The 144,179-nt window shown below is 36.7% G+C and overlaps 2 protein-coding genes, 1 long non-coding RNA gene and 2 pseudogenes across 3 annotated transcripts; 1 reads left to right on the top strand and 4 right to left on the bottom strand.

Annotated features, from left to right (window-relative positions):
- Window positions 1–5,095: 5,095 nt before the first annotated feature.
- On the bottom strand, window positions 5,096–7,857 carry LOC131275189 (myotubularin-related protein 12 pseudogene; annotated as a pseudogene).
- LOC101435010 (olfactory receptor 5A2-like) lies at window positions 7,854–8,768 on the bottom strand. The gene has a single exon (XM_004475678.1). It carries the CDS (start codon window positions 8,766–8,768, stop codon window positions 7,854–7,856), a length of 915 nt encoding a protein of 304 aa, XP_004475735.1.
- Window positions 8,769–26,022: 17,254 nt separating this feature from the next.
- LOC101435875 (selenide, water dikinase 1 pseudogene) lies at window positions 26,023–27,137 on the bottom strand (annotated as a pseudogene).
- Window positions 27,138–48,071: 20,934 nt separating this feature from the next.
- On the top strand, window positions 48,072–99,552 carry LOC139437365 (uncharacterized). Its single transcript, XR_011647122.1, has 2 exons — window positions 48,072–48,165; window positions 99,412–99,552. It is a non-coding gene; the product is annotated as an uncharacterized lncRNA (long non-coding RNA).
- A 30,532-nt stretch (window positions 99,553–130,084) lies between these two features.
- On the bottom strand, window positions 130,085–130,768 carry LOC101437119 (olfactory receptor 14C36-like). The gene has a single exon (XM_004475680.1). It carries the CDS (start codon window positions 130,766–130,768, stop codon window positions 130,085–130,087), a length of 684 nt encoding a protein of 227 aa, XP_004475737.1.
- Window positions 130,769–144,179: the final 13,411 nt, after the last annotated feature.

Here is a 144,179-nt window from a genome sequence, read left to right as displayed (position 1 = left end):
TGGATGTACATTTTGATCATCATTTCACCTCTTGGTAGACATTTGGGTTTTTTCAGTTTTGGGGTTTACAAATGAAGTTGCTATGAATGTTTGTGTACAAGTATTTAAATTAAAGTAAACTTTCATTTATTTAAATAAGTGCTTAAATAGGCAATTTTTATAGATCATATCGTAACTGTATTGTTAACATTCTAAGAAACTGCTATAGTGATTTCCAAAGTATTTGTAATACATTACACTCCTATCATTAGCATGTGAAAGTTTTGGATCTTCCATATCTTTCCTACATTTGGTATGCTCTGTCATTTTTTTATTTTAGTCATTCTAACAAGGGCAAAGAGACCTAATTCATGTTTAATTTGAATTTTACACATTATAAATGTTGAAAATATTTTATGTTTTTTGCCTTCTGTATATCTTTGTTTGGTAATGTGCCTGATTAAATGATCTGAATTTAAAAAGGGGTCATAATTGATGACCTGCTGAAATAAGAAGGATATAAGGAAGCAGACTTGGCCCAGTGGATAGAGCATCTGTCTACCACATGGGAGGTCCGCAGTTCAAACCCTGGGCCTACTTGATCCGTGTGGAGCTGGCCCATGCGCAGTGCTGATGCGCACAAGCAGTGCCATGCCACGCAGGGGTGCCCCCCACGTAGGGGAGCCCCACACACAAGGAATGTACCCCATAATGAGAGCCGCCCAGCGTGAAAGAAAGTGCAGCCTGCCCAGGAAGGCCGCACACACGGAGAGCTGACGTAGCAAGATGATGCAACAAAAAGAAACATAGATTCCCGCGCCGCTGACAAGAGAAGTGGACAAAAAGAAGAACACTCGGCAAATGGACACAGAAAACAGACAACTGGGGCAGGGGGGTGGGAAGGGGAGAAAAATAAATAAAATAAATCTTAAAAGAAAAAAAAGAAGGACTATAAGAGAAATCTGTGGGAAAAGGATGTGGCTTAAGCAGATGGGCTCCTGTCTACCATATAGGAGGTCCAGGGTTCCATGCCCAGGCCCTCCTGGTGAGGACAAGCTGGCTTGCATGGTAAACTGGCCCACAGGAGTGCCGGCCCATGCAGAAGTGCCATCCCACACAGGAGTGCCACCCCATGCGGGAATGCCACCCCATGTGGCAGTGCCAGCTGACGTGGAGAGCTGACACAGCAATATAACGCAATGAGAGACACAGAGGAGAGAAAATAAGAAGACATAGCAGAACAGGGAGTTGAAGTGGTGCAAGATAGTGATCGCCTCTCTTCCACTCTGGAAGTTCCCAGGATCGGTTCTGGGAGCCGCCTAATGAGAATATGAGCAGACACAGAAGAACACACAGTGAATGGACACAGAGAGCAGACAGTGGAGGGGGGAGAAATAAAGAAATAAATATTGTTAAAAAATGAGAAATCTGTGAACAATTGTATGCCAATAAAATAGATAACCTAGATGAATTGGTCACATTCTTAGAAACACACCAACTACCTACACTGATGCAAAAAGTAGATCTCAGAAAGACAATTAGTGGTAAAGAGATTGCATTAAAAATCTAAAACTTCCCAACAAAGAAATCCCAGTACCATGTGACCTCACAGAGGAATTCTAACAAATATTCAAGAAAACTCACCTACAGTTTTGCTCAAACACTTGTGAAAAATTGAAGAGGAGGAAACACTGCATAATTCACTCTATGAGGCCAACATCATACTCATACCAAAGCCAGGTAAAGATATCACAATAAAAGAAAGCAACAGATTAGTGTTTCCTCAACAGAATACTAGCAAACTGAATCCAACAGCATATTAAAGAATTATATATCATGAGCAAGTGGGATTTATCCCTGGTATGCAAGTCTGGTACAAAATAAGCAAATCATTCAGGCATTGATTTGCAGAAGGAGATGGCAGTCCCCATGGGAATAAAGTTCCTAAAAAAATTCACATTGGAAGAACTTGAAGAAGGAAAAAAATGGAATATATAATGGTGCTCTTAGCTGGAGCACTGAAGATGATGAAAATACGACCCTGGCAAGGTGGACAGGCATGATTATTGGGCCACCAAGTGTGGATGCATGGAGCATACCAGTGCTAGCAAAGTGTCAAAATATAGCATTAAAGTTGTTTTTCAAGAGCTAAGACGTTTAATATCCATACAATCTAAAAAGCTGCCACAGTCACCAGAAGGACACATATTCAACGATTAATTTTATTGGATCTCAAATTTGCCCTAAATTAACAACCATCCTCTCATGTTAATATATTGATTAAGTATCACAATGCAAAATACATTAAGTAAAAGAATTCCAGCCTGTAAACATGACTGGGACATTTGTAAGGATATATTTAATGTATGTATACCTATTATGTCCTTAGGTAACAAAAAGAAAAATGCAGCAGAATTTTTTTTTCTTTTATCAAGGAACTTTCATTTAAGCATAAACCTGTAGTACTCAAAGTAAAATTCAGGTTTATAAGATGAAGGAATTGCAAGAAGTGTCAGATTGTTGTGGAAGAAGATACATTTCTGAAAAGTAATTTAAAGAAGGAAAATCATAAATGGCATGCTTTTTCCACTCACTTAGTGGGAGAGCTGCAATCTAAATTGTTTAAAGTATGTGGGAGGAAGGGCGCCCGGCTTGCCACAGTAGCAAACAGTGTGGCAAGAGGTGATACCGCCTCTGCCCACTGGGCCTAGATAAGGTGACCACGCCTGACTAGGCCTTTGCTGCTAGCGGCTGGCCGGCGCTGCCCTCCCCCTTTCTATCTCCCGCCTAGACCAACATCCGGCCAGCTCTCACTCCCCCTTTCCCCTCCCCTATTCCAAACCTCTCAGCCAGCCCTCTGCCTAGCAACCGCTTACAATCACCTATCAGGAAGCAGTACCCGCCCGCACCTATCAAATCCCTCCACGCAGTCCCTAACCCTATAAAGCTGTGTCCCCTTCCGCAATAAACCAGACTTGCGCACAGACCTGGTCTCCGCGGCTTTCTTCCTCCCCTTGCCGTGCGTCCTCCACACCTGAGAGCCCCTCTGAGGCTGTCTGCCGCAGCCTCAGACGCCGCTGCGGTCTAGCCTGACCCCTCCAGACCCCCCCGTCAGCGTCGGGGTTAAACAAACCCCAGCCCCAAAAGTAGAAGATCAATGGATATTTTTGAAAATTTTGTTAATTTTTGCAGCAATGTGAGTGCTGAATACTAGTAGTAGCAAAATATATTCAAGATTTGTTTTGATGCCTATATTTATTTTTAAAATGTCAGGGGGAGGTTGATGAATTTATGTTAAAAGCTCTTCCTGTGTGTCACATGTAACAGACATTGTAAATATTAAGTTTAAGTGAAACCAACAAAAAGGAAAAAGGTATAAGCATTTTTGATCTTCAGATTAAAATTACTCTTAAAATGTAACTAAAATGTGGACAGTATCCTCAGGGAAAAAACTAAATTAAAAAATCTTTTCATGTAATATACTAAAAACAAACACACTGTGCTAAATTCCATTCACTTCTGACTTCTGGCTGCTTCCTGTGACTTTCTCTTTATGTGTCTGAATTTCATTCTGCTTATAATGAGAGATTAATAGGGTTATGACCCATCTTTCTTCTGTTGGGCAACAGTTTAACAAGTAGTCTCAGCAAAAGGTCTTCATTACAATGGGTTCACACCTATAGGAGTAAAATATGCTCGAGAACAGGTTTTTCTGGGGTCCATAGCCTTAAGCCACTACAACAACCTACAATGCCCAGGACTGTCCCCCACAACAAAGAATGATCTGTTTTAAAATGGCGATAGTGCCTCAGTTGAGAAGCCTTGTTCTCAGTTATAAACTGCCCTATAAATTATCTTAGTTTATAGAACTATATACCTCTAGATTTTGGAATATATATTGCATGTCTTATTGTCAAAATGGAGTCAAATTTTAAAAGAATAACTGTAAAATCCTTAAATCTTTATACAGTTAGTAATACACATTGTAATAACTAATATGTGCAAAAGGAAATTAAAATGAAATTTTTTAAAAATTCAACTAATAATTATTATATGGCATATCAAACCTGGCAGCATTTAAAAAAATCCTTGCTTAAAAAATTTTATAAACCCAGATATTACATAATACAAAAGAAGAAAAGCTATAAAACAGTGATATGAATTGTTACCTCAAACATTAGGAAAAAAAAATACAAATAAAACACAAAATAAAAATAAACAATGAAGACAAATAACATTTAAAAAAATAGAAAATGATCTCTATTAGAGTTTTAAAATGCCAAAAATCAACACTTAAAAACAAATACAATCTTGTAAAAATGAATTTTTTTGCTTTCAAATTGTGCTTTAATTTCTGTAGTCAGATATGATGCAGTGAGATATGAGTATTAACTGTTGTACATCCAGAAAATAAAAAGCACATTTATTCAGATTTAGTCCAACAGCTTATTCCCTTAATAAGAAAGTCAAGGAAAGTTTGAATTTAATTAAAGCTATTTCATCTTCAGTGTAAAAGCTAGGAGATATAAACAAACTTAAGGTGTTATATACAGTAAATAAATGTACGTTACCATAATTGCACAGTGCAGCATTTAAACAAAGTCTCATTTCAGCTTTTACAATTAAACATAACCCACATCTCAATCTTGAATAAACATTTCACAATACATAAACCCAATAAGAATTCTGTGCACAAATACATGTTATAGAAATCTGATTTCAAACATATATAAATTGCCATGACCTTACATTTTGCAACAGCTTACTTTTCTATTGTAATTTTTAAAAAATAATAAAAAAATATTTCAATGCACATTCAGCTGCTATGGAAACACCCGTGATCTTGTGCCTTTAAACCATTCTTTGTGTAGTGTAGAGCATCACACCAGGCACTTTTTGAATGAAATTTGCTAAACTCCTAAGAATGAAGAGGCCACAGCATAAATATTCACTTTATAATATGGTAACAAATAGTTAGCTCCTTATTTGGGAGGCAAAGGGGCAGAGAAGTAAGTGGTGATAAGTGCTAGTTTTAAGAAGGCTCATAGAACATATGCGTAGTAGCTAATGGGCCAGCATATTTTTAAAACCCTCTACTGAAAGCCTAACACCAACCTCACCAGGGACTTTCTGGCTCCTCTCTGTGAGGCAACAACATACGTAGTCAGCAGGTTTGCTGTGCCAGCCGTCCTAGAATGCTTGAAGGTTGTCTTGCAGCTCATCTGAAGAATTAATAAGTTTGCTAATTCTCTTGCCCAGAAGGTTTTTAATTAAATGATCTGTTTCTTCCTAAAAATAAACCTCTTTTAGAGATGACTTAGGCTGGCTGAATGGAAAAGAAAGCTGTCGATGTTTAAACACATTCCTTTTCACTGGCCTTTGTCTAGTTTTGGCTTTTCCACATAAAGAGGGTTTTTGAGCACCGTCTGGGCTTTGGGTTCAAACTGTACAGACCAGTCCCACAGGATGGGCAGAGTCAAAGGCTTGCTTTGTATATCCTGGCCTTCCCTACCCATGTTAGTATCTTTTTGATGGGGTGAACTGAAGAAGATACTAAAAATAGGTATGCACAGGCTATCTGACAAAACAGGAAAGTCTCCCTGAATTCAAATCCTGGGTGGGAGATGCTGGCGCACCAGCAGCCACACACAATCTAAGAAAAGCAGGATACACAGTAGCCTCCTCTGTCACTGGCATAGATGGTTGCAGCGATTAGGAAACCGTGTCCACCAGTGATCCACTCCTTTTGGAAACCAAACCTACACAACAGTGTGTGTCCATCATCATTTGCACCAGAGAGGAAACGACACAGCACAGGTCAGAAGTGTTCTCCTCTAAGAGAAGAAAATTCATGTTCTGTGTTTCCAAATATTCGGTAATCTCTACTGCTTTTTAAGACAACATCTGATTATGTCAAGCCAGCTGCTACTTTCCAACAGAGAAGATCATTTTATATCTGTGTCCCAAAATTCAGTCTATTATCTATCAGAAAGAACTTTAAATTTAGAGGATGCAGTCTGGATTTCCTGCAGGAAGTTGCTTGATAGGACTTCAGTTTTAACAATTTCATAGGGTGGCCTGTGGATGGTCTTGTAAATTCCATCCAAGAAGCATTTTTGGATTTGTAAATTGCCATCATCCTGCTTTGGGGCAGTGCTGACATTTTTAAAAGGGCACATCCATTGTGGCAGGACCAATACCATATTGGTTCTCCATGACCATGGAAGTGTGGACTATCCTCTTCAGGAAGAGGGATGAGGACAACAAAGTATGCTAGCAAATTTTCACAGACTGTATAGCCTTCATTGACAATCACTGTCTTGTACATCTCCTTGCCTTTGGTCTGCTCTAATTGCCGACACCAGTCCTTAAATGGGTAAAACATTACAGTATGGTTTTTGGCATTTGTGGCTATACTGGTTTGTGCAGCAGGTGCACAAGAACACAGGAACCAATGTTTAAGCAGTTCAGTAGCTAGGGTATGATGAATTATACCAAGGAAAATCCTTTTGACTTCCTCTTCCTTTGTGTACCTCAGACAAAATTGGAAAACCCAAAAGTCTTTGCAGTGGATGATGAGTTTCTTGGTATATTTCTTCAGTTGTCCAAAGTCAGTTTTCTTGTTTTTGTTTTTTAGTGTGTTTTTTTCCCTCATCAAACACTCCATAAATCTGATCAATACAGTGTAATGTCATTTTTTCCTATAACCTTATTCTTAAATTGAGTTTCATCATTATCCAACGCAGATTCATCATCACTCATGAAAACACCTTGAAGTCTGTGCAGACAAGTCTCCCATACATCCCAGGCTGACGTGAATCTTCTTGGACATACTTTAGTACTGTGCTGGCTTCACAAAGCAGCTGTTCTGGCAACAAGAGTTACTTCCTTCTCTATTATTTCCTTTGCATTTGTGTGAATTTCCTCCGGCCGCACATACGACATGAAAGAGGACTTAGGCGCCTTGGTGCTGTCGCCACCACCCACGACCCCTTTCCCAGCAAACCACCTTTCTAGGAAGCAGCGACTCAGGAGAGCAGAGGCAGCGGCTAGGGCCCCCCAAGGTCACCGTCGGGGCCATAGGCACCCGCAGCTGGAGTTCCGCCCACCCCCAGGGCAGCGGCACCTGCGGCACTGCCTGTGCCCGGCGCCTAAAAATGAAATTAACAAATCTTTTGGAACGAATTACCTATATCAGGAATGAAGAAAAAAATGCATTAAATATATTAAAAGAGTTATAAAAACATACAGTTGTACATTTTATGGTAATGAATATTGTACATTATCTTAAATTGACACACTCCTGTAAAACAAAAGTTAACAACTGATAGAAGAAAAACTACAGAATATGATTAGTCATATATCTCCTAATTAAATTTATTTGGACATCATAGAAATTAGACAGGTCAAAGAGAAATGCTTGTCAAGATAGACTCACCAATAATATTTTTAAATTTTTAAGGAAAATTTTTGATATCTTTTAGTAGTGCAAGATTTATTATTCTTAAATTTTGAAAATTAATTTCCATAATCAGAACAGATTACATCTTAACATGAAATAAGAGAAATATTCTAGGATCATCTAGAGAAAACATCACAATTAATGTTATATATTTAAAATCTAGTCCAGCTCTGTGCATAAATGTCCTTTCCAATGTCATTGCCATAATTAAATAAAATAAGCATAGAATAACTATTTGAATATAATCAAACTGAAACCTAAAGTTCAGAGAGCTATCCATATTGAATAGTATCAATTTCGTAATATAATTTTTCTTACTATTTGCAAATGTATTTTGGAAATCCAGTCCAAATTGCTCATTTTCATTCATCTCTCAAAACACCTTCCTGTTTCAAGCTAAGAGCAATCGCGTTCATGCTAGAACATTGGTGAAAACTTTCTTCACATCTTTGTGTCTCAGGGTGTAGATGAGAGGATTTACCAATGGGGTGATGATACAGTAAATCACTGACACCACTTTCCACATGTTGAAATTGTACGTGGCTGGAGGCCGGACATAGACAAAGATGATGGTGCCATAATAGATGGTGACCACCGTGAGGTGGGAAGCACACGTGGAGAAAGTTTTCTTCCAAGCTGCCTGGGAAGACATTCTTACTATTGTGACCACAATTTGGCCATAGGAGGATATGATAAGTAGGAAAGAACTTAGAATCACCACAGAGCTACATGTATAGCCCAAGGCCTCTGCGAGGAATGTATCTGAGCATGAGAGTTTGTAAATGGGGTCTGAGTCACAAAAGAAATGATTGATCTTCTGGGGGCCACAGAAGTTGAGGTGAGTGATAACTATGGTAGGTAGGACAGGGGCAATGAAGCCCCCAATCCAAGATCCAGCTGAAAACCGTAGGCAAATATCAACACTCATGAGGACTGAGTAGCGTAGAGGGCTACATATTGCCAGGTACCGGTCATAGGCCATCACAGCTAGCAGGATGCACTCAGTAGCCCCCATGGAGAAAAAGTAGTACTGGGTTATACAACCCGAAACAGAGATGATGACAACCTGTGATAGGCAGGTAGTCAGCAGTTTAGGCACTGTTGCTGTGGAGTACCAGATTTCTAAGAAGGCCAAATTTCCTAAGAAAATGTACATGGGTGTCTGGAGTGTGGATTCCATGAGAACGATGTAAATGATAAGAGCGTTTCCTGTGAGGGAGAGCAGGTACACAATGAGAAACACCAAAAATGTGAGCAGTGGATGGGGAACACTGGAAAACCCAAGGAAAATGAACTCCCTCACTGTCGTTTGGTTTTTCACATCCATATTTCATCTTCTCTGATCTGCAATAGATCAATAAAGCCCAGAAAGTTTAGATATATGAGAAACAAGGACTGGATATTCTCACATTCATTTTTTAATGACAATAAGGGATCCCTAAAAATAATAGGAAATGTTGGCTGAGAAAAAAATGGCCTCATCCTAAACCTGGGAGGTGTCTAAACCTGGATTAAATTGTTGGGGTTCAATTTTAAAAAATACCCCAAGGAAATATTACAATAATCCCCATTTTAGAGATGAAGAAACTAAGTAAGTAGTTTTCACACAATTACAGAAATCTCTTGGTGGCACTGCTTTTCAAATCTGCAGGTTGATTTAAAAGACCACAATCCACATTCATACATGTAATGTTATTACAAAGAAGAATATGACACTGTCCCATAATTAGAGCCTATTGAAAGACCAACAACATAAAGCAGGTCAGAAGCCAGGGATTAGGGGCCTCTGGACTAGCTCTCTCAGCCATATGAGTAACCTCATAAGAGAAAAGGATACATATAATTTTAACTTCATTACCCCCTGATTTATGCCATCAAATTAGGGGTTGGTAAGTATCAATACATAGATAAAATTCTATATTCAGAAAACAAAACAATGAGTAGGGTTCAAAATTGGCTTGAAAGAGATTTTATTTTAAAATATTCTTTAAGTTCTCTAGTCATAGACTTGTTTGCACAGTGGTTAAAAATAGTCAATCAAATCAATTTAGGAAATCTTTTGAGAAATAGTTGATTATCAAAAGACATATTATGTTTACAAGGGTTTAAGGGCCAGAATATTCTGGTGATATTTGTAAAGTAAAATTTTACTTGGTATCCATAAAAATTATTATATACATAAAATAAATTTATTTTACTATTGTTTAAAAACTCCAAAGAGCAAAGTCACAAGCTTGAAAATTTATATCACAAAAGAAAAACAGCTGAATTTAACACATGGTGCCATTTGAGTTCACATCATAATGTCTTCTTTTAATCCTTTATGGAAGTTTTGAATTATAAACCTCTATTGAAATAAATACATATAGGCTTTAAAACACGTATTAATTTTAACTGTGGTGCATTGTTGCAATTACATAATACTTTAAAATATAGATGATGGAAATTATGAATTAGGTGTATTTAAAATGTCAAGGAATATTAGTGTGGTTAGTTTACATTTTAGATGTATTCCTAATTAAACTATTCATAGTAACCCCTTAAAAATTCTAAGGTTTTTGTCATATTTCTTGGATTAAAACAATGTAATTGTATACCTAAAAAATATCATGGCTATCAATATACAACGAATCTTTAGTTTAGGCTGCTTGGGTGAAACAGCTGGGACCAATTTAAAAATATATACATTTTTCATTATTTTGATTATCTGATTCTTTAAAGAGAATCATTAAAATTTATATTATTCACGTAACACCAAAGATCCAAGGGGTTTCTTAATTCTTATTATGACAAAAATATTGTCAGTTACTTTTGTCCTAGGAATCACACACTCAAAAAACTAAATTAACTCTTTGGAAAGAGTTTTGACAAAGAATCATAATAACATGATCCTATGGAGATAATCCCTTCCCTTTCTCTAAGACATACCCTATTTACTTAATGTTACCTTTAACAGAATTAGGACTAGAGAGTCTACAGATCAATATCGATATAGGTGATAATTGGAGGATAGAGAAAAGTAATTTAGTAAATTATTTTTACAAAAATAAAAATAACAACAATGAAATCAAGGAATATGTAAATAATTTACGTTAATTTTTTGGTTTTAATTTTCAAACTATAGTAATACTTTTCTATCTGCCAGATGAGTGCTTTAGGAAGTATATTGTCTCTGGTAATAGAAATATCTAAAATAATTTTTTAAAATGTTTGCAGTCATGTAGCTGCATTTCCATTATTTCTGAGACAAGTGAAGAATAACGTGAATACTTCCAAAGGTATACTCACAACTTATATTGTGTTTTGATATTTTTCTGGAATAGAAGATTATTACTTAAATTTTCTTACAAATACTTCTTTTCAGTAAGAATATGTATTGGAGCCTATGTAGCATTTGGTTGGGTCAGAAGAAAATAAACCATAGTATCTCCTCACTGCTGGTAGCTGGGGATTCATTAGTTCTATTGCCTTATCAGCAATCCCATAAGTTGTTCTATGGCATCTATGCTGTAAACCCCAAATTCTCTGTTGCGTTTTTCTTCTTCTTCAGATATCTCTTATTTCCCTGTTGACAAGGTACAGGGAAAGCCATGGCTAAAATTCCCTTTGTGAAAACTATTTTCATAATTTTTATAGTCTAGAGACCTGGAGAGCTGTCCTCTATCTTGGGACTTCATGCATGCTCCCTGAGGACTTTCTGTTGGTTTGGGATATTGTGCTCTCCCTAAGAAGAAAGAAAAAGCAAAGGAATTATAGGAGGCTTTAGCAAAGCCTTCACACATATTGAAGGAAGAGCCTCCAGATTTCTTCATTTATTGTATTGCCTATAGTAATCATGATTCAGAAGATGATTACAGAATAGTATCACACTTTAAGAGGGTTCTCTGGGGAAACAGAACCAAAAGGAACTGTATATATTTAAATATAGTAGCAATTGACTTACACAATTATGGAGATGAGCAAGTGAAAATTCCATAAAGCAGGCTGTAATCTGGGAACCCTATGAAGTTTTTGATGAATTCCCTAGGAGAAGCTGGCCAGATAAATCAGAGATGGGAATTTTCGCTTCAGACTGCTGAAAACATCACTTCTCATATTAAGGCCTTCACCTGATTGGATGATAATTCTCTTATTCTTCAAGGCAATCTCCTCAATTTATTATAGATGCAATCAATCATAGATACAATCAACTTACTGATCATTTAAACCCTATCAGTAAAATCAGGCCAGTACTTGCTTGACCAAACAAGTGGACACAATAACCTAGAAAGTTGACACATGAACTTAATCATCATAGCCCATCTATTTTCAATCACTTGTCACCGATACACATCCCCTTAATCCATGCTTAATCACTGACTAAAACAATAGCAAACACATTTTCAACTAGCAATACTCAACAGATGTGTGTACAATCAGAAACATATTAATTTTCCCCATAATAGGGTGCAAATCTTTAGGTAAAATTCAATTTTAAATTAGATATTTTATAACTTGAATACTATAAAATGAAGATAACACAACTTAAGTCATATAATAAGGGGTTAGGATAGGGAACATAACAAAGATACTTGCTTTATGTATATGTACAGATATACTCATAACTAAACAAGGAGAAATACTCATAATCATTACAATCTTCATTTCTGTAACTGATCATGTGGTTGTAGCTCTTTTTATACCTACTGCAAACTACTACTCCTTTCATATTCCCTTTAGCCTCAGCAAGCACCTCACCTGGTCATGGTCCTTTGCCTGAGAAAGCAGCACATTCCTGAAGTTTCTGCACCTTTGGTCGTCCTGCCCAGATTGAGTTGTTGCAGTTTTCCATTGACTTTACACACAGGGCATGATATTATTATGAGAAACCCCAGGACATCTCTTTTATTCCAAGCAAACTCATTTGTACATCCATTGTTTAGTAGCAGTCAAATTTTCCTTTGAAAACTAGGATTAATCATTACAGTCAGTATAGTAATTCCTGTCTTAGCCTGTTGATTAAGAATACATGAGGGGCGCCAGACTTGGCACAGTGATTAGGGCATCCGTCTACCACATGGGAGGTCGACAGTTCAAACCCCGGGCCTCCTTGACCCTTGTGGAGCTGGTCCATGCGAAAGGCTGATGCGTGCAAGGAGCGCCCTGCCACGCAGGGGTGACCCCGCGTAGGGGAGCCCCATGCACAAGGAGTGCACCCTGTAAGGAGAGCCGCCCAGCATGAAAGAAAGTGCAGCCTGCCCAGGAATGGTGCCTCACACACAGAGAGCTGACACAACAAGATGATGCAAAAAAAAGAAACACAGATTCCCATGCCGCTGACAACAACAGAAGCAGACAAAGAAGACACAGCAAATAGACACAGAGAACAGTCCATCGGGGTGGAGAGGGAGGAGAGAGAAATAAATCAATAAATAAATCTTAAAAAAAAAAAAGAATACATGAGGATCTGTAGTCCTCAGGAGAACCAGGACCTGGGCTTCTGTCTACTTTGGCTGTCTCTGGGACCCTGCTGAGGCATGCATAAGCGCAACCCCTCTGATGACCGCCCAGCCCTTTTTTTGGAGACTCATAGCCATATAAATTCATTTGTCCTTTCCATTTCCCCCTTTTATTCAAGGTCAAAAAGGAGTTTTTAACACCTGATTTTACATTTGGGCTGAGATATTCTGCTGGTCTGAGTTGACCCTTTTATTCAAGGTCTTTTTCTAGTCACATCTTCAGCTGGTGCTTGGTAGTAATCCCTCAGTGCTAGGGAGGGTCATGCATGGAAGTCATGTCTCATGCAGGGGGGAAGGTGATGCATTTACATACTGAGTTTGACTTACAGAGTGGCCACATTTAGCAATATGGAAGCTCTCGGGAGATAATTCTTAGGCACCCTGAAGCTCTAGTCTTAGTTCATATTTCAGGCACACAAGCTCATAAACATAGTCATCAGTCTCAAGGGCTCATTGTTGGACCATCCTTCCTTACTGGTCTTTGCCATTGCACTTGGGGATTATTGCTATTCCGTTAGGGAATGTCAGTTGGGCCTACTTTGGAGTTTGTGTTACTGAGTGTGATGGAGTTGGACTCATATGTGATATTTCTACATATGACATATGCCTCTTCTGTCACTTTTACTGGACCTGTGGTAGGCACTGGGATTAATGTATACTCAGGATACCTGAATCTCTGGACTGTGTAACAACTAGGCCCTGAGTCTCAGCAGACTTGCAACTCCTACTCTCTGGTTTATTGGACTTACCCTAGTCAGCTGATAGGGAGGTGAAGAAGGTCAACCACCACACCAGGGAACCAAGAGTGCCTATAACTGTAAGCAGGAGAATTGTATCCATCATCCATGTGGCATCTAAGCCTCCTCTAGGTATAAAGGTAGAGTGGACATAGTCATCCCGTGGTCCACAGGATGAAAGAATAAAGTATGGATTAGAGTGGACTTACTGATATTCTACTATGGAACTATTCTGACTAATAATGAAAGAAATTGTAGCACTGATGTGGAGAAAGTGGCCACAGGAGCTGCTGAGGGAAGGGGGAGGGGAGAAGAGATATGATGTGGGTTCATTTTCAGGACTTGGAATTGCCCTGGGAAGTACTGCAGGGACAGATGCTGGACAATGTATGTCCTGCCATGGCCCACTGCATGGACTGGGGAACAGTGAAACTACAATGTAAACCATTATCCATGTGGTGCAGCAGTGCTCCAAAATGTATTCACCAAATGAAATGAATGTGCTATGATGATGAAACAGGTTGTTGATATGGGAGGAGTGGGGTGAGGGAAGAAGGAGTATATGGGAACCTCTTAATTTTTTTTAATGTAACATTTAAAAAAATAGAGAGAAAAAAAGTAATACATGGGGAGATCAAAGTGACTGGGTGGAGGAGACCATAGGTCTGAAGAGCTTAAAGTTGAAGAGACAGGAAGAAAAACATTTTTTAGTGGATCACTAGGCATAATAAGGAATGATGTCACTCCCATTTCCACCCCTTTATACCTGGACCATAAATCCTGGAAATGGGAGAATCACAACATAGAGTAGAGCATACACAGACTCCTGGAGAGCACTGTTACCCAGGTGGCACCAAAATTGAGGATTTAAAGGCCATTTCCCTGTTCTATCAATTCAGCTGCTTCACAATGAAAGGGAACATGGTAAGACAGTGAATTCCATAAGCATGTGCCCATTCTAAAACCTCATTTGCCATGAAGTGTGTTTTTTGGTCAGAAGCAACAGAGTGTGGAATACCATGAGAGTGGGTGACACATCTGTAACCCAGATGCATTGCATATAGGAAGGGGCACCCTAATCACTAGTGTGTGTCTATTCCAGTTGGAAAAAAAGTTGCTCCTTTCATGATGAAATTGGTCCAATTTAATCAACCTGCCACCAGGTTGATCACATCAGGAAATGGTGCCACAATTGGGAATGAATGTTGGTCTCAGCTGCTGGCAGATTAGGCACTCAGCAGGGATTGAATCCAGGTCAGGCTTAGTGGAGGAAGTCCATGTTGCTAACCCCACACCTAATCTCCATTCACTCCACCATTGCCCCTTTGCTCATGAATCCACTGGGCAATGACACGAGTGGGTGAGTAAAGAAGGCTAACAGGTATCCACAGAATGGTCCATCTTATCTACTTAATTAATCCTGTGCGTATTCTTATTTAAAAACCTTCTGTTTGAAATCACCCTCTGATTAGTGCTCACATGGGATGTAAGTATATTAATGTTAAATGTCCATTCAGAAAAATGTATCCACATACCTCTTCTCCAGACTTCTTTGTCAGCCATTTCTCAATCATGACCCTTAAAGGTGATAGATCATACAACCAGACAATTGGTCACATCCCATGAATTTTTAGGCAGGACTTTGCTAAAAAATTCTAAGGTTCTAAACTGTTATTATCATATAGAAACCTGCCAAAGGCTCTGAAAATGTTATCTATTTGACACTGACACTTCAATAACCATTGGATCAGCTGCATCATAAGGCCTAAGTGTCACAGCAGTGTGTGTGGAAGCCTAGACCTGTTGCAGAGCTTCCTTTTATTCCAGAACCCAATCAAGGGAGTCACCTTATTTGGTCACTCAGATATTGAGCCTGAGTAACTCACACAAATGAGAAACATTGTGCCTCCCAAATTTGAAGAGGCCAACCAGACATTGTGTCTCTTTTTGGTTGTAGTAGGGTCAATGCAACTTCACCTTAGAAGTGATATCTTCACATATGCAGCATTACTGGGTGCCTGGAACTTTCACTAAGGGGCCGGGCCCCTTATTTTTTGGTTGAATTTATCTTCCATCTTCTGACACACAAATGTCTTACCAATAATACTTGAGAACTTGCTACTTCTTGCTTACTAGGTCCAATGAGCACAATGATATCAATATAATGGAGCAATATGATGTCTTCTGGAAAGGAATGGTGATCAAGCTCCTTGCAAACTAGATTATAATATGGATCAGGAGAGTTGGTATACTACCCAAGGCAAGACAATGAAGTTGTATTGCTGGCCTTAACAGCTGAAAGAAAATTGTTTTGGACTATCTTTACTAGTGGGTATTGAGAAAAAATTCTAATTAGTAGCTTCATACCAGGTGCCTGGGATATCTTGATTTTCTCAAGCAGGGACATCACATCTGGAACAACTATGATAAGAGTCACTACTTTGTTGTGTTTAATATAATCCACTGTAATCTTCTATAATCATAAGACACAGCCACTCCCATTGTATGAATATGTGTTGAAAATCCCCACCCTGCATTTTCCACTTCCTTGATAGTGGCACTAAACTCTTCTTTTCCCACCATAGTAACCTTCATTCACTAATTTGCAAAACATTTGCTCCGATCATAATTTCATGAAGCTCAATGCCAATAATGGGCTAAAATACAAAATTCATAATACATGAATATTAAACAATCAGCAGGTCAAAGAAAGAAATTGCAATACAATTCAGGAAATACCTTGTATGAAAGAAAATGATACCACAACGTATCAACCTATGGGACACAGGAAAGGAAGTCCTGAGAGGGAAAATTATAGTCCTTAATACATACATTTACAAGGAATAAAGAGCAAATCAAAGACCTATCTTCATACCAAGGGCAAATAGGAAAAGGTGAGCAAACTAATTCCAAACCAAGCTGAATGAAAGAAATAATAAAGGTCTGAGCATAAAGAAAGCTGAGAAACAAAACAAAACAAAACAAAAAGAAAACAGAAAGCATCAAGAAAGGCAAAATTTGGTTCTTTGAGAACAACAAATTTGATCAACCTTTGCTAGATTGAGAGAAAAAAAAAAGATGCAAATAAATAAAAGCAGAAATAAGAGGGTAAGTATCACTACTGACCCTGCAGAAAGAAGATAGATTGTAAAAGAATACTACTAACAATTGTTCACCAAAGAAAACTAAACGACATAGTCAAATGGACAAATTCCTAGAAATACCTGAACAACCCACATTGACCCTAGAATAAAAGTCATCAGCAAAGAAATCACAAGTAAAGAGAATGAAAATGTCATTACAAACCTCCCAAAGATGAAAAACCCAGGGACACATGGCTTCAGAGGTAAATTTCAGCAATCATTCAAAGATGATCTAATGTCAATCTTGAGTAAGTTCTTCCTGAAAATTAAACCACAAGAAAAGCTACCAAACTCATTCTGTGAGGCCAACATCACCCTAATACTGAAATTAGTTAAAGAAAGTAGGAAATTTTAAAAAATTCAGACCAGTATCTTAAGGATTAGAGATGCAAAAATCCTCAACAAACCACTTAGAAATAGAATCCAAAAGCACATTAAAAGAATTAAACAACATAATCAAGTGGGTTTTATCCCAGGTCTACAAGGGTGACTCAACACAAGAAAATCAATTATTATAATAAAGCACAAAAATATATTTAAGAAAAATCACATGATTTTCTTGCTTGAATCAGAAATGGCATTAAAAATAAATTTATTTTCTTGATAACACCACAAAAGGAGCATATGTGGCTCAAGCAGTTGAGCGCCTGCCTTTCACACCGAGGTCCTGGGTTCAGTTCCTGGGTCCTCCAAAAGAACACAAGCAAACAACAAGCTGACAACATGCAGCAATTGAGCAAAAACAACAAGCAGATAATGAGCAAAAACAATGAGCAGACAATGAGTGCAAACAATGAGCAAAAACAGTGAGAAAAAACACGCAAACAAACAAACAAGGGAGCAGTTTTCTGGGGGGAAAACACACATACAAAAAACAAATAACAAAACTAATTAAAACATTTAAAACACCACAAAAGATGGTGTTTAAATTTAAACTTTAAAAAATAAAAAAAATTAACATGGTTCACCTAGACTTGTATACAATGGTGAATGACTTAAAACATTGCCATTGAGTTCATGAACAAAATAAGGATGCCTGTTGCCACCAATATTCTGCTAGAAGTTCTTGCTAGAGCAGTTAGTCTAGATAAAGAAATAAAATTCATCGAATAAGAAAGGAAGATTTAATACTGTGTCTATGCATTGATTTTGCCTAAGAAATCCTGAAAATCCACACAAAAAATCTCCTAGAGTTAATAGAGGAGTTCATCAAAGTGGCAGAGTACAAAATTAAAAGGCAAAATAAGTTCTGTTTCTATACAACAATCTGAGAAGGAAATAAGAAAAAAGTATCCAATTGAAATAACAACAAAAAGAATCAAATATATAATAATAAAGTTAACCAAGGGCAAAGCATTACTAAAAGGCACTAAAGAACACATATAAATGGAAGGGCATTCCATGTTCATGGACTGGAAGAATAAATATTGTTAAAATGTCAATTCAATACAAACTGATTTAAAGATTCAAAGTAATCCTAATAAAATTGTCAACAGAATTTTTTTTCAGAGTGGAATAGCAGACTAACAAATTTTTAGGGAAAGTTAAGGGGCCCTAGATAGCCAAACATGTCTTTAAAAAGTAAAATGTTATAGGACTCTCAGTTCCTAACCCTAAAGCATATTATTTCACTACAGTGATTAAAATAGCCTAATACTGTTACAAAGATAGATTGACCAATGGACCTGAATTGAGAACTCAGAAATATGCCCTCACATCTATAGCCAAGTAATTTTTTTTATCCCCCTACTGCTCCAGATGCTCCTCTCATTTATCAGCTCTTTGTATGCTTTCCTTCTCCAAGAGGCACTAGGAACAGAACCTGGGGTCTCCCACATAGGAGGTGAGTGCTCAATGGCCTGAGCCATGTCCACTTCCCTTGAGCTATGATGTCTGATGTCTTGTGGCATATGCTTATTTAGGCACCTGCTGTTGGGATGAGTGCAGCATATAGCTTGTTGCAGCAGGAACAGCATCAGCTCATCTTCTTTATGAGGGACCAGGACCAAACCTGGGACCTCCCATGTGATAGGTGGGTCCCCAATTGGTTGAGCCACATCAACTTCCCTCAAGTGATTTTTGCCAAGGCTGTCAAGTCCTCTCAGTTGGGCCAGAACAGTAGAGTCAGCAAATTATGCTGTAAGAACTGGCTGTACCTATCCAAAAGAAAAAAAGAAGATACTTATCACACAGCTTAAAGAAAAATTAATTCAAAATGTATCAAGGACCAAATATAAAAGTGACAACCATAAAACTCCCAGAATAAAATGTAAGAAAAGGTCTCCAAGATCTTATGGCAAACAGTAGTTCCTTATACCTTTCACCCAAAACATGAACAACTCAAGAAAAAAGTAGACAAATGATACCTCCTCATAATTAAACATATTTTCCCTTCAAAATACTTTGTCAAGAATGTAAGAAGGCAGGTTGCTCAGTGGTAGAAAATATTTGGAAACCACATTTCATATAAGGGATTGATATCCATGTTATATAAAAGGACCATACATCTCAAAGATAAAGAAAAAGCAGCCCAATTAAAAAATGGGCAAAACACCTGAATAGACATTTTCCAATGAGGAAATAGAAATGACCAAAAAGCACAAGAAAAAATATTCAAAACTACTATTAGTAAAATTTAGATCAAAATGGCAATGAGGGAAGTGGACTTGGCCCAATGGATAGGGCTTCTGTCTACCATGTGGGAGGTCTGCAGTTCAAACCCCGGGCCTCCTTGACCCCTTTGTAACTGACCCATGCGCAGTGCTGATGCACACAAGGAGTGCTGTGCCATGCTGGGGTGTCTCCTGCGTAGGGGAACCCCACAGGCAAGGAGTGTGCCCATAAGGAGAGCCGCCCAGAGGGAAAGAAAGTGCAGCCTGCCCAAGAATGGTGCCACACACATGGAGAACTGACGCAGCAAGATGACACAACAAAAAGAGATCAGATTTGAATGCTGCTGACAACAACAGAAGTGGACAAAGAAGAACACAGAGCAAATGGACACAGAGAACAGACAACTGGTGGGAAAGGGGGGAAGGGGAGAGAAATAAACAAAATAAATTTTAAAAAATGGCAATGAGATACCATTTCACACCTAATAGAATTGGCTTTATATTAAAAAAATTAATGTGCTGAAAAGGATATGGAGAAACAGGAACAGTCTTTGACTCTTGGTGGGAATGTAGAATGGGGCAGCCTCTGTGGAAGACAGTTTGGCAGTACCTCAAGAATCTAAACATAGATCTCCCATATGATCCAGAAATTCCATTACTAAGAACACATTCAGAGGAACTGAAGTATGGACACAAACTGACATTTGCATATTGATTTTCATAGTATCATTATTCACAATTCCTAAGTTTTGGAAACAGCTGAAGTGTCCATAAACTCATCAATAGATAAACATATGTATTAATCCAGTGGAATACTATTCTAAGAAATGCTATCAGGATGCAAATGACAGCATGAATATTATGTTGAGTGAAATAATACACAAAAGGACAAATATTTTCTGATGTTAGTAATATGACCTAAATATCATAAATGAACGAATGGAGGTAAACTCTAGAATATAGGTTATGGGAAAAAGAATATCAGTTGAGAATGGGAGCTGATGTTTATTGTATGTAGCGTTATTAGTAAAGTTAATAGTGAGAGTGTGGTAATGAATAGAGTTGATAGTAACACATTATAGAGAATTTTACTAACAATGCTGATTTATTTTATAAATGTGATTGTGGCTGGAAAGGGTAGTCTGTGTGTGAGAGTGTCAATTGAAAGGAAACAAGACAATAATTTAGGGAATGTATCACATAATGATTTTGGTGATGGAGGAAGATTGTGGTTAACAGTATAAATATAAAAATGCTCTTCTTTTACTAAGTGCTAAGAATATGATACGCAAGAAAATTACAATTAATATAACTTATGGATATAGTTAACAGTAATATTTTAGCATTTTGCAGCAATGATAGGAAGATATAATTTCAATTCTAAGGGATCACAATAATGAGTATTAGGGGACGGGGGATTTTTCCTTTTGGAGTAATAAACATGGTAAAACTGACTGAAATGATGAGAGCAAACTCTCTGTTGAAAATGAGAGTCACTGAGCATAGACTTTGCACGCACTGTGTGAAGCAGGGGACTGTACAACACAGGGAATCCGGTGGTGGAAAAGGTACTGTGGATAACAGTACAAATATTCAAATGTTCCCTTATGAGCTATAACAAATATATAATTCTAATACAGGGTTTCATAATTCTGTGGGTTGCAAGAAAAATACACCAAAGTAAGATAGGGGCTATGATAGTAATATTTTGCTGATGTTCTTTCATAGTTTGTAAAAAACATTTTGGAATAATACAAAGTGTTGGTGGTGCAGTGACATATGGGAGCCTTGTGTAATGATATTCATGTTTGTTTCATAAGTTCACAGCTTTTACTATACACTTATTGTTCATGCATATTCATGTATGAATGATATACGATAATAAAATTTTCTTTAAAAACGAAAAATATAATAAATTCATCCAACTTGGAAAGGAAGAAGTAAATTTTCACTATTTTAAGATGACATGATTCTATATTTAAAAAGTCCTGAAAAATCAACAAAAAAGCCTCTATAACAAATAAATGAGTTCAGCAAAGTGACAGAATAATGGATAAATAAGCAAATATCACTAGTATTTTTATAAACTAGTAATGAGAAATTTGAGGTAGAAATGAAGAAAAAAATACACTTACCAATAATTACTAAAAGAATCAAATATCTAGGAATAAATTTTACCAAGTATGTATAGACTTGTACACAGAACTGTATGAAGCATTGCTAAAGGAAATCAAAGATGATAAAATGTAAATAAATGGAAGGGCAATCTGTGCTCAGGGTTTAGAAGAATAATATCTTACATATCATAAACATGTCTTTCTTAGTTCCTAAAAGTTTATGGGAGTAATATACCAGAAATGGTTTGGCTTTTATATAGGGAATTTTTATGTTAAAACACTTTCATTTTGAGACCATGGAAGTATCCAAATCAAAGAATCATCAAGAGATGCTGTCTCAGAAGTTGCAGCTCTGGGCAGTCAGGCACATGACAGCATCACCTAAGGATTCCCTCCTTCAGTTCAACAGTTGCAGGCAAACAAGAACATGCCAGGGCTCAATGCTGGTCTGCTTATCTCTCCCCACTCCTCTGAGCCTTGTCTCTTCAACCTTGAACTCCTCCACGAAGGTGCCTCTTTCCATGCTTCTGTGCTCCACTGTTCTAGGCAAATGTTGTTCAGTGTCTCTCCTGCTTCCTTCCTGTAACTTTGCTCTCAGTCCTGTGTTTATAAAGTCCAGCAAGAAGACTAAGACCCACCCTGAGCCACACTTCATTGGAGCAATACAGTAAAAAAAAAAGAAAATGCTGAAATGAATCCAATCCAAAGGGCCATGAACCCACAGTAATTGATTAACTTCAAAGACATAACATTTTCTGGCCTCCAAAAAAATGTTTTAAACTCTCACACTTTATCCTCTGGATCCCCAGAAGACATGCTGTCTTCATATGCAGAATGCATTCCTTTCATAGCAACAATGCAAAACAGCTTTGATTAATTTCAGTAAAAATGCTGGTATAAAATCTCCTTAAAATCAGTTATAGGTATACAGTCTGCCTTGGGTCAAGATTCCTATCTGGCTGTAGACCTGTGAAACCTAGAAAACATCTGCTCCTAATATACAAAGGAGGGACAGTCATGCAATAAATTGTCTCTTTATCATAGGGAGAAATTGGAAGGAAACAGGGGTCATGGATCCCAAGCACTTCCCCAAGCCTTCAGGAAATATTTCATTAGATTTCACAGTCTGAGAGTCATCAATATAATGATGGTTTCTTTTCCTAGTGGCCTCAAGAAGTTCCACCTCTTCCAAGCGCTTGCCCAGTTGCCATCTTCTTGGTTCCATCTTCATGTATGGGTTGTGACCAAGCTTTAGGCAATCATTGGTTTGATTGCCAGACTCTGCCCAATATCTGGAGCATGTGCTCAACTCCCTGAGAAGAGTGGGGTGGTGATTTCACTCTACCCAACCCCCAAGAATATGCTCCACCCTCTCTAAAGCCTGTCACAGCAGCATTCTCCCAGGAAAAATGGGGCAGAATTCCCATACTCTTCAAATTCTGGGTCTAAACTCCCATTCCACATACATCCTCTCTTGGCCAAAGATGTCTTAAGTCCAGACTTCTGCTTTAAGATTTCGGCCTTGAAAATATTTTTCCTTCAGTCTCTCCTTTTCTGCTCCTTTTAGTCTAGGCTCAAAATGGTTTCATTCATACAGATCTCACAAAAAGCTTGTTGGTTTCACATGTAGTTTACAGGGATCCCAATCATCAGACAATAGAGATTTCCAAAAATCCTTCCTGGATAATTGCATTTCCAACCCTGACTTACACTGAAATGAATGGTTAATTTCATATTCATTTAAGCCTATATAAGGGACCCAAGTCTCTGGGGACTTGTTCTCCAGAAGTTCAGGATTTCCAAAACCATTATTTTGTTTTTCTTTGTGCATACGAGTTCAGTTCTCAGTTTATCTCCTTCCTTTCACATTTTGCCTTAAGCTACTAGGAAAAAACAGGCTGAACTTACTTCATTTAGTTTGGAAATCTTGCCAGCTAAATATACAAGCTCCACACTTTCAAATTCTGCCTTTCATTTAAGATTAGGAGTCAATTTTGTAAAGTTCTCTGCAACTTTTACCCAAGGTTTGCCCTCTTTCCAGTTGCAGTGATAGAGTCCTCATTCTGGTATATGTCCTCATCAGGAGTAACTTCAGTGTACGTGTTACTAGCAGTCTCCTCAAAGCAATCTAGGTCTTTTCTATTGACCTCACAATCATTCCAGAATCTACTTCTTTATAAAACTGTTGTAACAATTTTGGTATTTGCATAGCAGCAGAACACTTTACTGACAGCAATTTCTGTCTTAGTTGCTAAAAGTTGCTGGGAGCAACATAACAGAAAGGGGTTGGCTTTTATATTGGGAATTTATTGGGTTAAAAGATTTCATTTTGAGGCAATGAAAGTATTCAAATCAAAGCATCATGAAGAGACATTAGCTCAATATTTTGCAGCTGTGTGAATTAAGGCAAATGAGAGTATCATATAAAGCTGCCTTCTCTCAGAGTTACAGCTGTGGGCAATCAAGCACATGGCAGGGTTGCAGATGAGGATTGTGTTTAATAATACAAACACAAGGATCTTCCTCTACTACAAGGTGTTAAGAATGTGGCAATAAGTGGGAAAAATACAGCTAATGTAACTTTTGGAATATGGTTAATGATATTGTAATATTTTTATAGCACATGCAAAGAAGGTACTTTATCAATGCTAGAGGTAAAAAAAATATTGGTTTTAGGACATGTTTTTTTCATTTACTTTATTAACAAAGAGACCTTGCTCATGTTATTAAACCAATATGTGCTCATTTATTTATCTTACCTAATGCTGGAGAAAAAATTGAGTTCATTTTTAGGATTAAATAAGATAAATGTACCTGGGCAGGATTTTTATAAATAATGCTTCCATAATTGTTGAGCTACCTTGTGTCTGTTAATTTATTTTGTGAAGTTGAAATTAAGTTTTAAAAATAGAAAAAATGTAAATGTTTATTTGAATAACAAGATTGAGCTCAAGCTGCAAATTTGGTAAGACAGATTTTAACATGTCACAAAAATTGTGCACAAAAATGCATTGGCACAATGGACAAAATCATGCTTAGAATTTGGCAAAATAGCTATTGATTTTATGAAAACAAAAATTCTGAAATTACTATACAAAATATAAAATTTATTAAACACTACCATCCAGTCTTTATTATTGATAGTAGTAATTATAATTATAATTTTCAACTTAAGTAATATAATATAAATACAATATAAATATTATATAGAATAAATTATAAATAAATATTATATTTAAATTTAAATAATTTTAAATTAATTTGCATGGTTAATTATATATTGAATTGCAAGTGGGTATTATACAGAAACCCATTGCTGGAGGACCAATTCCTTGTTACAGTATAAAATATCTAACTAAATTTCCAAATATATTATTTTTCTATTAATATGGAAAACTATTATTGATATTACTGCAGATATCTGAAAGGCTACCAAAGAAAGAAGAAATAAAATTCTTTCCTTGAAGAGTCCAACACTTGCCTTGTTTAACTGAATGTGCATGTGGGTGCTTTCCTGGATGAGAGATGTCCCTGAAGGACACTAAAAAAAATTAAGACTCAAGGTGTCACTCAGCTCTCCTAATAATGTGAAGCCTCTGCGGGGCTTCGTGGGGTCGCAGGAGGTAAGGACGACGCGGCCGGGCTGGAGAACACGAACCACGGAGACAGGGCTGGTGGCACAAGTCTGGTTTATTGCGGAAGTGCACACACTTTTATAGGGCTTAGGGTGGCGTGTAGGGTACTGATTGGCTTAAGCTAAAGGCGGCTTGTGGTTGGTTGCCGTAAGCAGTTACTAGGGAAAGGGGCAAATATGAGGTTAGCTCAGCTTACTATTCGGCGGGACATCGGGGAGGCAGGCCGGATGTTGCTTGCCTGGGTAGGCTGAGGGCGTTTCGCCTGTTCCAGGCTGAGGGCAGTATCACCCGTTCCAGCCACCCTAAACCACGGCCACAGGCTGTACACACCTGTCGCCGGGGCTGGCCAGGCCACTGGGCCAGATTTTGGCTTGCTGCCCCATAATAATGGGATATCCCTGTCACTGACAAGTCTTTTCTTTTCAGGATACCACTCAAGACAGTGAAAAACAGATTAGACTTCCGATGATAGATACAAAATGAAAAAAAAACAATGAAAAGAGAATAAATAGTTTGACACTACTATTCTTCTAAAGTCTGTGCTACGTGAAAAGACATTTAAAACAACCTGTTGGCAAAAGGTAAGTGTCTAGAGATTTTAAATAAATCAACAGACCTGGATAATTAATATAATTTTCAAATCAGAAATTGCCCCGGGATTAGGGCCATCTTCAGTTAATGTAACAGAAAAAAAAGGCAATGAGTTCTATTTTATTAATTTTATCCACTCACAAATTGACCTAAAGCCACCATATTTGTAGAAACAATGAAATTTTTGTGATTTACAGTCCTTAATTGAAGTAGTGATAATGGAATATGTCTGTTTAAAAACAAAACCATTAAGCTCTTTTGGTCAGGATTAGGAGGTGCACCTGACATGGCATTTGTGTTCTGAGGGCCACTCCAATGACCCATGGCTTGTCTATGATTCTTTCTGTGCATTTCCTCTTCTCAAGAATCTCAGTAATCCATACCTGGTGGCCTTACCCATACTTGGGAGACTTTTTCTCTGCATAGAATTGAGGTGCTTGCTCACATAGTAAACAGATCAGAAGGACTCCAGAAGTTTCCAGGCAGGTCCCATCCATGAGGCTAAATATGTTCACAACAGCCATCTTGCTGGCATGGGGCATTTGTGGATGATGAAAGACACTGTGCTCTTCTGCTGCTGGGGCAGGTTCTTCACTTGCCCAGGATCCTGAACCCAATGATATTGGTGGATATTGAATGTGTGCATGAGCCCTGCAGCTGATCTGTTGAGCTTCACCAAGTTCATCATTGCTTCTTGTTATGCCAATTCTATATCTTCATGGGTGACCACATGTTTGATGTTATTCCTCTTTTCAGGAATATCCAGCCACTGATGCATGACCATGACCATTTGGTCAGTACAAGCAAGTCTGCTGGTACCACATTATCTGGCTCATGTTACCCAGCTCAATAAACTCATTGGGTGATCAGGCAGTCATAGAGATACATCCTAAAACAATTGAGGGGTTTAATACTGTTTTATCTGTTACTGAGATCCAGTTTCCTCTGCTGCATCCTCAAAACCCTGTATAATTAAGGGCATCACTTTATTCCTTTCCCTGTTAACCTTTTGCTGATTCCAAGAAGCATCAGCATATTGTCACATTTCATGATACCCATTGACAGATGTTGCTGAAGGACGTTGGCACACACTATCCATCATGTGTCCATAATCCACGGTCTTCACCAAGGAGAGAACACCATGCCTCAGCAGGATGGCACAGGTGTCCATTCCAATGTTTAGCCTCTGGAAAACTGTTGCCAAACTGCTCAACTCCTTAGATGTGGTTCTCTTTAATAAATCCAGAAATTTCTGTGATAAATTTTATGGCACTTTGCAGTCCATGCCATTTAGCTCAGGGAACCTGGTCATCTGGAGGCTCTTGTCCAATTCAAGAATTTCTGGGTTAAAGGATTCCAATACAGGCACGGTTCTCAGGCACACACACATCACAGCACCTTCCCATACTTTTCCTAGTCTGTTGGATTATTTACAGATTCACCAGCTTGCCTTTTTCCTCCTCCTTCTCCAGTATATGGTGCTCCCAAAATGTACCAGGTTGGAGGCCCAGGCACCACCAGAACCAAAGTGTCACAACCTGAAGACTGCATGGGGTACTGACTGGCATTCTGCCATGTGGGGTGTAGGGCAGGTTGGAGACATGGGCCAGGTAGCCTCCTTGGCCAGGAGAGTGGGACAAAAACACGATCTTTTCTGGGATCCAAAATAAGCTTAGAAGTGTACCAATGTCAGTTCTACCTAACTTGCTTTATGATTCAAAATTTCAACAGTTTATATTGTAGGAATGTAAAATCTAATTACCAAATATATTGGAAAGTTAATAATACATGAATAACTCTAAACATTTTGAAAATGAAGAATGAAATTGGGGAACTCATACTTCCTGTCTTAAACCACATATTATAGCATGATACTGACATATTGATCAAGGGACTCAAATTCAGTGCTCAGAAATAGACTCTAACTTCTATGGTCAATTGGTATTTGACAACATTTCCAAGTGCACTCAACTGGGACATTATGGTCTCTTCAATAAGTGGTGCAGTAGAAATAGATATCCATATCCAAAAGAATGGTAGAGGACTTGTATATCTCACACTAAACAAAAATAAACTGAAAATCCATCAAAGACCTAAATATAAAACTAGAACCATAGAACTCCAAGAAAAAAATGTAGGGAAGCATATTCAAGATCTTATAGTAGGCAGTGGTTTCTTAGACTTTATACCCAAAGCATGAGTAATGAAAGAAAAAAATAGAAAAATGGGACATCCTCAAAATGTGACACTTTTTTAATTCAAAGGATATTGCCAAGAAAGTGAAAAGGCAATCTACTAAACAGAAGAAAATATTTGGAAGACACATGTCTGAAAAGAATTAAAAATCAAGGATATATAAAAACGCCTTACTACTCCATAATATAAAGAAACCCAATTTTTAAAAAATGGACAAAAGGCTTGAATAGACAGTATTCCAAAGAGGAAATACAAATGTCTAAAAAGAACAAAAAAAAGATGCTCATCATCCATAGCTCTTAGGGAAATGATAATCAAAAACACAAGGAGATATCACTTCACACCTATTAGATGGCCATTACAAGAAAAATAAAAAACAAAACACAGCTACAAGGGTTGGAAAAGGATGTGTACAAATAAGAACACTTATTCACTGTTGATGGGAATGTGGGAATGTAGAATGGTACAACCATTGTGGAAGACAGCCTGGCTCTCCTAGTGAATTGATAAACAGAACATGGTATATCCATACAAAGGAATATTATTCAGCAGTAAGGAGAAATGAAGTCCTGATATATGTGACTGTATGAATGAACCTTGAGGACATTAGCTGAGTGAAATAAGTTACAACACAGAAGGACAGATATTAAATGACCTCACTAATATGAATTAATTATAATGAGCAAATTCATGGAGCTAATACATTTAAAATGAGGGAAAATACTTCGCTAGTCATACTTGATGAGCTTGCATTGAAAAAACTCTCCTCCAAAGAACAACTAGAAACCTTGATTTAAAAAAAAATAAAAATCTCTTTGAAGACATGAGCCAGCTGAAAATGCATCAAGTTCTTGAGGAGTCAATACCCCAGAAAGAAGGACGATTAGGAACGATTAGCCCAACATTCAGTGTCACTTATCCCTGCAATGTTTGCTGATGCCTACACAGTGACCAAGAGCCTAAAAACCTGAACAGCTTAATAGAACTCTTATAGAACTTAGTAAAACTCTTATAGTCAACCCATATATCCCTCCATATGCAAAAATTTAGATGGCTCATAAACCCAAAATAAAAAACTAGAAACTTAAATCTTCCAGAAAAAATAAAAGGTAATATTTCTGTGACCCTGGGCTAGGCATAGACAGGACACAAAACCACAAATGATATCAAAAGAAAATGACTAGACTTCAACAAAATTAGAAATATCTGCTTATCAAAAGACACCAACTATGAAAATGAATAAAGAAGGCACAGACTTGCCCAATTGAAAAAAATGAGCAAAAGAATTAAAGAGACACTGAATAAGAAAAAAAATAATTTAAATAGCCAGAAAGAAAAATAAACACAAAAAGATGTTCAAAATTGCTTGTCACCAAGGAAAAGTAAATTAAATCCATGATGAGATATTATTTCAAACATGATAGAATAGCTAAAAAATGGAATGTAGTTTAGGTGTGAACCAATTGAAACTCTCCTTCTTTCCTTGTGGGGGCATAAGTGATATAACCGTTTTGGAGGATTGTTCATCTGGTTTTGATAAATTAAACATACTTCTACCTTATGACCCTGAACTTCCAGTTGTAGGTCTTTTCTCAAAAGAAATGAAAATACATGTTCAAAGACTTTTGGAAGACTGTTTACAACAGTATTATTTACAATAGCCAAATACTAGAAATAACCCAAATGTCCAGGAACAAAACAAAGGATAAGTAGATTGTGTTTCACCCAGAAAATGGAATAGTACTCAGCAAAAATATTTGAGTATTGATGTATGGATACCCTTTGTTCTGTAAAGTCTACTTCTAGAAATTCCAGAGGAAGTAAATTCTTAAGATGTGCAAAGTTTAATTAATTACGAGATATTTCCTGGAGCATGTGCATAATAATAAATAATTGAAACAATTGAGGTGCTTCAAATCAGGAAACTGGTTAAGTTAACAACAGAATAATATAAATTAAAATTGAACTGTAGAATTTATTTTGACGGAAAACTAGTTGCAATAGAGTAATTGAACAAACTACCTGAAAATTTAATATATATATAGATAGATAGATATACAAGTTATAGATAATGGGCACATACAAATATACTCTTGAACTTACAATAATATTTGAGTATGTGTATATATGAGTACACTTGTGTTTGATGAGTGTGTCAGTTCCAAGCATGTGCACAGTGTGTGTGAACTTGTGGAGGATGAGTGCTGGGGAAAGGAAATAAAGTTCTAGGGTTTAATTTTACAATGACATTGCTGAACCTCATTTTGGTTTTAACAGATGTTAATTGCCAATGTAGTAAAAAGCAAACCAAAAATCAATAAAATTTCAGTTTTCAAATCAAATAATAAAATATTTAACTATATGTATTTTATATTAACCTATTTACCAAATGAATCACCTATTTTCATTAGATGTTTTAAAAGCAGTGCACAACTATCATTTCTGCCAAGTCTGATGTGAACCCAGCCCATATATCTGTTGAGAAAACGCAAAAAGTGGAGAAAGCTGTGGATTTCTAAATTAGTTTTTGATACTATGTAGTGAAATGGTACCTATACCATACTATGCCCCAGCCCCTCCTATTTCCAGCAGTTAGGAGGTATTATTTCCAAACTGTACTCTCCTTAGAATACTTTTAAAATCACTTTCTCCCTATATCTAGGTCAGGAAAAATGTTCTAAAGTCCAGATAATAAATACCTTTGGCTTTGTGGGGCATCAGTCTGTATCACAACTACAAAATTTGTTGTTGTACTGTGAGAGCAGCCACAGACAAAATGTAAATGAATTGTGTGGCTGTGTTCCAGTGAAACAGGCAGTGGACTGGGTTTGGCATGCCAGTCATGGTTTCCTGACTATTGCCCTATGCAATATAAATAATTTTAACACTGATTAAAAAAAAAGTAGTGAAAATCAAGAATGAATAGGATAGAAAGCATACGTAAAAGGAGACATGGAATAATAAAATAGAGTCTATATATTGAGTCTGCATTTTATAAATGTGAAATAACATCAAAATGCTAAGAATGCTTGAAGTGTTTTTATTTTATCAATACACAGCCATTAGCAAATAGTTTTAAAATATTTAAGTTTCAGAAGAATCTTGTATGAGAGGAAGATTTATATTTGAAGTAACTTTTTTTAACAGGTAGATAGATATGTTTGGAAAGACATACCAACTCTATAACAGTTCTATTAAAAAACTATTTTTTAAAAATGAATACAATTCTTTCTAAAAATAAAAATATGAACCCATGTTCCTTTCAGAATTTTTTCTATTAATTAACTTATAGAAATACCAGAAGAAGAAGAATATTTCTTGGTATGTATTAATATCCTTTAATCAATTTCTGACTGTAAATGTCTTTCATATGCTGAGTTGTTGCTCTGAAGTATGTGTTTATTTAATAGAGTCTTATTATTTTTACTTCTAAACAAAGTTGCCTGAAATCTTCAAATTTGCATTTTTGCAAATTCTTGACTTGCCATTGATTCTTCTCTGTAGACCATAATGTTTTAATTAATAATTTTTTTTAACATTTCTGGGATTTTTTAATGAGATAAGACCAAATCAAATGGCATAATTGATGCTAGAGAATAGAAGACTCAAAATAATGGTTTTCCTCTTCCAGAGGGTAGCACTGGGATGCCCAGACTCAGTGCGTGTAAGACATTTCCTGACTATAAGGTCTTGAAATAAAAGTAGGGAGGAAAACTGTAACATTGTCTTCCTTAGGGAATTTTCAGGATGATGGTTCCCCACAAGGTGCAGAACAAATTCTGGCTCAAGGTTTTTTTGAAAGCAGGGGGATGAATTGATTGACTATGGAAGTCTCCTCAGCTTTTCTGATTCTGGGTTTATCACTCTTTAAAATATTTACTAAATTTAAAAATCACTAAGCTAATGTGTTCTTAGAAAAAATACAGAAATATTTAAAATAAAAACTGAAGGCAAGTCTCTCTTCTCCACTCCCTACAGCCCTACCCCAATTTGCTTTGTAAAGATGACTATGAACAATTTTTCTACATATAGTGTGCATATCTATAAACAATGCCATAATTTTCTCCCCAAATGGAATCACAATCTAAATGCTGTTTTGCAACCTGCTTTCTTCACTTAACTGTATAGTATGAAGAGCTTACCATGTCAGAACATTTGGCAGCTCATTCTATTTTAATGGCTGCATAATACACCATTATGCAGATGTATCAATTTATTTAAGCATTCCTCTTTTAATAGAGATTTAGTTTGTTTACAATTTTTGATATGTTTAATATTGCAAACAATGCTCTAATGAACTGTCTTTTGTGGCTGTGTATAATATTTCTGTAGGATAGGTGACAATTGGCCCCCCTAATGCTGGGAGCAATATACCTGCCCACCAAGAGGGTTTGGTAGAGAACAGTTCCCCCCATGGACAGAAAGTACGTTATAGTTCTATGATTTGGACTCGACTTAATCTGCTTCTACATGGTAAATTGTAATACGATTATTTTTAAAACTGCTGCTGGCAAAATTGCCCAGCACATCTGGCTCTTTTACACTCCTCTAGATTTGTTACCAGATACTATTCCAAATTGAAGTAGTTAGGTATCAATTCTTTTAGAAAGAAGGCTCATGACACTCTAATGACAAAGCTGTGAAGTGTTATGATGTTACTTAAAGGTTACCAGATGTAGGACTAAATTGTAACTAATCTATTTTTTATGACGATATGAAATTGATAATTCAAGGAAAGCAGGTATCATCAGTTAATGTCACAGGGTTCAATAATTATTGTATTTATTATTTCCCCATCCAAATTTAAAATCCTAATTGGCAGGGAAGTACTTTATGAGTCTGGTGAGGCTTCCTGACATTTAATATAATCTTCCAATAAGTCAGATGGGTGGTTGTTTTGATGAAAACTGTGGATAAAGTGCTATTAAACCAAATGCAAGGGACACATTATTTTGTAAATAACTCTAGCGATTAAAGCTTTGTTTCACATCATTAAAAATGTGTTACTCCATCCAGCATTGCCTTTCACTAATGCTGTTCAGCAGAAGATGCCTCAGTTCGAAGATGCAAAGAGAAAGAAAAGACATACATTTAGACGAAGACTTAAATAGCAGCAAAAATATGGTATCTGCATCATAGAAGGTTGTGCTCTGCCTGCAGGTCCTTTAGAGTTGCCACCGTGCCCTGAGCTATCATGACGCATCTGGAACTTTTTAATGGAATCTGTTCTGAGGATTTACGTAAATGCCGTTTTAGCATTTACCTTGGACCAGTCAGGTCTTATTGACCAAGGAAGAAGTTTAAAACTCGGGATGGTCTTATTTAGGCTGCCAAGCCTCCAGCCCCCACCCCCCACCCCCCACGGTGCCAGCATTATTGCTGACACAATTAGAGATGGCTGCCTGTGAGAGGATCCCTGCAGCAGCTGCACTCTGAAGTCCATCTGTTTCCTCTTGCCCAGTACGCCAGCTCCTGGCTCATTTCAGCTTTCATTAGCCTCTGCATCTCCTGGGTGTGAAGGTGCAGTTCACCTAATCTCAACCATTCTGGAGTGCAAAATAAAACACCCCTGTATTCAGGCCCCTGGCCTTGCCACTCATGTATTTAACTGGAGGCTGAAAAACTTGGTTTCTCTTTGCAGCTCACTCCCATCAGGAGGGAAGCATCCAAACTCCACTGTTCTCCATCCTGAAGTTGCTTTCTGTGAAAGGGGATGGGACCTGCCCTGGCCCACCCCCGTGTCCTTGGGGATAATGCATGAGGAAATAGGCAGTAGCCTGTTGGGGGGTCCAAGTTGGATTTATCCCTTGGGTGCATGCCTAATAGAGTTGATTGTAAAGACAAGTTGTTGGGTGGAAGGAAGTTGTTACCCTCCAACTAATTTAAATCTGTGTGTTAGACTAATGTGAATATGTGCATCATATATTATACATTGGTTTACATTTTAAAAAAAGGTTCCTACAACAATAATGTCTAACTTCTGGCATGGATGGCCCCAGAAAGGCACACAGTGTGCTGAGGGACCTTCTCCCCCAGTTCCAGGTCTACGTTCCACTGGCAGGTTCTTGCACGTTGGCACAGTGGGCCGTCAGCGGCTCCCAGCTTCCACCCATTCCACTTAGAAATGTATTCTCTAATAATTCTAGCTGGTGGCATGGGATGGCATTTCCACCTGCTGGTTCAACAGAGTGCCCACCCTTGGTCAATCACAGGGGCAAGGGAGATGCGGTACCATTCCAGTGGGCCAGACTAGACCCCATGCCAATCTCTGAAACCACAGTGGGGTCAGTCCCCATCTGTGCACATGGGGGAGAAGTGGTTTCCAAAAGAAAACTGGGGTGTTTTCTAAAGGAATGGGGGCATGGATGCTGGGCAGAAAAGAATGAGAGCCCTCCATTCCAAGGTATAAGGAAGTTGGGCCCTGAGCTCCTCAGAGTGCCCCCAGGCATAGGAGAGCAGCAATGTATGCCTTCAAAGTCAGAGAAGGCCAAAGTTCATTCAGTTTCCACCGTACTTTTAACTGGAGAGGAAACTGAGTTACTCAGTGGCAGGGTAACTTGAAATAAGGTTTGGCACATAGCACATGATCAATAAGTGGTAGTAAGTGTTGTTCATCAGCATTAGGAAGCCTTTTCATGTGATACTTTATCACATGCCGTGTGCTTATAATAGAACATGGAATGTTTTAATTGTGTGGCCTTTTTCCATAAATAAATTCCATAGTTGCAGTGAGGTGTCCAAGGATAGAGAAGACCAGTAGATGGGAAACAGATGGATTGAATGGAGGCCTAATAGCTCCAAAGGAAGAAACCTATGTGAGTTGAAGGAGGAGGCTGGAAGCAATAGGCAAACTCGCCGTTGGAGGATTCTTAACGGCTCAGGAAGTTGGTGGAGAGGAGCACAGATGAGAAATGCAGCCATCTGGAAACCCCCATGCTCTCTTCTCATCCCACCTTTCACCTTCTCCATGGCTGCGCAGCAGCACCTTCCCGCTCGGCTCCTCTTCTGGGCCCTCCTGGGCCGCGGTAGGTAACCTCGCCACAGTGGTGCGCCGTCTCCAGTCCGGCTCCTACCCACACTCTCCACGCGCCCTCCATCTCCCCCGCTCCAGCGGGGTCAAGCAGGCGGCATAAGTGGCTGAGCAGGAAGTAGGCAGCAACTATGTTGAGAGAGCAAACCCGCTAGCCCTGCCCAGTCTGCAAGATTATCCCTCTGGTCCTTCCCAAGTAATACTTGTTTGTCCTTCAAATATCAGCCCAAATTTCTTTTCTACAAATTTCCTTTTCCAGGTCTGATCTTCCCATTGTAGGTTCTTACTGCCTTAATTAATAATTGTTCTCTATATAAGTTTGATGGTGAACAGAGCAAATACTGATAAATGTAAAGTACTCTCAAATTTAAGGTTTCCATTTTGAACTTTGTAAATCTTTCAGCCTAATATGTTTATTATACTACTGCCTTTTTGCCTTCTGAGTACCTTTTTTATAACCATTTCTACAGTATAAATGCCTTTTTTAATATTTCATTTTAAATCTTTTACTAAATATAAATACTGAAAACCCATAGAACACCTCAAACTTGTCCCTTTCCAGTACAGAATATAAATTTATAAAGGTAAAACTGGAAACTCCCACTGAAAAAATTTCCCACAAGTTAAGATAATCAAAATAGCAATTATAGAATTTCATATATAAATCCTGCATCACATTTGAGGAACCATATTTAAATTGTTCTGAATTTCTTTTACTTTTATAAGAATGTACTGCAATAATTTCATGTTCATCAGCTTTGTTTTCAACAATGCAGTTTGCTAAAAAAGCATGATGAGCTGGGTTTTTTTGTTCCATTCATTGAATATTTTGATTAAAGTTTTGCAACTTATTTTGAATAAATGTTACAAATTTTTAAATGATTTGTTTTCAGACATAGTTCAGTATCATGACAGGACATTTAGGTTTATTTCCAAAGTCTTAAGTGCCTAAAAAATGTCTAACACCCGATTGATGGTGGCCAGCAAAGAAGAAACACTCTTGCAGTTTTTCTTGGTGTTCTTATTCAGAGGAGGATCCCACATAAAATTTTTGTAGTTTAATTACTGTAAATTGTGGATATATTTTGAAAACTACTTCCATTACCATTGATAGAATATGAACAATGATAAATTATTTGCTTTTCATGATGAATACAAAGCATACTACTCAAAGTTTACTCAATTTAGGAAGAATATTGTTTTTCCTGTGAAGTTGTGCTCCACAATATTAGCAAGCAAAACCAAATAATTTTATTTTGACTGTTGAACATTTAAGCTGAATTCTACAAAATCACCCCCCATCAATAGTAGGTATTTCACATTCGACAGAAAGAATGTACAAAGCCTTTACTTTGATTCCATAAATTGGATGGAAAAAAAATGGACCCATCATTGGAATTACCTTAACTGATTCTCCATTGGAAGTATCTGAACACACAGACATAAACCTGCCATCACTTAAACATTGAAAATGTTCTGTCAATGCAGCCAACACATTCACAAGTGCTGCTTCAGTTTTCATACATACAAATGAAAATTTGGGATAAAAGATATATAAAATTCATTTAAACAGTCATCTTACCTAAATGAGAAATGATATTTCAGAGTAATATGTAAACACACCATGTGTGTAGTTCCTTGATATGACTATGGTTTCTATGGCAGGTTATATATATATATATCAACAAATATTTTATCAAAGTTACATGTTCTTCATCAATTTTTTGAAAATCAGAAATTCAATGCTTAATTTATATAAACATGCATTTTCAGGTTTGAATTCATCACACCCAAATGGATTTATTCCAGCATGAACTGTGTCATCAAACAGTAAAATAAGTATTTGCATATTCATCAGTATAGTAAATTTCAATACCTTTTTAGCAATACTTGCAAAACACTCTTAGTATCCTCAACCTCTATTTCCTGTACACATTTTTCATGCAACTAACCAATAGTTGTCCATATTACCCTGAGCCATCCAGCTAGCAGTTTGCAACTGCATGCCTCTTACAGGTTACAAACCAGTTACAGCACAATCTTTGAGGGAACAATGAACACTTCTTTCACAAACCAAGAAATGAATTGACTGTCCTGGATGTTCTAGGGAGGTATTAGTTAGCTTGTAAAGGAAAAGGATAAAAAAACTACAAGAAGATCATGACAGTCTTTTCCCTTATTTTCCCTTACTTCCTGGATTTAATCATATGGCAAAGTAAATCCTCCAATAGTTCTACACAGCAAAATCTGAAGAATCTGGAGGGCTATTGAAACATTAAGAGGCACATTTTCCATCAAATAACTGGAAATTGGAATTAAATAAATAATACTGTTTATGCTAGTATCAAAACAAAGTACTTAAGAGAAATTAAACAGATACAGACAAGACTTGTACACTGAAATATAGGAAATATTGTTGAGAAAAATTAAAGACCTAAAATTTATGTTAGTGGATTAGAAAATTATTTCTAGTAAGATATTACTTGTCCAAAGTTGATTTTTTGATTCACAGCAATCTCAATTAAAGCTCAGATGACATTTTGTATATATTAAGAGCTGATTCTAAAATTTCTATGGAAAGGCAACAGAACTAGAAGACCTGCAACAATTTTGGAAGAGAAGATTGGACATGAAAATAGAGATAAACTTACACTACTGGATTTCAAAACATTCTAGAAAGCAATAATATACAAGATAGTGAGGTGCTCATGTAAGGAGAGACATATAAACCAAAGAAACAGAATAGAATGTGTATATATATATTTTTTCAATTCATTTACAACAAAAGTGTCAAGGCAATTCAATAGGAAAAAGATATTCTTTAACAAATGATTCTGGAAAAATTAGATAGCCACATGCACAAAGATACCTCTGTGGGAGGAAGGGCGCCCGGCTTGCCACAGTAGCAAACGGTGCGGCAAGAAGTGATACCGCCTCTGCCCACTGGGCCTAGATAAGGTGACCACGCCTGACTAGGCCTTTGCTGCTAACGGCTGGCCGGTGCTGCCCTCCCCCTTTTTATCTCCCGCCTAGCCCAACATCCGGCCAGCTCTCACTCCCCCTTTCCCCTCCCCTATTCCAAACCTCTCCGCCAGCCCTCTGCCTAGCAACCACTTACAATCACCTATCAGGAAGCAGTACCCGCCCGCACCTATCAAATCCCTCCACGCAGTCCCTAACCCTATAAAGCTATGTCCCCTTCCGCAATAAACCGGACTTGCGTACCAGACCTGGTCTCCGCGGCATTCTTTCTCCCCTCGCCGCGCGTCCTCCACGCCTGAGAGCCCCTCTGAGGCTGTCTGCCGCAGCCTCAGATGCCTTTGCAGCCAGCTGACCCCTCCAAACCCCCCCGTCAGCGTCGGGGTGCAAGCCGCCCCAGCCGCAACTGGCGCCCCAACGTGGTGGCAGTTCAAGTCCGGTCCGACGTGACCACTGCCTCACCCCCGTGGGACCTCGCTCCCACCCCTTCGCCACGCTCTCAAGGTAAGGACCCCCGTTATCGGCCCCCGGCAGAAAAATGGGCGGACGTCTATCTTCCCGCCAAGCGCCGCAAGTCAGAGCGCTTGCTGGCCTACTAGCCTGCCACCAATGTAAAGTTTCGGGCAGGCAACTCCAGGCTTACTGGGATCTACTGGTCCCCTTCAACCCCTAGCTTTCCACTGCCAATCTCTCGGGCCCTGATACCTACCTGAAATTGGCCTCGCCTATCAACAAGGCCAGCCACAAGCCCATCCAGGTCCGGTACCAGCGAATCCGCACCACCGACGAAGACGCACCAAGAGTCTCCATTAATTGCCGTCCTCCCCAAATGGCCAGCCGCCTCTCAACGCACCCAAGCCCCAGCTCCCCTCCCCCTACCCCTTCTCACCGCCCATCCTAACCCCTTACCCTTACCCTTTCCCCTCCCCCGCCCTGTTTATCTAAGGCCACCAACATTCCATCGAGGCGCTGGACTGGTTAGCCAATGACGGGCAACGGGATCGGCCCGCCAGTCAACCTAAGGCAGGGACACGGCCTTTTGCTGCCGCGCTTCCCCATGACGGGTAAGACTGGCCACCTGTGTGGCACGGGCATTGCCCGGCTGGGCGCAATCCTGACCTAAGACAGGCACAGTCCCCCTCCCTCCTCAAATCAAGCTTTTCGGAGGAGCTTAATAAAAACAAAGGGGGAAATGTGGGAGGAAGGGCGCCCGGCTTGCCACAGTAGCAAACGGTGCGGCAAGAAGTGATACCGCCTCTGCCCACTGGGCCTAGATAAGGTGACCACGCCTGACTAGGCCTTTGCTGCTAACGGCTGGCCGGTGCTGCCCTCCCCCTTTTTATCTCCCGCCTAGCCCAACATCCGGCCAGCTCTCACTCCCCCTTTCCCCTCCCCTATTCCAAACCTCTCCGCCAGCCCTCTGCCTAGCAACCACTTACAATCACCTATCAGGAAGCAGTACCCGCCCGCACCTATCAAATCCCTCCACGCAGTCCCTAACCCTATAAAGCTATGTCCCCTTCCGCAATAAACCGGACTTGCGTACCAGACCTGGTCTCCGCGGCATTCTTTCTCCCCTCGCCGCGCGTCCTCCACGCCTGAGAGCCCCTCTGAGGCTGTCTGCCGCAGCCTCAGATGACTTTGCAGCCAGCTGACCCCTCCAAACCCCCCCGTCAGCGTCGGGGTGCAAGCCGCCCCAGCCGCATACCTCCACTCTTACATCACACTATTTATAAAAATTAACTTAAAAGGGATAAATTAAACATGTAAATGTAAGAGTTAAAACTATAAAATTTGAAAAAGAACTCTTAAGAAAAAACTTTAGTTACCGTAGGTTAGGAAATTACTTTTTAAAATATGACATATAAAAAGAACCACAAAATTAAAAATTGATAGATTGAACATTATTAAAATTAAAAATCTATTCTTTGTGAAAAGAAAGACAAGAACACAGAGGAAAATACTTACAAAACATGTCTTCTAAAATATTCTTACACAAAATATAAAAGAAACTACCACAATTTAATAATAAGAAAACAGCCCAATTTAAAAACAGTCATATGATATGAATAGGCATTTACCCAAAGAACAAATACAGATGAAAAATAGCTCAATTTATTAGTCATTAAGGAAATACAAATTAAAGATACAGTGAAATATCACTATACACCTATTAAAATGCCTAAAAACTGAAACAATGGAAAGAAATAAAAGAAAAACTCACAATACAGTTTGCAGGTAAGGATGCAGATAACTGGAATTCTCATCCATTGCTGATGTGGAATGCATAAGGGTTCAGCAACTTTGGAAGACAGATTAACCATGATATGAATGTATAATCACGGTTCTAGTTAAATACACAAGAAAAATAAAAACATGTAACTGCAACAAGACTTATATGCAAATGATTATAGCTATTTTTCATAATAATTATAAACTGGAATAACTACAAATATCCACTAACTGGTGAAGGATAAACAATTTGTGGTAGGGGCGTAGAGTGGAATTTTATTTAGCAACAAAAAGGAATGACTGGTATATGCAATAAGAAGGATTGACCTCAAAACCATTCTGCTCAGTGAAAGAAGCCATAAACCAAAAGCCCATAGTATATGATTTCATTTATTGACATTCTGAAGACTACCAGGTCAGAAATGGGTCAGTGATTGTCAGGGACTGGAGGTAAAATTAGCAGACTGACCACAAAGGGGCTAAAGAGAAATGTTTTGTGGTTATGGAAATGTTATATATTAATTGTGGTTACACAACTGAGGGGTTTGTCAAAAGTCATCAAACTGAACACTTGGAAAGGGTAAATTTTATTGTATGTAAATTTTATTGCAATAAACCTAATTTTAAAAAGAAGTATACAAAGAAAGAAACATCATTTGAGCCGTTCCCTCCACTTGGAAATAATTCCTGCCTCTACCATTTTCACCCCTGCTCCACATGCTGGGAGTTAAATGGCCTTGCTCCTTTTCTTCATCACACTTGATGTGCCTCCATCCTAGTGCTCAGAACACTGTGTTAATTACACTCCCTGATTTTTCTGCTTCTTCTCCCTCCTAAAGTGGGACCCTTGAGGGTGTATCCCATGAATCTTTATCCCTATAGATAAAGTCATGTCTAACAAATGAAGATATTGAATAATGATGGAAAAAGGGGAAGAAAGAGGAAAAGAAGCAGAAAAGAGAATCTCTCTTTAATCATTTTCTCTTCCAACTACACCTTGTATTTCAGTTTCCTAGGCTGCTAACCAAATTCCATGAAATGGGTCAGGTTAAACAAGGGGAATATATTCACTCAAGGTTTGAGGCTAGGTAAAGGCCAAATCAAGGCATCATCAAGATGATGCTTTCTTACAAAGACTGTGTTCTGGGGCTGGTTGCTGGTGATCCTTGGTCCTTAGATTTCACATGGCAAGGTGTATGGTGGTGTCCCCAGTTTTCTCCCTTTCTTCTCAGGTCCATTGAATTTCAGCCTCTTACTTTCTGTGGCTTTCTTTCTTTTATCTGAATATCATTCTACTCTTAAAGGACTCAATAGGATTAAGAACCATCCTCACTGAGGTGGGCTGCACCTTCCCTGAAGTAACCTCAACAAAATGTCCTCCTTACAATGGGCTAACAGCACAGGAATGGATTAAATTTGAGACCATGTTTTCCATACATACATCTTCAAACCATCACACAGCAGGGAAAAATTCATTTCTTTTGCCAGTCTATTGACTCCAGAGCTAATGATAATTATAAAATGTCCTAGATTTATAGTGCATCTTTCCTGTATAGATTATAGTTTATTCCATAACCTTAGGATAAAAAGGATGTGTGTCACTTGTTGGTTATCTAGGTATTAACTATTTTTAATCTCTAGAATCAGCCTAAGATTTTGCCAAATATCAATTAAAAATAGTTTGGATGATGTGCTAGGACATAATCCTCTATAGTCTGCAATAAGCATATATAAACATTGAGACAGATCCATAATTTTTGTCTGAAAAATGGACCACAAAATCAACTTCTTTAACTTTTATTTCCTACATGAATCAACAGAAGCCATCCTATTCTATTGTGTCTTCCAGGATAAGTAAGAGAAAATGCCACATGCAAACTGCTGAATTATCTTCACCCTTGCTCTTTATTTAATAGTGTATCCATGTTAATTCATTTAATTAAAAAAATATATATATATGTAAGGTCTGAGGAAAGAATAGTGTGTCTGTGCATGTAAAGAAATAGAAATCAATTATAGTATATTAGAAAGCATCATATTTCTTATATTTTGGTTACAGTATTAAAGGCTACACTACATAATAGACTCTAAAATGAATTTACACTAAAACAGAACAAAACAATGATCACTGTTCTAAGATCAATATCAGGTTTGCATTTCTGACTTCTTTCCTAAATTTCCACTTTTGCACTTATTCAGGCTTAAAGTTGTGAAAACAATAATAAATATTAGTCCATCAGATACTTTCCTTATATGGGGCTCAAGAGCTGGGTACAAATACAAAATAACATTCATTTAGTACACTGTGATTTGTGTCTCAAATGACCTCTCTGAATTGTCCTTTCACTTCCAAGAATATTAATAGAAATATTGCCTAACTTTAAGAGAAGCTTTCAAACACATAACACTAATATTAAACAAACAATACTTAATATTTAATATTTGCTTACTAAGTGCTCTACATTCATTATCTCATGTTTTCCTCCCAATACTGAATGAGGGAGGTATTCATGCTATCTCCATTTTGTGGGTGGGAAAATTAAGGCAACTAGAGATTAAACTTTTGGAATCAATCAGCTAGTGAGAGGTAGACCTGGACTTGAATGAAGGTCTCTTTGGCTCCTAATTTAATTGACTCTATTACATTGAATCTCATGTAGAGGCTTGTTGGTTGGAAAACTGTTTTTCTTTAGAAACCATGATATAGCTACTGTTTATATGAGTACCTCTAAAATCACATCACAAGTACCAATATTTCAATAAAAATCTGAGTATAATGTCTAAAGTTGTTTCTAAGAGCAATGCATTCTAAGGTTTTTCTTCTTGGCATTTAGGAATAGATTTTCTGTTTATATAGTTGAACAAAGACATCTCATTCATACCTTTCCTCTTGTGCCCTATTAAACCTGAATATAGTGTTTATATGCAGCTTTGTAGTATAACTGAATGAAATAAGAATCCTTGTACTACCTTTGGGGAAACAGATATAGATAATTCTTGAAAGGTTAAAATTAATATATCGAGTATAACAGAAGATGAGAATATGTTCTATATTTATTTTTTTGAAACTTTTTATTGTAGTAGATACAAAATTTCCCATTTTAACCCCATTCCAAGTATACAATTCAGTATTATTATCTATATTCACAATATTGGGTTACCATCACTATCTAGTACCTCTCCTTTTTTATCATCTCAAATAAAATCTATTCACCAGATAAGCTCTAACTCCTTTCTGCACTGCTCCCTTGCCCCTAGTAATCTGCAAACCACCATCTGTCTCTATGAAGTTTGGTTCTTTTAGGTATTTCACATAAGCAATATCATACTTTTCTTTTTTTGTGGCTTATTTTGCTCAATATGATGTCTTCAATGTTCAACTATGTTTCATTCCTTTTTATGGCTGAAATATTGCTTTGTATGTATCTAACACTTTTTTTATTCATTCATCCATTGATGGACTTCCACCTCTTGACTATGACAATGAATAGTGAATAATAATGCTGCTATAAACATTGGTGTACAAATATGTGTTTGAGTCTCAGCTTTCATTTCTTTGGGGTGTATACCAAGAAGTGGGATTGCCAAATCATGTGATAATTCTATTTTCAATTTCCTGAATAAAAGCCCTATTTGTTTTTGAGAGAATACATTACTATCATAGATTTTGTACTCATAGTTTCTAAGGCTTTGGCTGGATATTTTAAAGATATTACCTCTAAACCTCGCAACATTCCTGTGAGGAAAATACAGAAATTCTTAGTTTATCCTTTAGGCTCAGTTGAAACTAACAGTGTTGCACCAGGGAGGTGGCAGACCCAAGCCATGAAATACAGGCATGTCCAACTTCAAGGACGCCACTATTCTATGGTCATCAGAAGATAGAAGTTCTCTCAGAAGGGAAGCAACATGTAAGCTTGTAGGACAGGATTGTCCCACTTTCGTTTTGTTTGGTGCACCAATTGGTTTCAGCAATTTTTTATTTAGTTCATGTACTCACCAATTTAAGTTCCCCCACTCACTATCTCTTACACTCAGTTTTTTGACACACTTTCTTTAGTTTCATGGTTCCTGAAAGGATTTCAGAAGTCTAGTGAAAGAAGGTGATAATGATGATAATGTTATCAAGATATTTATACAAGAATGCCACTACATGATTTACATGTATTATCCCATTTAATTCTAATTACCATCCAATGAGCTATATATTTAATATTCCCATTTTACAGATAAGGAAATTGATTACTTTCTGAGGGCCCACAGCTCCATAGGGTAATGCTGGGATTTGAATTCAAGTCATATTACCCAAATTGTGTGTTCGTAACTACTAAACTATATTGCTTCTCTCACAGGACTATTTTGTAAATTTTCCCATTTAAAAAAAAAAAAAAAAACTCAAGCAACTGCCAAAGATATAAGAATTTGTACTAAGAACCAAAAAAAATGGAAGCTGAACCTTTCCCTGCCTTTAAAAAATAATCAACTAAAATTTCAAGTATACTTGGTTGCAAACTCCTTATACTGAGAAAACCTTCATCCAGGGATGTTGACTTAACTGTCTAGAAGATTTGAGGCTAAATAGATTTTCCGTGGATTTCACTCTTGAGTCAGTGCTCCTCATGCCCTTTTGCCTCAGTGAAAACTGCAGCTAACTTCTCATTCCAAGATAGCACCAGAGTGGTGGTGCTAGCAGTGAGGCTGGCTGCCGTATTAAAGAAAAACTACAAGTGGGCAAAGATTGATGGCTTCAAGAAAATGTGCTTCCCATCTACTTGCAAGTGTGATTTAAAGAGGATTTTCAAGGCATCGATAGACAATATTACTCACATCAATTCTCACTGCTTTGTCCCTCTATAACTTTTTACCAATTCTGGTCCATAGCTAACTACTGTTTAATCAACAGCATGCATTTGAGAAGGATTCCCCTGAAATCCTAAATCAAATTTCTTATAATGCAAATTGAATGAATTGGTGAAAATGATAAATTTATCTGTTGTGTAACAGGTTTATCTCAAGCTGTATGAGCTGCCTGAGGGTAAAAGGGAATTTTACCAACTCATTTGAAAAGATCTGTTTGTCTCTGATCCTACAATCAGGTTTTTCTCTCCTATAAGTTTTGTACATGAAATATTTTATTTATCATTGTTTGTAATATTGTGGTCACTTCCCTACTTTTTGGAAGTAAAGATATAAATAAGTTCAAGTACATGAACTTATGCAGGATAAAGTTTTTATAAACTGGAATGTATTTGTGTTTCATGATCATTTGCGGATATGTTTCCTCATATGACAATAGTGGTAGACTGAATGATGACCTCCCAAGATGGCCATATCCTAAACTCTAGAACCAGTGAATATTTCAAGTTTCATGGTAAAAGGTATGTGGCAGTTTGAGATTATTTCATGAATCTCAAACAGTGAAAGATTAGATTTGTAAACTAATCTATTTCTCTGAGTATGATACCATTTGACTGCATTAAATTCAGCTGAGGGGTCTTTAATTAGATTACCTGTTAAGTCTGATTTGGGGATTTTTGTTTTGACTTCATCAGTGGGCAGGACTCAGGTCAAGTCCCCACCCCTTTGCTGGGTCTGATATAAATGGACACTCAGAGAAGAGAGCGCTCTGTCATTTTGATCCTGCTTTGTGACAGAAATGAGAAGGTTCAAACAGCTGAGGCCCAGGGGACAGATGAGCCATTTTGCCTGATAGTTTACAGCAGAAATTGGGAAGAGAGCTAAACAGCCAAGGCTGATATAGAAGCCCTGTGCCAGGAGAGAGAGGACTACAGGATCATATAATCACGTAGCCTCAAGAGGCTGGGTCTGTGGAGCTCAAAAGGAAGAGGAAGCCCAGAGGTGAAAGGGAGACCAGGCAGAGAGCCCGCCACTTTAGTGAGAAAGCACTTAGTGTGGTTCCTGGAGTTGAATTTTCCATAGCCTTGAGACTATAAGCTTTTATCCCAAATAAATAGCCTTTATAAAAGTTATTGGCATCCATTTGGCAGACTAATACAGGGTATTAAGGCAACCTTGAGGTAGGGCGTTTATCATGGGTTATCCAGGTAGCCCAATATAATCACAAGGATCCTCAAAATGGAGAGAGGGAGGCAGGAGATGAGTATTGTGACTCAACCACCAAAGCAGGCTTTTAGGATGGAGGGAGGGTGTTATGAGTCAAGAAATAAAGTTGACCTCTAGAAGCTTTTCCAGGAAGCAAGAAAATAGATTGTCCTTTAGAGCCTCCAGAAAGCAATGCACACCTGCTGATTTCTTCATTTTATCCAGTAAAACCCACGTCAGATTTCTGGTCTTGAGAACTACAATACAAAACATTTCTGTTGTTTTAAGCTGGGACATTTGCATTAATCTGATTCAGGAGCAAAAGGAACCAGATACAGACATTGGGATGTGAAAGTGGAGTGAGGCTAGAAAAATACCTAAAAATGTGGAAGTTGTTTTGAAATTGGAAAATGGTCAGAGGATGGAATAAATTTGAGGAACAAGGCAGAAAAAGTTGAGGTTGCATTAAACACAGAGTTTGTAGAAATACGGTGTTAACAACTTTGCTAGTGAGGACTGAGTAGGAAGTTAGGAGAATAGTAGACAAAATTATATATTTTCTTAGAGAATCCTTCAATAGACTTGAACACACTTTTCCTAATAAAACTGTCAGAATTACAGCTCTACTTTATGCCTGCCAATCATGGAAAAAAAATTTTATATATATTCTGATATTTTAAACAATTATTGAGAGGTCAATAGGAATTTTAATGAAAATTTAGGAATTAGGAGGTAAAAATCAGAAAAGGACTTCACAGTTTAAGTAACCAGACACATAATTCAAAAAGAGAAAACATATTGCTTAGAAGATCTCTAAGAGTTGTTAAAGACGATAGGTTTATATGTGCAAATTGAAGTACACACTTGGGAGAACAGAATTATAATTATGGGTAACAGTATGTTGGGGATACCAGCGAGATGAGACACTGCATGCTGGGCCAGGAGGGTAGACTTCAAAAGCCTTCGAGGTGGAGCAGTCCAAAGTGTCACATATTAAATAGCTAAAATAAGTGATTCAGTAGGGACAGTAGCTGAGAGGTTGCTAGGGCTGAGGAGGGGAAGGTAAAGGAGAGTTACTGCATAACAGGTACAGGGAGTTTGTTTGGGGTCATGAAAAACCTTTGGTAATAGATGGTAGTGATGGAAACAAAACATTCAGAATTCAGATAATACCACTTAAAAATTGTTAAAGTAGGAAATTTTATGTTACATAATGTGTCACCATAAAAAAATTACTGGGTTTGGTAATTTATTTGCCATGCGATGTGCTAGGACCTCTCTCCTACCTTTAATGTAGACAGTATCATTTATCCTTGTTTTTTGTAAAATGTGGGCAATTTTGAGGGGGCTGAGCTTTATGTCCAGGTTGATGGAAGGCAAAACCAACCTAAGAAAGGAAGCTGGAGGTGAAGACAAAGGAGATCTTGAAAATGTAAAGCCCTGGGACTTAAAAAAAATTCCTGAGAAAACGTCAAACTTTCAGAGCTGTGGATTTGGTGATATCAAAGCTGAGAATGACAAGGTTTAAAACTGGACCAGTTCCTCTCTGATGATATTTGGAATAAATAGACATTGTACAGAGATATATACAGATGATATTCTCTAACTATGGAGCTGGAAAAGAACAAGGTCCAGGCTGAGCTGAGGGGTCTGTAGGTGGGGGAGGGGCTGGGTTTCCTCTGCTCTCAGCCCCTCCCCCACCCTTGAAAACTCCCTGGCTGTTCTGTGGCTCTGTGATGCGGGCCTGGATCTCCAGGTAGCACAGGCTCAGTGTCCACTGCTCAGAGCTGCCTGAGGCTGGTGTGTGCTGTGGAAGATGAAGACAGAGCTCTACTTCCCGAGAAACCACTGTGCCCCATGGATGAGCACAAACACATCCACATGGAATGCGGTATGATTTTATTTTTATTATGAGAGATACTGTTCTTTCTACTTTTCTGTACTTCTCCACATGAATCCATCTATGGAGGAAGGAAACAGATATCAAGCAAGGGAATCCCAGATACATCCCCCAGCATAGTTGGACTTCTACTTTCCCTGTTCCTCTCACTTTACTTAATCTGTTATGTTTGCACAGACCCTAAGGTAGGCCCTAGCAGGAAAGATGAGAAACATTTCTTTAGGGAGAAAGAGTGAGAAGACAGAAGGGTTATTATATCTACACTCACAGATTAATCTCTTGGTGGGTGTCAGAGAACTAACTCAAGGGTAATTTCAAGCAATGCAGTTCAGTGTCCTTGGGGTTAATTTTTGAGAGAGTGTAGGAAATGTTTGGGGGACAGAGCCAAGCAAAAATTATTCATCATTTCCTTTCCCCAGTCTGGTATCTCTAGGGGAAGCCCTTGTCTTAGGGCTTATCTGGAGAGCAGGACTGAGTCCCTGAAAGCTTCTAAACAGATGCTAGACCCTGAGCTCTGGCCTCAGGGAGTAGAATCCTACTTGAGGGAACTCACACACCCGAAATTCAGAGACTACACCATCCAGAGCAAAGGACTATCAATAAAGTATCATTCAGACCAAAAAAAAAAAAAAAGAAAAAAAAACTTTCTTTATCTGAGATTTTCAAAGGCAAAATTATAGAAAATGTTTTATCCTCTTTAAAAGAAAAGAATAACAAGAAAGGAACATAGAACCCCATGATTTTGAGGTAGAAAGTCAAATTGTTTATAAATAATGGAGGTCTGCTCTTTACCTAAGAGAAGAGAGTTAGTACTGGATCCCAGACTTTCTTTCTTTCAGGGTCAAGGCAGAGTCAAGAGAAATATGTCCCCACCTGACCACATGCTCTCAGGATATCACTCCACCCCAACTCAGCAACCCCATGAATCCCCCAGAATCACCTGCCCTGCTCCACCACACACTCTGCCACTCCACCACCACATATTCCTCTTTTTTTAAAATTTTCTCTCCCTGCCCCCCCCAATTGTCTGCTCTCTGTGTCCATTCACTGTGTGTTTTCTTGTGACTGCTTCTAAACTTATCAGTGGCACTGGGATTTTGTGTCTCTTTTGTTGCATCATCTAGTTGCATCAGCTCTCCGTGTTTGTGGCGCCATTCTTGGGCAAGCTGCACTTCCTTTCATGGTGGGTGGCTCTCCTTGCGAGGTGCACTCCTTGAGCATGGGGCATCCCTATGCGGGGGACACCCCTGCATGGCAGGGCACTCCTTGCGTGTATCAGCATTGCACATGGGTCAAGGAGGCCCATGTGGTAGGTGGACGACCTATCCAGTGGGGCAAGTCCGCTTCCCACCACATATTCCTGTTAATGCTGATTCCTTCTGACTTGCCTCCATTTCTATTGAACATTGGCTCAGAGAACTTATCTCTACAGTGTCCTGGTGGGTTGGCATCCTCTGTTTGAATAGTCTCTGACCTTTAGGACTCAGACCTGCTCATTTCAGCCTTGTCTTAGATGCAGTTTTCTGGCAATAGCTAGTCATTTCCACCTTCTTACAATGTTCTCCACAAAGGATGTCTTTCTTTTCATCTTTCAAAGGCCTTACCCTGGAGATATCCTGAATCCTTTCAAATGACATATATAAGTTTTTCCAGTCTTCACTTTGTTCTTCAGGAGCTCATAGACTTGAGTCATGACAAGTGCAGACATCCTGATATGGCTCAAGGAAGAAGATTAGGGGGATTGATTTCCAATACAACTGAGGCAGGGCAGTGAACTCATCTCTGGAATAGTTTCAGAATTACCTGATAATGTCAAAACACCCCAGCACCCCCTCCCCTCATGAGCATTGAGGATCGACCAGAGCAATTATATGAGGAATCCATCATGGCTATGAAGCCCACTGTTCCCAGACCCAAATCAAGAGGCTCCTGGAAATTCCCCACTTAGCAATGAAAAATTATTCTATCTAGGGAATCTAGTCATTAATGAATGCTGAGACCCAGTGAACTTGAAAATTCCCCATTTAGCAATGAAAAATTATTCAATCTAGGGAATCTAGTCACTAATGAATGCCCCACAAAATTAAGTTTGTAGGTAGAACAAGATATAGGGAAACCAAATATGAAAAAGCACTCAGAGAGAGTAAAAATTCCAACTGGAGGGAGACCCTCAGAGCCACATTCCATACTGTGATGCTGAAATTTCCCCTGACTCAGTTTATTTTCCAAGGACTTCAAGTCCCATGCCCCACCTATGCACAGAAGGGATATTGTCACATGCCAGGGTCGCTACATCCAACAGGAGGACAGAGGGAGAAGCCTGGTCCAACCGAATCAAAAGGCACCTAAGGTCAAGGTCCATTGGATGGTACAAGGAACCAATTTAAACCTAAATATAGAAAAAGAAGGCCCTGAATTGCTGTATTCAGGAGAGTACCTGGAAGGGGATGTGGGGTTAGGACCCTCCCTTGCCATAGGGATGAACCACCCTTCCCAGGACTGGAGATTAACAGAGAACCTGTTGCTCCTGAAGGCACATAGTCCTCAAGAAAGCAAATACTGGAAAAGGGCAAGTCAAATGGCACAGTGGATTTGTCCATGGAGAAATGGGAAGAGTCACCTAGTTGCCCAGAAATCAACTAAGTCAGTGTTAGTCTCCCAGCAGCTGTGTCCAAGCCATTATCTTTCCATCTTTCCCAGTGAGCCAGCATCTCCCATCAGGGCCCATCAGCTGGTACCACATATGTCAGGTCCCCCAGGCCTCCATCACCACTTTCCCCTGCTCTGCTTTATGCCATGTGTCTCCTCCAGTCAAACATATATCCTCCTCCCTTAGATAGCATGTTTTTCACTCCTAACTCAAAAAAATTCTTTAAAAATAATTTTTTTCAAATGAAAGCATGTCATGTCTGTCTACCATATTAGGGTGGAGGTTTACGGTATTTCAATAGCTTGAGTGTAGAAAACCTAAAGGAGTAGCTTCAGCACCTAATAAGTCAAACTTGACTCTTATTTTTATTAGTTATATATACACATACACATACCTATACATATGCATACATATATCTAAGAGTGAATTACAGTTTGACAATTAAATATATAAAGTGAAGGTTTAGCTACCCAGTTCTGCTCCAATCTTCCTTCTCTGGTTCTATGAGGAAAAAAGCATGAAGAAAAGTCTCAGAATTGATGGATTACAGATAAATCCCAGGTGTCAAGTCAGACAACAATGTATAGGTAAAAATATACATGTAAAATAAAAATAACTAATTATATAAAAACAAGAAATTTAAGTTTCAGAACTCCTGATATATTATAGAATTAAATATAACAAAATTAGGTGTTGAATGTAAGCCTAGAAGTCAAGCAGTTTAGAGGCAATGTATTCATTTAAAAAAATTTGTCTTCCAGATTAAAAGCATTGTTGTTCAGTTGGTTGAGAGATTACCTTCAATAATAGGGAATGAAAGTAATTACCACCAGTTATGGGGGCTGGAAAAGAGGATAGGAGTAAAATAAATATTGACAAAAAATGTGGAGGTAGAATGTTTAAAAGGAAATATTTTTTAAAATTTGTCTTTTCTATAAAACGTAACCAAATTAATTAATGTTGAGACATCAGAAATAATTAAAATGTTTCAGTAAATATAAGGGAAATACAATGGCTGATACCAAAGATATGCACATTTTAAGAAAACATAAATTTTTGTAGTTGCTCGCTCTCTCTTTCTCTCACTCTGTTTTTCTCTGTTTGTCTTTCACTCAGGACAGAAGAATGAGTGCTGCCTCCCAATATGCCCCAACCTGGGTCCTCTGTCTTCCATTTTTTACTTACTGTCACACCTATATCTTGAACCTTGCTATCTCTTGCTTGATGAACAAAGACATGAAGTTTTCTCTGCAGAAACTGTATTGTGGAAGAATATATTAAGTACTAGAAGGTTGAAAATTGTGGATTCTTCCAAAGTTCAATTACTTGTTATTGGACTCAAACTTCATTACTCATGATCTTGCTGTCCTCCGACTGGTTTACCATTTACACTGGTAACCAGGCCAAATATCACCTCATGTCACTGCAGAGCTGCTACTCTTTTATCTCTAAATAATTCTCCTCAACATTGATTTACTTCTCTAACTTAGTATCATGTAAATGTTAATATTTCTCCAGATTCTTCCATAATATTGAGTGCTTGCTCAAAAGGAAAACATTTCTTTTTTCCACCTACTGTATCTGAGAGAATTCAAATACTTCCTTGGCTCTGCTTATTACTCTAAAATCTTTATTATCATTCTTGTATTTCCAACTTTCTCTTTGCCTTATTTACCAGAGTATACAAAGTGCAATTTATTTTTCACACTTCAAATATATAATTATTTCTTCCCCTCAACCAACAAAGTGTTTCATTGTTTTCAAGTTGTTCAATTAGTACCACTGAGGGCCAGTTTCACTAGGCTACATTTTTAGGATATTCATGACATCCTTGTTATTTATTCTTCTAAATATAACTGGTTTACTAGTTCTCATGGTTTCTCCTAAATATTTCATTGATATCATACATGGCATCTTTTCTCAATACAGGGTATGTTTTCTCTTTTCCAGAATAAATGCTTATTTGATTCAGTGATTTTAAAGAACAATTTATTTTTTGTGAAAAGAATACTCTCTATCCAAACAACATATCTTGTATCAAGACTTTGGATGGGAATAAATTTATGTCAATAATTTGTAAATCTCTGGTGAGCAAATATATATTTGTGAAGAAAATATGTAATAGGGAATGATTCAGAACATGGAAATAAGTGAAGTAGAAGCAAGATATTTTGACTTGAGGTTGTTTTTGTCCACTGGCGGACATTAATGTAAAAATGAATAATAACAATGCAATAAATTATTTTACATGGTACAGAACATTTACATGTATGAGAAATGATCTGCTGATTGTCACAGAAAATAATTTGTCAAAGAGGAAGTGGCATGTTTCATATGTTACATTTTCTATTCTATATACATAACAACTTTGCCTATATTTCTACATTATTTGGGGGGGGGGAGGGTAGATAAGGGAGTAAAGGATTTATTAAGAAATAAAAGAGAAAAAGTTCACCACCCCAGACTCAGGTGCAAATGTGCTAGAGGGTGAGATGCATGCCTGCTGCCTTATAGTAGACCTTTATAAGAACTTTCCTCGTCCTGTTTCCTGATGTTGGGAGGGTCCTGTTTCTTGTTCTGATTGGTTGCCTTATAATTTCCCACCTGTTAGGCCTTAGGGAATCAAGTATCAAGTCTTTTGTTTAGAATTATCCAGAACAAATTGGGAGGCTTGTTTACATATAACCAGGGCTTACTCTTGACCCCAGGGTCGTTTCAAATAGGACTTCATGGCCTCAGTTGGGTCTTTCCAGCTTTGTTCTTAGTAGCAGCCTTAGCTGAGGTCTCCAGATGGGGTTTTGGGTCATGTCTGCTGGTTCCTAACTGTGACTCATCTTCTCTCTTTCCCTATACTAAACTGCTTCAAATGCCCCCTCAGAGTTTACACCCTTGTTCTTATGGGGAGATGAAAGATCATGGTCATTCTTTGGTAGTTCCTTTCAGCTGGTTATGGGCAGAAGTCTCTGCCTGATGGGGTGTGAAATTCTCTGGATAGTATATTGAGGATGTGGGAAGGCAGATCCAGCACCATGATTGGAACTGGATGAAATCCGTCTGTGACTAATACCTTGTTCTGGAAGGCATTGGTTCTGGAAGAAATAAACTTATTTGGAATTTTGAAGATACATGATCTTACTAAAAGGATAAAGAAAATGGTGATAAGCAGCCCCTAAAATTGGGGCCAACCATGACATACTGGCCCATGGGAGTGAACAAGTCCAGGTGTCTCCAGAAGCTACATCCTCCTGAAGTTGATGGGCTTAATATTGTAGGTTTCAAATGGTGTCAGTGTCTGTTCTGGAGCAATTTATCTAGACATCGCATTCCTTCTTGATGAACAGATAGGTTTCTCCATATACCACTGTTAGCATGTTTAGGACTCTGCAATTTGGAAGCACCATGGCAGCAAGGGTATTTATCTGTTGTTTAAGGGCTTCTAAGGCATGGCTAGTTTCTTCTTTGCTTTGATTAACTCTGGGGAGAAATGGTGGGAGACCTGTTGAGTTTTGTATAAACAGCTAATCCCAATTCCCAGGGCAGTGGTTATGGCTAGGATAGCTATGATAGATATAAGGATAAGCACTGCCCTAGACATAAACTCGCAAAGAGAGTGTAGGCAACAAGACAAGCATATGTCAAGCAAAAAAAAAAAAAAGCCATTTTTTATTTAAAGTCACATTCATTATTTAAAAAATGAATTGTTTACCAACATTAACATGTTCAATATCCCTACACATATGATCTAGACTAGAAGAGATACATAAATGTCAAATTATTTTCAATACAGCATAAACACACAAAGAGTTTATCTCATATTTGTCTTATTGATATTAATAGTAAACATCCTCAGAGTCAGAATGAGGATTTCAGAAGGTGATTTTCTCGGTATTCACAAGTGTAAGGGGAATGGTAAGTAGGATAATCCTTACATAACATATAATTCTTCCATTCCTTACATAATGATTTTATGCAAGGAATGAAAGAAAAGCAAGTTGAAAAGACAAATGTCCAGAAAGTAAAAAATTATGACCTATCTTCAGAGAAGGAAAAGAAGGGGTTTGAACATGGCACAAAAGGGGAAGTCATGAGGTGTGCAATAATATAACAAACGCCATAAACCCCCCCAAAAAAGAAAATTAGTGCGTTTTGATAAAAATTTCACAAATATTTCCCGTTCACATTGCATCTGTTTTGTTTTGTTTTGTTTTCCTGGTCATATCATTTTCATGATATTTGGCCTGTGTGGAAAAAGTTATACATTTGGATATTCTGTTTTATTTAAGCAACAGCAAAACCCTGTTACATTTTAATCATGATTTTCCAATATGTAGTTAGATGTACATACTAGTATAACCAATTCCTTCTTGTTTATTCTTAACTCTATTTACAGAACCTTCATCTCTTCATCAAAGGAAATGGCCATCCTGTCAATGTTGTCTGAAACACTCTTCACAGACTTTAGATCTATGTCAGACTGTTCTTACAATTTCTGTTGTTTTTAGTCATTCACTTGGCAGTGCTAAAATGGAAAATGCTCACTGTTCTTAACCAGATATTTCACATTACCATCTATTTAATTATGAACAATTCACTTATTTTATATGTCTGTTTAATGTCTCCCACTGATCACAAAATCTATTTTAATATGCCAATTGAAATAATCTTCTTCTCCATAAAGACGTAGGTTTTTTTTTTATTTTGCTGGACTGCACAATTCTTCCTAAAGCCAATGTCACTGTCATCTGCCAAGTCTTATGGAATGAATGTACATTAGAAAATTATCTCTTGTTTAAATCCTGTAATCATGGCTAATATATATGCTAAAAAGTATTTTTTCACAATTTTTAACATTTTACTGGAAAACTAATTCCTTCAGATTTACAAAAATAAATTTTAATACAGAAGTAGTGAACTTACAAAATAATCAAGCACATGTGTAGAATTCCCATACAACACCCCTTCATAAACACTACACTGTTGTGGAACATTTGTTATGGATTATATCATCAGCCTATTTGTTCTTCAGTGTCTGAATTGCTTCACTCAACATAATGTCCTCAATTTTCATCCACATTGTCATATGCTTCACGACTTCATTTCTTTCTACTGCTGCATAATATTCCATCATGTGCATACACCACAATTTTTAAACATTCATCAATTGATGGACACCTGGGTGCTTTCATCTTTTGGCAATTGTGAATAATGTGTTAAGAACATCAATGTTCAAATGTCTGCTCACATCCTGTTTTTTAGTTCTGCTAAATATATCCCCAGGATTTGAATTTTTTTCATGTTCTTTTTGGCCAAATGTATTTCCTTTTTCAAGAAATGTTTATTTAAATGTTTCTCACATTTTAAAGTTAGTTTGCTTGCTCTTCTATTGTTGAGTGTATGATCGCCTCATATAGAATGGAAGGCAAACCTTTATTGGATACATTGTTTCCAATTTTTTTCTCACATTGACTGGGCTGACTTTTCACCTTCTTGACAGAGTCCTTTGAATCACAAAAGTGTGATTTTGAGGCAATCCAATTTTCCAAGTTGTCTTTCATTGCTTGTGTTTTCAATGTAAAGTTTAAAATGCACCATGTACCCAGATTCTTAAAGAGGTTTTCTTACATTTTCTTCTGGGAGCTTTATGGTTCTATTTTTATATTTAGGTCTCTGATATAGTTTGAGTTAATTTTTGCTAAGGTGTGATATAGAGGTCATCTTCCTTCTTAAAAAAATTTTTGGATATGGATATCCAATTCTGCTAGCACCATTTGTTGACTAGACTGTTCTGCCCCACCTGAATATGGGCTTAACAGCCTTGTTAAGTCACTTGTCTGTAGATGTGAGAGACTCTTTCTGAACCATTATTCATTTCTCTTGGTCTATCTTTCTATCTGTATGCTAGTAATATGCTGTTTTTACTAATGTAGCTAGGTAAAAAGATTTAAAGTCCAGGAGTGAGAGCACTGAAAATTTGCTTTTCTGTTTAAAGATGTTTCTGACAAATTGGGACCCCTTACCCTTTCAAATAAATTTGATTTTTTTTTCCATTTCTTTAAAAATGCTTGTGGGATTTTTATCAGGATTGCATTAAATCTATATATCAATTTGGGTAGAATTGACATCTTAATGATATTTGGTCTTTCAATCCATGAGCATGGACTTTCTTCCAATTATTTGTCTTTTTTTATTTCTTTTAGTAAAGCATTGCAATTTTTTAAATAAAAATGCTTTATTTCTTGGATAATTTATCCCTAACTATTTGATTCTTTTAATCCCTATTGTAAAATAAAGTTTTGCTAACTCTTCCTCAGATTGCACACTACTATTTTATAGAAACACCACTGATTTTTGCATATTGATCTTGTATTCTCCTGTTCTGCAGTTGTTAATTAGCTTTAGCATCTTTTTAGTAAAATTTTCAGGATTGTCTATGTATAGGATCATGTCATCTGCAAAGATCAAAATTTTTAATTCTTCCTTTCTGTTTTATATCTACTTATTTCTTTTTCTTGTCTAATTGCTCTAGCTAAAACATCTAGCACTATATTGAACAACAGGAAAACTTTCAGTCGTTCACTATTGAGTATAATATTAGCTGGGAGGTTTTCATATATGGTCCTTATCATTTTGAGAAAGTTTCCTTCAATATGTATCTTTTGTAGAAGTTTGATCAAGAAAGGATGCTGTATTTTATCAAAATGCCTTTTCTGCATCAATAAACAGGCTTGTGTGATTTTTCCTTCTTAATTATTAATGTGCTTTATTATGCTGATTGATTTTCTTGGGTCAGACGTCCCTTGTAAATGGGATCATTATAAGTTGATCATTATAAGTAATTCTTTTAATGTGTTGTTGGATTGGATTACCAAGTACTTTGCTGAGGGATTCTGCATCTGTAATCACTAAGGTAATGTGTCTGTAATTTTCTTATTTTGTAATATCTTTATTTGGCTTTGGTATTATGATGATATTATCTTTACAGAATTAGTGTTGTAATTAGTATCAAATTTTTGGAAGAGTTTGAATAAGATTGGATAATAAATATTCTCTGAACGCTTGGTAGAACTCACCAGTGAAAACATCTGGTGCTGGACTTTTCATTTTGGGGAGTTGTTTGATGGTCGTTTCAATCTATTTAATTGTGATTAGTTTGTTGAAATCTTATATTTCTTAACGATCAGTGTAGGTTGTTCCTACATTCCTATGAATTTTTCCATTTCATCTACAATGCATAGCTTATTGACACAGTTGTTCATAGAATCATCTTGTAATCCCTTTCATTTCTATGGGTTCAGTTGTAATGCCCCCATTTTCATTTTTATTTATTTCCATCTTTTTTTCTGTTTTTCTTTGTCAGTCTACATAAGGGCTTGTCAATTTGTTAATTTTCTCAAAGAACCAAATTTTGGTTTTGTTAATTTTCTCTATTGATTTCATCTGTTTGTTTGAAATTTCATTTATTTCTGCTGATCTTTATTTTTTTCATTCTATTTGCTTTAGGAATAGTTTGCTGTTCTTTTTCAGGTTCCTTCAGCTCTGTTATTAGGTCACTGATTTTAGTTCTTTCTTCTTTTTTTTTTTTAATGTAAGCAAATAAGGCTGTATATTTTATTCTCAGTACTACCTTTGCTGCAGCCCATAGGATCCTATATGTTGTGTTGTCATTTTATTTGTCTCAACATATTTATTGATTTCTCTTGCAATTTCTTCTTTGACCTACTGGTTATTAAAGAACATATTGCTTAATCTCCATATATTTTTATTTTCCCATTTTCTGCCTCTTGTTGATTTCCAACTTTATTCCATAATCAGAGAAAGTGTTTTATATAATTTCAATGTTGTTGAAATTTTTGAGATCTGCTCTATTACCCAACATATGGTCTGTCCTGGGAAGATACATGAACACTTTAAAAGAATGTATATCCTGCTATTTTGGCATGCAATGTTCTATATAGTCCTATTAGGTTGAGTGCATTTATATTATTCAAGCTCTCTGCCTCTTTATTGAGCCACTGCCCAGATGTTGTATCAAATGCTGAGAGTGGTGTGTTTAAGTCTCAAAACATTATCATAGAGACATTTATTTCTCCTTTCAGTTTTGCCAGTATTTGCTTCATGTAATTTGAGGCATCCTGGTTAGGTGCATATACACTTGTGATTGTTATTGATTCCTGGTGAATTGACCCCTTCATTATTATAAAATGTCCTTCCTTGTATCTAATAGCACTTTTCTTTTAAAGCCTATTTCATCCAATATAGTATAAATAAATATATAGTATAAAGTATAGATCCTCCAGCTTTTTTTTGGTTATTACATGCACGGAATATCCTTTCCCAGACCTTCACTTTCATTATATTGGTATCCTTGGGCTAAGATGAGTCTCTTTTAGACAGCATATAAATATGGTTCATATTTTCTTATCCATTTGGTCATTCTATGTATTTTGATTGGGAAATTTAATTATTAGCATACAATATTATTAGTCTAAAGGCTGTTCTTATTTCACCCATTTTGACTTTAGGGTTTTATCTGTCATATTTTATTTTCAACACAATTTTTACACTTTTAGCTACTTTTACTGATATGTTTGTTACTAGAACTAGACTCTCCTCAAATTATCTCTAACACTCCCTTTAATATTTCGGCAAAACTGGTCTCTTAGTTACAAACTCTTTTTCTATTTATCTGTGAATATTCTAGATTCATCCTCATTTATGAAAGAAAATCTTTCTGGATATAAGATTCTTGGCTTGCAGTTTTTGTCTTGTATCTGAAATATAGCATACCACTGCCTTCCTGTCTCTGTGGTTTCCAGTAAGAAATCAGTACTCAGTCTTTTTGAGTTTCCCTTGTATATTATGCATTGTTTTTCTCTTGCTGCTCTCATAAATCTCTTTTCTTCTTTGGAATTTTACATTCTAATTAATATATGCATCAGTGTTGATTTGAATTTATTCACATGTGAGTATGATGAGATTCTTGATATGGATATCTATGTCCTTCAATAGGGTTGGAAAATTTTCTAACATTATTTCTTCAAACATTCCTTCTACCCCTTTTATCTTCTCTTCTTCTTCTGAGACACCCATGAAATGAATGTTTGCTTGTCTACTGCTGTCATTTTTTTCCCTGAGACCCTGTTCATTTTTTTCCATTATTTTCTTCACTTGTTATTTTATATGTTTATGTTCAGAGGCCATGTATTGAAGCTCACTGTTCCTTTCTTCTGTCTCCTTAGATCTGGCATTCTATGCCTCCAGTTTATTTATTTCATTTATTTGCCTTTCAGTCTCATAAGATTTGCTATTTTTCTATGTATGCTTTTTACATTCTTCTTTATAGTCATCCAATGTATTCTTAATATCCTTAATCTCTTTAGCCATCTCATTGAATTTATTGAGGTGATTTGTTTGAACATCTATAATTAGTTATCTCAACTCCTTTAGGTCATGTGAAAGCTTATCTTGTTCCTTGGACTGGGCCATATCTTCCTGTTTCTTGATAAGGATAGTAATTTTTGTTGGTGTTTTATCATATGCCTTTCCAGATGGTGCAGTTCCTCCTTTTAATTAAAGGCTTTCTTTCCATTTTCCCCTTGCTGGTTGTGTAGTAGGAGCCAAGGATGTATTTGATGCTATAAGGTCTGGAGGCTGAAGCTGCTTGTAATGCCCCAGGAACCATTGAATCTTCTCCCACCTTTTTCCTCTGCCAGGAGAAGGGACATAATCACAGTCATGTGTAATAAGCCAAGTTGTGCTGGCCAAAAACTACCTGTAGTTGCCCAGAATGTTACTCCCTTTCCTCCTCTGCCTGGGGTGGTGATGGTGATGCAAGTGTGGGTAGCAGTCTATGCTGTGCATGTCCAAAATGACCACAGTTGCCCAGGTAGACTGACATAACACTGGCCCCCTCCCCCCGTGCCAGGGGTGTGAATGGACCCTCCAGATTGCCCAACTGTTTAATGCATGTGGACTTATTGCACCAGTAGCTGCACTGAGAGGCTGAGGGAGTATTGACCCTTCTGCTCTTTAAGGGTCTGGTGTGGAATAAGAGTGGCCTGTAGCTGTTTGACATTGTTTATGAACTCTGGAAATAGATATTGGAATATGTAAACTGGTTTGTTCCTTTCGGCATTTTAGATTATACTGGATTCAGATTTTTCATTTTTACTTCAGTAAATAATGATTGAAGCTTTGATTGGACCATGTGAGTAGGAAGTTGAGTGGGTGAGGACTCACAGTGGGTGAAGACTTTTGGTGGGTGAGGACTCACAGAGTAACTGCTCCACAGAGAAGGGAGTTTGGAGGTTTGAGGAGGAGCCCTGAGAAGTAAACACACAGGAGAAGGAAAAATAGGGAATAGAGAAGGCTCTGTAGATACATCAGAAGCCTCAGGAAGAGAGATGATCTTTATAGTCTGCAGATGCAGCTGAGCCAGGGAGAAATGAGCCCTGGGGAGTGAAAGGAGACTTACACCAGCCTATAGCTGAGATTGGAAGAAGCTAGAACCACAGAACCTCAAGCAGAAGAAGAAGGAAGGCTGGTCTCTCACAGACATTGCCCTATCTTGCTCCACAACGTGACAACAGACTTTGGTGAAGGAAGTAACTTACACTTTATAGCCTGGTAACTGTAAACTTCTACTCAAAATATATATCTTTTGTTAAAAAAAAAAACTGATTTCTGGTACTTTGCATCAGCATACCTTTTGCTGACTAGTGCAGTGCCCAGTGATTCAGTCCATATGGGCTAAAAGTTCCTGCTCTTTCCAAGAGAGGTTGAAGATATTCCAGCCCCCTCTTATCTTATTGTGGCAGGGGGGTGGATTCACAGGAACCCAGCATTTCAGTCCCTGTTGCCCAATAGTGCCTGCTGCTGCACAGAAAGTCTGTGGAAACACCTGACTGTTCCTATTCTATTGGAAGTGAGGGTGGATCCCCAGGTGCCAACAGTCTAGTCCACTCAGGCCTAAAGTGCCTGTCATTGCCCAGAAAGACTGAGGAAAAACAGCAACCCCTCCTATCCTACTGGGGATAGGGATAGAGCTGCATGTACCTGATTATTAACTGATGATATTCTTTTCCTGAATATATCATAGAATTTTTTTAAGCTTTCAATATCTGTGCATTTATTTCATTCCCAGGAGAAAGCTTCCCCTCCCTGGTTCTTCTTCCAGTAATATTAATATGTTCTGTTTGCCTCATGTTTCCTTGAATAAAATTTTAATTATTATAACAAACTTTATTTGTAAAGAGGTTTTAGATTATAAGTGATTCCCCTGTAACCCTTCCCCTCACTCGTCTTCCTCTATTAATTACATCTTACTATTGTGTGGTACATTTGTTACAATTGATAAATAAGTATTTCAGGATTGCCTGTAGTTTATATTGAAGTTTACACTTAATTCCAATGCCCTAAACATTCCCTATGTTGCACCTATTATTCCTTCCACCTTCCCTCACACCTACAGTAACTACTCTTTATGACAAAGTTACACATTCTTCCATTATTACAATGTTAAGTTCACTGTGTCTGTGGTTGCACTCCCCCTTTATGTTTGTACATTCCTCAAACTTGAGGACTTTGGGGTGGTGATGTCCACTCTGCCTCATATTAAGTTGGGGCTTAGATCCTATGGGGCAGATTGAAGGAACTATTTTGCTTGAAGCTGTAGATACTTACTGTTTTTTGGATGGGAATTCTCCATCACTGTTTTGTTAGTGTCCTGGGTGAGTCTGATGAGGTGGAGAGGAGTTATTGGCTGCATTGCTGCTATGATTCAAGGCTCAACTGGCATATTAAGAGACCAAAGATTTATGTCTCTGAAACCTATATTTAATGAGTATAGTGCTAATTATAAGCTCCAATAAAAGGGGGAGAAGAATCATGTGTAGGGAAATTATAAATGATTGTAACTGTTAGGTAAGGAAATATGTTGTCATATATTTTAAGGTAAGTTCCACTGACAGAGTGCTGATTTCTTGGGTTTGTGTGACTTGCCTATTGTGCCAGACGGCTCTAGATACCACAGGAACACCCCATATTTGAGGCTTTGTTCATAGTGGCAGTTAGTGAGATTCTACCTGAGACATGCATAAGTGTAACCTCCCAACTGATTTTGAATTCTCTTAGACAAAAAACATTTTGAATTTGATGTATCCTCCTTTTTGTCCATCACTCAGCAACCTCTCTCCCCACCCCCTCTGTCTGTCTTCTTGTGCCTTACCCAATCATTTGCACTGACATTTGGCTTTTACTGACTTACTGCATCTGAATGTTTTTTGCTTTTTAGGCCTCCAGTCATAATGATTAAGACATACCCCAAACACAATTCAATTTTCCCTAATCCGAATAGCCTATACAAAGATCCAATTCACAAATTGGTCATACCATAGTTATTAATAAAATTTTGAAATATCTTATTTACAAATAGGTTCACATTTGCAGGAAAACAAATTACAAATTAAACATAAATATCTGGGGAATATGAACCAATCCACAGAAACATTGCCAGCATGGAATGAAAGTGATAGAGATGGACATAATGAAAGAAAACATGATGTCAAGGTAAGTACCATGGAAGCAGAGTTCAGGGAAGAAGTAATTTCCTCAGGCCAACAGAGAGGCCACCCCCCAGCCCATGGATAGAGCATGACTTTTGACTCGGTATTTGGAGAGGGGGTGGTGGGGCTTATGCCACTGTATTTGGGATGAGCGTGGTCTCTTTCCTAGTGCTTGGGAAGTATGGGGCTGCTGCTACAGCTGACCCACAGGACAAAGCCTCAAACTACAGATAATCCTCAGAAATTGGTAAATGGAGTTTGCCCAGCTGTATTTTGTACTAACTTGGGACACATGACTGTTGTTTCCTTCCAATTTCTTGTTTCTGAAATTGAAATGTCTTTCCTATACCTGTGATACAATTTTATGCTGGAAGCAAATAGCTTATTATCTAGTTTTCATTGATCCACCAACTGAAATGAAATTTGTCCATGAATGATCCCACCCATAACTGATTTCGATGTGACTCTGGACTTAAAGATGTTACTGAAATGACATAAGGATTTTGGGGTATTGGGGCAAGGAGAACATACTTTGCTTTGGCAAACATATCATTCTGAGGAGGAGGGGCAGACTGTTGGGGATTGAATCATGACACATGCAAGTGAATCTGTTGTCCTGGAGGAGTGAACCCACTTGCAAATAAGGTTTTGAGGATGTTGTCATTAGTTAATGAGTGAACTCATTCATAAAAAAGAATCTTTGAACATCATACTTAGAATAGGCAAAGAGTCATGTGAGACTTAATCCATATTAGTGGAGTCCTTACAAGAAGAATTTCAGGCAAAATTAGTCATTAGAATTCAGAAGTCAGTGGAATGGTAAGTGCAGGCACTGAGTGACAGAAGTAGAGGTACAAGCCGAGGAGCCCCATGATTATGTCAAGTCAACACCTGAACTCTACAGATATCAGAGAGAAAGGATTGCCAGTTAATAATTTGATTTGGACTTCTAGGTTCCAAAATCTGAGGCAATAAATTCTGGTTTTAAGTCAACTAGTGTTTGGAATTTGTTATAACAGCCCTGGAAAATAGTGACATTTTCAATTAAATCAATTTAGGTATTTGGATATTAAAAATGAAATGCAAAGTAATAATATAAGCCATTGATGGAACAAAAATATCATACATTGTAATTCATGGAAAGTAATAAAGGAAACAATATATTCACAAAAAAGAGAAATAAGTAAATAATAGTTTTAGCCTACCTTTGTGTATAATAGCAGAAATTTCTATTTGCTTAGAGAACTGTATTCTAACTCCATTGACCAAGTTTGTCCTTATTTTGACAACTTCATGCTGAAGGACACATTTTCAGAAGTTAAAATCTTGCTGCTGGGTACAGCTCAGTTTCTTAATATTTTCTTTTCATATGTGTTATTTCTAACATAGTTTAAAGAGTAAAGGGTTATGTCTGATATTATGAAGATATGATCCCTGTTACTGGCCTAAATATCAATCCAAGCAACACTTAATTTTATTTTAGATTATTTGGCAGTTTAATAAAAATTACGTATTTACTTGTGCCCTAAAGACTTGTGTAAATATTTTCTTGTATATAGTTCTTCATAATGTTTTGTTTTCCAAATGGAATTCTCATTAATTCATAACAATGTGGATGAAGATATGCTCAAGATCCAGTTATCTAAGAAACTGTGATAAAACAAAATGAGAACACCAGATCATATAAAATCAAAAGAACACAAGAAATGTTAATATAAACAAACAAATGTTGTTACTTAGTGCAGTAAGTATCTGAAAATGAAGGAAATCAGTAATATATTGCTTAGGAATAATCGAAAGATAGTCTAAATAAATGTAAAATAAATAAATATATTTTAAGGTTTATCAGGCAAGAAAACATTTATCAATGAAGAAATTTATTGAGTGTTGGCTGATAATTCAGTTGTCAAATTCTGCGGTATTTGTGTGGTAAAACTAAGATATATGTGGTTCTCATGTTAATTAACTAACTCCCTTGTTAAAATAGATTGATTCCAGATATTTATTCACAGTGGGTTAACACAAGTCATACTGCATTTATTCAGCCAAGTACCCTCAGTTAGGTCATTTAATGATTTTGGATCCTAGGGTCACTCAAATTGCATGGGTCTATCTGCTTCAAACGGTTAAAACATTTAATGAATTATAATAGTCACTTTTAATATCTTTAGGAAAGTGCTTAAATGTGTGGATTTTTTTCGGGAGCTGACATGATGACCTCACAGAGGAAAGGCAAATCATCAGCTCTTTATTTGTATCTTGCCATCTTACTTTCAAGTGGCATTTTTATGGGATTCCAATATACTCTCTTCAAGACTTTCAGTTCTACTTTTGATTGCTGAACAGCCATGCTGGTGGCTGTGCAAAAGCATATAAGACTCTTCAGAGAGTACTCTTGCAAGTAGCAATGATGACAATTGAGCAACATGACATTGTTGCTCATTGTTGCCCAGTCAAGATCAAATTATATGAATGATATGAATATTTTCACAGAATGGTCAACCAATTGATAGTCTCTTTCTATAATAGAGTGAACATATTTTTAAAAAAGATGTTAACTAGAAAAGGTGTTATGCCTTAATTTGTTCATAAATAAATTGTATATCTGCAGGAGCTTCAATTATGGATTGTTTTAGATTGGGAAAAATTGAAAAAATAATAATTTTATATTGGGGAACACAGGAGGCAAAGATCTTGAAATGGTTCCTTAAAACTGCTGTCTTAAGCCTGGCAGGTCTTAACAAACACTTTTCTCCATAAAATATCTGTTTGCTGAGATATGTTGAATCACATGACTTTCTGAAACAAACACTGAAATTATGTATTGGGGGAAACGGACTTTGGCCCAGTGGTTAGGGCGTCCGTCTACCACATGGGAGGTCCGCAGTTCAAACCCCGGGCCTCCTTGACCCGTGTGGAGCTGGCGCATGCGCAGTGCTGATGCGCGCAAGGAGTGCCGTGCCACGCAAGGGTGTCCCCCGTGTAGGGGATCCCCACACGCAAGGAGTGTGCCCCGTAAGGAGAGCCGCCCAGCGCGAAAGAAAGTGCAGCCTGCCCAGGAATGGCGCTGCCCACACTTCCCGTGCAGCTGAGGACAACAGAAGCGGACAGAGAAACAAGACGCAGCAAAAAGACACAGAAAACAGACAACCGGGGGAGGGGAGGGGAATTAAATAAATAAAAATAAATCTTTTTTTTTTTTAAAAAAAAGAAATTATGTATTGGTATTCAGTCTTAACTTTCAAAACAAGAATTCTCAGTTCTCAGTGAATCTTTGTGATTATGATCCAGCCTGAAATGAAATACAGTTTATCCCTATCTAGGGAAGTGATCAATTCAGATCTGCCCCATTTTCTATGTCATCATTTAATATCAAGTTTACCATCATGGTCATTTCAATCACTCTAAGTAACAGGTTTTTTTAATCGGGTTTTGTTGGATGATTGTTTGGATGGTACATTTGTGGTAGAATAACTTTTAAAATACTGGATAACACACATTGTGCTACTGTTTCACAAATAATGAGTAGTAGTATATATTAGCACTCTAATTTTATATACTCCATGAGTCAGGCATGCTCATTTCAGATCAGCAGGACAGAATCCATTTCCAATGAAAAGAAACAGCAGAGTTAGATTTGTCGTTATTAAGTAGTTTATGTAAATTTTTATTTTAAAATATATTTTGAAGTACATCATTCATAGATGAACAAATATATACAATAAGTATTTAGGAAAAGTTATGAACTTACAAAACAAGCATGCTCTAAAAGACAAAGCTTCCATACATCACCCCACTAATAATATCATGCACTATTATTTAATATTTGCTTTAAATGATGAAAAAGCATTGTCAAAATATTACTACTAATTAAAATTCATATCTTACATTTGGTGTATTTTCCTCCAATCCACCCTATTATTAATATCCTGTATTATTTTTAATATATTTTTATTTATTTTAAAAGATACATAAGTCACACAAAGTGTTACATTAAAAAATATAGGAGAGTTCCATATGCCCCACTCCCCACACCCCCTACTTTTCCCACATCAACAGCTTCTTTCATTAGTGTATTACATTCATTGCAATTGATGAATACATATTGGAGCACTGCTGCACAACATGGATTATAGTTTGTATTGTAGTTTACACTCTCTCCTAGTCCATTAAGTGGGTTATGGCAGGATATATAATGTCCTGCATCTGTCCCTGCAATATCATTCAGGGTAACTCCAATCCCAAAAATGTCCCCATATTACACCTCTATTTCCCTATCCCTGCCTTCAGCAACTCCAGTGGCCACTGTCTCCACATCAATTATATAATTTTTCCATTGCTAGAATCACAATAATTCTATAGTAGAATACCAGTAAGTGCACACTTTTCTGTATTTTATTCTCCAATGCTGAGGACTCTTGGATAGTGATGCCCACTCTACCTCTTAATTGAGAGGGTGCTTCAATCCCACATGAATGATGGATGGTACTCTCCTGCTTGCAGTTGTAGACACTCTTTGTTCCTTGTTGTGTTGGTTGTCCATCCTTACCATCTTGTTTGCTGACTTGGGTAAGTCCAACAAACTGGAGAGTAGGTGTTGCAACTCTGCTGAGGCTCAGGGCCCAGCTGGCACATGGACTGACCAGAGGTTCAAGTCTTCTATACATATACCAACCCCAGAGCCACCAACCCCAGCACCAACCCCAGGTTCAATAATAGGGAAAGAAGCGCCATGTGTAGAGAAGTAACATATGAGCCTAAGTCATTCTGGAGCACAAATTCCAAAGTAGGGCACACTGGCAAGGCACTAAACTCTGGAGACATCTGCCATTACTGTAGGACCACCTCTGTGTCTCCATAACCCTCAGGAGCACCACTACATGGGGTAGTATCTACTTTGGCTGTTTATGAGATCCTGCTGAGATGTGCATCAGCATTATCCCTCTGATGACCTCTCAGCTCTTTTTGAAGTTTCTTAGCCATATAAACTCATTTGTCTTTACCATTTCCCCCTATTATTTAAGGTCTTTTTCCAGTTGCATTACCATCTGGTGCTTGGTAGTAATCCCTCAGTGTTAGGGAGGCTTATCCCCTGGAGTCATGTCCCACTCTGGGGGGAAAGGTAATACATTCATATGATGAGTTTGGCTTACAGAATGGCCATATTTGAGCAACATGGGTACTCTCAGAAGGTAACCCTTAGGTACCCTGCAACACTGGGCCAGGTTGAAATTTCAAGTGCAAATGCAATAAGTATAGTCATCAGTATCAAGGGCCCATCATTGGACCATCCTTCTTCACTGGTCATTGCCCCTACACTTGGGGGATTGTTGCTGTTCCATTGGAGAATGTCACAGAGCTCCCAAGGATGGGAACCCAGCACTCCCTCAATTGTGTGAATTTATACCCATTATGTTAATACCCAATGAACATCTGAACATATCAATATACACTACATGTATGCCCAAATGAACTCCCTCCCATGCATCCCCCATCAATGACCACCTCACACCAATGATCCTCCCCTGCCATAGCTGAATCCCTCTGTGATTCAAAACTTCTTAAAAATGAAGCCCAATATATTGCCAAATTCAGTTGATAGGAAAATTAGATAGTAATGGTAGGTTTAAGCATAAGAAATAAAATACATAATAATTCAGAAAAACTAAAAGTAAAAAATTGGGGTATTAAAAATGAAAAACATTTTTAAATAATGTTTGATATTTGCCTTTCATTGATGTAATATCTGTTGCTCTGTATGTACAGTGGCAATTTCTTCCATTTTCTTCCTCAGTATCTTACCCTTTTATTCCTCATTATGTCTTCAAAGGTGTTTTAGTTCAAAGTAAAGACATATACAGAATATAGGGGAATGCTGTATACCCAACTTCCTTCCTCTTTCCCCTTCCCTATTAATATTCTTTTTACATGTGGATGGTACATTTGTTACAACTGATGTACAAATATTGAAACATAGCTACTAACCATGGTCAATAGTTTACATTATGGTTTACATTTTAGACCCTAAACTTTTATTAATTTTTGGTGAAATTTAACATGGTGTATATTCATCATACAAGATCATGCAGAACACTTCAATTGCCCCCTAATCATCCCTTCTTCCATCTATTTTTTTCCTCTCTCCCCTGCCCCCAGGACCCACAGTGACAAGCAGGCTTCTCTGCTTGAAGGATGAGAGTCATACATACTTGCAACAATGCTGAGGACTTGGCACGCTCATCTGTCCTCCCCTATTAGAAGCCAACCATGCTCTCGAGAGACACCCTCCCCTCTGTTTGAGAACATAGGACCTCCTCAGGATGGGAGTACAAACATTCCTGCTCATTATATGGCTCTCCACCCACTGATAGTTACAATTTTGTGTGTTTTTTTTTTTTTTGCTTGAACAAAGGTAATTCTTATATAAAATGTATCCTTCCATACTATGAAATACCCGGGAGATGCATCTTCAGTCTCAATTACCAGTTACCACTTCCTCTGAATTACATTTTATTCAGAAGAAAATATTTAATGTTATCTTATTACCAGGTTTCAGATGTTATATATATTTTAGGAATATTTTAACTGTAGGAAGAATGAATGATTTTCTGTCTCTTCTAAGTACTCAAAATACAAAAGAAAATTAGTATATATTTTATATTTTCTAGGACTGTCTAAGTTTAAGAGAGAATCAATGGCAATACCACTTGGCAATGATGGATCCACTATCAGAGAATGTACATTTTCTAAAGGAGAAATGTCAAAATAAAATATGTTTATGTTGTTACTATGCTGGCATATAATACAATCATTGCCTCCTGAATATTCAAGTCATGTCTCTTAATGTTCAAAATAGGCAACAAGTTTATGATTGAGGCATTTTCAACTCACTTAAGTAAAGTGGAAATGTCTTGAATTAATTATCCCATCTCTTTCCTGAAAAAGCATTTGCCTCATAACTTTCTTTATAGCCTCCTTTATTTGCTTGTTTCTAAGACTATAGATAATAGGATTCAAGAAAGGAGGGACTATAGAGTAGAACACAGAGGCAATCGTGTCCTGAACTGTGGGAGACTTAGAGGCTGGCTTCATGTATACAGCAGCACCTGAGCTTACATAGATAGCCACCACAAGGATGTGAGGAACACACGTAGAAAAGGCCTTCCCTTGTTCTCCCCTGTTTGGAAACTTGAACACAGTGGAAAATAGCCGAATATAAGACACAGTTATGAAGGCAAAGCAGCCACCAACTAGCACTGCAGAGAGAAGAATTAAAATTTCACTGCTTAAGGTGTCAGAGCAAGAAAGCTTCAGTAGAGAAGGGACATCACAAAAGAACTGATGAACCACGTTGGACTCACAAAAAGACAGCAGGAATGTATTGCCAGTGTGGAAACCTGAATAGACCAGACCACCAAATACAGAGGCGAGAGTCATCTGGACACAGACCTGAGGATTCATGATCACAGAGTAGTGGAGGGGCTGGCAGATGGCGACATAGCGGTCAAGGGCCATGATGGTGAGGATCAGCAGGTCTGTATAACCAAACAAGAGCACAAAGAAGATCTGAGATGCACATCCAACCACGGAGATTGCCCTGTTCTCAAGCAGGAAGATAGCACATGCCTTGGGAACAGTGACAGAAATGTAGCACATGTCCAACACAGAGAGATTCCTAAGGAAGAAGTACATGGGGGTGTGAAGACTATGCTTGAGAGTGGTTACGGTAACAATGAGAAAGTTCCCCATCAGGGTTGCCAAGTACATCAGTAGGAATAGCATGGCGTGTAAGACTCTGAGCTCCCACACATCCGAAAATCTTGTGAGCAGGAATTCAGTCACTGTGGTTGAATTGGGCATGTTTAGGTAATTTGCTATTGATGTGGACAAATGAGGGCAAATAATCACTAAAAACAGAAAAGAAACAGGGAAAAAATAGCATAAGTACATGTATAGGTTCATGTTTATCCTATTTCCTTCTCTGTATTAGTTGGTAGTAAAACATAATATAATATTGACTTATTCTTTAATCTCTCTTCCTCATACCTTATTTTCCAGCATTTTTTTTCAGTAAAATATAATCTTAAAATCTTATAGCAATTTTCCATATATCTCTATCTCTTCGGAGCTGTAGATAAGTATATTTGAGTTCAAAGGTTTGCCTGTAGGATTTGTGGAGTTAATAGAGCTAAATTCTATACACAATATTCTTCAGAAATATTTCCCAAATGGTAGCACTATCAGTTCATAATGAAATAGTATCTGAACAATGATAGCAGACTCCTATTTTATTAGCTCTTCTCTTAATTTATATGCAGCTGCAATCCATCATATGCCCTCCACATTGAAACTACTGTTTTATATCTGCTTTCATCACTATCTCCTTTGTTAGTCATTTCATTTGGAAAATAGCTATTAAGAATTGCTCTCTCTGAGATCACTGGATACATATCTCTCTCCCTAGCAGTCAGTTAATAACATGTACTATTTTATACTATTTTATTATTTTCACGTTTGATTCTTACCTTCCTTTATTTCTTTCTATCCTTACCTACCTTCCTCCCTCACTTTTTGATTCAAATATTTTATTACATCCCTTGTGGATACATTATTTCTCTGTGTGGGTTTCTTTCTCAAATATTTCAGTAGATACCTTGTGGCTTAATTTTAATCCTTTCTTAGACTAGGCACAATAATCAACCTAAATAATGTTATTAGCATGAGATTGTATATATTTAGAATGTCCTATGTAGTTTACTTAACAATGTACTATAATTCTAATTGTAATTACAGATTTGGGTCTAACATACCCAAAATTCCACTGAAAAAACCTGGGTCACTGGATGATCAAGGAAACTAAGTAACAATGGCTCTGTGAGTAGCAAAGCACGCCTTCAAGGCCACATATTCTTCTGGGATGACGTAGTGCCACATGATGCATTTCCTCCTCCAGTGCTCTTCAACGTGGTGAACTTCACTCTTTCCCACACTCCAATCCTGCCTTTTGCACAGGTTAATCATTCATTTCTGTACATCCCACCAGTAAGGTACTGCAGGAATTCTATCCAGTCATGGTGATCCAGGGCTTAAATAGCATTCCATTTATTCCCTATATATTGAATACTAACGTGGACCATTACATTATTCAAACCATGTTCTTTATAGGTATGTGTGTGTGTGTATATATATATTTTAATATCCCAGCCTTACCTAACAGTATGTGATGACTTCAACTCAAGATAATTTTTTATAACTCTTATTTTAAAGTCAACAGTGTAAAATATTTATGTTTCCCCAGCATCTTCTCTACCTCAAAATTCTTTCATATGTTCATTTGAAAATCATAATAGGATAAGAATCTTAATATAATTCCTAAGTATTTTCACACATCCTTACTGTAGTCTAAGGGTGGATGGGACTATCCATATATATATATTTTTTAAAGATTTATTTTATTTACTTATTTCTCTCGCCCCCCTCCCCCTCCCCTTCCCCCTCCCTCATCCCCCCTCCCTCTTCCCCCCTTCCTCCTCCCTCCTCTTCCCTCCTCCTCCCTCCCCCATCCCAGTTGTCTGTTCTCTGGGTCTATTAGCTGTGTCTTCTTTGTCGGCTTCTGTTGTTGTCAGAGGCACAGGAATCTGTGTTTCTTTTTGTTGCATCATCTTGTGTCACCTCTCCGTGTGTGCCGCACCATTCTTGGGCAGGGTGCACTTTCTTTCATGCTGGGTGGCTCTCCTTATACGGGGCACACTCCTTGCACGTGGGGCTCCCCTACGCGGGGGACACCGCTGCATGGCAGGTTACTCCTTGTGAGCATCAGCACTGCACATGGGCCAGCTCCACATGGGTCAAGGAGGCCCGGGGTTTGAACCGCGGACCTCCCATATGGTAGACGGATGCCCTAACCACTGGGCCAAGTCCGCTGCCTATCCATATATTTTTTTAAAGATTTAGGTATTTTTCTGCTCCCCATCCTCACCTTGCTTTTTTTTTTTTTTTTTTTTTTTGCTGTCTGCGCACTCTCTGTGTGATCTTCTGTATCTATTTCTCTCTTCTGTCTTGTCTTCTCACCTTTCTCCTCAAGGATTCACAGGGATTTGTTTCTGGAGACCTCTGATGTGGAGAAAAGTTCCCTGTCAATTGTTCCACCTTCATTCCTGATCTCTGCTGAGCTTCACTTTGACTTTCATCTCTCTTTTTTTGTTACAGCATTATCTTGCTGTGTGACCCATTTGTGCAGGCACTGACTCACCACATGGGCACTGGCTCAACATGTGGGCACTCATATGGGCACTTGGCTCACCATATGGCCACTGGCTCACTGCACATGCATGCTTTCTCTTCTTCTTTTTCACCAGGAGGTCCTAGGGATTGAACCATATGGGCAGGTGGAAGCCTTATCATTTGAGCCACGTAACACTTCCAAGGGACTATCCATATTTAAGGCTAATTTCAATTTCTCTTTCATTGGTGCCAATATTTCCTATTAAATGTCAGTTGTTTGTTTCTCATGTTCCGCCTGCATTCCTTGCATTTTCATAAACTTAGGTTTCTTTTTCAAAAACTACATTGTGAAATCCTTTTCCATTAATTTACTAACATTATCCTCTTATATCTATCCATTAGCCTTTTCCCAACAGTGCATTATCCCTCATTCTCAATATTTGTCTCATATTTCACTATCTGGCTTCTTGACAGCATCTAAGCATCTCATTCCAATAACATACTCATCAGAATTTCAAATGCCTTTCCCTTCTATTTTTACATTTTTGAACATCTGTCAACACTGAATTGTGCTACAAGGATTTCCAACCCTGGCACCACATCTCGGCTTTCCCAATATTTTTCTATATTATTACTGTCACTCAGTCCAGTCCGTTAAAGATGTATGAAGATCAAGTTTTCATTTCTCAGTAGTCAGTTCCAAATACATTCTCAGTACATTCCATCATCCTTAGTTTGGGATTCAAGTCTGTCACCTTCTTCTCCTCCCTATCTTCCATCTTGTTCATCTTTTATCTGCTCTCATTTATTCTACCATCTCTGCCACCCTGACTCCCATTCTTTTGAAATTTTGCTCATGTTTCCTTCTTATTCCTTACATTGAAGGCCATTGGTACCTGATAACATTTCTGACAAGTCACTAAGCTTTAACTAATATATTCTGTAAAAAAAAAAAATACTGTCCTTAATGACCTTAGATCTAATGAATAATTTTATGACCTCCATTAGTGGTTCATTTACAATATTTTTAAATAGACCTCAAATATCTTAAAATTGGTAGAACTTGGATATATAACTTAGTTGTAACTCATTTTGTTATAAAATAATCAAGATCATCTTTGATGTAACACATGGCATAATTGAAAATTCCAGAAAAATTATCCAGGAAATATCTCCAATAATGCCTACCTCATTAATTTAAGATTTGTAAAACAATTTCAATGAGAAGATCTCTAGAAACAATAAAGTAATTATTAAAGCATATTCTTTTGGAGGAAAAAATTGGAAGAGATAAAATTCTACTTGAGTTTTTCTTTCCATTTGTACTTTCTGAATTTCTAACTATAAGCATTTCTTAATAATAGTATACATTAATATTATTACCTTATTGAAATGTGATAAATTATTTGATTGATTCAAATAGTCTTTAATTTCACTACAATTATTTTTCATGATTTTAGAAAATAGGAATAATGGTTTTAACATCTTTTCCTGAACTTATGATCATATTTGGAGTAGTCAGTACTTATTATTTAATGTCTTCATCAAGTGACTAAGATGAATTATGTTGTCTTCCATTTTGTTAAATAATGCCATGTTTTCTTATAAACGTGAACATTTCAGAATTTCACAAGCTGTTACATAAATAGTTTGTGTTCTGTACATTTGCAAAATGTATGATTAGTTGATGATGGATAAGTTACTGGATGTTGAACTCACACCTAATTCCTTGACAATCTTCCTTTTCATAACTATTTTTTTTATTAATATTTCTAATTTATTTAAAAGCATTTCTAAAGTATGTCTTAACTATATTGTTGATAGATATATTGAATTTAAAAGGAGGATGTGGAAAAAATAATGATCTCTTATAATAAATGCCTTGTAGCTGGATAAACATTTCCATATTTCAGTCTTACAGACAAGCTTAAACAAGTTATTAACATTGAACTTAGGGATAAACAAAATATGGCATAACAGACTATTTTGTTTGGGGAAATGGTTTTTAAAATGGTCACAAGTATTGTCTTTTAAGCATTACTTTATAAGTTCAGACAAATTCAAAAGATAAGAATTATTACTTCAAATCCATGGAAATTAAACCTGAAATTACTTTTACTATATTAAATGCAATTTTGAAAGGATTCTACAAGGATTATCACATATTACAAATATAGTCAGAAATATCTGCCATCCAAGTTACTTTAAAAAATCTTTTCTATATTAAAAAAAAAAAGAAAAATCTCCTAGAGTCAGTAAGGATTTAAAGGAAATAAGTGCAAATAAGAAACCCATTTGAACATGAATTCTCCTAGTTTCTGAAAACATATTTCATTTTTTTAAAAATCACCCAGTGTAATTGTTCTTTTCTTTTTTTTTTTTTTGTTTATTTTTGTTTTTTTTTTTTGTTTTTTTTTTTTAATTTTTTTATTTTTTATTGACTTTGTAATATTACATTAAAAATATATATGTGAGGTCCCATTCAACCCCACCCCCCCACCCCCCCTCTCCCCCCCCCAACAACACTCGTTCCCATCATCATGACACATCCATTGGATTTGGTAAGTACATCTTTGGGCACCTCTGCACCTCATATACATTGGTTCACATCATGGCCCATACTCTCCTCTATTCCATCATGTAGGCCCTGTGAGGATTTACAATGTCCGGTGATTACCTCTGATTATTTATGGCTTATTGTAATAGTTAATAACTATTACAATAAGCCATAAATAATTAGCATGTGTTTTGCATCCCTCACAGAAAGAATTGCAGAGTCTAGTCCTAAATACCAACTAAGCCCTAAAAAATCAACACATAAATTATTTTCTTTGAAGATTTGAAACTATGGAATGCACTGGTCAAATGAAGAGCTTATCCATGCACACTAGAATTATCACAGATAATGTAATATTTTCTATTTTCCCATGAATCAGGGTCTTCTTTCCTGGCTACCTTAATTACCACCACCAATATAATTACCTGTAAGATGGAGAAACTCTGCAAACTGCCAGAAAGCAGAGAATATGTCACTTTCAGACTAATCTCCTCTAGCAATACCTGTTTGTTTCTCTCTGGTGGCTTCTATTTCAAAATGATTTTAAAAATAGCTCAATATGATAGCATAGTATGGTAAAGTTTTTAAATGGCTTGTTCAATATGTCTAAGAAGTCTACCCTAAACTATTATTTCCCTTTCTGTAGACTGAGATCTTAAAAATAATTTCTTAATAGAAAGTCTATTCAGACTGCTACTATCATATTGTAGAAAGACAATGGGTTTTCATAGTGTTTCAGTTTCCTGGATGATAAACAAAAACCATGAAATAGGTTGTCATAAACAACAGTTTTTTTTTTCATTCACTGTTATGGGTCTAGGGAACTACAAAATTGAGGCGCTGCTTTTTCCAAGAATACTGGCTTTCTGAGTCTACCTGTAAGTACTCTTTGGCCCTTGCCTTTTCTGCTGCGTTGCAATGCACATAGTGGCCTCTCCTGGCTTCTCTCTCCATCTGACCTTCACTCTGCCTAAAAAGGACTCTTAGGTAATCTGGAATAAAACCCCAATTTCAGTGGGACCACACCTTAACTGCAGAACATCTTGAAAATAGTTTATTTATAAAGCATCCACACACACTAGAATCAGACCATATCCAAACTGTGGTATACAATTCAATCCACCACATACAGTTTGTACAAATTGTGAGTAATATTTTAATATATCACATTCACCAATAAGTTTCAGGTTTATACCTTGAATTTCCATGACAATGTAGCAGAGTTGAAAAGTTATGTCCATCAGGCAAAGATAGGCTTTGCATCCCAACTTTGCCATTCGATTGCTTTGTAGCACTGGGGAGATTCTCTAATATCTTTTAACCTAAATTTCTTTATCTAGAAAATATGTAGCAATTACCTATCTATGAATTTAACAATTGTAAAACATTTCAAAGAAGAAGTACTGAGGATGGTGGCAATGTTTTGAAAGGCATAAATAAGAATACATGTAACTGACAATAAGCTTAAGAAAAGGTCTCATCTACATTTGCATTCATTCCATCTTAAGTCTACAGAATGCTATTTTTTAAACCAAGAAATAAAAAAGGATAAGGAAATCCCAATTTATTGCATTTACTTTTACTTTTTGTTTTGCTCCAAGTTATACAGCAATATAAAATCAGTATAAAAGGTATTAAATGATTTTTTAAAATTTGAGGCCATTTCCTTGCCTTTAGTTTGGCAGATGCATGATAGATATCTCTGGGGGTGGTTAGAATATTGTATGGGTGCTCTCATGCCTGAAAGTGCAAAGGCAAATTATGCATCGCCTTTTCTGTAAATACTTGAAAGATGAATTTTCAACCTGAAGAATAGGAATACATATTTTCTGCATTAATATATTTCTTCATTAACTTATGCATTCACATATCAATCTAATTTTAATTTCTTTTTAATTAACTCAATCTTTCAAAATAATTTTGGATGAGTTGTATGCAAACACTGGTCTGGAAGCAGTGGGATGAATAATGAAGAGATGCTTACATGCCCTTTCATGAAATGCTATTACAAAATCCTAGAATTACACCTGAAATATAAGGGATTACATTAACTTTTATGTCAGAGATGCACTGATTCACTTTGAAAAATTGGAAAAGCCTTTGGTATAGGTTGGCAAAATGTAACTCATTAACAAACATTCATAAAATTATTAATTGCATAGCAAAAAATACATAAAAAAGCGTTTCCACTTTGTAGATAATCACAAACCGCATCACAAAATTTACTTAACTATTAGTAGAATTTAGCCTTCCACATTCCTGAAGCTCTGAGCAGCAAGCCAAGATACCACTGCCCCTGCCCGCATTGCTGACAACAGCTCCATCCATTGCTGATATATGATCACTCTTCCCTTAAGAGAACCAGCAATTCTCATAAAAGTTCTGAAATGAATGATTTTAATGTAATAGAGTGAAAAGAAGACATTGGTCTCATTATGTAAATACCTTCCCTACCTATATTTTCTATTCTAGTTCTAATGGAAGTGTCTCTCAACAAATAACTAAACAGTTAAGAAAGACTTATGGATGATTCATGGAGTGTGGTCAAGGAGAAGGAAAATAATAACTAATAACAAATATACTCACAAGGTAATATTGCCTTGTTATGCTGTATTGGCAAGTCAGGATTTCTAGGAAGGGTCCAATCCTACTTCAGGTGCAAGCAAGCACAAGTGGGAAGATTTGCTGCTATCCTGAGAGGAATTCTCTGTTTCATAACGAGTGCCTCTGTGTTCAGTTCCAGATGGCCTTAGGGAAAACCTATGTGTGCACAGTTCTTGGCATCTATAACAGACATTGCCCAGAGGTAATTTGTGGATAATTGATGGCAGAAAATGAGAAAGGACATAAATATAATGTGTGCTTGAACACAAATTTTGTTATCAAGAAATATTTAGCATCTGTGAAGCTATGTAATGAATTGCTAAATAATGAGGCAATAATTAAACAGAAGTAAAGTTACAATTATTTTATTATGATTATTTGTATGGTGAAATGTATGTGGACACTTAAAACCAAACAGCAGTGGTAGGAATGCCCAGAATCTGGCTTCAACACAATCTCAGAAAACAGGTATTTCTCGTTTTATATTTATAAATATTTCCTCAGGTTTTCTCCTGAGGAATTGGTGATATTCACAAAGCAGGCCAAAATCTCAAGGTTTGTACTAGATTAAATGGCAAAATGACCCTCTAAAATTGCCTAAAATATCAAATAGAAGTTATTGAATGCTAGTTACTCACCTGTTGCCAAATATAATCATGAAAGCCTGTGAGGTCTTCACATGACTTATTCTCTTGGGACTTAGTTTCTTCATCTTGTTAACACACTAACAGCTTTGTCCACCCTCATGAGCCTGCTGTGGATGTGACACAGTGGAACATAGAATAAAATATTTGGACTAGTACCTGGAAAAGAGGCATATTAGAAGACACTTCAATATATGCTCTTTATTTTTTTTAATTAATTTATTTATTTTTTTATTTTTTTATTCATTTTGTAAAAATATTACATTAAAAAAATATGAGGTCCCATTCAACCCCACCACCCCCACCGCACCCCTCCCCCCCCAGCAACACTCACTCCCATCATCATGACACATCCATTGCATTTGGTAAGTACATGTCTGGGCATCTCTGCACCTCATGGTCATTGGTCCACATCATGGCCCACACTCTCTCCCATTCCATCCAGTGGGCCCTGGGAGGCTTTACAATGTCCGGTGATTGCCCCTGAAGCACCATCCAGGGCAACTCCAAGTCCCAAAGGCGCCTCCACATCTCATCTCTTCCTGCCATTCCCCATACCCATCAGCCACCATGTCCACTTTTCCCACTCCAATGCCACCTTTTCTCTGTGGAACTTGGATTGGTTGTGTCCGTTGCACCTCTATGTCAAGAGGAGGCTCAGATTCCACATGGTTACTGGATGCAATCCTCCTGCTTTCAGTTGTAGGCACTCTAGGCTCCATGGTGTGGTGGTTGTCCTTCTTCAACTCCATCTTAGCTGAGTGAGGTGAGTCCAATAAATCAGATTGTAGGAGCTGGAGTCTGTTGAGGCTCAGGGCCTGGCTATCATATTGCCAGTAAAAAGATTCAATCCCCTAAATATATCTTAAACCCCAATATATGCTCTTTAGAACCAGTCTGGAGAGTGAAAGCCTTCTCTGGATCTTAGAATTTCTCTTAATTTTTTGTCACTGATTTCCATTTTAATTAACTATGCTCATTTGACTGTCAGTGATTCAAATCTGCTGACATATGCTGAATTTCACACAGCAAATTATCTATTATGATGCATTGTACAGCGTACTTGGAAATAATGTTTATTCTAGATCGTTAGGCCATTTGGTGTATATGTGGTAATTAGAACAACTTAGTCATTTGCACTGTTCAAGTCTATACATTTCTGATTTTCCTCATGTTTTATATACTAACCATACTCTATTTATACCTCCAAATAAAATTTTGGAAGTTAAAAGTTTCTTTTTTGTTACATCATTTTGAGCAATATATATTTTTAAGAAATGTTAGTAGGCATATAAAATTTGGCATTATTAGCTGTTTCTATTGAATTGAACCATTTTTCTTGATGCAAAATAACTCTTAACATTTTGTTATACTTCTGGCCCTATACCCTGCCATTATTGAAAAAGATATGGTCAGATATCTTTTGGTCTGTGCTTTCATTATTCATAAATTTCTATTTCTTTTACCTTTCATTTTCAACATACATATTCTTTTTAATTTAAATATAATTTTTTTCAACAAAATAGGTTTTGACTGGGTATTTTCTTCATTTCAAAAAATTTTATTGAAGTAAATCATTCATCAACATGCATAAACAATGTGTATAGTAAAAGTTGTGATCTTACAAAACAAAAATGCATCACATCATAAAAGGATCCATTACATAACCCCACTACTAACACCTTGCTTTGTTGTGAAACATTTGTTACAAATATGAGAGAGTATCATAAAATATTACTACTAACTAGAGTCCATATATTACATTTGGGTGTATTTCCCCCAAAATCACCTTATTATTTTCTTATATATTCTTATGACCGAAGTTGCAAACTTACTAAATAATCAGGCACATGTGTAGAATGCCCATACAACACCCCAAAATCAACACACCACACTGTGGGGAAAGATTTGTTACAGATTATGAGATAATATTATCAGGCTATTACCATGGACGATGGTCCAAAGAATACACTTGACATGATTTTTTTCACAACTCCCCATTATCAAGTAAGTATATTTTTGGCATTGATGCAAAAATATTACACTACTGTTGTTAACCACAGTCCATATGTCACACCGACTGTATTTTTCCCATGCTTTTCCACATTTCCACCACACTGCAATAGTGATGTACATCTGTTCTAGCAAATGGAAGGACATTTCTGAATCTGTACCATTACCACAATTCTCATCCACTTCTGGGTTGACTGTGTTATTCAATCCCTAGATTATTCTATAATTTTCTTTCAGTTAATATTTACATCCCTAAACTTCCCTTTTTAGCCACAATTCCATTTATAAACTGGCTTTTACTCATGGTTTTACATCAACCATATTTGTTTCCACGCATTTACATTTAATTGAAACCTCTACATACTTTAAGCACCAGTAATCCTTCAGTCCTCCTCTTATCTCCTAATAACCTACACTCAAGGTTTTTACTCTATGCATTTATACTTCATAGTATTGAGGTCATGTGATATTTGTCCTTTTGTGTCTGGCTACTTCACTTAGCATAATATCTTCAAGATTTATCCAAGTGATCGTATGTGTGCCAATTTCATTTCTTCTTATTTCAGCATTTTTTCCATCATATGTATATACTACATTTTGTTTATCCTTTCATAGGTTTATGAGCACCTGTGTTGTTTCCATTTTGGCAATTATGAATAATGCCACTATTAATATTCTGTTAGATGTCTGTTCATGTCACGTTTTCAGTACTTCTGGATATATTCCTAGAAGCAGAAATGCTGGATCATATGACAGTTCTATATTTAGCTTCCTGAAGAACCTCCAAATTCTCATCCACAGAGGCTGACTCTTCTTCATTTCCACCAACAGTGAAGAAATATTCGTATTTCTCCACATCCTCTCCAACACTTGTTTTTTGTATTATTAGTAATGGCCATTCTATGTGTTGTAAAATGATATCTCATTGTCATTTTAATATGCATTTCTCAATAACTAGTGATATGGAACATTTTTACATAAGCTTTTTGGCCATTTGTATTTCCTCATTGGAGAAATGTTTATTTTAAAAGTTTGCCCAGTTTTTAATTAGATTGCTTACTCTTTTATTGTTGAGTTGTATGATCTGTTTATATAGAATGAAATTCAAACCCTTATCAGATATGTTGTTTCCAAATACTTTCTCCCAGTGAATGGGTTGCCTGTACATCCTCTTGATGAAGCCCTTTGAATCACAAAAGTCTTTAAGTTTGAGGAAGTCCTATTTATCCATAGTTTCTTTTGTTGCTTATGCATTCAGTCTAAGGTTTATGAATGCAGAACCTACCACCAGGTCTTGAAGATATTTTCTTGTAATTTATCTAGGAACTTTATGTTTCTTGCTCTTATATTAGGTCTTGGATACATATTGTGTTAATTTTTGTATAAGGTGTGATATAGCAATCCTCGTCCTTTATATTTGATATGGATGTCCAATTCCCCCCACATCATTTGTTGAATAGACTGTTCTACCCCAGCTGGGTGGGTTTCATAGGCTTGCAAACCACTCGATCATAGATGTGTGGGTCTGCTTCTGAACCATCAATTCAGTTCCATTGGCCTATGTGTCTATCTCTATGCCAGGCCCATGCTGATTTTACCACTATAGTTAGTTAATATGATTTAAAGGCTGGAATTGTGAGTCTTCAAACTTTGTTTTTCCTTTTTAAGATGTTTCTGCTTATTCAGGGCCTCTTATCCTTCCAGATAAATTTGTTAATTGTGTTTTCCATTTGTTTAAAAAATGCCGGTGGAATATTTTGGGGGATTGCATCTAATCTGTATATTGATTTGGGTAAAATTGACATTTTAATGATATTTAGTCTTCCAATCCATGAGCATGGAATGTTCTTCCAATTATTTAGGTCTTTTAAAAATTTCTTTTAGCAATGTATTGTAGTTTTCTGAATATAAGTGCTTTATATTTTTGGTTAAGCTTATTAATGTATAGAAACACCACTGATTTTTGCATATTGATCTTGTATCCTGACACTACTGAAATTGTTTATTTCAAGCAGCTTTATTGATTTTTTTATCTTTCTAGACAGAGGATCATATCATCTGCAAATAGTGAAAGTCATACATCTTTCTTTGGGTTTTGGATGCTATTTTTTTTTTCTTGCCTGGTTATTCTAGCTAGAACCTGTTGCATTATATTGACAACAGTGGTAACAGTATGTATTCTTGCTTGTTCCCAATCTCAACAGGAAATATTTCAGACTTTCACCATTTAGGACAATGATAGCTGTGGATTTTTCATATCAGGCCTTTACCACATTGAAAAAGTTTCCTTCAATTCCAGCTTTCACATTATTTTTATCAAGAAATGATGCTGTATTTTGTCAAATGTCTTTCTGCATCAATCAATAGGATCATGTGATTTTTATTCTTTGATTTATTAATATGGTGTAGCACAATGACTGATTTTCTTGTGTTGAAACACCTTTGCATGCCTGATATAAAAACCACTTGATAATGAAAAATAATTCTTTTAATGTGTTGTTGGATTTGATTATCAATTACCTTTTTGAGAATTTTTCCATCCATACTCATTATGGAAATGGGTCCCCAATTTTTTTTTTTTTTTTTTTTTGCTAAAATCTTTATCTAGCTTCAATATTAGGGTGATAGTATGTCATAGAATGAGTTTGGTAACATTGCTACTTCTTCAATTTTTTGGAAGAGCTTGAATAAGATTGGTATTAAATCTTCTTTGAATGCTTGATAGAACTCACTGGTGAAACTGTCTAGTCTTGGAGTTGTATGAAGTCTGGTTCAATTCTTTACATGGGATTGGTTGGTTGAGATTTCTCTTTCTTCTGGGATCAATGTAGGTTGTTCGTACATACCTAGGAATTTTTCCATTTCATCTCCATTGTCTAGCTTTTTGGCAAACAGTTCTTCATAGCATTCTGTTATGATCTTTCTTATTTCTGTGGGGTCAGTAGTAATGTCCCCATTTTCATTTTTTATTTCATTATTATTTGCATCTTCTCTCTTTTTTTGCCAGTCTAGGTAAAGGTTTGTTGATTTTGTTAATCTTCTCAAAGAACCAACTTTTGGTTTTCTTAATTCTCTCTCTCTCTCTCTCTCTCTCTCTCGCTCGCTCTCTCTCTTTCTCTCTCTCATTCTCAATTTCATTTATTTCTGCTCTGTTATTTGTTATTTCATTCTTTCCACTTGTTTGGGATTAGTTTGCTGTTCATTTTCTAGTTCCTCCAGCAGTGAAATTAAGTCACTGATTTTAGCTCTATTTTCTTTTTTAATGTTAGCATTGAAGGTTAAAAATTTCATTTTCAGGAATGTCTTTGCAGCATCCCATAGGTTCTGAAATTTTGTTGTTGGTTTCTTTCATCTCAAGATGTTTATTGATTTCCCTTAAATTTTCATTTTTGACCAAGTGGTTATTTAAGATTGTGGATTGTGCTGTTTAATCTCTACTTATTTGTGAATTTTCCATTTTTCTGCCTCTTGTTGCCTTCCTACTGTATTCTATCATGATCAGAGTAAGTGCTTTGTACAATTTTGATCTTGTTGAATTTAGTAATTTCTTCTTTGTCAGCCAATATATGGTCTATCCTGGAGCAAGACCATAAGCAATCACAAAGAGTTTATATCCTGCTGTTTGGGGGTGCAATGTTCTGTATATGTGTATCAGGTATATCATATTTTTCATATTATTCAACTATTTGTTTCTTTATTGATCTTCTGCCCATATGTTGTGTCCAATACTGAGAGTGGTGTATTGATGTCTCCAACTATTATTGTAGAGATATTTATTTCTCCCTTCAGTTTGCCTGTGTTGCCTCATTGGGTCATACTGGTTAGGTGCATATACATTTACAATCGTTATTTCTTCCTTAAGAATTACCCCTTTTATTAATAATAATGTCCACATTTTTAGCACCAGTTTTGCTTTTAAAGTCTATTTCAACTGATATATATAGAGCTACTTCAACTTTGGTTGTTGTTGTTGTTACTGAATGTGTGGTATTATTTTTTCTGACCTTTCACTTTTCAGCTATTGGTATACTTGGGTCTAAGGTGACATTCTTATAGTCAGTAATTGATCACTCATGTTTCCTTATCCACTCTTCCAGTCTTTGTCTTTTGATTAGAGATGCTGATTCATTAACATTCAATGTTATTACTGTAAAAGACAGTTCATTTTTCACCCATTTTGACCTTTGGGTTTTATCATATTTTAGTTTCACAACTCTTTTTATACTTTTAGTTAATTTTACTGTTATAATTTTCATTTCTAGACTGTCTTTCAAGCATTATTCTCCTATCATTTCTTTACAGGCTGTAATGTTCTCTTTAGTATTTCTTGCAAACAAGTCTCTTTTTTATAAACTCAGTTTCTGTTTATCTGTGCATATTCTAAACTCATCCTTATTTATGAAGACAGTTTTGCCACATATAAGATTTTGGGCACAGATATGTGTATCTGTATTTGTCAGCCAAAATGGGTGCTGATGAAAGTACCAGAAATCTGTCAGTTCTTATAAAAAGTATTTATTTGGGGTAGAAGCTTACAATTATAAGGCCCTAAAGAGTCCAACTCAAGATTACATTCTCACCAAAGCTACTTGCCATGTGTTGAAGCAAAATGTTTGCTGGTCTCTGCTAGGGTTCAGCTTTCCTTCTTCCTCCTAAGGCTCCATGGGCTCAGTTTCTTCTGATCTCAGCTATAGGTTGGCATAGGGCTCATCTCTCAGGGCTCCCTATATCATTCTGGCATAGGGATAGTTTCTTTCTAGGCTTCATCAACTACTCAGTTGCTCTGTTCTTTTCAACTGTAAATATCAAGCAAATGACTCATCTCTCCCTGGGACCCCAGGATCAAACATGACAGATCATCTCCTATTTCATGTCTGTGGAGCTCTCTTTCTTCCTGTGTCTCTGGAACTCTCCCTTTTCTATGTGTCTTATTGAGTGACTGTTCTTTAATTTCACCCCAGCAATGAGGTAGGGACTCACCCTGAGTAATGCCCTACTGACATGTTCAGACCAATGCCCTAATCTTTTATCAAGTAAACGTAAAACCTTTGAATTTAATACAATCAAATCTAATTATAATCAGAGGAACAGAACAATTTGCAAACAATTTTTCTCTTTTTTGAAGATTCATAAATAATATCAAACTACCACAATGTCCTTCAATAAGTTTGGGAAATTTTCTACCTTTATTTCTTCAAATACCCAATATGCCCTTTTTTCTTCTTTTCTCCTTCTGGGACTCCCATGACACTTATTTTTGCATGTCTCTTGATGTCATTTAGTTCCCTGAGATTGTTCAATTTTTCCCTTATTTTCTTCATCTGTTCTTTCACATGTTCCCTTTTAGATGCCATCTCTTCACAATTACCAATCTTTTCTTCCATCTCCTCAAATCTGCTAATGTAGACCTCTGATGTATTTTTTATTTCATTTAGTGTGTGTTTCATTCCCATAAGTTCTGCTATTTTGAATGCTTTCAAATTCTTCTTTGTGCTCACATAGTGTCTTTTTAATATCCCTAATCTCTTTAGCCATCTTGTTGAATTTATTAAGGAGAGTTGTTTGAACATCTTTGATTAGTTGTCTCAACTCCTTTTTCATTTAGAGACTTAGATTGTTCCTCTAACTGGCCATATCTTCCTGTTTCTTAGTATGGATTGTAATTTTTTTTTGGTGTCTGTGTTAATAGATGTATTTATTCTGGGTGAAATTTCTCTCTTTAGTTTAAGGCTTTCTTGCATTTTTCTCCCTTGCTGGTTTTGTAGTAAGAGCTGAGGGTGTAGTTGATGCTGTAAGCAGTGAAGGCTAAAGCTGTCCACGTTGCCACAAGAACTAATGAGAATTTCCCACCTTTTCCACTGCCAGGGGTAAGGACATAGCAGCAATCATGTGTAATAATCAAAGTTTTGCAGTCCAAGATTGTCTGTAGTTGCCTGGAGAGGCTGATGAATCTTCACAATCTTCCTTTGCCTGGTGCAGGGATTATGCTGAAGCTGTTAGCAGCAATTATGCTGTGCTGGTCCAAACTGACTGCAGTTGCCCAGGTAGACTGATGTAGCACTACTAACCCTCCCTGCCATGGGTGGGGTTGGGCCTCTGGAGTGCCCAATAATCTAATCCATGTGAGCTGAATGTACCAACAGTTGCCCTGAGAGTCCCCTCTGTATTTTGGGGTGTGGCAATGCAATCTCCTGACAGTTTAGTCCATGTAGGCTAAAAGGGCCTGCCACTGCTTGGAGAGGCTGAGAAAATTCCAGCCTCTTCCTATCTTATTGGATAGTGAGGTTGGTTCCACAGACACCCAACGGTTCAGTCCCTGTAGCCTGAAAGTACTTGCTGTTTCTGAGAGATGCTGAGGAAACACCAGCCATCTCAACATTTTAGGGAGTTGAGGTGGATCCACAGGTGCTAAATCATCCAGTCCATGGAGGCTGAAAGAGCCTGCCATTGCCCAGAGAAGTTGAGGACACAGTAATCCCATCTTATCCTATTGTGGGCTGGGAATGGATCCACAGGTGCCCAACAGTCCCATCCATGCAGGCCAACTGTGCATGCTATTGACCAGAAAAGCTGAGGAAACACCAGCCCCCTCCTATTCTAAGATGGTGCCAAATGTGGAGATAGAGTCAAAGATACTCAATAATCCAATCCATGTGGGCTGAAAGTGCTTGCACTTGCTCAGAGAGGTCAAGGAAACACAGATCCTCTCTTTTCCTATTGGGTTGCAGGAATGGAGCCCCTGGTGTCTGATTATTAATAGTGTCAGTCAATTGACAGAAATTCACAATTTTAATTAAGAAAAAAATTATTTGTTGTTAATTTATAGTTTGTATTTTTATAACCATGATTCATACATTCTTGCAATTTCCAAGGCAGTAAAACCCTATCATATAACTTTTCTAAAAACCTTATTTTTTATTTGTTTACTTGTTATTTTACATTTCTCAATAGGCAAAAATTTCCCCTTCTTCCGCCACATATTAAAGTTTAATTATTTGAGATTTTAAAAAAATATATAGGTATCTATTTTCTACAGTAGCATTTATTGAAAGGACCATTCATTTGCCCTGTGAATTGACTTGTTGCCTTCCTGTAAATAAGGACAATGTATATATGTGGACCTATGTATGCAGTCTTTATTCTGATACATTGGCCTTTTTATCTGACTTTTCACCAATACCATATGGTTTAATTACCATTGCTCTTAGAAATCATGAATTCTATCAGTATACATTTTTCAACATTATTATTCTTCAAAATTGTCATCAATTTTTGAATCACTGGTTTTCTTATATACATTTTAGGAACAGTTAAGTCTTAGAAATTACCAATACCCCCTACAAAGAAAACAACTAGCATTTTAAATCACATTTGTTAAACGGAGTGGATAATTTCATAAGAATTCATATCTTTAAAATGTAGGATTTTCTTATATATGAATTACATCTCTCCCTCCATCTTTATATCTTTAATTTTTCACGATGATATATTCTAGTTCTCAATAAATTGTGTACAGTTTTCATTAGTTTCATTTTTACACATTTGATGCATTTTGCTGTTACTTTTAGTGTTTTTATTTATAATAATTGTTGAATGTAATAAATAAAAACACAAATAGCTTCAAAGATTTATGTCACTGAAGCTAGCAAATTTAGAGAGTTCAAAATGCTTTCAAGGGGGAAGTGGACTTGGCCAGTGGTTAGGGCGTCCATCTACCACATGGGAGGTTCGCAGTTCAAACCCCGGGCCTCTTTGACCCATGTGGAGCTGGCCCACATGCAGTGCTGATGAGCGCAGGGAGTGCCGTGCCACGCAAGGGCAAGGGTGTCCCCCGTGTAGGGGAGCCCCATGCGCAAGGAGTGCGCCCCATAAGGAGAGCTGCCCAGTGTGAAAGAAAGTGCAGCCTGCCCAGAAATGGTGCTGCCCACACCGAGAGCTGACACAAAAAGATGACACAACAAAAAAAGAGACACAGATTCCCATGCCACTGACAACAGAAGTGGACAAAGAAGAAGATGCAGCAAATGGACACAGAGAACAGACAGCCAGGGCGGTGAAGTGCGGGGCAGGGGGGAGAGGTCGGAGGGGAGAGAAATAAAAAAAAAAATAAAAGAATCTTTTTAAAAAAATGCTTTCAAGACACAAAAATCAAGAAAATAAATAGAAGTCTTCCAGTATCCACTTTATCAGATCTGAAATATTGTCAATGGTTTACAGCAACAAAAAGCAGATTGAATAAAAACAAGGGAATTGAAATAAGGTAGGAGTGATGAATGTAGGGTGACCTAACTCCTGAAAGTAACTTGTTTCTCCCTTGTTGCTAAAATCCAAAATTTTGAATTATATGTAAATTAGAAGGTAATGAGATGCAACCCTCTCTTGGTGCCAAATTCCACTTTTGGTGGTCAAGAACATCCTGTCGAAGCAAAGAAGCATGAAAAACAGTTTCAACTAGTTGGATGGACCTGTGCAGAGAAACTCCTTACTTTCCTCACTTCAACTTCCTTAATTAACATAATAAAATTCCCATCCAGTGGTGGAGCTATCTATCTCCTTTTAAATCAAGTAATATATGTGCAAGCATAATCTCCTAAACACCCTAATCATACAATTTATATAACTTTGTATGTTCATGCATATGCATAAGAATTAATGCATAATCAAAGCAAATGCTAAGTAGTAAGTTATGTGTTTAAGTAAAAGCAAAACTGCAGCATGGGGAGTCAGGTCTGAGTCATTTTAGACTGACCTTAACTCCTTTCTGTAGACATAATAAATGTAATTTCTGCCTAAATCTTGTGTTAAAGTTTTTCTTTGTTTAACCCCAAAGGCCCAGCTTTGAGATCTAATAAATTGGCAACCCCACTGGGAACAAAATAAATAAAAATGGTAAGCAGTAAATGTTTTCAAGGTGGACTGTGGAGGGTATTGTCTGCACCAGGGCATCCCCAACTCCACCAACCACTTTGGATTTTCCCAAGGAATCATGGGTTACTCAGGGTGGAGTTCCTTTCCAGTCACAGATGGAATCAGCTCATTAGTTTAAGACAGAGAACTAGTTCATCTCCTTCCCTTGGCAGATGAGTTCGTTTATTTATTTATTACTTGTTTGTTTTGTTTTTCTTCTGGCTGACCACAAGTTAGCACTTGGTTTCAGTTTTGCCATTTCTCTTTGGCTTTGGCTAATTGCAAGTTAGCATTTAGTTGACCTTTGCTAAAGTAGTGAAGGTTTGTTATAGTGGGAAAGGTTCATGGGTTTGAGTTCCACTCCCCGACTCCCTTAAAGGGGAAACCCACTAGCCTTAGGATAACTGCAAGTTAGCATTTGGTTTACCTTTGCTAAAGGAGAGAAAGGTTGGTAGTAGTGGGAGAGATTTCATGCATTTGAATCCCACTCCCCCACTCCCTTAAAAAGGAAGCCCACTGCTTTTTATGCCTTTGTTTTGGCTGCTTCCTCTCTCTTTCTTTCATTCTTCTGCTAGGGGAATGAGTGCTCAACACTAGCATGCGTCCTGAAAAGTAGTCTAACTGGGTATCTGGGTTGCAGAAGCATAAATTATTTCTTGGTAATGAAGCTTAACCTAGGTATAAATTAAATTACAGAAAAATTTGGCCAAAAATGGTCTTTAAAGTTTAACACTATATTACAATTAACCTTGTTTTGTTAATAGCAAGAAAAATGGAAAAAAGTCCCATATTTTCAAATCATTTTTGTGTTATAAAAACATTTTAAAAATACTAACAAATTATGAGTTAATGTTCTGTTAGTCCTCTTCAGCCCCAGTCAAAAATCTTAAAATCAGGGCAGCAGACTTGGCACAGTGGTTAGGGCATCCATCTACCCCATGGGAGGTCCATGGTTCAAACCCCAGGACTCCTTGACCCATGTGGAGCTGGCCCATGTGCAGTGCTGATGCGCGCAAGGAGTGCCCTGCCAGGCAGGGGTATCCCCCACGTAGGGGAGCCCCACGTGCAAGGATTGCACCCTGTAAGGAGAGCTGCCCAGTGCGAAAGAAAAGTGCAGCCTGCCCAGGAATGGTGTCACACATATGGAGAGCTGACACAACAAGATGACACAACAAAAAGAAAACACAGATTCCTGTGCTGCTGACAACAACAGAAGTGGACAAAGAAGACGCAGTAAAATAGGCACAGAGAACAGATAACCGGGGTGGTGGGGGAAGGGGAGAGTAATAAATAAATAAATAAATAAATAATCTTTTTAAAAAATCTTAAAATCAGTGAAAATCAAAGATTGAAAATGATGGAAAGCTTGGAAGCAAATGTACTAAAGGAGTAGGAATTATGAATCAAATTAGTGACTTCATTTTTCTGTTGCTAAATTTTAACTCTTTTGTTTTGGTTCAGTGTATATTTTCATCCCTTTGGCAGGGCACCAAAATCCTGAGTTATCTTCCCTGACTATATGGTCTGGATGTCACCAGCGCCCTCAGAACATCAACTATTTGGTGTAGTATCTACTCTGGCAGTCAATGAGACCCTGCTGAGATGTACATAATCATAGCCTCTGGAATGACCTCCTGATTCACTTTGAAGTCTCATAGCCATTAAAGTCATTTGTCATTATCTTTTCCCCCTTTTGGTCAAGGTCTTTTTCCAGTTGCATTTTTAGTTGGTAATTGGTAGTAATCCCTCAGTACAGGGAGGCTCATCTCCAGGAGTCATGTCCCATTTTGAGAGGAAGGTAATAATAGCTTTTGTAATCAACCTACTACTTGCTACCAAAAAAGTAAATGCCCTATGTGGGGTACCAGCCCAAATTAACAGTGACCAAGAAACTCTATTACTGGTCACCTACACAGCCTTAGGCTATAAATCAAAATATTGTTTATACTTTCCATCTACTTTATAACCCCACTAGTGCAAGTCTTTTAGAAAGAATGAATTGCCATGGAAAGAAGCAAATAAAAAATAATAAAATTCTTTACAACAATGAACTAAAAAGTTGTCTCAGCCTTTACCTATTTAAATTCAGCACTTCAGGTTACAGCTCCTGCTCCAATTGAAATGCTAATAGCAAGACCAATGTAAACACTGAAAATAGAAATTAAAAAGCTAGTAGCCCTATAGCCAAAAAGGGGAAGTAATAATAATCTGTTGTTGCCTATGGCTCAAACCACACAAACTAGGATAATACAATAATCACTCGACTGTGGTGTTGGCTTAGGCGTCCTTGCTGGTTAGAAATCTTAAATCCACAGAAAATAAAATTCACCAAAAATATTCTTATAAAACCACAAAAATGTGTCTTTTAATATTTTAAACACCTTTTCTGGATGTGAAAGCTTCATCCTACTGAAGAAAACAACATTGAAAAGTAACTCAGTTCCCCCTCTGGAAAATCATCTCACAGTTTTTACTGTGCCAAAGAACTCAGTTAAATAAAACCTGCTTTTTTATTTCTTTAAGCTGCAACATACGTGGTTTAATACAATCAAAAAACATTTAATAAAGTGAAAAGTAATAAACTGAACAAGAAACGCTCAAAACAAAATATTTTCCATTGGAAACACGTTAAGATGAATACGGGGTTTCATTACCATCTTACTGCAATTTTCTTATGTGTTACTAGCTTACACACCCCATGTTTTCTGTAATCATGCAGATCTGAATGCAAGTTTGAATGATTAAATAAATGAAAAGTCCGTTTACTGTAGAGAATCATTTCACAAGGCAACCAAACTGGATCTAGAGAACAAAATCATTCAAGAAACTCTCCACGTACTCAGGTTCATTTTAGAATCCATGAACCTTATGCTGTTACTCCTTGACAATGCCAACCTCCAAGAGAAACTGGCAAATGTTTTTTCTCTGGTCACCTTGAAGCTGAATAACCTCTCCATGTTCAGGATGTTCAATCCCAGTACCATTACAGGCAAATTTCTTTTTGAAAGCTTTCACAAATTTCTTTTTGTCGTAATCATCGGCAAATGCCCTGAACAGTCGTCAGTGTCTTCCTGCCGTTCCGTTGCTGGATTCTTAGATAAATGTAAACCTCGGTCCCTGCCGGGGGTAAATCCTCACACCCTTAGTTGCATCAGCAAAGGGGTGGAAAGATTGGAGGTTCTGGATCGTGGACGTGCAATTCCAGTGTGAGGCCAGCGAGGGGGGAGAAAGCCTGCGGGCCGCCCGGTCACCGTGTGGGGAGCCTGTCCTGACTGGAGAACTGAAACCGACAGGGGATGCTGCGCCGGGGGTGGAAGGCTGCGGTGGGGGCAGCGTAGGAGGAGGCGGGAGGAGGAGGCGTGGGAGGAGGCTGCGGCCCCAGTGGGAGGCTGGGGTGGAGGCAGCTAAAACCTGCTTTTATTTCATCTGTAGTTCAAGGTGTCAACCAGAGTCTTAGAATTTAATAAAAACTGCATGAAGCCTGCAAACCTAAGTTGTCAGGAAAGGTAAAAAAATAAAAAATAAAGTACAAATAAAATTTGAAATAAACAAAAGACTTAAAACTGATCTGGGCTATGGGTGGAAGGCTCTTTGTCTCTTCAGAGATAACCTAAACCATCTGTGACTTGGATGTGGGATGATAAAAGGCTGCAGTCCTGCCCTTGGTGAGCAGGAGACAGTTTAACAATGCAAAGTCTATAAACTTTAAGTATTCAGGGGAAACGCAAACCAAATATGCTAAAAGCTTATAGAATGCCTGAGGTTCATGCTAAAAGCTTACCTAAGATGTGGAGATACATGCTAATTCAAGCCTATTGAGAACTGAAACAAAAGGATCATTTGGCCTTTCCTCTCTGTATAAAAGGAACTAAAAAATCTTGTTCGGAGCAGAATACACCTGTCTACATATAATAACATGACTTCGGGAAGCGGTTTGACCTAATGTAAGGGGGAAATGGAAAGGAGAAATGAGATTATAAGGCTATGAGTCTCTAAAAAAGAGTCTGGAGGTTGTCAGAAGGAATACCCCTATGTACAACTGAACAGAGTCTAAGAGACAGATAAGGTAGATACAACCCCAGGTATTGGTTCTTTTGAGGGATAAAGAGACCCACGGGTTCTATGGTCATGGCAGAAGGGGTTCACTGCCATGACAGATGGCCCTTCTTTGGAGCTGGTGTTTCTGCGTGATGGAAATGGACTCAGAGGGGATCTCTTTTCACAAGACTTGCATGCTACTTTATTGGAATTGTAGTTGGTGCTGGGTTTAAGATATATGTAGGGGATTTGAATCTCTGGACTGATAATATGACACCCAGGCCCAGAGCCTCAACAGACTTCAGCTCCTACACTTTGACTTATTGGACTTACTCCACTCAGCTAACATGGAGTTGAAGAAGGTCAACCACCACAACATGGAGCCTAGAGTGTCTACAACTAGAAGCGGGAAGAGTGCATCCAGTACCCATGTGCAATCTAAGCCCTCACTTGACATAGGTGTGCAATGGACACAACCAATCCAATGTCCACAGAGAAAATGTGGAATGGGTGTGGGAGCGGTAGCCATGGGGGCTGCTGGGTGTGGGGAACGGGAGGAAGAGATGAGATGTGGAGGCGTTTTCGGGACGTGGAGTTGTCCTGAATAGTGCTTCACGGACAATTACGGGACACTGTAGATCCCCCCAGGGCCCACTGGATGGAACGTGAGAGAGTCTGGGCTATGATGTGGACCATTGACTATGGGGTGCAGTGATGTTCAGAGATGAACTTACCAGGTGCAATGGATGTATCACGATGATGGGAGAGAGTGTTGCTGTGGGGGGAGTGGGGGGCGGGGGCGGTGGGGTTGAATGGGACCTCATATATTTTTTTTAATGTAATTTAAAAATAATAATAATAAATAAATATTAAAAAAAAAAAAAAAATCTTGTTCGGGGCTCGGGATTGAAACAGAAAGCTCCCGAGTCCGGCCAGCTGTCAATAAACCATTTTTCCTTCTCAAAATCATTCCTGAGTCCTGGCCTCTCTATACTCAAATCATTGAACTTCTCTGAAATTCTACAACATTTTTGGCAACTCTGGTGGGACAACAAATGAAGGCTAGAGACGGTAGCATTTTGCAGCCCCTTCCAAATCCCCGAGGAAGCCGGGAGGACTCAGGTGAATCCCAAATCTGGGTGCCCCTGGATTAAATTTAATCCAGAAAAAATGTGGGCTCTGCCAGAGTCTTCCCGACAAAAATCGAGGGCAATGGAAGGTCTGAAGAGAAAGTTACTGGGAACGAAAAAGAACTCTGAACATGGAAGAAGGTAAGACTCCCCAGGTGAGCACAGTCTGGAAGGCCCTATCTTTAATTGCTAGGAAGGGGAGTCTGATCACCTCCCAAGAGAACCCTAGTAGCCCCAGAAAGTTAGGGGGAAGCCGTTCTCTCTAGGCTTGGGAAAAGGAGAAAAACCAGGGAAAAGCCCTGGTGTTTTGGGTTTGTCTAACTGCATGTTAGAATCTGGTACTAGTCTTATATCGACTAAAGGAGTGGAGGCTTGATTTTAATAAAAAGGGTTGTTTATAGGTTCAAGTCCTAACATCCTGGAAATTGGTCTAGATAAAAAAAAAAAAACTTGGTTACAGGAAAATGGACTGGCTTTTCTAGTGGAGCTTGGTCTGGGTGTAAAGTTTAAACAGTGGAAAAAGTGTAGCTGAAATCTTTTGTTATGGTGCTAAATTGTGAATGAATTCGCTTTATACCAAATGTTGTAATGGCTGTGGGGTAAACTCTAAACTTAACCTTTCCTTAGTTTATGGTTACTTCGAGCCTAACCTCACCCCTTGCCTTTGCCTATGGTTATTTCATAATAACTTCTGCCCCTACAGGCCAGAGAAGAGGTAGGACATCACTGTCTCCTGTCCTGGTATTAGTAACCCTTTCTCTCATGAATTCAAGTGTAAACTAAATAAATTGCTGCCTGATGGAATAAGGTTAAATGACCACTGGAGTTTTATCTCCAAAATCAAAAGAGGGGTGGAGGGGGAGAAGTCTCCTGCCTTGACGGTCAGTGTTCCTAAGAGTGGCAATTCATGAGAGAAACCAGTCTGTCTCCCTGAGGCTTCAAATAGCCTCAGTAAATATATATAAAATTAATCTTGTTGCTTATCCAAAATTCTGCTAAATTAAAAGTAAAATATAAAGTTCTGAAACAAAAAAATAGTGCTAAAGCATTGAAAACATTTTGGTTACAATCCATTAGGAAAAAAATTCTTGTGTAAAACTGCATAGTCATAGTATAAAACTGCACAGTCATAGTGCAAATTAAGAAGAGTTTCAGGAATCTTTGAAATGTTTTGCAGTCACACTTGTTTTGTAAGAATTAGAAGTTTAAAGTAACTAAAGTTATGTTGTTGTGTCAAACTATTCATGTCTGCCTATTTGCTCAAAGTGTTGAGGTTAAATATGCAGTTATAAGTAATGTATATTTCGGGGCCCCAAATTAAGCTAAACAGTATATAAAATAATGCAAATTATAAATAATATCAATGAGTTTTGTTTCTGTGTCTAACTTTGTGTTTGCCCATTTGCTCAGTGTATGTCTTCATACATCAGGATGATAATATCAAATTAACAAATGAAAATTCTTAAAAGAGCTCTATTCAAATTGTTAATTAAATATGCAGTTATATATGTAAATAAATATTCTTAAAGCCCAAATTAAGCAGGATGAAAAAGTCATAGAAATCTGATTATAGAAACAATTGGGAAGAGGCCTCCTCTTTGCAAGAGCTTTAAAGGCAAGACTAGGTGTGGCAGATTAAACCTATCTACTAGGCTAGGGAATTAAGAATCAGTTTGCCCAGTAATTTCCCAGTTTAAACCTTTTGTCAGCCATAAAATGTAAAAAAACAAAGATTAGGTTAATTTTCACATAAGAAAAAATGTTGATTGGTGTAACCTTGTGGCCTGCTGCCTAGTCTCCCACTCCCAGGTTGGACAGCAGTGGAGGAGACCAGTTTAGGCCAGTCCTATGGGCAGTGAAAGGATGCCCAAGAAGGAGCTAAGTCGGTGCCACTTCAGCACTAAATTCTATTCCTTATTTGACAAAGGGGAGCAGGTAAAAACTAAAACGGTTGGAATGTGATAGAGGAAGCAGTTAAATCACAAACTTTTGCGTGGGGAAGTTAAATATCAGATAAGCCATAACTTCTGAAGTATCCAATCTATGAAAAAATAGAGGAAGAGCTTGCATGCTAGGCTTAGGGGTATAAATTGTGTCATTTTTCTTTGTTCGGGGCACCAGCCATATCTGGCTCTGGGCCCCTTCTTGCAAGATTGAGAATAAATTCTTTTCTTCTCCACAATCTGGTGAGCCTTATTTTCTTCCAGAAGATTTCTTTCCAACAAAATATAGGTAATTAGTGGCTCTATTAACAAATTTCAGTAAGTAAAGGAAAGTCCATAAAAACTATGGAGAGATCTTTCCTGGGTTATGAATAAAAATATTAAGTAATTGTGTAATGTGTTTTAAAACCTGGTAGTCAGTATGCTTTTAAATTATTAATTTTCATAACTTAAACAAAGAAAATAAGTTTTTAGCTTCCTGTAAGAGAAAAAGAGAACATTCCTTGCATAAACAATTATGGTTTCAATTTTATTTAACTTGAGTGTAATCTCCCATAGTTAATTTATAAACTAAATTAACATATGTATGAAATCTTTAGAGTAATGAAAATTGTAAGTTCACATGGGTGAAATTAGACTAAAGGAAAAAGAGTGTAGATATACTCTCTTAAATAAATAGAGTAAATTTCTTTCATTGGTAACGGTAATTTAGTAAGTTTATTTAAACATGAGGTGGCTAGTCAATGTGGTTATAGTCAATTATAAAGAGTTTGTAAAACATCTTCCAAACTGAAAATGTTTAAATAGTTCTAGTTCTAGAAGTCATTGTTAACTAATAAACTTAGATTGGTATTGGTAGCAGAAATAACTTCGTGATAATAAAACCTGTCTGAAGGCCACTGTAAAGTACACATTTAGGTAAATGGTAATATAAAGTTATCTTGATTCTATTGGAAATATTCTGTTTTCATTTAACAATGAAAAATAATTTTTTCCCCTCTATTACTAAAGTAAAGTACCTACTGTTATCGTCATGGTAAAATTGTGTAAGTAAACAGTCATTTAATATATGATAAGTTGCATTAAATTGTTTAAAATATATATATAAAAACAAGGAATAAACTTTAACATTATCAAACTCTTGTGCATTCAAACCAGGCCTTGTATACATTGCATTTTGCCTCTCCATGTGAGTTTGGCTAGGCTGGTCACTGACCCCTCAATTGAAAATATTTGCATATCAGCCTCTGGTTCTGCTCCTGAAGTCGATGGAAACTACACTGCAGTTTCAAGCTCCTGCAGCAGCCAATAATGATTCAGTACAGCCAATTGTACAATGGATATCGCCTCCAGACTGGCGCTGTTCCATAGTGCCAGAGAGCACTATGCACCAGGCTAGTAGAATACTGGAAAATCTCTCTAAGATGAAGGATGCTGCAACTTGCTCACTGTGTTGAAGAACATGCTAAGTGGAGCCATGATACCAGGATACTGTAAGTGAAACTTAAACACAATTGGCATTATGGCCTGCTCTCATGGAGAGATAACATGTAAAGTATTACAAACCTCAAACTCAAAACTAATTGCAACTCTGAATCCTTATGCATTAAGTAATACATTAGTTAATATTAAGTGCTGTACTTTTATCCTGTACTAAATATATGCCTAATAATTATAACGTTATCTTTTCTATTTTGGATCAAGTGCAGAAGTATATTAGACATGTTAAATTCCTGGTAAAATCATATTCTAAACAGTTAATAAACATGTCTCTAGAATAAGGTGGCAGTCTCAGCCAGTCTCAGTCAACTTCTATATTCTACTGTACTCTGCTGTGTAGCAAAGGTGAGGCTTGCTTGCTGTTGGTAAGTCACCTATTGAACAAGTCAAAATTGCTAGAAATTGTACAATTAAAACTAAGGTGTAAAAAAACCTTTATTCTGTATTTCTAATCACTCCCACAGGTGAAAACTAAGAGAATTTCCAACTTAGTGTTCTAATCCTGAGTGAAGCCAGTTGCCCAAGGAGTGCCAATTCACCAGGAGCATCTAACAGAGCGAATGAGTGCCAATCATTAAACAGCTTGGAATGTGTCTTCAAACAAAGCTAAGTGTCTGTTGCAATTTCTCTCTGAAGATGGATAACTTAAAAAGAATATATATGCTGTTCCCACCAGCTTTTAAGGAGTGCTATCTTTATAGGCACCTAACCTTGTCTACCTCTGTAATCCAATGTCTTCCTTTAAAAATGGGTATTCCAAATTTTTAACTAAGTTTGTTTCTTTCAGAGTGAACATCTTATTAACCATATGAAAACTTCATCCAACTTCATACAGAATGCCAGATCCTTCTTCCTCCAGTTAAAATGAATTAAGAGTTTTACACCTTATTAGGCAATGACTACAGCCCATGGCCAGCAGGAAGCAGTTATAGAAAAGAAATCATCTCCCTTCAGCACCCCTTTTAAATTAAAGGTGTAAACTCTTCAAGGGTAAAATAAAATTAATAGATGGATCTGGAACCTGACTAGAAATCCATGTGAGCGCCGGTGGCCGCAGGATAACTGCAGGAGGCCCCCACCCCAGGATTCTGCTGTCCAGAATGAAAATTTCTAAACTTTTAAAAACAGTCCTGGATGTTACACTAAAGATTGATAAATAATAATTCAAAACAACAAACAGCCATCCACCTCATAGCTCCAACAATAATTATGCCAAAGCTTAGCAAGTTAAACTTTGGCAAAGGGGTGAAATGATGTGGGCTATGGGTGGAAGGCTCTTTGTCTCTTCAGAGATAAACTAAACTATCTGTGACTTGGATGTGGGATGATAAAAGGCTGCAGTCATGCCCTTGGTGAGCAGGAAACAGTTTAACAATGCAAAGTCTATAAACTTTAAGTATTCAGGGGAAATGCAAACCAAATATACTAAAAGATTATCGAATGCCTGAGGTCCATGCTAAAAGCTTACCTAAGATGTGGAGATATATGCTAATTCAAGCCTATTGAGAACTGAAACAAAAGGACCATTTGGCCTTTCCTCTCTGTATAAAAGGGACTAAAAAATCTTGTTCGGGGCTCGGGATTGAAACAGAAAGCTCCCGAGTCTGGCCGGCCATCAATAAACCATTTTTCCTTCTCAAAATCATTCCTGAGTCCTGGCCTCTCTATACTCAAATAATTGAACTTCTCTCAAATTCTACAACAAAACTAGCTCTCCTTCAGGGTACGGTACTCCCTAGAAGGATACTTAAGTTAAATTCTTTTAAACCAGACTGTCCCAAACAACTCAGATAATGAACCTGCTTTTATTTCAGCTGTAGTGCAAGGTGTCAACAAATGTCTCAGAAATAATTGGAAATTGCATACAGCCTAGTTTAAGTGGTTGGGTTCCCATCTACCACATGGGGGATCCTGGATTTGGTTCCTGGGGCCTCCTGGTGAAGGCAACCTGGCCTGCATGTTGAGGTAGCCCATACAGTGAGCTGGTCTGCACAGAGAACTGGTTGGCATGGAGAGCTGATGCAACAAGGTAAAGCAAATAATTAAAACAAAAATACAATAAAACATAAAAATAAATAAAATAAAATAATAAAAAAATAAGTAAAATAACAAAATAAAATAAAATAAAATAAAATGAAAACCAGAACCCATGGAAGGGAAGAAGAGGGAGGAAATTATTTCCTGGAAGGGCAACAGTCACATAAACAGTAACTATTGAAATCTACCACACATGTCCAGGGAAAACAGTATAACTGGGGCTGAGTGTGGAATAAAAGCTTTTACAAAAGTAATGAATCTACAGTAATACTTAGTAAGAAATAAAATCTGTCATCTAGAGTCAGGAAATAAAAATAAGGAAAAACCCAGATTTCAAAAATATTCACAAGACATAAAAAGAAACAGGAAGCGTTGACCATTCAAAGGAACAAAATAAAACGACAGAGGAAATTTAGCCATTGGAATAATAAAACTAAGTAATCTCATTGTGAGATGAAGAAAAGAATGGACAAAAAACCTAAAAGAAATCAAGAGGGTGATGTATTAGCACATGACTAGAAATTTTTAATAGGACCCAAACTGAACTTTCATGGGTGAAAAATACAATCACAGATGATAAAGTACACCAGAAGTGTTCAAGGGCAAGATTGAACATAAATCAGAAAGAAATAGTGTACTAGCAGAAAGGGTAACTGAAATCATACAGTAAGAATAGAAAAAAAGAAAAAAGAATGAAAAATGTAGGCAGAACCCAAGGGACTTGTGGGACAACAAGAGTACCAATATATGCATTATGGGAATCATGGAAGACAGAAAGCTATAGAAAGTGGAAGAAAGGATATTTGAAGAAATCATGGCTAAAATCTTCCCCAAATTCTCCAAAGACATAAATATACACATCTAACAAGCTCAATGCACTTGAAACATGATAATCCAAATGGGCCTACTCTAAAGCATATAAAAATCGAAGTGTTGATTGAACATAAAAGAAAATCCTGAAAACAGTGTGAACAAGTGACTCATCACATACAAGGTGTTCGAGAGATTGCATGTTTATTTCTCATCACAAACCCTGAAGGGAAGAAGGCAGTATCATGGCATATTTAAAATATGGATAGTGAAAAAATTCTGAGCAAAAATTCTATGCCTGGTGTAGTAGTTTAACATGGTTATGAATTCCAAAAATAGATATTGGGTTATGTTTGAAATCTGATCTGTACCTTGGCATGATGAGTTGTGAATATGGCATTGAGGGCTTACACCTTGGTGGGTCGGGACTCACAGGTAAAAGGCATGGCAAAGAACAGAGGTGAGAGTTTCTAATTTTAGAGTTTTGATATTGAAATTTGATGCTGGAGACTTAAGCTGGTGTCCCAAGAATTAAGCTCACAGAGGAAAGAGAAGCAAGCCCCAGGAAGAAAGGCACCCTGAGCCCAGGAAGAAGCAAGACTCTGGATTGGAGGCATTCAGGATGCCTGAACCTTTACAGACATTGGCAGCCATCTTGCTCCAACAAGTGAAAATAGACTTTGGTGAAGGAAGTAACATGCTTTATGGATGGGAATCTGTAGGCTCCTACCCTAATTAAATAACCTTTATATAAACCAACCAATTTCTGGTATTTTGCATCAGCATCCCTTTGGCTAACTAATACAGAATTTGGTACCAAGAGAGGAGTAGTGCTTTTGCAATTACCAAAGTGCTAGATCAGTTTTATAAATGGGTAAGGGGTATTTTTTGGGGGTAAATTGTGAGATACTTGATGAAAAAGGCCTAGATTGCCTTGAAGAGACTGTTGAAGTAATACAGATGCTGAAGACACTTTTTATGATGCCTTAGAGTAAATTATGAAACTATTATTGGAAATTAGAGGAAAGGCAATCCGTGTTTTAAAGCTGCAGAGAATTTAGCAAGATTTACTCCTGGTGTTTTATGGAAGGCAGAATTTAAAAATGGTGAGCCTGGGCATTTAGCTGAAGAAATTTCCAAAGTACACCCAGAGGATGCAGCATGGCTTCTGAGTGCAGCTTATAGCAAAATGCTAAATGAGAAAGATATGCTGAGGACTGAAATGTTGGGCACAAAGAAAACAGAAACTGATTCTGGAAATTCCAAGTCTCTTGAAATCAAGCTCCCAGAGGAAAGTCCCCAGTTGGAGGACTTAACAGAACTTTGAACTTGTAAATCAAGATTGAAGATGTAGTTATCCAGGAAAGGCTTGTGGAAATTCTTATTGTCTGATGGCTTGGACCCCTGCTTCCTGCATACTAAGCCAATAGGCTTTTTGAGAGAGCTGTATGAACAAAACCACTGTCAGCCTGGAAAAGGACATGGAAAGGAGAGATTTAAGGAGAAGCAGCTTTAAGAGGAAAACCATGGAAGCTGAGTTCAGGAATTAAGACTTCACCTTGGACCAAGAGAGGAACCCCACCCATGTGTACAGAGAGAGTGAGTTTGCCCCAGTAGTTGAAGAGGGTGGATATTCCTGTCCAATGTTGTGGGAGAGTTTTGCTCCCCCAGGGTACAGAGAGGGTTGAGCACATTTTCCAAAGATTAGTGTGTTAAGATCAGCACCTCACAGGTCTGAGAGGGGTAGCCCTGTTCCCCAAAGGTTAGGGAAGGCCAAGTGGTCACCTTGTTGCTCTGAGAGAGTTAAGCCTGTATGCCAAAGGTTAGGGGGAATGTAGTCTTCATATCACTGTACTGGGGGGTTAAGACTTTAACCCAAGGATTGGATGAGGTGTGACAATCATCCTAAGACTCATGGAGGGAGAGGTCTGGAGCTTGGTTGATCCCCAAATGCTTGGTGAGTGTGGAGCCAAGGAAATGGCCTTTTGGCAGGACTGTGGAAAGTGGGTCCCCATATAGTCCCAAGGAGAAGAAACCATCATCTTAAGAATGACTCTCTTTTCCTGGGTGGTGCTCCAGGGACAATTACCAGACATTGAATGTCCTCCCATGGCCCACTGGATGGAACGTGGGAGACTGTGGGCTATGGTGTGGACCACAGGCCATGGGGTGCAGTGATGCCCAGAGATGTGCTCACCAGATGCAATGGATGTGTCATGGTGATGTGGGAGAGTGTTACTGTGGGTGGAGTGGTGGGTTGGGGGTGGTGGGGGTGAATGGGGACCTCATGTTTTTTTAATGTAATATATTTTTTAAATGAATAAATAAAATTAAATTCAAAAAAAAAAAAAGAATGACTCTCAAACTGAAACTGAATGGGAATGCCCTACAGGTTTGCTGAACTGTAAAGGACCCATGACTCACATTTCCCTAACAATTTCTCCTTATTGTAAAGAAAATGTTTATCTTAAGTCTGTTCATTTGTGTATTGGAAACAGATAAATTGTTTTGTAAGTTTCAGAGGTCTATAGCAGACAGGACTTTGCCGCATGACAAACCATATTTCTTTAAATTGATTGTGATATGATTTAGTACTTGGATTGTTACTGATTTAAGGTGGGGTTTTTTTTTTTAATATTGTAATGTCTTTTTGGAATTCAGAGGGTGGTGTGTAGAAGTTTGATATGGTTATGAGTTCCAAAAATAGATATTTGGTTATGCTTGTAATCTGATCTGTACCTCAGCATGATTGAGTTATGATTAGGGCATTGAGTGCCCACACTTTGGGGGGCAGGGACTCATAGATAAAAGGCATGGCAAAGAACAGAGGTGAGGATTTCTGATGTTGGAGTTTTGATGTTGAAGTTTGATGCTGAAGACTTAAGCTGGAGTCCCAGGAAGTAAGTTCACAGAGGAAAGAGAAGCAAACCTGAGGAAGAAAGGCATCCTGAGCCCAAGAAGCAAGACCCTGGAAGGGAGGTATCCAGGAAGCCTTACAGCCATTGGCAGCCATCTTGCTCCAACAAGTGAAAATAGACTGGTTAGGGAAGTAACTTATGCTTTATGGCCTGGAATCTGTAGGCTCTTACCCCAATTAAATACCCTGTATAAAAACCAACCAATTTCTGGTATTTTGCATCAGCACCCTTTTGGCTGACTAATACAACTGGTAAAACTATCCTTCAATAATACTGGAGAGCTCAGATGTTTAGAGACAAACAAATTTGAGGGAATTAGGAAGCAGCTGTGGCTCAATCAGTTGGGCTCCTGTCTACCATATGGGAGGACCTGAGTTCACATCCCAGGGCCTCCTTGTGAAAGCAGGCTCACCCACACACTAAGGAGAGCTGCCAGCACAGGTGCCATGGAGTGCTGCCCAGCTCTTAAGCACCACAGAGAGCTGACTCACCAAGGTGATACAACAACCAAAAAAAAAGAAAAATAAGCAAAAACAGAAGAGCATGCAGTGAATGGACACAGAGAACAGACAACAAGCTAGCCATAATGGGGGGGAGGGGAATAAAAAAAATTGAGAGAGTTAATCACCAATAGACTTACTCTTAAAGAAATGCTAAAGGTTGTTGTTCAGGTTGAAAGGAAACTGCAGTGGATAATAGCTTTAGCATCTTGAAAAAATAAAGATTTTTGGTGAAGGTCACCATAGGTGTAAATGTATATTTCAGTATTATTTTATTCATGTTATGTAACTCTGTATTTTATTTCCCACAAGATTTAGAATACAATTACATAATAAACTTCTATTTAATTGAACAAGCAAAATATTAAGAGGTAAAATATGATAAGAACCACTTAAAGAAATGTGTAGGAAGACAGATTTTAGTGTTATTGAAAGATAAATTGATCAAACTAGTTTGTAATCATTTAGGATGTTAAATATAAACCTGTTGATAAACCACATACAATTTATTGAAAATAAAAACAAAAGGAAATGGGAAGGATATCAATCTGATCCACTACAAATGATGAAATGTACACAAATGAAGAGATACTTGAAAAATGAGGGACAAAAATTATAATACTTACATGAAACAAAGGATAAATGGAAAAGTAAGCCCTGTTTGTCTGCCATTACTTTGATTTAAATGAATTAAGCTCTCCAATCAAAAGACACAGATTGACAGAACAAATTCAAAGCATGATCCAAGTATATTTTGTTTATAAGAAACTCATCTTATATGTTGATACACAGACAAGATAAAAGTGAAAGGATGGAAAAAATCTATTCCCTGCAAGAGTAACAAATATCTGAGGTAAATATACTAATATTAGACAAAAGAGTCTTTAAGTAAAAAAATCTTATGAGACAAAGAAGAAAAGTATATTTTAATAAAAAGTCAATAATCAAGAAAATAAAAACAATGACAAATATGTATGTACCTAATAGCAGAACCTTACTTTACAGTACACAAACATTTAAAATCTGAAGGGAAGGGAAACAGACTTGGCCCAATGGATAGGGCTTTCATCTACCACATGGAAGGTCCACAGTTCAAACCCCAGGCCTCCTTGACCCATGTGGAGCTGGCCTACACAGTGCTGATGTGCACAAAGGGGTGCCATGCTATGCAGGAGAGCCCCACATGCAGGGGAGCCCCACCCACAAGGAGTGCACCCTGTAAGGAGAGCCATCCAGGGTGAAAGAAAGTGCAGCCTGCCCAGGAATGGCACCGCACACATGTAGAACTGACACAGCAAGATGACGCAACAAAAAGAGCCACATATTCCCGTGCCACTGACAACAACAGAAGTAGACAAAAGAACACACAGCGAATGAACAGAGAACAGACAAATGGGGCAGAGGGTGACAGGGAGAGAAATAAATAAATTTTTAAAAAATAAAATAAAATCTGAAGGGACAAATAGTTCTACAATAATTACTGTAGACTTGAATATGCAAATTTCAATACTGGATAGACTGTCTGGAGATAGGATCAACAAGAGAACAGGATTAAAACAAGATGATAGATGAACTAGGAAGGGAAGTCATATATAAAACAGTCTAGGCAGCAGACTTCACCCAGTGGTTAGGGCGTCCGTCTACCATATGGGAGGTCCGCGGTTCAAACCCCAGGCCTCCTTGACCCGTGTGGAGCTGTCCCATGCCCAGTGCTGATGCGCACAAGGAGTGCCGTGCCACACAGGGGTGTTCCCCCATTTAGGGGAGTCCCACGGGCAAGGAGTGCACCCTGTAAGGAGAGTTGCCCAGCATGAAAGAAAGTGCAGCCTGCCAGGGAATGGTGCTGCACACACGGAGAGCTGACACAAGATGATGCAGCAAAAAGAAACACAGATTCCTGTGCCCCTGGCAACAACGGAAGCGAACAAAGATGTTGCAAATAGACACAGAACAGACAATGGGGGGTAGTGGTAAAGGGGAGAATAAATAAACACCTCTTAAAAAAAATAAAAATAAAACAGTCCATAGCATAATATACGTTCTTCTGCTGTGTATATGGATCATTCTCTAAGATAAACTACATGTTAGGCCACAAAAAAACTTTTCCATGAATTTTTAAAAAATTGAAATTACATACAGGATCTTATCCAAAGAAAATGGAATAAAGCTAAGAATGGATAAAAGAAGGGAAATAGGAAAATTCACAAATATTTAGAAGTAAATAGAAGCAAATCACACAACCAGTGGATTAAAGAAGAAATCATAAGGCAAATTTAAAAAATATGTAGAGATGATTGAAAACAAAAAACATCTGTTTTTATGGAATGAAGCAATGGCATTCTTCAGAGAGATAGTCATAAATATGAAGGCCTGCATTACAAAAGATGAGAGATCTCAAATCAATAACCTAATTTTATATATGGAGGAGCTAGATAAAAAGAGCAAATTAATATTCAAGTTATTAGAAGGAAGGAAAAATTAATGATATAAGCAGAGAAAAATGAAATAGATAATGAAAAACAATAGAGAGAAAGAATGAAACCAAAAGTTGCTTCTAGGAAAGGAAAAATAAAATTGACAATTTTTATGTAGACTGACAAAGAAAAAAGACATAAGATGCAGATAATTAAAGTATTAAAAATAGGGATTATTATTTTTGTTGTAAAAATTAAAAGAATATAAGACAATATTATGAACAATTTTATGCCAACAACTCAAAATATCTAGCAGAAATGGGCAAATTTCTAGAAACACACACCTTATCTAAATGAACTCAAGTCATATACAAGATCTGAGAAGATCAATTGACATACAAAGATTAAGTCAATAATAAAAATCCCCCCAAGAGAGAAAAGTCAAGGGCACGACTACTTTACTGGTGAATTCTACAAATCTTTCAAAGAAGGATTAACAAATTCTTTCCATTTTTTTTTTAAGTTTAAGACAATGTAACTTTCCTAGCTCATTCTTTGAGGTCAATGATTATACTAATAAGAAAGCCAGCTGAGGAAATGAGAAGAAAAAAAAACTGACCAATTTCCATTATGAATATAGATGCAAACAATCTCAATAAAATACTAGTAAATCAATACAACAGTATATTAAGGGAATTGTACAGCATGATCATGTCTTATTTATCCCCAAAATATAAGGCTGGTTCAAAAATAAAATCAGTCAGTATAATACCACACTGTAACAGAATGAAGAAGAAACATCACATTATCATCTCAATGAATGTAAAAATGACATTTGAGTAAATCAAACACATTTTAATAAAAAATCATACAGAAAAATAACAATAGAAAGTAATGTCCACAACATGATAATAAATAGCTATGAGAAATCCATGGACACTAGTTTACTAATGGTTAAAAACAGAAAGAAGTCCTGTTGACTTCAGGCATACTATAAAGATTCCTGTTTTCACCTCTGCTATTCAACATTGCTATTCAATCCTTGCTAAAGCAACTTGACAAAACAAATTAAAAAAACAAAAAGTACCCAAAATGGAAATGAAGAAGCACAACTATCTCCACTATCTCCATTCACAGATTGTATGATTCTTTAAATAGTAATTCCAAAACAATGCATCAAAAAACTACTAGTACAAATAAATTTAGCAATGCTGGAGGCTACTATGTTCACATGAAAATATCAGCTGCATTTTATTCAGCAGCAAATAATAATTTGAAATGAAAATTTTAAGAAAACTCTGCTCACAATATCTTCTAAGAAAGTAAAATAGCTACAAATAAATTTAACTGAAGAGGTGAAGAACTTTTCACTGAATAATACAAAGCATAGCCAAAGAACATTAAAGAAGACATAAATAAACGGGAAAACATCATCTGTTTAATTATAGGAAGGCAATATTATTAAGATGCCAATATTACCCAAAGCAATCCACAGATTGAGTTATTAAGCTTGAGTGAAACATATTTTTCTCTCAATTCCATCTACTTACATTCACTTACAAAACCCTTTTTTGCTTTTTGTTTTTAATTCTCAATCTTGCTGGTTGAATAGAATGGAAGCATATGGTACTTCATGGCTCAGCTTCATCAGAGAATACTTTAAAAACCAGAAAATCTTTCAAAGACATCCACTTGAAACTTGGGAAAGGAGGTAAAGGGTTGTAATAACCTGCTGAGTGTTGAATCAAGGAAAGAGAGCCCCAAAACTCAGTGACTCTCATAATGCTATTGCATTCATTTCCTCAATCAATGCCCTAGTTCACAGTGGCACTGGCCTGTCTCTCACTTTTAATCCTTGGCCTGTTATGGAAGGAAAAATTATACCTATGAATCCACTGGGATGCACATTTGCTGGTGCTCTTCTATGACTGGCATTTTGAAGGATTGAGACAGGACATCTCCCTGTGGTTTACCCTTCCAGAAACTGTACTGCAGGAAGAAGCAGCTTGTTCATGGCTAAAGCAGTGTAAGAAACAAGTATGTCAAAGTATCATGAAACAAGGGTTTACTGACTTTAAGATATGCAGTGAGGAATCCAGGGTGTGGATTGTCTATTTCAAAGGCAGTAGAGGGGACATTCATATCTCTGTAATTGGACAATTCTTAAGGATATGAGTGCATGCCAATGTCAAGACACAGACTCAGAAAAGAAAGAGGGGACTCCATAGTGATACCTCAGGCTCATCGCCTTGATAAGAGGGTCAGACTCTGAAGTAGAGTACAAGGGAACACAAAGCTAATTTGCAAAAACTGTGAAGCATGCTACAGTATTTGCATTGGTTTGTTTTTGTTAGGTTCTGGTACTCAAGGAAATATCTATCATTCCTCTAGTTGGATACCAATCTAGGAGTACTCTGCTCAGATACTAAACTCCAGAATTAACAATGGAAACATTTAAAAGTATGTAGTATGAAGCAAAATATTGTAAAACAAAGAAACTAGAAATGAGGTCCATTCTAAAGGAAGAACATGAAATTTCAGAAACCTAATACAAAGAAATAAAGATTTGTATATACCTTAGAAAGACATTTTAAAAATGATCTTCATTATGTAAAATGGGATAAAGGGAAACACAAAGAAAATGCTAAAGGATATCAACAAAACAATGCCTGAAAAAGAGACTCTCAATAAAGGTATAGATTTTTTTTTAAGAAAAGAAGGAAACAGAGGTAAAAAAGCAAGATCATGGCAGAGTAAGGAGCTCCTAATATCAGGTCCTGCTATAGGGCAGTTAGTAAATACCCAGAGCTATCTGTAGCTATCTGAAGCACCTGTTTTGGGGCTCTAGGAGACCAGAAGAGCACCCTGCAACATCCTTGAAGGAATGGAAGGCGGAGACTGCCCATCTGCAGAGAAGACTCATAAGTAGAGTGCTCCATGCCAGGGAGGCTGATGCCCATCTTCTATTGGAGTAACAAGGCATTTTGGGAGCTGTACTGTATCTGGAATTGAAAGCCCACTTCCCAAAAAATGGGGGAGGAAGAGACAGTAGGGAAACAACTTCAGCTACTGATGAGGAAATTCAGTGGGTTAAAGTATAATCCTAAGAACAATTAAACTTTGAGCCTGTCCAAGTCAGAAAGAGCACAGTAACTGCCATCTTAACTCCATGCCTGGCATGAGGGGAAGCCAGATGGACTGAAAATCACAGTGCTGGTAGGATCACACTAGCCTAGGCCCCAGCTCCACCTGTGACAGGTAGGAAGTTGGGGGACCTGCACCAGCCTCTCCAGGAAATTGCAGCTCTAGCATAGACCCCAGATCCAACTCTGGCAGGTAGGAAGCTGGGGAGCCTGCAGCAGCCTCCAGGAAATTACCAGCCAAGCCATGGAGACCAGTGATTATCCTACTCTGGTGGTGCATGCTGCCCAGGAGCTATTCTGTGGCTGGAATTGAATGCTCTATTTCCCAAAAGCAGGGAAGGAGGAGACAGTTGGCCACCAAGTTTGGCTACTGATTAGTAGACTCAGCTGGCTAAGGTTTAACTCTAGGAACAGCTAGTAAGTGAATCTGTCCAAGTTGGAAAGAGGCCAGTGGCCACCATTTTGACTCTGCCACCAGCATGAAGGGAAACCAGGCTGAACAAAAATCACAGTGAAGGTAGGAACAGGTTTCTTTCACCCAGATTGACCTGTAGCCCTAGGCTATGCTTCAGTCCCATCTCTGGCAGGGAGGATGCTGGCAGGCCCTGCACCAGTCTATCCAGGTAACTGCAGGTACCTTTGGCTGGCACAGACTGAAAAATCAGAAGTCTACCAGGGCAACTGTGATCATCTTGGACCCACAGTGCATAGATTGCTGCCCACACCTGCAGCTCCATTCCCACCCCAGGCAGGGGAGAAAGAGCCATGAAGCTTCATCAGTTTCTCTGGGCAACTGAAGTCTAGGCCTGCATGTCTTAGATTATTCAACACAGTTGTGACTCTGTCCTTACCCCTGGCAAAGGAGAAATTGGGGAGAAGCTTCAATGGTCTCTGGGACAATGAGGGCAGCTTGAGCCTCTACAGCTTTTAGCACCAACTGAGAACCTTCTGAGAACCTCCATGTTGCTCAAATGCGGTCATTCTCTAAGCCAAACTCAGCATGTAAATGCACTATGCTCCCCTGCCCCCCCCCCCCCCCCAGTGTGGAGCATGACTCCTAGGAATGAGCCTACCTGGCACTGAGGGATTACTACCAAGGACCAGCTGGGATGCAACTAGAAAAAGACGTTGAATAAAAGGAGGAAATGGCAAAGACAAATGAGTTTATATGGTTAAGAGACTGCAAAATGAGTCAGGAAGTCATCAGAGGGGTCATACTTGTGCACATCTCAGCAGGATCTCAGAGACAGCCAAAGCTGATATGATCCCAGGTGGTGGTGCTCCTCAGGAATTAGGAATCACCCAGGTCCTACAGTCATAACAGATATCTCTGGAGTTCAGTGCCTTGCCTGTAGGCCCAACTTTTGAGTGGTGGATTCTTAAAAGAGATAAGAGGAAGTCTGAGATGGACTACTGATGTTTAATGTATATAAAACTTTTAATTAGCTTTACTATAAAATTGTGGAAATGTATAGAGTAGATGGTCACAAATAGGGATTAACAGGTGTTTTATAAATGGGGATGTGGCTGAAAATGGTAGTCTTGGTATGCAAATGTGAACTGACAGAATGCTAGAAAATAATCTAAGGACTGAATAACACAGTAAACAAGAGGTGAATGAGAATTGTGGTTGACAGTACAGATGCATGAGTGTCCTTTGTGAGCTAGAGCAAATGCACATCAATACTGCATTGTGTTGGGAATGGGGAGAAGCATGGGAAAAATACAACTGGAGTGACCTATGGACTGTGGTTAGCAGTAATAATATAATATTCATACATCTATGCCAAAGATGTACTGTGTTAATAATGGGGCAGTACGGAAAATGTGAGCCAAATGTACACAATGGACACGGTAATGATCAGATGATATTATCTTATCTGTAACAAATGTTCCAACACAGTGTGATGTGTTGATAGAGGGTGCTGTTTGGGAATTCTGTATATGTACATGATTGTTTTATATATTTACAACTTCTGTCTTAAAAATATATTTAAACACACCAAATGCAAGACAAGAATTATAATCAGTAGTACGATTTTGACAATATTCTTTCATAATTTGTAACAAACATCTCACGTCAATGCAAGGTGTTGGTGGAGGGTTGATGTACGGGACCCCTGTATGATGTTATGCATGCTTGCTATGTAAGTTTACAACTTTTACTATACACTTATTGCTTATGTATGTCCATATATAAATGATATAAAGTTAATAATAATAGGGTCATTTGGGGAAAAATACTTTGTTTAGTAGTAGTATTTTGATAATGCTCTTTAATCATTAGTTAAAAATGTTTAACAACAAGGCAAGGTTTTGTTGGTAGTGTGAGTTATGAGAGTCCTGTTTGATGTTATATATGTTTGTTTTGTAAGTTCACAACTATAACTATACACTTATTTTTATGTATATTCATGGATGAGTGATATACTTTCAATAAATTTTTAAAAAAGAAAAAGTGAAGCAAATAGAAACATCATAAAGGCCATAATAACTAAAATTAAAAATCCCCTAGGTATTTTCAAGAGCAGATTATAATTCTCAGAAGAAGAAAATATCCATGCACTTAAAAATAAGACAATTGAAATAATTTGGAGTAATATATGCATTTGTTTCCTAGATGAAAAAGACTAGGAGAAAGTGGAAGAAAGAATATATAAACAAATGATGGCCAAAAAAATCCTCCAAAATTTAATTAAAGAATTTAATATACACATTCATGTACCCAGTCTAGGCCACACATGAAAGCTTGAAAAAAATCACACCTGATTAATTATAATCAAATGGACACATGCCAAGGACAAGTAGATAAATTCTGAGTGCAGCAAGAGAAAAGCAACCTATCTGTATAAGGATGTCCCAGTATGATTAAGTTCTGATTTCTCATCTGAATCCATGAGAGCAAGAAGGCAGTGGGATAAAATATCTAATGAACTGAAAGACAATAATTACTGACTAAGGAAAAAAAAGCTGAGAGTTTATCACCATCAGATCTGACTAAAGCAGGGAAAAGACAATTTTTGGGCTCAATCAAAAAGACTGTAGACAGACGATCAAAGCAGTATAAAGACATAAAAATCTTCAGTAAATTAACTGTGGGGATTGAATTGTATACCACAGTCTGGGCTCACTATGGCCATCCGTAATTCTTGATATAGTCTCACAATTGTTCAATTAACTAATCTAAATTGGGAAAAGAATGAACTGGAAGTTTATGAACACCTTTTTTGCACATTTTCCTCATTTGTACAACAATAAGTTATTCTTAAGGATCAAGGGATCATTAACACTTTCCCTCTATAATCACAAAACACACAAAAATTACAATCAAGTGAAAAAATATTTTAAAATTTAATATAGTAACCTATATTCTAGATACTGATTCCCTGAGATTGATTATTCTCAGTGTTCCAAATCAGTGAGATCATAGAATATTTGTCCTTTTATATCTGGCTTATTTCACTCAATGAGGTGGGGATAGGGAATGGAAGTAAAGACTTAAAGTTTCCTGTTCTCATTAATTTTAAATGTGACTGTGGCTGAAAGGGGTAATTTATTGAAAAAAAATACATAAATGGCAATTGAAAGAAAACCAGAGGATAATCCAATGACTGTATAACATGATTTCATGTGGTGGATGAGGATTGTGGCTAATAGTACAAATACAAGGTTATTCTAAGGCATTAAAATATGGTGATACATGGGAAGAATATAACTAATGTAATTTATGGACTCTAGTTAACACTAATATTGCAATATTTCTGCATCAGTGGCAAAGAAGATATTATATCAATGTTAAGCATCAATGATAAGAGGTGGTATAAAGGAGTATCAATTTTTTTTCCTTTTGGAATAATGAAAACACTTGAAAATTGATTGAGGTGATGACAGCATAAGTCCATGATGAAATTGAGAGCCACTGCATATGCACCTTGGATTGATATACAATGTATTGGACTGTATAGAATATATACAGATGAGAGTATGTGCTTAACAATACCAATATGAGAATGTCCGCTCATGAACAATAACAAATGTACATAGTGTTAATAATGGGATATTTTATTGGAAAAATACAACAAATATAAGCAATAGACTACAATTAGCAGTAACATTTTGATGACATTCTTTTATCATTTGTAACAAATAATTCCACAACAATGAAACGTGTTGAGGGTGGGGTAAAGTATGGGAGTCCTGTATGTTATGATTGATTGCTTGTCAGTTCACAACTTCTAGGAAAAAAATATAAATAATCATTTACTATAAAAATATACAGTGCTCTGATCTGGAATAATGGAGATGTATCAGTACATAACACACCATTGTGAATGCAATTAATAGCACAAAAATATGTATTTGAATGCAATAAAAAGAGGAAATTCAGATAGTATATATAGTAACAGAATGATTTTTTTTTAAATCCATGTAGCAGTGATTCCTTAAGTAAAACCATGGAGTATAGTTAACAGTACAATTATGAAAACGTAGTAATATCAATTGTAAAGAAATGTCCCACACCACAGCAAGGCATTAACATTTTGTAGCTTATAGGAATCCCACATTTTTTTGCACGAATTATTTATAAACCAATAACTTCTTTAATTAAAAAAAGAATAATATATATATTTCAGTGCTGTTTATTGTATTCACAATATTGTGCCACCTATCACCAGCATCCATTTCCAAAACATTTCCAACCTTTCAAATAGAAACCCTGTACATTTAAAGCTTTAATATCCCATTCCATCTTTCCACTCTGTCCTTGTTAACCTAGATTCTAGATTCTGAATATTTGTACTTAATTATTCTAATTTTTCAAATCAGTAAGGTAAAAAATATTTGACCTTTTGTATCTGGTTTATTTCACTCAATATGATGTCTTCAGGGTTCACCCATGTTGTTAAAGGCTTTTGATTTTGATTTTCTTAGTGAAAATACCTAATTATGAAATATTTTAAAAATAAAGATATAATAAAACAGACCCCTACATACCAATGAAATGAAGCAGCTGTTAATATGTTCCACATATATTTCTGTTCTCTTTCCTAAAAGAAACACTTTTAGATACAGGTAATGCCAACTACCTTTCTTCTTGGATTCCACCTTGAGGCAACAACTGTTTTTTGGTTGTTGTGCATTATTCCCATACAAGTTTTTTTTCTCACTTTTAAATTGTGTCATAAATTGCATATAGTAAAATTTAAACCTTAGTTTTATACCTGGATTGATTGTTACTTATATATGCCTTTGGATTATTAACTTTTACATATATATGTGTGTGTACATATATATACCAAAACAATAAATAAATCAATATATAGAATATTTCTAGGATATCAGAAGGATCTTCTGTCTTTTAGCATTTTAGAACTAAAGTGAGTTACCAACATTTAATCATTTAAGAATCTAGAGATTTAATGTAAAATTCAACTTTCTGGCTTCTCTTAAAAAGTTTAAAAATTTGAACCAGGGTAAGCTCACAGTAGCAGCTGCCTAAATCAGACAAGGCATAAATTTCCTGATTTGCTCACTGTTCCATTGTGCGTATTGTCATGTGAAGCCCACTTCTATTCATTATTACAATCTGCAACTCATTCCCTGAAAGGAGCCAATATATTTGTAAAACTTCAAAAGTGTAGCAAATACAAAGACTGAGAACCACTGCCTAGCCACCTTAAGGAAGGCATGGTTTAAATAGAAGCATCTCTTTCCTCCACTATTGAGGTGACTATGGAAGCTGATGTTAATGCCATAAACTAGGAACCCAACCAGATTCCATAGGTATTTGTTGCTCAGAAGGCAAACATTTGTTAAGTAAGGTTACTGGATAGCACTGGTTTCTGGGCTTCTAGGTTCTTAGTTTATGTCATGTATAAGAATTTAAGGTCATGACATAGAAAAGGTAGCAAAGAGTTCATTAAGAAATAAACAAAAGAAAAGAAAAGTACACAGTGTACATCATGGACTGTGGGCATACTATGAGGTAAGTTGTGCATGTGTAGCCCCAGGTCAGGGTGTTTCAGAGGCTTTCATCCTCCCCTTCATAATGTTGGGTCATGGCCCCAGCTCTTTTCTATTGTGATTGGTTGCTCCACCTGTCATTTGTCAGGACAGTACCCTCACTTGAGGATATCTGGTATATGGCAGTATGATGTTATTTATGACTTCCAAAAATATTAATTATGTTTTTCAACTGTTTTTTTCCTCTGGGCATAATAACCCTTTGATTGTATTAAATTCAGCTGAGATGTCCAACTAAATTCTTGCAAGATTACAGCTTTGATTCAAACAAATCATTAGAATGTGGCTCAGCATTGAGTCCTAGTTGCTTGGGCTGATAAAACAGAGTTTCACATGAAAGTAGACACACAGAAGCAGATACACAGGAAGAGAGAGTGCTCTATAAACATGGCCCCAGGAAGAGAGATGAGCCTGATAGTCTATAGCTGACCACATAAAGAGACCAGAGCAGCTGAGCCCAAAAAGAAATGAGCTCTATGAAGAGAGATGAGTCTTAGGCCAGGCTATGACTGAGATAGGAAGAAGTTGGGACCACATAGCCTTAAGAGGAAGAAGAAAGGTTGAAGCCTCACAAATATCATCCACAATCTTGCTTCATCATGTGGCCAATGACGTTGGATAAGAAAGTACTGTACATTGAGTTGGATTCTTTAGGGTCTTGTGACTATAAACTTTTGTCCCAAATAAATACTCTTTATAAAAGCCAACAGAGTTCTGGCAACTTGCAGCAGCAACCCTTTGCTGACTAATACACTGGGCCTTCCCTTGACCTTGAATGGGATTATCATTCCCCATGAGATTCTCATGGCTAGATCTGGCAGGATCTTTCTGGCAGACTTTTTCAAAGGAGGGTTCTGGGTGGGGTCTCATGGCCATGTGATCTGTCACCCATGATGTCTGCCACACCAGCCACCTCACCCCTTTCACTATATTAACATCATGCAACAACCCCTTCAGAGAGTTTACACACTTATTATTTTTTTATTTTTATATTTTATATATACTTTTCAATTTTTAAAAAGATACTCAGATTACATAAATGTTACATAAAAAAATACAGGGGATTCTCATATGCCCCACTACCTATTCTTCCCACATTTTCCCACATTAACAGCATCCTTCAATAGTCTGGTATTTTGTTACAATTGAGATACAAATGTTGAAACAGATAAACTATCCTAAATAATGGCTGAACCATTCTGTATTCTCATCAGTAGGGAATAAAGGTCCCCATTCCTCTACATCCTGTCCAATACATGTAGTCCTCTGTTTTTTTTTTTAATAACTAGCAGTCTAATGGGTGTAAGATGATATCTCACTGTAGTTTTGATTTGCATTTCCCTAAGAGCTAGTGATATTGAACATCTTTTCATGTGCTTTTAGGCATTTGTATTTCTTCTTTGGAGAATTGTCTCCTCACATTACTTGCCCATTTTTAAATGGGTTGTATGTTTATTTTTGAGGTGCAAGATTTCTTTATATATGCAGGATATTAGGATTCTATCAGATATATGGTTATAAAATATTTTCCCCCATTGTGTAGGCTGCCTTTTCACATTCTTGACAAACTCCTCTGAGGTGCAAATAGCTTTAATTTTGAGGAAGTCACATTTATCTGTTCATTCTTTTGCTGCTGCTCATGATTTGGGTGTGAAGTTCATGAAGCTGTTTCCTATTACAAGGTCCTGTAGATGTTTCCCTCATTGTTTTCCAAGTTCTTTAAGTTCTTGGTGCTTATATTTGGGTCTTTGATCCATCTACTTGATTTTTGTAAACGGTGTGTGTTGGGGTATTAGCCAGCACCCCATGCTGGGGTACTTGACATGACTGCTATAAACAGAAGTGTTTGCGGTTGGCATGGAAGTAAATGTCTCAGAAAGAAGTCAGGGAAAGGAGATGGTGACTTCTTGTTCCTCATTGTGTGGGTACATGTTAGGATCAATGTGCATAGCGTTTGCCAAGTTTTAAATTATACCTTTGCTAGGGGCTTTTTGCTAAAGAGAGCATTGTTTGGAATTGTACAAATACTATGACTTTGTACAATAAACTTGTCAGTAGCATTTGCTCTGATCCCCTGAATCCTGGTCATCATGATTTTTTTTCATTTCTTTTTGAGCCACCATTGACAGGTGTGAGATGGTAAACCTCTTTCATTCTTTTGCATATGGATATCCAATATTCCAGGCACCAATTGTTGAAGAGGCCATTCTCTCACAGTTGAGTAGGCTTGGTGGACTTTTTGAATGTCAGATGACTTTATATATGAGGATCTATATCAGAACTCTCAACTCGGTTCCATTGGACTGTGTGTCTATACTTGTGCCAATACCATGCCATTTTCACAATTGTAGCTTTGTACTATGTTTTGAGGTCAGGTAGTGTGATTCCTCCAATTTCATTTTTCTTTTTGAATATGTCTTTGGCTATTTAGGGCCTCTTTCCTTTCCAAATAAATTTCATAGTTAATTTTTCTAGTTAGTTAAAAATGCTTTGTTGAATTTTATTGGGATTGCATTGAATCTGTAGATCAGTTTTGGTAGGATAGACATCTTAATAATATTTAGTCTTCCTATCCATGAGCAAGGAATTCTTCCATTTATTTAGGTCATCTTTGATTTCCTTATACAGTGTTGTGCAGTTTTCTGTGTATAAGTCTTTTACATCTTTATTAAATTTATTCCTAGTTATTTGATTTTTTAATTTATGATTGTAATGGTATTTGTTTCTTGATTTCCTCCTCAGATTGCTTATGATTGGTGTACAGAAATGCTACTGACTTTTGCACATTGATCTTATGACCTGTGACTTTACTGAATTCATTTATAAGTTCTAGAATCTTTGTTGTAGACTTCTCAGTGCTCTCTATGTATAGGATCATGTCATCTGCAAATAGTGAAATTTTGATTTCTTCCTTTCCAATTCAGATGACTTTTATATCTGGTTCTCAGTGCTCAAGCAAGTACTTATAACACAATGATAAATAGAGGAGTGATAGTGGGCATCCTTGTCTTTTCCTGATCTTAGCAGGAAGACTTTTATGATTTCACTATTGCAAATGATGTTAGCTGTGGGTTTTTCATATATATCCTTTATCATTTTCAGAAAGTTTCTTTCTATTCCTGTCTTTTGCAGTGTTTTTTATCAAGAAAGGGTACTGTATTTGTCAAATGCTTTTTATGCATCTATAGACATGATCATGTGATTTTTTTCCTTCAAAGTATTTATGTGATGTATTGCATTAATTGATTTCTTATGTTGAACCATCCTTGCATAACATGAATGAAATCTACTTGGTCATGGTGTATGATTCATTTAATGTATTGTTGAATATGATAAGTAAGTATTTTTTTGAGGATTTTCACATCTAGGTTCATTAGAGTAATTGGTCTGTAATTTTCCTTTCTTGTGTTTGGTTTGGCTTTGGTATTAGGGTAATGTTGGCATAATAGAATGAATAAGGCAATATTCCTTTTCTTTTGAAGTTTTGGAAGAGTTTAAGGAAGACTGATGTTAGTTCTTTCTGGAATGTTTGGTAGAGTTCACCTATGAAGCCATCTGGCCCAGGGCTCTTCTTAGTTGGGAGGTTTATAAGGACTGATTCTATCCCTTTTCTTGTGATTGGTTTGTTGAGATCATCATTTTCTTATTTTGTCAATGTAGGCTACTTATATGTTTCTAGGAATTTGTCCATTTCCTCTAAATTGTCCTTCTTGTTGGATTATATTTTCAAAATTTCCTCTTACTATAGTTCTTATTTCTGTGAGATCAGTGATGAGATCTCCTTTCTCATTTCTTATTTTGTGCATTTGCATCTTCTTTCTTTTTTCCTTTGTTAGTCTAGCTAAGAGATTGTCAATTTTATTGATCTTCTCAAAAAAACAGCTCTTTGTTGTGTTTATTATTCTTCTGAGGGTTTGTTTTCTATTTCATTTAGTTCTGCTCTGATCTTTGATATTTCTTTCTTTCTTCTTCCTTTGGGGTTAGTTTGTTGTTTTTTTTACTAATTCCTCCAAGTATGCAGTTAGGTCTTCAATTTTAGCTCTTCTCTTTTGATGTGGGAATTTATGGCTATGAATTTCCCTCTCAGTACAGCTTTTGCTGCATCTCATATGTTTTGATATGTTGTGTAATCATTTTCATTAGTTTTAAGGTAAATATTGATTTCTTTTGAGATATCATTCTTGATTTACTGTTTTTGTAAGAGTTTGTTCTTTAATTTCCATATCTTAGTGCCAAATCTGGGTCTCTGGGCCTTGCAGATTTCCAGCTTCATTCCACTGTGGTCAAGGAAAATTTTTGTATGATTTCAAACTTTCTGAATTCCAAATGAGTTTTTTATGACCAGGATCTTGCAGTTTCTTTATGGCTGTCTTCTCAGGTGGTTTCTGGGTTTTATCTCACACCCGTGTCGTCTGTCATCCATGTAATCTTGTGGGTCAGCTGCCTTCTCGTTTTCACTATACTGACCTGCCTCAGTTATACTAAGTAGCTTTCAAACTGGATATAATGAAATGTGTCCAGAGGTACATTCATTGTAAGTTAAAGCAACTCATAATAATTTTTTTTTCATTTATTGAAATATATCATTCATACATAAACATATATAAACATTAAATGTATAATACTTGCGAACTTATGAAACAAACATATATGACATTGAACAAACACATATAAAATCTCAACCTACCACCATAATTTCCATTGTTTTTAAACCTTTTTAATATTTAAAGAGCATTGTCAAAATACTACTACTAGCCAAAGTATTTTCCCCTAACCAATCTGATTATTATTATCATTATATTATTTATATATGAACGTACATAAACAATTAAGTGTGTAGTAAAAGTTGTGAACTTACAAGCAAACATGCATAACATCATACAGGGGTCCCATACAACAACTCTTCACCAACACCTTGCATTGTCATGAGACGTTTGTTACAAACTATGAAAGAACACTGTCAAAATCTTACTACTAATCATACTTCTTTTCTTACATTTGGTGTATTTTTCCCCAACCCACCCTATTAATATTTTTTAAGTATATTTTTTATGACAGAAGTTGTAAACTTATAAGACAATCATGCACATTTGCAGAATTTCCCAACAACACCCCTCCATATGGTGTGTCATTTGCTACAGATAAAATAATATCATATGATTATTTTCATATCCATAGTATACATTTGCTTACATTTTCCATACTGCCTCAGTATCAACATAGTATATCTTTTACATAGATGCAAGAATATTATATTATTACTACTAACTACAGTTGATAGGTCACTCCAGCTGTATTTTTCCCCTGCTTCTCCACATTCCCAACACCCTGCAGTAGTGATATATATTTGTTTTAGCTAACAAAGGACACTCTTGCATCTGTGCCATCAATCACATTTCCCATCCACCTCCTGGTTCACTGTGCTGTCCAATTCCTAGATTATTGTCAAGTATTCTGTCAACTGGCATTTACATAACTCAACTACCATTTTCAGTCACATTCCCATTTATAAACTAGATGTTACTCACTGTGTGTTACCATCTACTCTATACATTTCCACAATTTTACAGTGAAGATAATTAAAATGTTTACATACATTAAACTTCAGTAGTCCACTCAATCCTTCTCTAATCCCTTTAAGAATCCACCACCTACCACCAGGTCTTGAAGATATTTTCCAGTAATTTCTTATAGAAATTTTGTGGTTCTTGCTTTTATTTTAAGTTTTTTTAAATCCATTTTGAGTTACTTTTGGATAAGGTGTAAGATAGGGGTCCTCTTTCCGTCTTTCAGCTTTGGATGTCCATTTCTTTCAGCACCATTTATTGAATGGATTGTTCTGCCTGAGCTGTGTGAGTTTGACAGGCTAGTCAAAAATCACTTGACCATATCTCTGTGGGTCTGTTTCTAAACCATAAATTTGGTTCTATTGGTCTATTGCATCTGTCTTTAGGCCAGTACCATGTTGTTTTTACCACTATAGGTAGGTATTATAATTTAAAGTCTGGAGATGCGGGTTCGCATTTCTTTTTTTTTATGTGTCTGGCTATTCAGGACTCCTTACCCTTCCCAATAAATTTAATTATGGTGCTTTCATTTATTTCTTTAATACTGGTGGAAATTTTACAAAGATGGCATTAAATAAATATATCAAATTGAGAAGAATTGACATCTTAATGATATTTAGTCTTCCAATCTGTGAGCATTAAATGATCTTCCATTTATTTAGGGCTTTTTAAATTAATTTTAACATTGAGTTGCAGTTTTCTGAATAAAAGAATGTTACATCATTGGTTAAGTTGTTCCTGACTATTTGAGTTTTATCTGTCACATTTTATTTTCACCATTCTTTTAACACTTTTAGTTACTTTTATTGATATAATCTTCATTTCTAAACTCTCTTCCAGGCCTCTCTCTCCTGTCATTTCTTTTCAGGCTCTAGTACACCCTTCAGTATTTTCTGAAAATCTGGTCTCTTGCTTAGAAATTCTCTCAGTTTCTGTTTATCTGTGAATATTTCAATTTTTCCCTCATTTTTGAAAGACAGTATTGCTGGATATAAGATTCTTAGCTGGAAGTTTTTCTCTCATAGTATATTAAATATATCAGACCACTGTCTTCTTGCCTCCATGGTTTCTGTTGAGAAATCAGCACTTAACTTATTGGATATTCCTTATATGTTACGCATTGCTTTTCTCTTGCTGCTTTCAGAATTCTCTCGTTGTCTTTGGCCTTTGACATTCTGATGAGTATGTGTCTTGGATTTGGTCAATTTGGATTTTTTCAGATGGGAGTATGTTGTGCTTCTTGGATGGGATATCTATATCCCTCAATAGGGTTGGGAAATTTTCTACCATTATTTCTTTAAATATTCCTTCTGCCCCTTTTTCCTTCTCTTCTCTTTCTGGAACACCCATGACCCATATGTTTGCACATCTTTTGCTGTCATTTAGTTCCCTGAGACCTTGTTGAATTTTTCCATTCTTTTCTTCATCTGTTCTTTTGTATGTTCCCTTTCAGAGGAAATTTCTTCAAGCTCACAAATCCTTTCTTCTGCCTCATCAAATCTCCTATTATATCATTCCAATGTTTTTTTAAATTCATTGATTGCACTTTTCATTCCCATAAGATCTGCTATTTTCCTATGTATGCTTTCAAATTCTTCTTTGTGCTCATCCAATGTCTACTTAATATCCTTAATCTCTTTAGCCATCTCATTGAATTTATTAAGGAGATTTGTTTGAATATCTATAATTAGTTGTCTGAACTCATTTATGTCATCTGGAGGCTTATCTTGTTCCTTTAACTGGGCCATAGCTTTGTGTTTCTTGGTGTGGATTGTAATTTTTTGTTGGTGTCTTTACATCTGGCTTACTAGAGTATTTTTTCTGGGTGAGGTTTTTCTCTCTAGTTTAGGGCTTCCTATCATTTCTACCTTGCTGGTTATGCTGTAGGAGTCAAGCATTTAGATGGTACTGTAAGCTGTGGAGTCTCAAGCTGCCCTCATTGCACCAAGGACCAATGAAGCTTCTCCTAACTTCCTCCTTTGCCAGGGGCAGGGACAGGGTCACAGCTATGTGGAATAATCCATGCGCAGACCTAGATTATTGTTGCACAGAAAGACTGATCGAGCTTCACATCCCTTTCTCTTCTGCCTGGGACAGAGATGGAGATGCAGGTGTGGGCAATAATCTCTGCAGTGCAGGTCCTAAGACGACCACGGTTGCCCTGGTAGACTTTTGATTTTCAGTCTATGCCAGCCAAAGTTCCCTGCAGTTACCTGTACAGGCTGATGCAGTGCTCCTCAGTCTTCTCCCTGCCAGAGGTGGGGCTGAAGCCTAGGCAGGCTGCAGGCTGATCTGCATGAAAGAAACTGTCAGGCTGACTTCCCCTCAAGCTGGCAGCATAGTCAGATGGTGGCTTCTGGCCTTTTTTTGACTTGGGCTGGTTCTCATCCCAGCTGTTCCCAGGGTTATCTCTTAGCCAGCCAAGTCTTCCAATCAGTAGCTGAAATTGGCAGCCAACTATCTCCTTCTCCCCTCTTTCTGGGAAATGAAACTTCAAATTCCCATCACAGAGCAGCTCCTGGGGTAGCTTGTGCTGCTAGAGTAGGACAATCACTGGCCTCCATGGCTTGGCTGGTAATTTCCCAGAGGGGCTGGTGCAGTTCCCTACAGCTTCCTCCCTGCTGGAGGTTGCACTGGGACCTAGGCTAGACCTACAATATGATCTGGATGGGAAGGAGCTGGTCCTCACCAGCACTGGGATTTTCAGTCTGCCCTGTCTTCCCTTGTGCCAGGTGCAGAGTTAAGATGACAGCCCCCAGCCTCTTTCTGACCTGGACAGGTTCAAACCTTAGCTGTTTTCAGGATCATACTGTAGCCCACTGAATTTCCTCATCATAGCTGAAATTTGTGCCCAACTGTCTCTTCCTCCCTTGTTTTGGGGAAGTGGAGCATTTGATTCCAGCCACAGAACATCTCCTGAGATGGCCTGTGCCTCTAGTGGAGGATGGGCACCAGCTTTCCTGGCATGGAGCACTCTACCTATAAGTCTTCTCTGCAGGCAAGCCGTCTCCTCCTTCCACTCCCCTAAGGATGTTGCAGGATGCTCTTCTGGCCTCCTGGAGCCCTCAAACAGGTGCTTTAGCTAGCTCCAGAGAACTCTGGGTGTTTGCAACCCACCGTTTAGCAGGAGCGCTAAACTCCACTGCCTTGCTCCACTGCCATTTTGCTGATTTCCTCAACTCCTGATATTTTTGAAAAGAGAGAACCTTAATATATTTTCCAAGTATCTGGTGTCCTAGGATCACTCTAATTTCATGATTTTTATTTACTTCAGAATGTTATATATTTTTATGATGAACTGTAAATGTCAGGTTTAATATCTTCTAGAAAAGTGCTAAATTATGTGCATTTATTTTCTTTCTTTATGGCTCTTCTTTTGGCCTCCCCTTTTCTGGATTTGATGGAATGACCATACGTAGTTTATGCAAATAATCACATCTTTAGGTATACATAGCCATCTTGGTTTCAAACAGCTTTTCATGGGATGCCATTTTGTGTTTTCAAATTTTTCAGTCTTCCTTTGTTTTAAGATCTTCTCATGCAGGAGACAGGATGATGGCTATGCCACAGCATTTAAAACCCTTTGATCTGGTCACCTAATAACAGCAAGAATTTAGACCAAGAAATGTAACATGCGTTTGTAAAATGCCCATTCCTCAGCCTTCTTTTGGTTAAGCCCAAACCATGGGGAAAGTTTTGATGGGTTAGTTTGTCCTACTGTGGGCAAACAATTGGCATTGTTCTTAATTTTTTTACATTCCGGTTTTAGGGAATGGGAGATATTCTGCAGAACACTTACACCACATTATTTGGTCATGAAATAATTTAGACTAATTATTTTGTAAAGCCCCTCTGCCGGAAGTAAAATTAAAGCATTTTAAAGCTTATACAAAAGCACCTGGACAACTTTTTTTTTTTTTAAGATTGTCATTGTAAGGAAAGTTTAAAATGCAGCTATCTTATCCAGTGACTCCTTTTCATCCATCTCATACTACCTCCTAAGAAACAAATAGCTTTGTAAATCACTATCTCTGAGCTTCCTGGGAAACTTGCATTTCTACAAGTCATTTGAGAAACTACCAATGTATAACTTTTAGAAACTAAAATAGCATATAAACCTTGATTAGATCAGGATGACTTCCTCTTTTGAATCTGCATATTGTTGGGCAATATTATCAAGGAAATTTTATATCCTTGTGTTATATCTCAAGTATCTGAAAGTCTTCGTTGCCAAATATTCCTGAATATCAAACAGAAAGCTAATAATAAGTCAAAGTTGAGCACAGGTTTTTCCCCAATAAATTTGATGAATTTAATTTATTGCCAATTTTTATTTCCAGAGATTCAATCTCATTTAAAGTATTTCATATTATGTGGATTTACAAAAAAGCTCTTATACTTTATGCCTGAAATAGTTATATTTATAAGAGGCAATCATGATTCTCAACAATTTGTAGAACACAATAAATGGATTTATGTATTTTGGTTTTTTTAAATTATTTCTAATTTTCCAAAATTGGTTCATTAATGTAATTAGACTGAAGAGTTCAATTTTAAAGGTACTCATTAAATCAGGTTTGCCAGAGTCAGAAAGTAATTTCTATATGGATGGAATCATAATTGCATTTGGATGACAGTCTACAAAGTACCCTAACCAATATTACAGAAAATAAATGAAGCAAGCTCTGCTTTGTGGAAATTTCCCAAAATAGCTATTAATTTACTGAATCTCAAAGAAGAGTAGCACCAAAAACGGATTTGTTAGGATGGCTAATGATTTGAAATGTAAGTTGTTTTTCTATAATTAAGAAAATTATCATTAGCTATTGCTAGGCATCCATCTGATAGAAGTTTTGGGGTGTGTTTTCTTGTGTTGAGAACTTTTACCAGTAAGGTATCTTGTCCAATAAGAATATGGGAATAAACACAGTTTTTGTGTAAGGATGTGATATCCTATCGAATGTCAAGGAGTGCAACACCCTTGTAGGTAACCCCTGGGAATAAAGAACGGGAGCATCAATTAAAAACACCACACGTTAAAAGACTATTTTACATACATACAGGAGATTTTTACAGGAACTGAGCTATTACCTAGGATTTTCAGAATACATTAAAATTACACAAAAGGATAAAACATTTTCTCTCGTGAGGAATATCAGTGTCAATATGCTGTAGTATGTCATATCATAAAATATGTATTACAATTCCAGCCCCTCTTCACCTCATGTCATCTTATTAATGTTATTCTGAAGGCAGACCTAAATTTAGTTAAAAACAAAACTATGTTTCAATTTGTGTGTTCTAACCAATAATTTTGTGCCACAAACCCAGTAACAGTTATTAGAGTAGACCAATTCATTTTTGGTCGAAATACCCTGATAGTAAGATTATTTCATACAATTTTGGCATCATTCAACAATAGCAGTGGGATACCAGTCGATAGTCTAAAAAACAACTTGAAAAACTTGGGCTCAAAAGTTAAGACGTCCTTGCAAGGTTTGGGAAATGGTGGAAATTGCAAAGTCTAACATATATTCCATAGTCACTCTCTGATTTCTATTTCTATTAAAATATGGGCAAAATTGATAGCAGGTACAAAAGGTCCACATTTTTTATTGTAGTTCAGTCAGGAACTTCCTATCCCAGGTGTCACATTGTGGGGAAGTTAGTCTTATGTTCATACTGTTTTTATAGTAATTATCATCTACAACATCACTTAATGAATACATTGAATTACTCGGAAAACGATTCACTGTTATTTGGTAGCAAAGAAGTGTTTGTGGCATCCAAGAAAAAAGAAATTATAAATATTATATTTGGTTATATTTTATTAGCCTTATTTTGACTGAATTGTAGGCAGATATTGGAACCATATGTAAGAGGGAAAACCTGATGGAATATTCAGGGAGATCTTGCCTTACTTACTTAGCCCTATAATAAGTAATTAATGATGATCCAAAAAGATGAAACTGTGCTCAAGTAACTTAAATGTGAATCTGAATAAAGGACAAGTATATTTATAGGACTGCAATGTATCCAAAACCCAATAGGTAAAATTCAAAATATCCAGCAGCCAATCAAAGTTTAGCAGATACAAACAGGAAACAGGAAAACCCAACACAGGATGAGTGTAAGAATCAATCGGAAAAAAATAACCAGAACTAAGACATATTAGAATTGAGAGAAAATTAATCTTAAAATTTTATTACAACTCTTAACCATATGTTTAAAAACGGTTTAGAGGAAAAAAGCAAAAAAGACCCAAATTAAACTTCTAAATTGTTTTTGTGAGAAATATATAAGAACCTGTATTTAAATTTACTTTGCGCTTTTATTTTAAATTATATTATTGGTTACCAACTTGTTTTCCAATGCATTTTAATTAAAAGTAGAGATAATTGATAAATTCATTCTTATATCCATGGGGACATAATATTATTTTACTGCAAATGCTATGCAATAAAAATAAATGCACAGAGAAATATAGTTTGCAAAATATTTTGTTTCATCATTTAAAGATAACTTCAGCGCACTGGGATAATAGCAATCACAGAATTAAGAGTAATGGTGTGCTTCTTTTAATTAGTGCAATAGTGCTTCCAGTGTACAGATCAAGAAACTAAGTATTGTGTTATGAAATATTGCTTAAGTTTTAGATTTATTTATCCAATATGGTTAATTATTTTTCACTCACTAGAGATTATTATGTATATATCAATCATTAAAGTAGGGATTATGGTCCCTCATATGTGAAAACCTATATGAAGCTTTATTTAATTCATATTTCCACCATATTTTACTTAATATATTGAAACAATGAATCAGAAGATTTATAATTGAAGTAGAGATGAATTTAAATTATTTTTGTATACTTGTATTGAGGATTTCAATACTTACACTCACTAGCAGATAATCTTTTCCTAAATGTTCTAAAATCACCACTGAAAAATAGTTTGTAAATAATATTTTTTGCTTTTAGCAAAATGTTTTTTATTAAAAATCTAGCTCTCAATAATATGAAAAACCAGATGACATATTATTGCTCTTTCTTACCAACAATACCTTTGCCTGATTTATTCAGATAAAAGTTATTATTATTTTGATTTTAGGGATAATTCACAAATTTGAATGAATAGATGATTTAGATTTATAATTGCATAAATAGTTCAGGTAACTTTAATATATAGCTGTCCTAATCTAAGATCTTCTAGATTTTAAGAAAAAACAATTAGAAAGAAATTATTTATCATAGTAGCTTTAGCAAATGGCCTTAAGCAGCCATGTTTCATTATCAGCTTATATGCAATTTTATGAGGCTAAACCTCAAAACGAAATATGATTGTGTTATTTCTATGCTGACATATAATATGACTATTCCTTAGTATTCATGTTAGGACCCCCAAAATTGAAAATAGGCAATAACTTTCAAATCATTTTGCATCTCAACTCATTAACATGGGAGACTCTTGAAATAAATATCCTATCACTTTCCTGAATGACAATTGTTTGCTAAAAATTTTCTTTATAGCCTTTTATGTTTGCTTGTTTCTAAGACTATAGATTGTAAGATTTAAGAATGGAGGTAATACGGAAAAGAACATAGAAGTGATCATGTCCTGAATTGTGGTTGAGTTGGAGGTTGGCTTCATAATCACAGAAGGAGCAGAGCTTACAAAGAGAGACATCACAATGATGGGAAGGACTAAGGTGGCAAAGGCCTTTCCTCACTCTTCCCTGGCTGGAAACTTGAGCACTGTAGAAAATATGTGAATATAAGACATGGTGATGAAAGTAAAGCAACCACCAGCAACTGCCACTGCATAGGTAAAAATGAAAATTTCTTTGCTTAAAGTGTCAGAACAGGAGAGCTTCAGTAGGGAGGGGGCGTCACAGAAGAACTGATGGACCACATTGGACTCACAGAAGTCCAGCTGGAATATGTTGCCAGCATAGAATCCTGCATAGATCATGCTATTGGCTACAGAAGACAGTGTTTTTTGTACACAGACCAGAGGGCTCATATTCATAAGGTAATGGAGGGGCTGGCAGATGGCCACATAGCAGTCACGGGCCATGATAGTGAGGAACAGAAGCTCTGTAGGAGAAAATAAAAACACAAAGAAGATCTGAGCTGCACATCCAACCATGGAAATTGTCTTGTTGTCAAGTAAGAAGATAACACAAGCCTTGGGCACAGTTACAGAAATGTAGCATGTGTCCAAGAAAGATAGATTCCTGAGGAAAAGTACATTGGAGTATGGAGTTTCTTGTCGAGTGACAATGATAAAATTGCCCATCAGGGATGCCAAGCACATCAGGAAGAACAGCATGCCATGCAAAAGTCTGTACTCCCATACATCAGAAAATCTTATAAGCAGGAATTCAGTCACCATGGTGGAGTTGGGCATCTTTGACAGATGTGATTAAGATGTGGAGAGAAAAAGGCAGATAATCCCTAAACAAAATGGAAAATCAATACGAGGAAAAAATTAGCCTAATCAACCCCATGTACCTAATTTTATTCTTTGTTGCTCATTTTGTTTAGTAAGAAGTAACATAGTATTACCTTAAGCTCTAAGGGAGCTGCTTCTGTATCTTACTTCTAGGGTAGGGTATCAATAAACAATTTTCAGTAGATTAGAGGTTACTAAGGGCAAGGAGGGCAGGAGTATTTATTGCTTAATGAGTGCAGATTTTAAGTTTCAGAAAAATTTGGAGTAATGGATATTGGTATTGGTATCACAATAGTTTGAAGGAATTAATATCAAGTGAATGGTACACTTGAAAGTAATATGGGAAATTATAATCAAATATATGTTACCACAAAACCAAGTGAAAAAGAAGATAACAGGATTCTTTTAGAGCATGTGACCATATTTTGTTAATGTTCATCATATTCTAGCAAGGCAATGGGTTTGTTCACGTGGAAGACTGACTTAAGTCAATGCCTATATATACTAACTCATTAGAAATATTTTATAAGTGTTAACACTTAAACTCATTAAGTGATGTCAAAACACAATATGGGTAGATATAGCAGGCTACAGTTGCATCAGATCCCCTCCAAACTTTACATGTGGTTGTAATCCATTACTTGCACCCTAGGTGATAAGTTATTTTTATCTCTACTTCTACCACTCTAAATTTTGATACTGATTTCATTTAGAAATTCAGCTTAAGAACTGATTCTCTGTTAACTATGTTGTCATTGATTACATATGTCTCTGCCTTGCAACTATTAGCATGTACCCTTTTTATTTTGACATTTGATTTTTCAAACTCTCTCTGTCCCTCTCTCTCTCTCTCTCTTCCAAAATATTTATTATTTATTAGACCTATATGATCTGTTTTTGTTCTTTTCTTAGCTGAGACAGCATAATCAGCCAAATGAATAATGAAATAAGAAAAATTATTAAAACATGAAAATGTAAATAAAGGGCAGGCATGCAAACACAGTTTTGTCTGTTCCGATATTCCTTGAGAATCCCAGCCCCTCCTGCAAACTGACCATGTACTTTTACAATTCCATCACAGCCTGTCAAGTATTTCAGAAGCCATTTTTTAAAAATTTTTAAATAGTGGTGATCCAGAGATGAAACATCACTCCACCTATTTCCTACATATTGAATGTTAAGTGCTACATAGAAACTATAGAAACAAATTTCTATATGATAACAGATTTCCAGATTTCCCATCCTTTCCCTATTTTAGGTGATGGTTTCAACTCTGGATAATTTATTTTAATCTGATTTTAACCCACGGAGTACTATAAAACATCTATGTTTCCCAGACTCTTCCAAATATCAACATAGTTACATGCATTTAAAATTCCTAAGATATCTTAGCTATAACTTAAATAAAAATAATTGATATGTATTTCATTCACTTTTCACCTTTATCTGCTATTTTAAAATGAAAAGAATTAACCGTATCTAAGGCTAATTAATCCTTTTCTTTCTCATCTTGCATTGATGCCAATATTTCCCATTAAATGCCATTTTTTTCATTCTTTGTCAACAGCGGCTCAAGAAGAAATGAAAAAACCATGCAGACCGGGGTTCAGGGGATCAGAACAAATGCTACTGACAGGTTTATTGTACCAAGTCATAGTATTTGCACAATTCCAAACAATGTTCTGTTTGGCAAAAAGGCCCTAGCAACTCTATAATTAAAAACTTGGCAGGCAAACACTAAGCATATTGATCCTAACATGTACCTACACAATGAGGAACAAGAAGTCACCATCTCCTTTCACTGACTTCTTTCTGAGCCATTTATTTCCATGCCAACTGCAAACATTTCTGTTTAAAGCAGTCGTGTCAACTATCTCAGCATGTTTTATGCTGGCTAATACTCCAATAACTCTTTCCATATGTTCTTTTTTTGAACATAGATCTATTTTATTTCATAAAAAATAAAATATATATTAACAAAGCTTCTTTCCTAAATTCATTTTCCATGATTTGCAATTCCGTGTAAATTCCCGAGAGGTTTCAGTTTTATTAACATTAGAAAGAATGAAAGACTAAAGAGCATACTTACACAAAACAAAAGTTACTTAGATTTTTTTTCACATTACCTTTCTTTAAAAGATACTTACATTACACATGATTAGAATTCACTAGAATTCTCTAGGATTCACATAAATGCTTAGGTTTCTCCATTGAAATATTTATTCTGAAATCCTGATCCATTAATTACATATTTTATTTTATTTTTCTATTCTTTTTTTCATAAGCCTTTTTCATATTTTGACTTGAAACTTAAAAATCTGGTTCCTGCCAGCATCTGAACATCTCACTCAATAGCATCTACATCAGAAGACCAACTGACTGTTCCTTCAGTCTTCAGCTTCCTGGACTTTCTCAACTGTGGAGTGTGGTAAAAGCATTTCCACCCCAGCGCCACATCTCTGTTCTCCCTTGATTCACCTTTATATTGGCTTAGTTGCTTCGTCATTCATTTCATTACGGATGCATAGGGATGGGGTTGAAAGTTTACTTTCTCAGCAGGTCCATATCACAAGTTTTACGACATTCCAAAATTCATTTGGAATTCTCTTTATACCTCTTCCTCTGCCCCATTCCCCTTCTACTTTATGTTCCTCATCTTGCTCTTTAATTTACCACTACTGTTCCCCTAAGTTTCCCCACCTGAAAATTTCCCCCCATTTTCTCCTTCTGCCTTATAAAGTTTGCAATCAGTAGCTATAATGATTCTGCAAGTCAAAATGATATAGCTCACAGTACATATCTGATCTAAGTTAACTACCCTGAATTGCTTATTATTTACTATATAACTTTCTGGTTTCCAGTAACATCTCACTTGCGATATTCTTTTTTCAAAAGATCTCATAGTAGTTAAAATTAAGGGTAATTGATTATAAACATAGAATTATGCCACCAAAGATTTATGTTTATTTAAAAATACATTATTTCAGGCAATGAGATATTGAACTGATATCAACTTAGATAAAATATATGGCATCATTGAAATCCACAGAAAAATGGTCTCCAAGATATATCTCCAATAACATCCAATCCATTAATTAAAAATTAATAAATATTTCAAAACAAAGATTTCTGAAAATATTATAAAAATCCTTAAAACACATTCCTTTGGGGGCACCTATTGGAGGGTGAGTATACCTTTGCTTACCTTTTGTTTCATACGTATTATTAGAAATTTTTAACTAAATGACATTATTTACAGTAGATAAATATTTGAATATTTAGTGAATGATGACTCTACCTGAAAAAGCAATGAATTGATGAACTGACTGAGTTGATGATTCAAGCAATTATTAATTTCACCACCATTAACCTTCCCCATTTTAGAAACTAAGAATAATGATGGCTAGTATCTTTCCTTAAAACTTATCATAAGAAGATATTATTTGTGGAAATTAGTATTTATTTGGTAACATTATGAAACAGTATAATTTGAAATGTGATATATTTGTGCTATATAAAATATTGTTTTCCCACAAATCCTGACCATATTCCAGATCTTGAATAAACAGAGAAAGAAAGAGATTGTTTTCTGCTCATGGGCAAACCTAGGCATTGCTGGAAATATGTAATTAATGGAGGCTAGCTCACACCACTTCCTTGAGACCATTCCTCTTCATAATATTACTATAATGTCAGGAGATTTAACATGTTTATGTAATGCATTGAAGAAGAATTCCTAGATTAATCCCTTAATAACCATTAAATAAAATATAGCACATATTCTCTTAGCCTTGTCTATTTTCCTTGATGATTTTAAATGGTGAACATACATTTTCAGATCTGCTTATCTTTGCACACTCAGCATCTTAATGAAAATGGAACATTCAACATGCCACCATATTTCACGTTCTTCTTCCCCTGTTTCCTTTTTCTTGTGACTAGTGTAACCAAATATAACATAGAGAAACTCTGGTAAAAGTCAGAAGGGAGAATGGGAGTGACTTTCAGACTGACCTCCTGCTTGGAAGACTAAATATTTTCTCTTTTTTCCCTCTTTGGTGGTCTTTAGATCAGGTTCTACATTTTCAAACTAATTATTAGACAATTACTAACCTATTGTAGAAAGGCATTAGGTTTTCATAGTTTGAACACAGAATAAAAGACATTATTTCAAAAGTTTTGGGTTTGTAGAATGAAGCTCCATGTGTCATTATAACAGAGTTAAAATTCATGGAATTCAGGGTAAATTATGTTTTTCACACCGTTTCTGTCATTTACTTGCTTTGTTGCTCTGGATACCTCTTCGACATCATTGGAACATGGTCTCCTTATCTATACAAGTAGCAATAATGCCTATCTCATGAATTTAACATTTACAAAGTATTCAAGAGTATGAACACAAAATGATAGATAAGTTGAAGAAAAATATTTAAAAGGGTTGAGCATGTTATCCCTTAAACACTTACATTCTTTGCATCATAAAAAAAATAAGACACTTGGTACATTTTATCAATAGTCTTATTGTGATCTGTAGTTGTTTGTGTGATTTTTTGTCAAAAGGAATATAAACCAATATAAAATGTTCTGAACTAATTTGATTAGAAACTGTAAAACTAAGTATATGAGCAATTATATCAATTATTAATCAAATACACTTAATGTTTTCTACCCAAATAACAGTGTAAGGTCATAGTTTCTTCACAACTGAAAAAACATATTGCAATAGAATAAATGTTATGAGAATTCAGCTACCATCCAGTAAGCCATGATAAAGGGATTTTAAAAAGGATAAAATACTGTCTCTCTTCAGTAATTTTATTTGGCTTTGGGAAATAATATATTTTAAAAATTCATTATTCCATTAAAATATAAGGGATTTATTACTTTTAATAACTTATATAATTATAATGATATCAATTGTAATTCCTAATATGGTAATTTTCAATAGATATAACATAAAGAATTATAAATAATTTAGAGTTTTCAATAATGAGACCATAAATTTTTCCAGAAACCAAAAGACATAAGATACATTGATTTATATAAATTACATTAAATTGTGTTTTACACTCTATCAAGGAAAATAAAGCAACATAGTTTTGTAAGTACTTTGCCCACCATTACCCTCTTTTGAGTGCAAATTTTTCATGAAAATATTATACTATGGCCTTACTAGGTGCTTGGTCATCATTTTCCGTCTTACTCAACTTCAGAGGCAAACCTACTTGTTTCATCTAATTATTTTGTCTCATTCTGCATTATCTTACCATATCAGGAATCTCTCAGGTGGAACAAATCATTAAAGTTTTGCTTTTTTGTCTAAAATAAACATGCAGTGTTTGGAGTGATTATAAATGAAGTTAAAAATCTCCTGGTGATCTGTGAAACCCTGAGTGTCTTGATTTGTGGTGAAGTGAAAGAGGTCCAATACTAAATCCAGGGGTATTTTGCTATCATAGATTTAACATGTGTTCTCTCCTGACCAAATGCTTCATGTCTAAATATGCAACTGTATTGATAACCTGTGGGCATATGTGGAGATTTCTCTTTTTGAGAATTTATTTCCAAATCTTTCCTTGGAGTTTCTTATCCTTTCCCACATTTCGATACAATCCTGATTGTCAACTGTTAATAGGAATTTTCAGAAAATGACAAATAGTCTAGAATCCACAGGACTGCCTTTTTTTTAAGAGTAAATTAATATTTGAAAGACAACTTTATTGTTATTTTACTATATATGTAAATTTCTTCAAAGCACTTTTTAATATATATATTTTAATAAAGAAGTTGTGAGCTTATAACACAATCACAAATAACATGCAGAGTTCCCATACATCACCCCTCCACCAATACCTTGCATTGTTGTGAAACATTTGTTACAGATTGTGAAGGATAATCAAAATATTACTACTAACTATGACCCATAACTTACATTTGCTATATATTTCCATACACCCCTCTATTAATAAAATTATGTATTAGTATTGTACATTTGTAATAGATCATGAGAGAACATTCTCATATTTGTACTACCAACCACAGTCCATCATTCACCATATGGTTCAGTGTTATATGATCCCATACCATGTACAATCCATCCAAAATGTATACTCTATGCCTTTAATTTTCATTAGAGTTGTGCAGTAATAATCTTACTAAATTTTTTAATGTTTCCCTTAGTCCAATAAAAAAAAATCCCATACCAACCTATTATTTACCCTTAGCATTGATACAATACCTTCTTTGACATTGATGCAAGAATACTACAATATTGCTAACTGTTGCCCATAAATTATTTTAATCCTATTTTCCCATGCATCACCATATTCTTACCACCTTGTAACTGTGATGTACATTTATTCTATTTCATAGAAGAACAATCTTGTATTTGCACTGTTAACCACAGTCCTTATCGCTGTTTGGGTTCACTACTTTATTCATTCTCTAAATTAGCCTCTAGCATTCTTTCCATTGACTTTTATGTCTTAGTCTATCCCTGTCAGTCACAATCACGTTGATAACCAGCTGTGCTAGTTACATTCACTATAAAGTGTTCCCTTCAACTCTAACCTTTTGTACACTTTTACAGTCAAGCTAATTAAAAATTCTGTATACATTAAACATCACGACCCATTCTCAGTCCTCATCCTGTCTCTTAGTAACCTATATTCTAATTTTAACTCCACGTATTTATTATCCATCTTTAGTTCATATTAGTGAGACAATACAATATTTTGTGTCTGGCTTATTTCACTCACTATAATGTTCTCAGGTTTTATCCACATTGATACATATATGTCCCAAATTCATTTAATCTTACAGCAGCATAGTATGCTTTTATATGTATATACCACATTTTGTTTATCCTTTCATTAGCTGATGGACACTTGGGCAGTATCCTCTTCAGACTACTTTTGATTAGAGTCCCATGTTGTGCCAAACCTAATTTACTTGCTTTTATTTTAAAATTAATTCTGAAATGTATCCCATTTTCTTTATTAAAGTTTTTTTTCTCTTCTCTTCCTCCACCAATGTATACTCTCTGTGTCCATTCACTATATGTTTTCTGTATCCACTTGCAATCTTGTCAGTGGCAACGGGAATCTGTGTCAATTTTTGTTGCATCAACTTGCTGCGTCAGCTCTCCATGTGTGTGGTGCCATCCTGGGCAGGCTGTGTTTTTTTTGCATGGGGTGGCTCTCCTTGAAGAGTGCACTCCTTGCTCATGGGGCTCCCTACATGGGGTACACCCCTGCGTGACACGGCATTCCTTGCGTGCATCACCACTGCACATGGGTCAGCTCACCACATGGGTCAGGAGGCCCTGGGTTTGAACCCTGGACCTCCTATGTGGTAGGTGAATGCCCTATCAGTTGAGCCAAATCCACTTCCCCCATTTCTCTTTAATTTAGTAGTTACTGGGCATTTTTTACCTGTTCTTGTTGTTGATAATTATAAATAGTGCATGATTTTCCTTCTTTCCATAATCTGAGTTCAAACACTTAGATATCATTTTAATGGGTTTGAACATGTGTGTGGATATATTATAATATAAATAAGCTATTTTTATGATGTGACATAAAATTGAAAATGCATTGACACACCAATGAAGTACTAAACTTTTTTGAAACCAACTCATTTACTAACTTTATCAAAAAATCTGTATGAATTTTATTGAAAACATTCAGTATTATGAATTTAACCAGGTTCAAATGTATAGCCAGGGCATCTTTGCCAATCAAGAATTGAAGTCAAACTGTCTTCCCCGGAGAGGGAATTCCCTACTCTTCCCAGTCTCCTGACGGTGATGACCCATAGGTGAGCTTCATAAGGAGTAAACATGTATTAAAATATAATCTAGAAGGAGAATCCTTCATGTGATTAAGGCTAAATATAAAATTCCCTGAGAAGGGACTCTGACATTTGGTCAGTGAAGAAAGAGGCAGGATCATGGATTTGTAAAGTTTCTAGGATTGTACAGAAGAAATATTCATGTTACAGAAGAAAAAAGGGATTCATCATTTACGAGGTATATTTCTAGGTTTAAGTTCACATTTTTATTTAAAATGACTGAAGAAAAATGGTCTGAATAGCTCTGATAGGTCTCTTATTAGTATACTTTATTTCTGTCCCATAATGTAAATTGATACACATAGACTGTTAAAAATATGGAAAATGTGAAATTATCAAAATTACCAAGAAAGTGAATCAGCAGGAGGCACTAAGAATGAGACATTATCTGAACTAAATTGGAAAGGATAGCTAAGATATAAATCCACATAAGGAATAATAGTTTCCTGGAGATAACCAGTGATGTTTTTCCCATAAAGACTTTCTTACTTTTATTTGCTGAATATTAGAAACTAAAAATGACTCCTGCACATTTTGAAAATGCTATTATATTTCAGTTTTAAATAATTCATAAGAAAAAAATGCCATTCATAAGGTTTAATTCTCCCACTAATTTTGTTTTACCCCATGTTTTAAAATTACGAAGTAAATAATTTCTAAATGTCCCTGAGGTCATAAAAAGCAGAAGAAAAACAATCTCTAAACTTTCTCTCTTTCTCTTACACCCAAAGCTATGCATTTACCATGATGCAGTCTGGTACAGAATATGAATGGTAAATTTATCCTAGGGAAATCTGAGAATTTATAAGGACCAAGGAGAAAGACAAGACATGAAGACTGTAGGAGGGGAATGAGACTTCTAAAGAACACTCCAAAGATGTGGTTTTGATAAAGGATTTTTTAAAAATTGTCTGAAAGTCTATATATGTTCAATAAGCTGGCCTTAAGTCAATAGAATCATCTGTGTCCTTAACTATTATATTTGATATTTAATAAAATTGTCAGTTTAAAGGACTTTTCCTTTTGATAAAAATGTTAGTGGGTCAAACAACATAATTGAAAGGTTTTATAGAAAACAATTTGGATGAGATTTTTTCAATAATACTGACATGTATATGTGTTTATTCAATGAACATAAATAAAAATAATAGGATTGTTATCCACATATTAGCCAAAATGTGTACTATTTTTAATTGCAAATCAAATACATAAATAATATATTGGTAAAACATTAATTTGTACATTTTTATGCTTATTAATTCTATATTCTAAATTTACACACACATAAAACTTTAATAGATCTGAAATTATTCAACTCAATATAATTAGTTTTAGAGATGAAAATATATTTAAAACTGAAATGATTTGTTTTTGAGTTGGAATTCTTCAAGATAAGCTGAAGTTAAATATTTGTGGATATAAAGTTTTTTGAATAAGAGTAATTCAGTAAAATTTAGAAAAGGAGGAAGGCAAGTAATCTAGATAGTATTATTTCCTTCTTCAAATATTAAAATTCATGTCTAATTGAAGGAAGGGTTCTTCATAGAGGAATAATATCAGGTGGGATGTTTTTCTTAGATACTATGTGAAGGTGAAAAGGTAAAATAGAGAGAGAGAGAACAAGGGAAATGTGGTACAATTTGCAAAAGGAAAATGAAGTAAGTTTTTGGAATCAAATAAAGTATGTTTTGGATAGTAAGAAAGGGCTCAAATGGATGTCTTGTTTTACAACTGAAATGAAATATTGGTGAGACAATCTATTTGGTCTCCTTTGTCTTTATCATTCCAACTGTCATAGATTAACTTTGAATCATTAATTTACTTTGTTATAAGAACATTTTCCAAGCCAGCTGTCCATTCAAAGGTATGTATTAGCAATCATCCAGTTGGTACATAAACAACATCAGTAATAACTGTAGAATTTACAAAGAAATGGGGTGATACAGAGGCTTTCTTAGAGAGCACATCTGGGATGACCATAACTAAGGAAGAAAATAAGAAAATAATCATATATCCACAAAGTGTTTTAAAGATATTTTACTGAAATAGAACAAATTTGACCCAGAAACTGAAATGTTTATGGGTTTTTATTTTATTTTAAATCATATAATGAAATTAGATTCTCTGATTCTATGCATGTTAAAATTATTTTATTGGAATATATAAGAAAAAAGTAAAAACAGAAATATGGCATTCATTGATTTCAAATACAGTCTTTTTCCCATTTCCTTTACAATGAATTCCTCATGAAAAGACATATATTGTTACCAATGGTGAGACTTTATTTATGACTAATATGGGTTTCCTCCATTTAGTTTACAGCATATTTCATCATATTATTTTTATATACAGGGAGACTGTGACATATTAGAAAGCATGGACAACCTCACCGTCTTCACAGAATTCCTCCTCATGGATATCTCAACTTCCCGGGAGCTCCAAGTCTTTCAAGGTCTGATGTTCTTAGTGATTTATCTTGGAGCACTGACTGGGAATCTTCTAACTATTATGGCCATTGTAATTAACATACATCTACACTCTCCTATGTATTTCTTTATTGAGAATTTGCCATTCATAGATATTTGCTTAATTTCAGTTACTCTTCCCAAAATGGCTGTTAATTCTCTGGCAGGAAATAAGACAATTTCTCTCCTAGCATGAGCCTTCCAGATTTACCTGTTTATCATGCTTGTAGCTGCAGAGCTGGCCTTCCTTGTAGTGATGTCCTACGATCGCTATGTTGCCATTTGCCACCCTCTGCACTATGGACTCATTATCACCCCACGTGTGTGCACACAGGCAGCTGGTGGCTCATGGGCAACTGGGTTGGTATATTCTGCTGTCCACACAGGCATCATGTTCAGACTTCCCTTCACAGAGACTAATGTGATCCATCAATATTTCTGTGATGTGTCTCAAATTTTGAGGATCGCTTCTTCAGATGTTCGATTTTCTGAGTCTATAGCCTTACCTATAAGTGCTTGTGTTATCTTACTATGTTCTGTTATTTTATTTAAGTCTTATATTGATATTTTTTCAATGGTGCTTAGGATGCATTCTGTGGAAGCCCGTAACAAAGCCTTATCCACCTGTACCCAACAGTTGTCAATTCTCGTTTTGTTTTTGATTTCATTGCTGACTGCTGTCTTTGGTTCCACTGCAAATGAAGCATCTCTCAGTAATCTTCTCATGGCCATGTTCTACTCCATGGTGCCCCCACTTATAAACCCCATCATCTATAGCCTGCGCAATAGAGAGATTAATAATGCACTTGGCCAAATGTTTCACAGATCTTTTGAGCTCCAAAGAAAAAAAGGTATTTTTAATTAAAACTTTTTAATAAAACAGTTAAAAATATAATTTATATTCATGTATGTTCTTAAACAGAATCTATTCTTGTCAAATATCAAGGTTTGTTTAACATAATTCCTCTTGTTTTATTGCATATTTGATAATGAACTATAAATTTGTGTCCTAGTTTTTCAAATTCATAATAATGTGTAATTCATATATTCTTCTATAAAATGTTTTCCACATTGTTAAAATGCTTTGTACAATTTGTCAAATGGTTTGTAACTAAAAGTAAATGATGATACCTGGAGAAGATCATGGATGAGTACCCTAACTGGTGCCTGTATTTTTTAGATAATTTCAAGATTTTGGATATCGCCAACTTGTAAAAGAGCAATGAGTGTTTTGAATTAGAATATTCAGTACAAATTGCATTTTTGTATTGACATTTATACAAATATCTGTACCAAGCTATAAGTGTTTAGAATTAGGGAAACTGCAGAATAAGGACACAAGAAGGTTAGAAAACTGGATCCATGCAGAAGCTGCTCTCCTTATTGAAAAGTGGATCTAAGTACCTGTCCCTAATATTGTGATTAGTAAGGGAAGGGGTTGTGGTGGTGATGTGGGGAGGGTGGCCACGGTGGCTGCTGATGGTCGGGAGAGGAAGGAAGAGATGTGTTGTGGGGGCATTTTCAGGATTTGGAGTTGTCCTAGGTGGTGCTGCTGGACTTTGTGTGTCCTGTCGTGGCCCACTGGGTGGACTGGGGGAGAGTGTAGACTACAATGGGGACCACTGTCCATGTGCTGCAGTGGTTCTCCAGAATGTTTTCGCTGGGTGTAGTGGATGTGCCACAATGATGGAAGAGGTTGTTGATGTGGGAGGAATGGCGTGGGTGGGGTGGGGATATATGGGGACCTCATGATTTTTTAATGTAACATTTAAAAGAAAATAAAGAAAAAATAAATAAATAAATACCTGTCCCTTAAAATAGAACATACTTTCGCTGCTTTCCTTCATCTATGTGATATGGCTGTTAAGGTGAATGCCATGCTCAATTCATTCAATCTTTCTGAATTACTAAGAATAAATAATACCTGAGGGAAGTTTATGACAGGACACACTCTTACCATGGAGAGTTGGCTTTCCTTCTGACCCACAATTACCTCCTGTGCCCAGGATTAAGTGTGTCCACTTGGCAGGATATGATACCATCTCCTACTAGATACATGGACTGCCAGTACTTCTCTTCCCATTTTGCCTGAAGCATTGTAAAATATACTATGGAATATACACACACTCTGGCCATATATCTGTCCCTGGCAGCAAGGGAGCCAGCTTCCAACACTAGAACACACAAAAACTGAGAGGTGTGTGGTACTTAAAATATGCGCCTCCACTGACCGAGGATTGACACATGCTGGCTTTGGGGAAGCATCTCCCACCCATGTGGCTGCACTTCTGTGTCTCTTTTCTATATGAGTAAAATGTTGCTTCATCCAGTGATTTGTGACACATATTTCATTTGGCCACTCAACAAGTATTTTTGATTGGTTTGGCATCTCTTTAAGTGTCTCTCTTATCAGCAAATAGATGTCGTTGATTTGATTGCCATAAATTACATGCCATGGTGGTGTCTTAAATCATTGTCATTTCAGCCATCCCATTGAGGTGCCAGTTCTATCGGGGTGATTGGCTGACCGAGTTGCTTGCATCAAACTGGTCATGTGAGGTCAAGTGGGATGTAGACATTGTATCTGTTAACAGTGAAGAATTAATATAGCAGGTAAGGGCAGAAATAAAGGAGGTAGATTCTAGGAAGAGTAGGGAAACTATATCCTGGGTCCTGGCTTCCTATATGCTCCCCTGCAATTTACCAGCCCATGCAGTTTCTTTGTTTCAAATTACTTCAGAGGAGCTTCTAGGGAGCTCAACCTGGTCTGGGTTGTCTGTAAACCCCAGGTTAGCCCTGTTTGTACTCAACGTCTAACTAATAATGGCATTATCAAAATTCAAGCTGTTATAATTTGTTTTGTTTTAAAGAGAGAAATACGGAAATTAAAATACATATATTTAAAGAAGCCAGGAGTGGACCATGTGATTTTGGTTATTGTATTTTTTTGATGAGGAGACTCTATGGACTAACTTTTCTAGCACTGAAAATGGCAGTTTGGGAAAGTTAACTATTGACCTGAACAACATATTTTGTCCCTATTGCTCAGG

This window comes from Dasypus novemcinctus, chromosome 22 (genome assembly GCF_030445035.2).
Source record: "Dasypus novemcinctus isolate mDasNov1 chromosome 22, mDasNov1.1.hap2, whole genome shotgun sequence".
Classification (NCBI taxonomy): domain Eukaryota; kingdom Metazoa; phylum Chordata; class Mammalia; order Cingulata; family Dasypodidae; genus Dasypus; species Dasypus novemcinctus.
This window is presented reverse-complemented; position numbering and strand designations above follow the sequence as displayed.

Coding starts and splice junctions, on each gene's coding strand:
- LOC101435010 (XM_004475678.1), bottom strand. CDS start 8,768: ATGGATGTGAAAAACCAAACGACAGTGAGGGAGTTCATTTTCCTTGGG.
- LOC101437119 (XM_004475680.1), bottom strand. CDS start 130,768: ATGCCCAACTCCACCATGGTGACTGAATTCCTGCTTATAAGATTTTCT.